The sequence below is a fragment of the Nicotiana tabacum genome, chromosome 24 (genome assembly GCF_000715075.1).
Source record: "Nicotiana tabacum cultivar K326 chromosome 24, ASM71507v2, whole genome shotgun sequence".
In the NCBI taxonomy this organism is placed as follows: Eukaryota; Viridiplantae; Streptophyta; class Magnoliopsida; order Solanales; family Solanaceae; genus Nicotiana; species Nicotiana tabacum.
Window position 1 is genome coordinate 75633914 of NC_134103.1, and position 144179 is coordinate 75778092.

The following is a 144179-nucleotide window of genomic DNA, read 5'->3' on the forward strand; positions in this document are numbered from 1 at the left end:
CACATCAACAACAGAGATCCGTAGTTTCCTGGGTTTGGCGGGCTAATACCGTCGATTTGTGGAGGAGTTTTCATCCATAGCAGCCCCGTTGACCAGATTGACCTAGAAGGGTGCCCCGTTCAGGTGGTCAGATGAGTGTGAAGCGAGCTTTCAGAAGCTCAAGACTGCTTTGACTACGACACCGGTATTGATGTTACCCACATGTTCAGGATCTTATACAGTATATTGTAACGCATCTCGTATTGGTCTGGGTGAGGTATTGATACAGGGTGGCAAGGTTATTACATATGCTTCACGGCAGCTGAAGGTTCACGAGAAGAATTAACCTGTTCATGATCTAGATCTGGCAGCCATTGTTCACGCGCTGAAGATTTAGAGGCACTATCTTTATGGCGTTCCATGTGAGGTATTCGTTGATCATCGAAGCTTGCAGTATTTTTTCAAGCACAAGGAACTCAATTTTAGGCAGAGGAGGTGGCTGGAGCTATTGAAAGACTATGATATCACTATATTGTATCATCCCGGGAAGGCAAATGTGGTGGACAAAGCTTTGAGTAGAAAGCCAGTCAGTATGGGTAGCCATGCATATATTCCAGTTGGTGAGAGACGGCTTGCATTGGATGTCCAGGCCTTGGCCAACCAGTTTGTGAGGTTAGATGTTTCTGAACCCAGCCGTATTCTAGCTTGTACAGTTGCTCGGTCTTCTTTGTTTAAGCGCATCAGAGATCGGCAGGATGACGATCCTCATTTACTTGTACTTAGAGACACAGTGCGATATGGGGGTGCCAATCAGGTTACTGTTGGCAGATGATGGAGTTTTGAGTATGCAGGGTCGTATTTGTGTGCCTAATGTGGATGGACTTCGTGAGTTGATCCTTGAGGAGTTCCACAGTTCCCGGTATTCTATTCATCCTAGCGCCGCCAAGATATATCAAGACTTGAGGCAGCATTATTGGTGGAGGCGAATGAAGAAGGACATAGTTGCCTATGTAGCTCGGTGCCTAAATTGCCAGCAAGTAAAGTGTGAGCATCAGAGACCCGGTGGGTTACTTCAGAGGTTAGATATTCCTGAGTGGAAGTGGGAGCGTATCACTATGGATTTTGTTGTTGGACTCCCACGGACTTAGAGGAAGTTCGATGCAGTTTGGGTTATTATGAACAGGCTGACTAAGTCAGCGCATTTCATTCCTGTGGCAGTTACCTATTCCTCGGAGCGGTTGACGGAGATTTATATTCGGGAGATCGTCCGTCTTCACGGTGTGCCCGTGTCTATCATTTTTGATCGAGGTACACAGTTTACCTCGCACTTTTAGAGGGCAGTTCAGCGTGAGTTGGGTATGCGGGTTGAGTTGAGCACAATATTTCATCCTCAGACGGACGGACAGTCCGAGCGTACTATTCAGATCTTGGAGGATATGCCTCGCGCTTGTGTTATAGACTTCGGAGGATCGTGAGATCAGTTCTTGCCCCTTACAGAGTTTGCCTACAACAACAGCTACCATTTAGTTGAGGTCAAAGAGTTACCCTTCAGTTCAAGTGCAGTGGAGAGGTCAGCCTATTGAGGCAGCTACTTGGGAGTCCGAGTCAGATATGCGGAGTAGATACCCCCACTTTTTCACCAGCCCACGTACTTTTCTATGTCCGTTCGAGGACGAACGGTTGTTTTAGAGGTGGAGATTGTGATGACCCAAAAGGTCATATTATGTTTTAGAACTCGAATCTGCGCTCTTAAGTCTTAAAATCTCATTTTTACCCTCCTCGATTTGCATGTGCAGTCCGGGCAGGTTTCCAGAAAGCTTTTATGTTGAAAACTAATGAAAATAAGAATTTTTGCCTTAAAAGTTGATTTTAGTTGACTTCGGCCAATATATTTAGTAAACGGGACCGTATCCATGTTTTGACGGTTCCGGTAGGTCCGTATCGAATTATGGGACTTGGGCGTATGCCCGGAATCGAATTTGGAGGTCCCTAGCTCAAATTATGAATTTTTGATGAAAATTAAAAGTCTAAAAATTAATTATTTTTAAGAATTGATCGATGTTTGGCATTGTTAGTATCGGGTCCGTATTTTGGTTTCGGAGCCCAGTACAGTTTTATTATAATATTAAGACTTGTCTGTGAAATTTGGTGAGAAACGGAGTCGATTTGACGTGATTCAGACGTCCAGTTGAGAGGATATGGATTTTAAAGTGTTCTTGAGAATTTCATTTGATTTGGTGCTAAATTCGTAGTTCTAGGTGTTATTTTGGCGATTTGATCGCGCGAGCAAGTTCGTATGATGGTTTTAGACTGGTGTGCATGTTTTGTTTGGAGCCCCGAGGGCTCGGGTGAGTTTCGGATAGGCCACGGGATGTTTTGGACTTGGGAAAAATCTGGTTTTCTGCAGATTCTGATGTCTGGCATATCCTTCTTCGCATTCGCGAAGGTCCTCTCGCGAACGCGAAGAGTAAACTGGTGAGGCTGAGACTTCTTCTTCACGAACGCGAAGGCTTGGTCGTGAACGCGAAGAGATGGGGGATTTACACTTCGCGAACGTGACCTGATCATTGCGAACGCGAAGCACTTGGGGACCTGGGGGAGGGTTGGTCATGTTCTTCTAGGCTAACGCGTCCACTGGGTCGCGAACGCGAAGGCTAGAGGGAGTTGCCTTACGCGAACACGTAGGAAGACTCGCGAACGCGAAGGCCTTAGGCCACTGTGCATCGTGATCGCGATAGGCCTCTCTCGAACGCGATGAAGGCCTGTCCAGTGGCTTAAAACAGCCTCCAAACACGGGTTTGAGCCATTTCTTCAACATTTTCAAGAACCAAACGGGTAGAGGCGATTTCCAAGAGTCAGTTTCTTCCCCAAAGTGTTGGTAAGTGATTCTAAACCATTTTCTTTCAATTACCCATTATATTTCTTGAATCTTTAACCAAAAATCTAGAGTTTTCATTGTAGAATTAGAGATTAGGGTAGGAACTAGGAATTTCGAGAATTTGGGAATTTAGACCTCGATTTGAGGTCGGATTCCAAAACTAATTACATATTTGGGTTCGGGGGTGAATGGGTAAAAGGATTTTGGTCCGAACCTCGGGTTTTGACCAAGCGGGTCCGGGGTCAACTTTTCGACTTTTTGGAGGAAAAAAATTTGAAAAATTTAATTTATGAGATATAATTGATTCCTTTAGCAATATTTGATATTATTGAGTCATTTTTGAATAGATACGAAAGACTTGGAGGTGAATTCCAAAGAAAAAGCTGTTATTGAGAATTAAGTGGCCTTCGGAGCGAGTTAAGTGTTGTGCCTAACTTTGGCTTGAGGGAATAGGTATTGTGTGAGTATTTGCTACGTGTTTTGTTGTTGAATACGTCGTCTAGTTAAGGTGACGAGCATCTATACGTTGTGGTCGAGTCATAGTACGCGAGTGAAATTCCATTATTGTAAATTTGTAGTCTTAAATCTTGTTATCTATTCTTATTGTTGTTTTTGAAATGTTGGAAAACTTGTATCCGGTTCCACCAAGGTCGATAAAATTATGAATATTGATTCGAGGTTGAGATGTTAAATTGTCAAGGTAATCATTTATGAAATATTAATTTTCTTGTGAAACTCCTCTCTATCCGTTGTTATTATTTAATTATATTGTGAGGAAGAGTGTAAAGCACGAAGGGTGATGTCGTGCATAATTTAATTATATTGTCAGGAAGAGTGTAAAGCACGAAGGGTGATGCCGTGCATAATTTAATTATATTGTGAGGAAGAGTGTAAAGCACGAAGGGTGATGTCGTGCATAATCTATTTATATTGTGAGGAAGAGAGTAAAAGCACAAAGGGTGATGCCGTGCAGTCTTATTTGTTATTTGGTGAGGTTGAGAGTAAAGCACGAAGGGTGATGCCGTGCAGTTTTCCTTGGTGACTTAATTGCTCAATTCGTTTAAGGATTTCCGGTTTAATTATGTTTTTTCATTATTCTCACTCCTTATATTGTATTTCCCCACTGTATGTTCCCTTCCCATTATTTTTGAGTTATTTTTTATTTACTGTTGTTGCCACTAGCATGATTATACTGTTCAGGTTATATGTGGGTGTTTTGTCCTAGCCTCGTCACTACTTCGCTGAGGTTAGGCTCGATACTTACCAGTACATGGAGTCGGTTGTACTGATGCTGCACTCTGCACTTTCTATGCAGATTTTGATACCGGCTCAGGTTGATCGAGATTTGCTGCTGGTTCGCTGTTCGGAGACTCAAGGTAGATCTGTCAGCGTTCACAGACCTTGAAATCCCCGTCTATCCTTTATGTCTTACTGTTTTCTTTCATTCAGACAGTTGTATTTCTTTCAGACCATTACTTGTTGTAAATTCTAGAATGTTCGTGAATTGCGACTCCAGATCCGGGTTGTAGTAGTTAATACAGATTTATGATATTCCACACTTGTTATATTTCATTGTAGTTAATTAATATTAATTACTGAATGGAAATAAGAAATTGGTAAATGATTCTCTAACGTTGGCTTGCCTAGCAAGTGAAATGCTAGGTGCCATCACGGTCCCGTCGGTGGAAAATTTCGAGTCGTGACAAAAAATCACCTCCCAAATCATTAATTTTTCACCAAACGTTTTATTAATATCCAATATATCTCTAGAACTCCGGGCAATTATTTAGATCGAATGGTTCATTAATAAGAACTCCGGACAATTATTTCGATCGTTTGACACTTTGCCATAAGTGCTTCATCCCATATTATCAATTTTGCTTTCCTTATAAATTTAGCACTATTGCTCTGCTTTGATATATTTGTGATAGTTATTTAAGTTGTTTGAAGAGGTATATCAAATCTAAAGTGGGTGGCCTCACAATAAAATCGTTGTTGGTACACCACTTGCTATTATTGCTAACAGTATCATGCCTCTTGATATGATATTTGCAAGTAATGACATGAAAATATTATTTTGATTCCGCCGGAGGCATCTACAAAGAATAATTCCGCTATACCAGAGTCTACTCTTTATAATATAGTCTCAAAAGACTGTTCTTACTTAGGATTTAGCTTTGATTGTGCTTCCTCAGACACTTGTATATCATTTTGATTCTTAATAATATACTAACCTTTTTACTATGTGTTCTAATTTTTTAAATCTCTAACGCTCTTTTTATGAAATAAATTTGTGTATCCTAACATTATTTTTTGACTTGAATAAGAATTTTACTCATATGATAAATTTAAAAATAATTGAATTAGATTCTCTTGCTATATAATTAATTAAAAGATTTAATTATTGATTTTAACATAAAAAATAATTTATTCTATGTTGATTCAGATCTTAATATTAGTTCATCTCTTATTTTGAATATTTAATCTTAATTATAATTTTATCCACCATAAATTTTATTTTCAAAGAGTAAAAGATTGATATGACATTTCACTTTTAGATCATTATGTTTGTAGAATCATTAGTAGTATTGACTCTTACCAACCATTTTTTTCTCTTTCTCACACATTTATATTCTTAAATATTTTCTTAGTTGTTGTTTAATAATTGGATATTTAGTATTACACGAAAAATTGATTAAAAAATATTATTTGAGTAGAAAAATAATTTAAATATAATATAAAAATATATTATCGTGGGGATATTTTTTCTTCTCTATTTTAACTCTTTATGCAGTCAATTTAATATTTTTTTTTTGTATTGGACATTATGGAGTGGTAATGTATTGCCAATATGAAGGATTATTATGAAATTGATTTTATTAAACCTTCCTACATATTTTTAATAAATGTTAATAGACAAAATTTTATTAACTTTAAAATTTTAAATATTAAAATTTAGCATAGAAAGTATTATAGTCCAAAAAATAGGTTATTGTAGTTATGTCCTTTCCCTATGAGTTCTTCCATTTAATATTTTAGAGTTATTTTGATCTATTAATATTGTATTTGTACTTTTATAATAATATAGGCTCTCCTTTTTCTAAATCGATTTGGACAATATAATACACTCACAAATTAGTCCAAAAAATAGGTTATTGCAGTTATATCCTTTCCCTATGAGGTCTTCCATTTAATATTTTAAGGTTGCTTTGGTATATTAATATTATATTTGTACTTTTATAATAATATAAGCTCTCCTTTTTCTAAATCGATTTGGACAATATAATATATTCTCAAATTAAATTAGTAATAGGAATTTTTAAGAAGTATATCCTAAAAGTAATATGATTACATGACTAAAAATATGTTTCTACCACTAAAGTAATTATATTAAAAGAAAACATAACGTGTTCCTAAAGGTATTAGGTATATATGCTAACATGTAGTATTATATGTCTATGCCCAAAAGTAATTATATTAATAGGATTCCTAAAGGTAATCATGTGAGATTCCTAACATGTAGGATTATGTCCTAAAACTAATAGGATTATATGGCTAATATCTAAAATTTCGATTATATTCTTTTATTATGAGTTATTATGCTTAATATTATAAGATTATTTTTATAAACCGATATTGTATTCATACTTTTATAATAATATAGATAGATAGATATAACTTAGGGACTAAAAATGCGTCTTATTATATTGTCTCTTTTCTTTAACGGACTTGTTGAATATGTATATTTGCACCACGTGGCCTCGTGGGTAGCTACTTCTACTTGACCTTTGACTTCATAAGTTCCGCGCACACAGGAGCACCTGTACATTGTAAACTTTTGTGTGTCGTTTGGCACAAATAATAATTTCGGGATAAAATTTGAAATTAATTTTATTCTATATTTAGTTTGAGGTATTAACTAATTCGGGGATAACTTTTATACTAAAACGGTTGAATTAGTTATTCCATATAGAATGTGAGATAGATATCCCATTGTTGTGCCAAACAACCCCTTAATTGTTTCTAGAACTCATTGACTGATTCTCACCAAGGATTTGTTTATATTTTCAAATTTGCATATATTAAGCAGTATAAAGAAAAGTATGAGGGATTAGTTGCTGCTATAGTTTCTTTATTAAAATAATTAAGGTTTTATTTCATCGATATTCAGTGGACATCTTTATTGTAATGAATAAACAAAGAAACTATAGAAGTGTTGAATATAATGAAAGAGGAAATTACAAATGAAAATCAAAATTGACGAAGCATCAAATGATGCTGGACTATAACATTATACTCAACAATAGCATCCCCACTGGTTGTATTAATCCAATAGGTTTTAGCAGTAGCAATTCCCTGAGCTAAGTTAAGGGTCATAAGTAGACCAATCTCATTTTGATGAGCTGCACCATATATTCCTTGGGCTCTGGCCCAAGTGTTAGTGGGTCGTCTATCATTGCAAGAAACCCAAAAACAAAGGGAACTTTACATAACTGTCACAATTTAAAAGAAATATAACAAATTCGTAGCATGAAATCCAATATTACAGTTATGGCAGAAAAATATTTATATTTGTAGCACACAGTTCCATTAAAATAGGAATATTAATTATTAATCTCTAAACATAAGCAATTTGAATGGAAAGTCAATAATTCTTTGTACAAAAATCATACCTTTTTTTTCTCTTTATCTATTAGCTTTTCTTCTTTTTCTTCATCTTCTTAATTTTATTTTATGTAGAAGCCAATATATTTTCTAAATTTGTTTCATTCATTTTCTTTTTAATTATCTTTCTTAAATTTTTCTCTTCCTTCTTTCTTCCTTTCTAAACATAAAGATCTTACTTCGATAATAATATACGTTAATATATGCAAAGTGTATATAAAAAAATATATATATTGAATTAACACATATAAAATATACAAAAAAAATATACATAAAAAATACATCTTCAATTAAGATGACACTTAGACATGTGAAGTATACATAAAAAAATATATCTTAAATTTAATTAAGATGGCATATAAATATACAAAAACATATATATAAAAAATACATTCTGAATTAAAATGGCACTTGACATATACAATATATTTGAAATATATATTAAAAATACATCTTAAAATAAGATGGCACTTCACAAATAAATATACAAAAATTATATACATAAAAATACATTTTGAATTAAAGTGATACTTGATATACAAAGTATAAAAGACGTATAGAAGTTGTTTGTTAATTGACTTTTAAATTTCTATCTTAATGCAGAAAATCATTTCAAATCGGAAAAATGAAATTAAAGAAAAGAAAAGAAGATGCCCTTTGCATTTTAAAAGTATAGTCTGAGATTTTCAATCGGAAACAGTCTCTCTATCTTGCCAGGGTAGAGGTAAGGCTGCGTACATCCTACCCTCCCCATACCCACTTGTGCGATTATACTGGGTTGATGTTGTTGTCGTATGAGATTTGTACCCCTTGGATGACCCTGCATGAACGGGGATATTTTGCACAGCGGACTCCCATTTTTAGTCCGAAAGTTGTACCGAGAAATATAAGATTTAGAGAACCTTAGTTTTGGAGTATCTTTAACTGCTTTATAATTAAAAGACTAATTATTTACGAAATAAGCCCAATAGAGCAGAATAGATGATTCATATTACCTCCTATACTATAAATAGAGGTCAAAAAAGCATTCAGCCTTCTTAAACAATTTCTCCATCACAATCATTTTCTAAGTTAAAAACGAATTGAGAAGTGATTTAAATATATCAAATAAGAAGATTAAGTCGTAGGAATCACATTAGATGTATCATTATTGATGATCCATGATCATACGTATTGTTTAAATTAAAATAAGTGTTATTTATTTGATGAATAGACAAGTAGATTGAAAAAATCATGTTCATGCTTAACAGAAAGCCCACACACGTTTGTATAAGCTCAACAATATACAATCCCTCTATATCTTATTTAGCGCACATCTTATTTTTCAAACTTCCTGTCATGAACTTCACATAATTGTCAAGTGATGTCATCTGACGGTTTTGAAGTCCACCAATCTATTATTAAGATACACCCTTTGAGGTTGAGAAGAGCTTTTTTCAAAGCGACAACTTAATCACTTTATACAAATAAGTGCGACCAAAACTGATAAGCAACAATCATAAAAATTAAAGAGCAGTTGAAATCAGAAAGCACACAATGAGGAGATTAGTGTTGGTCGCCATTATTGACTTAGAGAAGCAAAACTTGATCGTAAAGAGTGATTGGTAAAACCTGGAAAGAGGAAATCAATGTGAACATTTGACGGTAAGAAATTTGATTAAACAAATGAATTAGAAATAGTTTTAGTGGTTGCAATGGGGCTTAATGTTACGATCAAACATAAGATTAAATATGTTTATAAACCAGGGAAATTAATCCAGTCATCCGAGTCAAATTTTGAAGGTAATGCACGTAATAATTGTAATAGTTAAAGACAAATCACAAAACTAAAATTCTCTATAATTGTAGGGAAAACATATCTTAACATAATTCCTAACACATTTATTTTGATTCTCATCAAAGAAGTAAGGAACCAAATTTGCATTTCAGGATAGATATTTACTATAATTTATTTGAGAACTTAGATAGTACAATTTACTTTTTACATCTACAAAATGGAGGTAATAATGTGGAAACAAAAATATACTGAGAATTGAGGAAAACAAAAACTGATCCAAAGAGAAATTCAACCTTGACGAAGTTGCTCATCTCTTGTGATGACCCAAAAGGTCATCTTATGTTTTAGAACTCGAATCTGCGCTCTTAAGCTTTAAAAATCTCATTTTTACCCTCCTCGATTTGCGTGTGCAGTCCGGGCAGGTTTTCAGAAAGCTTTTATATTGAAAACTAATGAAAATATGAATTTTTGCCTTAAAAGTTGATTTAGTTGACTTCGGTCAATATTTTTGGTAAACGGGCCCGGATCCGTGCTTTGACGGTCCCGGTAGGTCCGTATCGAATTATGGGACCTGGGCGTATGCCCGGAATCATATTCGGAGGTCCCTAACTTGAGTTATGAATTTTTTATGAAAATTAAAAGTCTGGAAATTATTTGTTTTTAAGAATTGATTGATATTTGGCATTGTTAGTATCGGGTCCGTATTTTGGTTACGGATCCCGGTACAGGTTCATTATGATATTTAAGACCTGTCTGTGAAATTTGGTGAGAAACGGAGTGGATTTGACGTGATTCGAACGTCCAGCTAAGAAAATAAAAATTTTAAAGTGTTCTTGAGAATTTTATTTGATTCGGTGCTAAATTCGTAGTTCTAGGTGTTATTTTGGCGATTTGATCGCACGAGCAAGTTCGTATGATATTTTTAGACTTGTGTGCATGTTTGGTTTGGAGCCCCGAGGGCTCGGGTGAGTTTCGGATAGGCCACGGGATGTTTTGGACTTTGAAAATCTGGTATTTTGCTGCAGCAGGTGTTCTGGCATGTCCTTCTTCGCGTTCGCAAAGGTACTCTCGCGAACGCGAAGAGTAAACTGGGCAGTTGAAGTTTTCTTCTTCGCGAACGCGAAGCGATAAGGGTGTTACCCTTCGCGAACGCGACTAGCTCCTCGCGAACGCGTAGTGTTAGGCACACCTGGGGGAGGGTTGGTCGTTCCTTCATCGCGAACGCGAGCAATGCCTCGCGAACGTGAAGACCATGGAGAGTAACCATCGCGAACGCGAGCAGGATCTCGTGAACGCGAAGGGTTGGCAGCTAGTACCCTTCGCGAATGCGACAGTGGCCTCGCGAACGCGATGCACACTGTCGCCCAATGCATAAAACAGAATCAAACACGGGTTTAAGCCATTTCTTCAACATTTTTCAAGAACTAAACGGGCAGAGGCGATTTTCAAGAGTCATTTTCTTCCCCAAAGTGTTGGTAAGTGATTCTAAACCATTTTCTTTCAATTACCCATTACATTTCTTGAATTATCAACCTAAAATCTAGAGTTTTCATGGTAGAATTAGGGGTTAGGGTAGAAACTAGGAATTTCGGAAATTTGGGGGGTTTAGACCTCAATTTGAGGTCGGATTCCAAAACCAATTATATATTCGGGCTCGGGGATAAATGTGTAAATGAATTTTGGTCCGAACATTGGGTTTTGACCAAGCGGGCCCGGGGTCGATTTTTTGACTTTTTAGAGAAAAATTTGGGAAATTTAATTTATGCAATATAATTGATTCCTTTAGCAGTATTTGATATTATTGAGTCATTTTTGAATAGATACGAGTGGTTTGGAGATAAATCTCAAAGGAAAAGTTGTGATTGAGAATTAAGTGGCATTTGGAGCGAGGTAAGTATTGTGTCTAACCCTGACTTGAGGGAATTAGGAGCCTTAGATTACTTGCTAAGTGAAATCCATGTGAGCGGCGTATATGTGAGGTGACGAGTACTTATGCGCCGCCAATTTACCTGTTTTCAATGTTTCTCTGTTTTTCTTATATTGTCTCTTTCCTATGCCAAATTGCTACGTGTTATACTAGTGTTGTTCAATTTATCGTTCTTATCATGTTTACGGATTTTTTGGTGATAATTGAGTTTTTATTTCAAAGTTGAGATTGATATTATGGAACCAAATGTTGAAATAAGGTTTGTACTTGTTATTCTATCTCCCTGTTGTTATTTATGCATTGCATTATGGCAAGGGAGAGTGTTAATGCACGAAGGGTGATGACGTGCCATATTGTGAGTGTTAATGCACGAAGGGTGATGTCGTGCCATATTGTGAGTGTTAATGCACGAAGGGTGATACTGTGCCATGATATGAGAGTTAATGCACGAAGGGTGATGTCGTGTCGTTTCTATTAATTTTATGGTGAGATTGAGAGTAAAAGCACGAAGGGTGATGCCGTGCATTTTTCCTTAATATATTCATTATTCCTATTGATTCATGGTATATTGACTGCTCAGGTGATCATTCTGTTGTAGTTCTTTATCTTGTATTCCCCTCAGTATGTTCCCCTTCCGACAATTCCTGTTTAGTTCTTCATTTCTGTTATTTGTATATACATTGTTAAATTGTACAGGTTGATTTGTAGGTGCCTTGCCTTAGCCTCGTCACTACTTCGTCGAGGTTAGGCTCGACACTTACCAGTACATGTGGTCGGTTGTACTGATGCTGCACTCTGCACTTTCTGTGTAGATTTTGATACCGGCTCAGGTTGATCGAGATTTTGTTATTGGTCCACTGTCCGGAGACTCAAGGTTGATCTATCGGTGTTCACAGACCTTGAAGTCCCCGTCTATCTTTTATGCCCTACTGTTTTCTTTCATTCAGACAGTTGTATTTCTTTCAGACTATTACTTGCAGCAAATTCTAGAATGCTTGTGAATTGTGACTCCAGATTCGGGTGACAGTAATTAATACAGTTTTATAATATTCCACACTTATTATATTTCATCTTAGTTAATTATTGTTAATTACTGAATGTGAATAAGGAATTGGTTTAATGATTCTCTAATGTTGGATTGCCTAGCAAGTGAAATATTAGGCGCCATCACGGTCCCGTCGGTGGAAAATTTCGGGTCATGACATCTCTGCGCTACTGCATAAACTGCAAGGCAAGTAAACTGTGTATAAATCACCAGATCGAATAAACATAAAAAAGAAAAAAAAATTATACAGTAATTCAAAAGTGATGTGTTTATTCTTGTGGATTTATTTAACAATCATGTAGACAGGAAAATTTCCAAAAAAAGAAGAAAAGAGATAAATCGTACATCCCTGAGCATGGGAGGTTCCACATCAGATTTTATTTTTTTAGCTTTATATTTGTATATAAATTATTGACAAATTTTAATCAAATTCAACATGCAAAGATAATGTAAACATTACTGACTTCCTTTATGTACAAAAATTTCATAGTCAACAACTAAAACTTAAGGGAGGAAGATCCTACATTTCCCGTAAGCATCCATGATAATTTTGTGATAGCTCTACTTGTGTCGTCTCAAATGAGCGCAATCGTCTTTAGGGAGTAAAATGCTAGAACTGAAGGATAACTCGAGAAGATGAATACACTAACCTCTTGGCAATTAAACAATCTGTTTCGTGTTAAATCGGAGGTACTCAATTATAAGGGAGAACCATACAACTAAGCACATTACCGGCCTCATTCTCCAATAGAATGATGTAAATGTCCAGTGTCTTTATGGTTTAAAATTATACACAATACACAACGCAAGTAGAGTTTCATTTTTCAATTAGAAAGAGTGTAGTAAATTTTAATATAGAACCGCTATATAAGACCCAAGAAAAAATACACGATTCAACGTCTTTTTCGTATCTTTATCGGGGCGTAATTTATGCCAGACAACCTTTGCAAGTTTTCTTTGAAATAATGGACACAATCTGGAAATTGAAGGTTACCTAAATAAGCTTCCTACATGTCAAAAATAGAGTGAAAGGAAACTCAACAAGGGAAAAGGAAGAACTAATATTTGCTAAATCACCTAACAAAATATTAAACACATTTGTGACTGAAAATAAAATTTTAAGCCAAAGAAATGACTACCTGAATGGCAACATCTTAAAGAGCTGCAACGTCACGTCCCAGATACCTAGTCGGGCGAGAGGATAATCTAACCTGTCAACAAAATGACAGATTGAACAAAACACATTCAGACTTTAAGAAGAAGAATGGATGAGCGGAAGATCCATTTAAACATCACCAAGAAACAGTCAGAGTTAATGAGGCTTTTGGGTTTTACAACAGAGGATAACGGTATAATAATACTACTATAGCAAGAATTCTATATAATAAAACGAAAATAATACGTACCAGGATCTATCCGGTACTAATATCTGAGGTTACAATGAAAATCTAATATAGTTTAAACTCCATATCAGTAAACTATAATCAACATTTATAGACATAAAAATAAGTTCAATGGTCATCAGTCATCACTATTAAATAAAATAAAAAAATATTCCCTAACCGTTAATAATGAGTGATTGCACTTAACTCTCCCTATCGCCTCATATGTGCATTTTTGTGAGCATCTTCTTCTCTGGCTTTTGTGCTTTTTTTTTCCTCTCTTATTTCTAGCACTATTTCTTTGATGTCGATTTAGTATTTTAACTACCTTCGCTCATCCCTTCATCGCTGCTACAACCGTTGGTGAGTCTTAATCTTCATTGGTTTTTCCTTCAGTTGTTTTCCAATTTGCTATTTATATGGATATTCATTGCAGGGTAGTTAGTTTTCTTCCTCCTTAATTTTCTTCACCCATAAATATATTATATACACATATATGATAAATCTTTATCAAGTTGAGTTAAGAAGGTAAAAAAATTGCTACTGATTAGGGATAAATAACAATCAATTTACAGTAGACCAATTAAGCAATCAATTATGCCGCATAAAATTATGTCATGATTATCTGTATTACTTCATATCCGATATTCTAGCCTTAATACTCATTTGGAAATGTTATTGGTTCTCTGCAAAGTAAAAAGGTTCTCTTAGATACAAAATATTTCCCATGCATTTAGGTTTAAATTTCTTATAAAAGTTTTAGAAGTTTTTTATTGCATTTTTTCTTACAGATTTCAAGTTAGTTCAAATGCGTGTTCTTGACAGGAAAATAAATTGTTGTAATCAAAATAAGGAAAGAACCTTGGTAGAGCAGAGTAGATTTTATAGGAAAAATGTTGATTTTGTTTGGTTCTTGATTATTTTGGAGTATTATTGATTTTATAACCTCCACCAATGCTCTCTGACTTTGAATTTTTTTTCCTTTAACCTTTTAAGTTACGTGTCTCAGTGTCTACATCAAGAAGATCTTATTTTAAAAATTAATTCGCAATGCTTTGAGTTTGAATACCAATATATGAGGCTACAATGAAAATTTAATATAGTCTAAACTCCATATCAGTAGACTATAATCAACATCGTTGACGAACTCTTTAACCATTAAAGTATCAGTAAAGTAAAATTCGGGTACTCCATATCAGGCACACCGTTAGTTATCAATTTTGAAAAAGTAATGTATATTAGAATCTTCATACTTTTGGTTATCAATTGTGCAAAAAGCATAATAATAGTTAAGAATCTTCGGAACGTACCTCAAATACGAATGGAGAAGGCCAAACTGAATCTTTTCACGGCCTTTTGTTCGTTTGCACTACCATCTATCAACGTAAAAAGAAAAATAAATCATGTGCTCAACTGAATTGTTAAACTTCAAGGGTCTAACATTTAAAATGCTGAAAAGATATGCAAAGAAGGCGCAGTTGGTAAAGGTTAACTTTGAAAGGATTACAGACCGGCAAGTGTTGATTAAATTTGCAGCATTTTCTGAATCTGTGGGTAAGATCAAGTATGGGGCATATTTACGAACGCTTCATGGGCGTCAAAATAAGCAGTCGTTATCCAATTCTTCTGCGCTGGCGAAGGAGTAAGTCAAAGACAGAGCATAATCAAAAATCAAAGTGCAAGTAAGTGAAAAACACAAATGGAAACGGCGGTGAGGAAATAATTTAGAAATTAGCTAAGGAATTAAAGTAAATCAACAAAGGTGTAGCAAAAGCAGTGTAGAAGAGAAAAGAGGGAGGAGTATAGGGAATTTCAGCAAAGGCAAACAAAAAGGACAATAGGAAAATAGAAAGACAAAGGACGATGAATACATAGATAGAGGGAAGAAGAGAAACAGAGAGAGTAAAGAATCTGTTATAAAAAAAACGATTGTTTTTGAAGCGTTGTGTGTTTTTCTTGTACGGTGAATTTTGGTTTTTGACGGTGAAAAATCAAAGAAACCCGTAGAAAATCATAGAGAAAGAAAAATTGGTGTTATGTCTGTCTATCATGAAAATGGTGTAGTAGTTTACATGATAATAATAGATTGGGTGAAAAAAATTCTAAAATAATCCAAAAAAATAATAATTATATATGATAAAACGATGGAAAAAATATGAAGGGACAAAGGAAATGTATAAAGTCAATCTATTATAAGATAATATGTGTTCTCAGCTCGTACCAAAATAAATGTAGGATTACTTCAAGCATTTCTTTTATGAAATTGCTTATTGATCTAAAACCTTTTCGAAACACACAAAATACAATATGCAAAAGTATATGAAGAAAAATTAAAATGTACAAGGAAAATATTACAAAGAAAATAATAAAAAAAGGAATTATTAGTAAAAAAAGTACAAAAGGGATAATGATATTACCAATTGAATAATGATATTATTCATCCCCTAAATTAATAAGGTACTCATCCGAGCAAAAATGATACTATCTCTTGTATCGTCTATCATTTTTTATTCTTTTTCTTTCTTTTCCTATAGCTACTTCCTTTTTCTTTCCTCTTTTCTACGTTACTGAAAAAGATAGAAGCTTTGGCCCATCCCTTCACCCTCTTCATGTCTATGAAAGTTTTATTTTCTCCTATTTCTCCGAGAAAACATTCAAAATTGCTTCTTTTGTTTCAAGATAAATTTTTTTGTTTCACATATAAGCATGGAGGAAAAAGTGTCTATTCGAATTCTTTTAGAGTTCTTGTTTCTTTCTGTTCCACTAACACTTCAAAATTATTTATCCTTTCACATAATTAATACAGACTTTAAAAAATATGTAACAAAACAGTTCAAACTTATGATGTTACCATGTAAATAGTAAATCATGACAACTTCATATAATCACATTACTATTGCTCAGTTGTAGTAATCTAAATAGAATAAAAGAAAATATTTGAGGGATAATATAATAATTAGAAAATGTGAGAATACTTATAAAAGAGTTTACTTTAATTCTTTTACGTTAATTATGGTATCACGAAATTTATCGCGGAGCCACTTGCACCCAAGGGATGTCAACCGATACCCCTTCGTCGGAAAATTATATTGTTTAGCTCGGTAATATTTTTAAAAATATGTATATATACTATATAATGACACCCCTTGACTTCTTGGTGAGTTTGTTTCTTTATATTTTGACTCCCCTTAATGAAAATCCTGGCTCCGTCACTGCATGAAATTTATCTATACGCAATGAAATCTGATCTTTAACATGAAGAAAATAAAAAAGGTTACTTGTAATACTATTTACCAAAAATCTTGTTCTTGCCGGTCTTCCCATGTGCATCATCATGCCTCGAAGCTCCAATTTCTCATTTTTCCCCCCCTACAAATCCTCTCCTGAATTGTATCATTAAAAAAAGGGCTCCATTATAATTAATTCATCAAACAACCTTTACTAACTCTTCTTGTGCTCTGTTTCTTCGATCCTTCTTCCACTGATGCTATGTAATGCATCTGTATTTTCTAATATACAAATGTAAATGTATGTGAAATTGTGTGTGAGAAAGAAGAAAATAAAAGAAGCGTAATTAAGTAGATTAATGGGAAGAAAAGGAAATCTAGTTTTTTTGGCTTTCTTAGGGAAAGCAAACGTATAATTGAAAAGGTAGAGGGAAGATTTGAAACGGTGCTTTAATTGTGACTCAATAAGTGAGTGACGTTTCAATGAAACGTTTGGCTAAATGGTTAACTAATGAGGTAAATGGCTAAAATAAGAGAATAATCCAAAACAATGTGGGAAAAGATAAATAGAATTTCTAGCTTTTGAGAAGTGCCACGTCATCACTCTTTTCCCCTCAATTATATATATATATATATAAAAATATTTTTCAAACTATTTTGTGCCACCAAACAAAAATGAGAAAATTGTACCAAACACACCCTGAATTGCTTCAACACATCGTTAACATCCTTAGAAACATGTTGCTTAATTAAGCAAAAGGGGAACTTTTGCTCCGGACAATGCTATTGTATTGTTTCTAATTGGGTCGTTTCACGTACTGTATTATTATATTGTTAAGAGGAGCATCTTATTGCGGTGACAAGCTAACTATTGATGTATGAAAGATTAGATTGATGTGCAAAATATCTTTTTTGGTATTTTTAGCTCTTTAATGGGTCGTTTGGTACGGTTGTTAAGTAAAAATAATTATGGGATAAAACTTTTACTATCGCCTAATCTTTTGTTTGGTTATTAAGCCTGAGATTAGTTATTTCAGAATTAAAAATAGTATCGGGATAACTTATACCTACCATATGGTGGAATAGTAATCGCAAGATAAATTATCCCATGATAAAGAAGGAAAATTGACAATCCCAGAATTAATACAACATATCAAACAGTTAATAAAAAATAATACCAGGATAACTAATCGCAGCATAACTAATCTCAGTATAACTAATCTCAGCATAACTTGTCTTCAACCCAAACAACCCTAAGTCTTCTAACTCTAAGCGGAGGCGGATCCAAGATTTAAATTCTATAGGTTCAACCTCTAAGGTTTTTAGCATTAAATTTATTACTTTATTTTTAATATTGTGAGTTTATATCTACTATCTATTGCAATTTTAATAAAGTTTACACATAAATTTATGCTCTACTTCAAAAGTTATAGATAAATTGAACCTGTAACTATAGTAGTACATCCCAGTGGCGAAGCCACCTTACAAGAAGGAATGTCAAATACCACCCCTTCGTGGGAAAAATACACTGTGTAGCTAGCTAAAAAGAATATATATATATATATATATATATATTATGTATTGACTCCCTTAATTTTCTGATATGCTTACTTTTATATATTTTAACAGCCCTAACGAAAATTCTGACTCTTGCCCCGATAGATCCGCCGTGCGTCCAAGCAGGGTATAGTTTCATATCATCAGCCATATCATCAGCAGTTTACAAATCTTGTTGATTTGGCACTTCTCCACAAATATGATTAGTACACCTTGGATCAATATTGAATAATCAACCTTGCCACTTTAGATGAATAATTAGTCTTGCTCCTTTGGACTATTTTGTATTTCATTTTGTACCAACTACACCATCGTATTGATCTTGACGTTGATATGATAGATGTTACCAACAAATTAAATTAAATTCAAACCAACAAATTAAATAAGGATTATGATAGCCACATGATAGATAAAATAGCAATTATCACTCTTTACCAAAAACCAATAATTCAAGCAAAGGCGGACCCCCATTATCACCAAAACTGCTTTCTAATACCGCAAGTCTATTTCCATCCCTACAAGGCTACCTACCCCAAGAAACCATGTCCAGATAGTATGTTGAAACGAATAAAATATCTAAAAGGAAGTTTGTCCCTCTTTGTCATAATTAATTAAAAAAGAGTTCGGTGCACAAAGTATCTCGCGTTCACGCAAGGTCCGGAAAAGGGCCGCACTTTAAGGAATATGATGTGGGCAGCCTGTCCTGATGCAAGCATCAATGACTGATTTTACAGCTCAAACCCGTAACCTATAGGTCACACGAAGACAATTTGACCGTTGCTCCAAGATTCACTTTCTTTGTCATAATTAATTGAAGAAAGTATTTACAGCAGAGTGAAAACAAGAAAAGCATTAAAAATGCATATATCAACAGATCTTTTTGATGTGCTAAGAAAGAGAAGAAGGAAAGCAAAACAAAAAGAAGAGGGAGTGCTTAATTGTTTCTTCTTCTTCTTGGTTTATTCTGAAAATGGGTGCTGAGGTGAGTAAACAGGTGGAAAGACGAAAATCTATTCATACTCAGAAGAAAATCTTGTATGATCTCAAGGAGAAAAATGGATGCAACTTTCCTGGTTGTGATTATCATGTACAAGACAGAAAAAATTGGATGTCAGCACTTATCCCTGAGAAACTCCATGTCAACAAGATTGTTTGGCCAGGTACCTAACGGCGGATTCAGAATTTAAATTTAATTAGTTTTAACCTTGAGGTTCTTAGTATGAATTCGTTGCACTTTTGAAAATATTTATTAAAATTTTGATGATTTTCTATGCATATGTCTCCGTGTGACTTATAGGTCATGGGTTCGAGCCATAGAATCAGCTACTGATGCATGCATCAGGGTAGACTACCTACATTATCCCTTGGGTGCGGCCCTTCTCCGATCCTACGTGAATTGGGATGCTTCGTGCATGGGCTGCCTCTTCTACATATATATGTCTGCTATGTATCGAAAATACTGAATTCAATTAAACCAATTAATTAAGTATTCCATCCGCCTCTGCAGGTACACATGATTCAGCAACTAACAATATAGGCATCCCATTCATATCTCGCCCTTTTGCTCAATGTCAATCTCTGTCCATTTATGAACAACTAGTAATTGGCGCTCGCGTCCTTGATATCCGTGTTCAAGAAGATCGTCGTATATGCCATGGCATCCTTCTTTCCTACAATGTTGACGTCGTTATCAACGACGTCAAAAAATTTCTGTCTGAAACACATTCAGAGATAATAATCCTAGAAATTCGTACTGAATTCGGCCATGATGATCCCCCGGATTTCGACAAGTACCTAGAGGATCAGCTAGGAGAATTTCTCATCCACCAAGATGACAATATGTTCAACAAGACTATTGCAGAGTTATTGCCAAAGAGGATAATGTGTGTTTGGAAACCAAGAAAATCACCTCAGCCAAAACATGGAAGTCCGTTATGGAGTTCATGTTACCTAAAAGATAACTGGATAGATACTGACTTACCTGAAACGAAGTTCGAGAGTAACATGAAGCATTTGAGTGAGCAGCCACCTGTAACATCCCGGAAATTCTTTTACAGAGTGGAGAATACGGTCACACCACAGGCTGATAATCCAGTCCTGTGTGTGAAACCTGTGACAGATCGGATTCATCCGTATGCGAGGCTGTTTGTTATGGAATGTATTGCTCGAGGTTATGGTGATCGGTTGCAGATATTTTCATCAGACTTTATAGATGAAGATTTTGTGGATGCATGCATTGGTCTTACAAATGCAAGGATTGAAGGGAAGTTCTGAATCTGAACGAATGTTTATAGGTCTAAATAGTATATATGTATGTGTTTCAGAAATTTTATTTTTATGTATATAGTTTGAGTAGCAAGTAGGAGTGCACCCCTACTTGCCGAAGATGGATTATTTTCTAGTCTGTATATAGGTCTTGTGTGGTCCAACTTGTTTGAAATCGAGACTCAATTGTTATTGTAATTCGTTTTCTGTTGTAAGATTGTTTTGAGGAATTGAGTATATGCGAGAACATGATATATGAGAAGAAATACACTCTTAGCTGTCATTCCCAATATAGAAATTTACGATGTTCTTTTGTCCCTCTGGTTAAAACAGTTCAGTTTCTCAAAAAAGTAGTCTCTTTTTTATAATACATCCTCCATTTTTTTTCATCAAACAGAAACTTGTTTTGTGCAACAAATATTAAGAAACTATAAGGTAAAAAGGGTCAGCCCAATGCACGAAAAATCTCGCATTCACGTAGGGTCCGGAGAACAACCTCACCCTAAGCGGTATGAGGTAGACAACTTACCCTAATGCAATGATTGAATATTTGACACGTTGGAAGTGAATGACTTTGTTGAACAACCAACCAAAAGCTTCCATTATGAATCCAGGAAAAAAAGAAAAAGGAACATTGAATATTAGTAGGAGATTTTACCCAATGGTTTACATTGAATACAAGCACAGCCTGATGAATATCTTAGGATTCCTCCTATAGCCTCAAACGAGCCATTTTTGTGTCTTATATGGAAACAGATTAGTATGTTGTGCTCAGGGTCTTTAAAGGAACGTTCGGGTACAGCTGCTTTATCTCTTGTATCGTTGGCTCGGGACAATGAACGATATGGGAAGTTGATCATAGAGGAAAGTGGCCGGGGTTGGACCATTATTGAAGTTGGTAAAGAAGGAACAATGGAGGGTCAAGAAAATGCCTCAAGGGCAATTGGCCTTCTTTTAACGTGATCCAGAAAGCGCCGAACACATCGTAAAAGCTGGTGTTTTGTTCAGTGTTTGAGAAAATCCTCAAAGAAGGGAGCATGAAGGTTCAAATTATGGTGGCTTGGGCTATATCAGAACTGGCTTCACATCATCCTAAATGTCAAGATCAATTTGCTCAAACTAATACTATCAGGTTATTAGTTAGTCATCTTGCCTTGCGAAACCATCCAAGAACATAGTGAGTATGCTAATGCTAGCAAACAGAAAATCTCAGTCACTCGGCTGGGAAGGCCACATCCAGCTCTAACACTGCTAGTGAAAACAGTGACGCAGAACTTAGGTGGTGAGTTTGAAGATGATGAGAAAAGAATACAGTGTAAAGTGGAGTGTGTATAAGATTAGCCTTGCTGTATAGGCAAAACACTAACCTTGTCTAATCGACAGAACATATCGTTCATTGTTGTAGTTGTGCTTTTACAGTTTACTCTCTGATTAGCATAGATTCAGAGATAACATTTCATCTGTGCAAGACTTGTAGTACTTTATCTTTCCCTTCATGTTAGTAGGGGAAGAGAGCTGTTAGAAGCTTCTTTTTTCAAGTTCCATGGTTCTTATTTGTCAGCCATAAGGATTATAAATGATTTGATTTGTCGAATGTTATTATCATATTATGCATTATGAAACAAAAATGCATATACTTTTCCTGGTTTAGGTGGGGCTCTATGAAGCCAATGTAACTGGTTTTTTCTTTTTCTTTTTTTCTTCTAAGTTGATACAGATGATTGATGAAGACAAAAGATACATACCTTATAGAACTTGACAAAAGATCCAGATGAAAAAGCAAGCTGACAGGAATAGAAAGAGTAGAATCAAGAAGAAATAACCGACTAATGGAAAGAAATTCTCCTCTTTAACTTGCTCTACGTGAAAGCAAACATTGAGGAATGTTGATTCTCTCAGACAAGTGAAATGTTACTTGTTTTATTGCATTATTATTGCAATATCACTGGAGATCTTTAATTATCAAATTCGCTTGTCAAAGTCCATTCCATACTAAAACAAAATAATTTGCCAGTCTAGCATACAAATCTTCAAAGCAACGGGGTGTTCGCAAATCACAACCACCATTCCACATTACACTTAATTAGACGCCCACATACATGGTCTTACGACTTTGCAAAGACCTGTCTTTAAGGTAAACAGTTGCCCGGGCCTGGTCACCGCAACCCCGGGGTGAAGAGGCACCCCTTCTCCCAAAGTTACAGGGCTATTTTGTTGAGTTCTTTAGAGAGTTGTCTCGCACCCCTAGATACTCTCTACCTAAACCAAACTAAACCATCTAGAGAGTTGTCTTGCACCCCTAGATACTCTCTACCTAAACCAAACTAAACCAATCATATCAACTGTTGATGTAGTCAAATTTAGACTCATTCACAGAACCGGTCAATTACCAGCAGTTTCTCATAAATTTACAAAGAACCAAGGTCCCAAAGAACACTGTCCAAAGAACCAATCTCAAAATACATGCTGCCTGATGAAAAGAAACAATCACAAGCAATAAATAAAAGCTCATTTCCATCCATAACCATATATTATGAACAAAAACATAAAAGCAGCATATGTAAAATGTAAATGGAAGGGCAATAAAAGCTACAACAATAACAACCCACTGGAATCCCACTAGTGGAGTCGATTCCACTAGCGGAGTCGATTCCATTAGTGGAGTCTTGGAAGGCAGTGTGTAGAACTTATGATAGAGAGGCTGTTTCCAATGGAAACTCGGCTCAAGAAAGATGAAAAAACAATAGAAACAAGCAATATCAACAAAGAGGGCCAGAAAGATAGTAACAATTATTACTGAGCCAGAAAATAGATGGAAGGAAACAGAGGCAAAAACAGAAACAACAGCAAAATACTACAAAACCGTAAAGCTAGCAGCTGATAATTGATCAATCTTCCAAACATGTATGTATATACATGTACAGAAAATGCACATTTCCAAAAGCTTCAAGCTGAAACACTAGTCCATAACCAATACTACACTAATCCTAATAGGCAATAATCAAGCAGAGGGAACCATAACCATATCCTAATAATAGTTCAAGAAACTAAAAGGTGACCATATGCAATACGATCATTCAAAAAAACATTAAATGGTTCATCCCTTTTAACACTTCAAAATGACATTAACAAAAAAAAAGTACTAGAAAGCATAGGAAAAAGGAGTGCAAAATGTGAATATACACATTTACCCTCTCAGTTCTACAGAGCTTCAACGACCACTGCTGTTAGGGCATTCACGTGCAAAATGCCCTTCTTCCCCGCACTTGAAACAGCCACCACCACCTCCTCCGCCACTACCACCATATCTCCCACCTCCACCACCATATCCACCGCCGCCGCTGCCATATCCGCCGCCTCCACTATCATAACCGCCGCCGCCGCCGCCCTGAGTACATTCCCTCGCAAAATTCCCTTCTTCTCCACACTTATAACACCCGCTTCCACCACCGCCGCCGCTGCCATATCCGCCGCCTCCACTATCATAACCGCCGCCGCCGCCGCCCTGAGTACATTCCCTCGCAAAATTCCCTTCTTCTCCACACTTATAACACCCGCTTCCACCACCGCCGCCGCTGCCATATCCGCCGCCTCCACCATACCTACTACCACCACCGCCGCCGTATCCACCGTCACCTCCATACCGACCACCTCCGTAACCAGCATCACCTCCACCATATCTACCACCTCCACCGCTGCCATATCCACCTCCACCACCATATCGACCCCCGCTGCCGCCTCCACCGCTTCCGCCACGGCCACCACCTTGAACAGGCGCACCATCCGGTCCAGTAACATTAACAGCCTTAGTACGGCCATCATCACCAGACTCAACTTCAAACTCAACAACTTCACCTTCAGCTAAGCTACGAAAGCCTTCAGATCTGATACGAGATTGATGAACAAACAGATCTTCACCGCCGTCATCAGGAGTAATGAAACCGAAACCCTTTTGATCATTGAACCATGATGTTTGGCATATTTCGATATGTGTTGATGTTACTTTACCCATGTCTTAACCGCTTCTTGATGTTATTTGATTTTTAAAATGTCCAACATGATTTAATTATTGGTTTTATGACTAATTGAGTTGTGTGTGGTGAATTAGGGTATTTGGAGTGCAAAAATATGAAGAAAAGGTGCTCTAGGTAGAGGAAGAGAGATTGGATGCGTCGCATCCAATCTAGAAAAAGATCAGTTCGCGCACCCTTAGCAGTGAAGTCAGCCCATAGCATCCGCCATAGCATCCGCACCTGGGCAAAGCTGAGATGGAGGAACTAGGGGTGGATGCGTCGCATCCACCCTCGCATGCAAAGCTGAGAAATAGAGGACAAGGTGGATGCGTCGCATCCACCTTCCCAGGCAAAATTGAAATGGAGGACGAGGTGGATGCGTCGCATCCACCTTAGCATCAACCCCTGAAGCCGATTTGGACTAGGGTTAGGAGAACTCTAGCCCACGACTTTTGTACGCAATATATAAGCCAAAAACGCCTCTTTTAGGTCATCTAACATATTTGGAAGGGGAAAAAAAGCCACGACAAAGCTGTGGAGGCCGGAATTCATCAAGTTCCATCTTTCTCCCACCAAACTTAGTAATCTTTATGTTTCTTTGTATGATTTGTTGTTTGGCTACCATGTCTATATGGAGCTAAACTTCACGTTCTAGGGTTGTGGTTCTTTCATGACTATTGTTATTCGGATATTGATTTTGATTTCTTAAATTATCATATTAGTTTATTTATTCAATCTTGCGCTTATTTATTTGATTGCTTGATCACCAATTGAATATTATCTACGAATCTAGAATTGAACTCGAAAGTGGGAATTCTATATTGCATATAGGATTGAGAAGGGCAAGTTCTTGAACTCGGGCATCGGGGAACGGATTCGTAGTTAGGATAGACATATACCTAATTGCCTTGCTTGGTTGATTTACAGGAATTATAAATGCGTTCTTGTTGATTCTAACTCCATAGACATATAGGCGTTAGGTTAGCTTGAATAGGCGAGTAAGAACTCGACAGATTCTTATGAGCATTAACCCTGTCAACCAATAAGCTAGATAAATTAGTCGGTCAATTCAATTGAAGAATACAATAGGATTGTTAGATAGCCCATAACCCTAGATCGTTTTCATTACATTGATATCATTAAAATCTGCTCTTTCTCTGTTCAAAGTTCATTATTTATATTTTTCTTATTTAATTAGTTTAGAATAAAATATTTTTAGATTTAATTCTTGTTTAGATAATTGGGATAGTCTAATTTAGTTAATAGTTAATCATAAGTCCTCGTGGGTTCGACATCCGACTTTTAGTCACTTTATTACTTTACGACCGCGTATACTTGCGTGAGTGTGTTTGGTCGCAACAAACCATTTCACGGATCCCTTGATCCTACGTCCCTGATCACTCTCCGACGCCATAGTAGCACAGAAACAAACCCTAGCGAAACCCTAGAGACTTTTTTTGAGAGCTTGATCTCTTGGTATTTTCACCAGTACTGTGGGCTTTTTTATGTTGCGGTGGCTGAGTTATATTCTGATTGAGAGTGCCACGTTTTTGGGGAGAGAGAGGTGGTGGGCCCATTGGACCGGATCTTTTTATCCGAATCCATTTTGTGCATTAAATTAATGTGTTTTTCATTAAATAAATAATATTCCTTTCATTTCTTTACTATTTTATACGGTAGAGTTTGTGTTTGACCTGTTAAGGCCACAGTACCAAAACTATTAGCGATGGGCGTTTGGATATTTTGAATTTTTTATTTTGAGACTATAGGTTGAGCTTTTTGTTCTTCTTATAAAAATAAATATTCAAATGAAATATTCATGTTAAATTGCCTAAAAAAAAATTCAATCTCACATTCGGAACATCCAAATGAAGTTGTATACGGTCAGAATCGGGTTTGCCTGATTTTGTATGGTTAATCGAGACCGGGATGGCAGACCGAGGTTCAATCCCAAGTTATATTGGATCGTTACATGAATAAATATTGCCTAGCTCGTGATTCAGGGATAGATCGAGATCGAGATCAGCTAAGGTCGAGACCGAGAAGGATAGAGATCTAGCGAGATCGAAGGAAGCCTATTAAGTCGAATAACAGAAAGCCGAGGAATCCGTGACCGGGCGAAGATTGTGGCAGAGATCTCGGCATGTATCAAGTCAAGATCGGTTGATTAGCCAATCAGATGATTTCATTTTGTATTTAGAATTGTACCATATGTAGAACTCATCTACTATATAAAGAGGGTTCCAATCATTTTGTAAGGAGACATTCACGGATAACAAAGTAATATATTACGTTTCCTCTCTTAAGCTCTCTTATTCAGTTGTTCAGTTCTTACTTTTCAATAATATACTCAGTTGGTTCGAGGACGACCTAGCTCGAGGGTCAAATTTGCGCGTTACATTGGTTTGCTTCATTTTACAGTTAATTTCTAACTTCAATTCCCATATTTCTCTGTTTGTGCCAAGTGAAATCACATATCCTTAAAATCACTTACAAATTTAATTGTTATCCAATTTTAAGGGTAAACAGTTTGGCGCCCACCATGGGGCTAAGAATAATAGTGATTACCTGGTGCTAATTTTCATAACACATACTGTTTTACACTTGTTCTTGTAAGCGTTTTTTATTCCAGGATCAACATGTCAAACTCTCGAGCAGCACCCACATAAATCGATAATGGCCTTGGTTTTCATGGCGAAAACAATAATGTAGCCGCCCCAGGAAACGAAGTGCCTCCAGCTGATCTCGAGGGAGTACCAGTTGCAGGCCCCATCGACGTCAGTTCCCATGTTGCCCTGAATGCAAATCTGGGCGTCGACCCCGAAAATAGCATCCGTAAAGACGTTCGATCAGCCTGTCATAATGCACAGGTCAGCGAAGAAGGCGAAATCAGCCTTCAAATAATATTCGAAATGATGCAGGCTCAACAAGTTGCAATAGCAAAACTTCAAAATCAGAACCACGCACCGAGTAGGGTTGAACCCGAGCTATCACAGGAAGTTATTCACAGGGTCGAACCAGTGTCGGGGAGGTCAAATGCGAATGAGTCAGGGATCGACCCCGCTATCTTGAAAATGTTCGAGGAGCTAACAAAGCAAATTGAATCGGGGGAGAAGAAAATTAAAGCGAATGACAAAAAAGTAGAAACATAGAACTCCCGAGTTGATCAAATTCTGGGGGCACCACCGATTTTGAAGGGTTTGGATTCAAAGAAGTTTGTACAAAAGCCCTTCCCCCCGAGCGCGACTCCTAAGCCTATTCCGAAGAAATTTCGCATGCTAGAAATTCCTAAGTATAATGGAACTACCGACCCCAACGAACGTGTCACTTCTTACACATGCCCAATAAAGTGGAACGAAATAGAGGACGATGAGATTGAGTCTGTACTGATGAAGAAATTCGGAGAAACGTTATCAAAGGGGGCGATGATATGGTACCATAATTTGCCACCTAACTCCATTGATTCTTTTGCCATGCTCGCAGATTCCTTCGTCAAAGCACATGCCGGAGTGATAAAGGTCGAGACTAGAAAGTCGGACCTCTTCAAAGTAAAACAGAGAGACAACGAGATGCTCAGAGAGTTCGTATCTCGGTTACAAATGGAGCGTATGTATCTTCCCCCGGTCGCCGACGATTGGGTCGTTCAGTCTTTCACTCAAGGCTTAGACATACGAAGTTCGGTAGCCTCACAACAGTTAAAGCAGAACTTGATCGAAAATCTAGCTGTAACTTAGGCCGATGTGCATAATCGGTACCAATCAAAGATTAGGGTCGAGGATGACCAGTTGGGGGATCCTTCCGGATCCATTTATCCAAACAGGACCATCGACAGAGTTAAAAGGGATATTAACCGGGAACCACGATCTAACAGAGATCGATATCAGCCATACGGTGGAGATCGGAGAAATAATGGGCATGGACGCAACCTCGTTCGAATTGATAGAAGAAATGATCGAGGACAGACCTCTCGAGGGCCCATGAGTAAGAGCAGTTTCTATAGAAATGTCGAACCCAAAGAAGCACCACGACTATCGGAATACAACTTCAACATTGATGCATCAGCTATTGTATCGGCCATTGGGCGCATCAAAGACATTAGGTGGTCCCGACCTCTGCAGACTGATCCGGCCGAGAGAAATCCTAATCAAATGTGCAAATATCATGGCACCCATGGTCATAGAATAGAAGATTGCAGACAGCTGAGGGAGGAGGTAGCCCGTTTGTTCAACGAAGGGCATCTTCGAGAATTCTTAAGCGATCAGGCTAAAAACCACTTCAAGAACAAAGATTCAAACAGACAGAATGAGCAAGAAGAGCCGCAGCACGTGATCCACATGATTGTTGGAGGGGTTGATATTCCTTAGGGGCCCGTATTCAAAGGCACCAAGGTGTCGATCACGAGGGAAAAACGGACTCGAGACTGCATACCGGAAGGGACCTTGTCTTTCAATGACAAGGATGCAGAGGGGATCTTACAACCCCACAATGACGCACTGGTAATATATGTCCTTATTAATAAAATTCAAGTTAAACGTGTTTTGATTGATCCAGGTAGCTCGGCCAACATTATTCGATCGAGGGTCATAGAACAACTCGGCCTACAAGATCAAATTATGCCTGCAGCCCGAGTACTTAACGGCTTCAACATGGCAAGCGAACCCACCAAAGGTGAAATTACTTTGCTAGTGAACGTGGCCGGGACCATCCAAGAAATAAAGTTCCATATAATCGAGGGTGACATGAGGTACAACGCCCTGCTCGGAAGGACGTGGATCCATAACATGAGGTCAGTACCCTCGACCCTTCACCAAGTTCTGAAGTTCCCGACATCGTAGGGAGTCAAAACAGTGTACGGGGAGCAACTCGCCGCCAAGGAGATATTTGTAGTCGATGAAGTGATACCGGTATTGGCACTCTCATCAACGAAGAGATCGGATTCGAAGGGAAAGAAGAAGGCCAAATAACAACCACAGACACCGGCCTCGACCCAATTGCAGGAGCAAGGGATCGACGGGGATGACGACTACTGGATCCCTTGATCCTTCATAATTCCTGATGACTCCGACGCCACCAAGTCAATGGTCGAAGAGCTGGAACAAGTCTCACTGTCCAAGCATCATCCCGAACGAAAGGTTTACCTGGGCACGGGGCTAACCCCCGAGCTCAGGAAAAAACTTATTCATTTCCTTAAAGATAACACGGATTGCTTTGCTTGGTCCCACTTTGATATAACAGGGATCCCACCAGAAATTACCACTCACAAACTGAGCCTGAACCCTAAATTCCGCCCGGTGAAGCAAAAAAGAAGCCCCCAGTCCGAGGTCAAATATGCCTTCATCAAGAACGAGGTAACCAAACTTCTCAAAATAGGATCCATTCGAGAAGTAAAGTACCCCGAATGGTTAGCAAACGTAGTGGTAGTCCCTAAGAAGGGAAACAAACTTAGAATGTGTGTAGATTATAAAGACCTGAATAAAGCATGTCCCAAGGATTCTTTTCCTTTGCCTAATATCGATCGTATAATCGATGCCACGACCGACCATGAGACTCTCAGTTTTCTCGATGCCTACTCCGGGTACAACCAGATACAGATGAACCCGGAGGATCAGGAAAAGACCTCGTTTATCACTAAGTACGGTACCTATTGTTATAATGTAATGCCATTCGGTCTAAAAAATATTGGTGCAACTTATCAACGCCTAGTAAACCGAATGTTCGAAGAACAAATAGGAAAATCAATGGAAGTTTATATTGATGACATGTTAGTTAAGTCCCTGTGAGCACAGGACCATCTAAAGCATTTGCATGAGACTTTAGATATACTGAGGAAGTACAATATGAAGCTCAACCCCGAAAAGTGTGCATTCGGGGTTGGCTCGGGCAAGTTTCTTGGTTTCATGGTGTCCAATCGGGGAATCGATATCAACCCCGATAAAATTAAAGTTATCGAGGATATCACGGTAGTGGATAATGTAAAAGTCATGCAGAGGCTGATAGGACGGATAGCCGCCCTAGGATGATTCATTTTGAGATCCTCAGATAGGAGCTACCGATTCTTCTCGCTGCTTAAGAAGAAGAGCAATTTTGCATGGACTCCGGAATGCCAGCAGGCCTTGGAGGAACTAAAGCGGTATTTATCGAGCCCGCCGCTGCTTCACACCCCGAAGTGGACGAATAGCTTTACCTGTACTTAGCAATCTCGGAGATAGGTGTAAGTGGAGTCCTGGTCCGAGAAGAACAAGGTATGCAATTCCCTGTCTATTATGTTAGTCGGACCTTAGGTGAGGCCAAAACTAGATATCCACACTTAGAAAAATTAGCGCTTGCTTTAATAAGCGCCTCTAGGAAACTAAAACCATATTTCCAATATCATCTAATATGTGTTGTAACGACTTATCCTCTTCGAAATGTTTTGCACAAACCCGAGCTTTCGGGTCGATTAGCCAAATGGGCCGTAGAAATCAGTGGGTACGATATTGAGTATCGACTCCGAACTGCCATTAAGTCTCAAATCTTGGCGGACTTCATGGATGACTTTACGCTAGCCCTCGTGCCCGAGGTTGAAAAAGAACTACTGATAAAATCGGGTACATCTTCGGGAGTCTAGACCTTCTTTACGAACGGTGCTTCAAATGCAAAGGGGTCCGGATTAGGCATCGTACTAAAATCACCCACATGTAATGTAGTTAGACAGTCTATCAGAACTACAAAATTGACTAACAATGAGGCTGAGTATGATGCCATGATTGCAGGTCTCGAACTAGCTAAAAGCTTGGGAGCAGAGGTCATAGAGGCTAAGTGTGATTCCCTCTTCGTGATAAACCAAATAAACGGGACTTTTGAAGTCCAAGAAGACCGAATGTAGAGGTACTTAGATAAACTACAGGTAAATCTACATCGATTTAAGGAATGGACCTTGCAACATGTACTACGAGAACAGAACAGCGAGGCCGACTCTCTTGCAAACTTAAGTATGTCGGTCGAGGACAACGAACTCAACTTGGGGATTATCGTATAACTCATGAGATCGGTAATCAAAGAAGGTCACACCGAGATAAACTCTACAAGTTTAACCTAAGATTGGAGAAATAAGTACATAGAGTACTTAAAGAATGGGAAGCTTCCATCAGATCCAAATGAGTCGAGAGCTCTGCGCACAAAGGCAGCACGGTTCACTTTGTCCGAAGATGGAACGTTGTTTAGAAGGACGTTCGATGGACCGTTGGCAATATGTTTGGGACCGAGAGATATCGACTACATCTTACGGGAAGTTCACGAGGGCACTTGTGGAAATCATTCTGGTGCCGAATCACTGGTCCACAAAGTAATCAGAGCAAGGTACTATTGGACCGATATTGTCACACCCCAAATTCGGAAAGCGCGACCGGTGCTCAACCGAGTGAACCCGGTCGAGCAAGCCTGTTGAATACTTTCTACCCAACTCACCCATGATCAAGAAAAGACATGATTACCTTAGTTAGACAATAGGAAGTTCATTCGTACAATATTAAATTATTTCATTAGTTACTCCACTATCAAGTCCCAAAATACATATATTTTTATAGTTTGAGTGGAATAAGTGATCAAAACATAAAATAACTTGTTTAGCATTCCCAACACCCATATACAACCCACATAGTGTCTACGGAGCCTCTAAAAATACAAAAGAGAGTAAAGATGGTGCCGGCAACAAGGCCCCGGCTATACCTCCAAAAGTGCCCACAATATAAACATAAGGTACAATACATGACCCCGGAATGAAATGGGGCTCATCGAGTCCTCTAAGAAGAGGATGCAATACTATCTGTAATAAACATTGTCTCCTATGGAACCACCTGCATCCATTTAAAAATGCAGCACCCCCGGTAAAAGGGACGTTAGTACTGTCGAATAGTACTAGTATGTAAAATTAAACACCATCTCAATAGAATGAATAATAATACAAGGGGAAAACATTCATGAGTTCAATAAGGGCTTCAAACAATACTAAAACATCAAATAAGGATCGCATAAGTTTTCGAGTCAATTTTTATGTTATTAGGTTGGGTGATCTTTAGTGCCGGTATTCCAGAAATCACAATACCTGTGTATTCTTATACGGAGTCCGATCTCGACCCGATCGGCTAGGTCATCCCATTTGAGACATCAACCATAAACCACAATTTCAATTATTATTTTCAATACAGTCACCACCATATATGCGGCATGGCGTCCGATCACGGCCCGATCGGCTAGGCCGTCTCACCCAAGACATTATCCTTTTCAGTCAATCATCTCACATCATACTTCGTTCATATTCTTTCGATTCATTGGCACTAGTGATCACGATTACAAAGTCATTCTTGGTACTTGGCCGTATTTCATAGTTCTAGTTCCTTTTTCCATATTCAAATATCATTATCATTGTCAAAAATAATAGGGCTTCCTATTCAAGTAATTAAATTCACATATCAGCAATCTGAGAAATTTTAGGCACATAGAGGCTTTTCATATAATTTGGCATAACAATCTTTATTTCGATATTGACATAAAATCTTAACATCTCTAACACATATTCCACATTTTGAATACATCTTCAAACGAAAAGATGACATGTTGGAGCATTTAGAATAAGTATTGAACATATATCCTTCAACACAACCATATTAGGAATATCCAATTCAATAATGATCAAGGACTTACTCCAATTACATGAACACTGTAGGATTCGATTCTAAGAAGAAGGGGGTTTAGCCAATATACCTCAATTAAGCTTCCTTAAACTTTACAACGTTCTGGAATTCTTAGCAACTTCGATCTATTTTAGAAATATAACAAGTTTGACTAAAATTAGGAAGATTATCATGATTCTAGCTCATTTGAGCACATTATTAAACACTAGGTGGCATTAATGTTTTAAGGCCCTTTTTGTGGATGATTCCACAATTTCCCAACCCATTCTCTATCATTTTTAGCTCACAACCTTCCCACATACTTCAAGGATACATGCATGCAAGACAACAACCCTCACACCCAAGAATTTTCTTTCTATTTATCCCTCTTTTTAGAAGATTTTCGAAATTAAGAGCTAGGGCATAGATTCTTACCTTTAGGATGAAGACCTAGGGTGTTTCTCTTGATAATCTTCAAAAGTTTATGCAGGAATTGAAGAGTAACTTGATGAACATCACTTTCTCCCTCAAGGACTCTCTCTCTTACTCTAAAGTATGAGGTTTTGCTCAAAAATAACTCCTTACATCTATTTTAACGAAGTAGGGTCGGGTTTTAAAAACTAAAAAAATGAAGCTAAGGAACAGGTTTTGTGGCGCTATATGGGACCTCATAATGGTTATGCGGTCCGCGAAATGACCGCGAAATTGTGGTGCCAAAACTGGAAAGGAACTGAGTAGGTATGCGGTCACTATGCGGCCCGCAGACCTGTTCTGCGGTCGCATAATGTACCGCAGAACGGTTCTGCGGTCGCATAGTGTACCGCAAAACCTCCCTCCGAAAAATCCCAAAGTAGGATACGCGGCAAGAGTGCGGCCCGTGAAATGGTTATGCCGTCGTATAATGGACCGCAAAAATGACATTAAAAATGGCCCAAAAGACTGCTCCACTCTGCGGCCATTCTGCGGTCGCATAATGGACCGCAGAAATGCCTACTTCTGCCCAACATTTTCCTTCAACTCCCCAGCGCACTTTCAATCCAAAAAGTCCGAACCGCGGCGAGCTTTTGTTAAACTCTACGCCTACTTCAGCATCACGAAACCCTATTTTTTAGGAAAAGTTTTACGGGGCCTTACATCCTCCCCCAATTAAGATCATTCGTCCTCGAATGAGGGTCAAGGTTCACTATTTGCATCTTATGCAATTCAGTTTTTATACCACACACCGGCAACCCCAAATTTAACTAACTCCCCAAATTTCCAAAAATATCGCCAGAGTTTCCTTTGTAAATAGGCCTATCCACCTGTCAGATAGCCCGAGAATCACATCCTAAAAACATGTACATAAACCAACGATGTAACATAACTCATAACAATACCAACCGTGGCCTCATGTAAATAACATATAATCAAAAGGAATACCTTTACATTAACTAAACAAGTGATACAAAATTCATAGGTGACAAATTCATAAAAAGGATTACATAGCTATTCAAACAAGTAAGGATACTTCTTCTTCATCTCTTCCTCGGCCTCCCAAGTGACCTCTTCAACCTGCTGGTTTCGCTATAACACTTTCACGGAGGCAATTTCTTTATTTCTCAACTTTCGGACTTGTCTTTCAAGAATGGCAACTGGAATTTCTTCATATGACAATTCTTCATTAACCTCAATGGTCTCAACCGGCACAATAGTTGACGGATCTCCAACTACCTTCTTTAACATAGACACATGGAATACCGGGTGCACTAATGACATCTCGGGTGGTAGCTCAAGCTTGTACGCCACCTGACCAATCCTATGAATGATTTTGTACCGTCCGACATACCTCGGACTCAATTTCCCTTTCCTTCCGAACCGCATTATACCCTTCATGGGGGAAACCTTCAAGAATACCCAATCATCTTTTTCGAACTCTAAGTCTCTGCGACGAACATCCGAATAGGATTTTTAATGACTCTGAGCAGTGTTCAACCGCTCCTTAATGATTTTAACCTTTTCCATAGCTTGATGCACGAGGTCTGGTCATATCAAATCAGCTTCCCCAATATCGAACCACCCAATGGGGAATACATCTCCTACCATATAATGCCTCAAATGGTGCCATCTGAATACTAGCATAGAATTTGTTGTTGTAAGAAAATTCTATGAGTAGAAAATGATCATCCCAGCTACCCTTGAAGTCAAGAACACACGCACACAACATGTCCTCAAGTGTCTGAATAATCCGCTCTGCTTGCCCATTAGTTTGTGTATGAAATGTTGTACTAAGATTCACATGAGTACCCAAACCTTACTGAAATTTCTTCCAAAAATTTGTCGTGAACTGAGCCCCTCGATCGGAGATGATAGAAACAGGAGTGCCATGCAGCCTAACTATTTCCTTGATATACAACTGAGCATATTGTTTCGATGTGTCGGTAGATTTAACTGGCAAGAAATGAGCTGATTTCGTGAGCCGATCCACAATCACCCAAATTGAATCAAACTTGCGTGGAGTGCGTGGTAATCCTACCACAAAATCCATATTAATCATTTCCCACTTCCACATTGGGATTTCTATGTTCTGTGCCAACCCACCAGGCCGTTGGTGTTCGGCCTTTACTTGCTGACAATTCGGACACCTTGCTACAAAGTCTGCCACATTCCTTTTTATGTCATTCCACCAATAGACTTTCTTGAGATCATGATACATCTTCGTGGAACCTGGGTGTACGGAATACCTAGAAGTGTGAGCCTCGGTCATGATTCTTTCCCGAAGACCATCTACATTTGGAACACATAGCCTCCCTTGGTACCTTAATGTACCATCATCCGTGCCAAGAGTAAAAGCCATAGTTTTATGTTTGTGAATCCCCTCCTTCAACTGTACCAACAATGGATCGTCGTATTTCTTTTCTTTGACTTTCACAACAAGCAATGATTCAGCCCTATTTTGCATAATTACCCCTCCTTCACTAGAGTCCGCAAGACGAACTCCCAAACTAGTTAACTGGTGAACCTCCCTGGCCAACAGCCTCTGACATGCCTCCAAGTGAGCCAAACTACCCATAGATTTCCGGCTAAGAGCATCCGCCACTACATTGGCTTTCCCCGGGTGATATAGGATATCGATGTCATAGTCCTTGAGTAACTCAAGCCATCTTCTCTGCCTCAGATTTAGCTCCTTCTGTTTGAAAATATATTGAAGGCTCTTGTGGTTCGTGAATACATCCACATTGACCCCATACAAATAGTGACGCCAAATCTTCAATGCAAAAACCACTGCCGCAAGTTCTAAGTCATGTGTTGGATAATTCTTTTCATGATTCTTGAGTTGCCTAGAAGCATAAACTATCACCTTGCCTTGTTGCATTAATACACACACAAGCCCAATCTTTGAAGCATCGCAATATACCATAAACCCTTCTGTACCCTCTAGCAGGGTCTACACCGGCGCCGTAGTCAATCTCGATTTTTACTCTTGGAAGCTCCTTTCACAAGCATCGGACCATTGGAACTTAACCGCTTTCTGAGTCAATTTAGTCAACGGAGAGGCAAGAGTAGAGAACCCCTCCACAAACTTCCTATAATACCCTGCTAAGCCCAAGAAGCTGCGAATCTCGGTTGGCATTATAGGTCTAGGTCAATTCTTTACTACTGAAATCTTTTGAGGATCAATCTTAATTCCTTCTCTGTAGATAGCATGACCCAAGAATGTGACAGATTCGAGCCAAAATTCACAGTTTGAAAATTTCGCGTACAATTGGTGCTGATGAAGAGTTTGTAACACTGTCCTGAGATGATCAGCATGGTCCTCTCGACCTCGTGAATACACAAGAATATCGTCAATGAACACTATCACAAAGGAATCAAGAAAAGGCTTAAAAATCCGATTCATAACATCCATGAAAGTCGCTAGGGCATTTGTTAGCCCAAAAGACATTCCCAGAAATTCGAAGTGCCCATACTGGGTCCTGAAAGTTGTTTTCGAAATATCCTGCTCCCTGATCTTCAATTAGTGGTACCCGGATCGTAAATCAATTTTGGAGAAGTACCTAGAGCCCTGTAACTGATCAAATAAATCATCTATTCTTGGTAATGGTTATTTGTTTTTTATTGTGACTTTGTTGAGTTGCCGGTAGTCAATGTACATCCTCAGTGATCTATCTTTCTTCCTCACAAAGAGAACCGATGCGCCCCATGGTGACACACTCGGTCGGATGAAATCCTTCTCTAACAAATCCTTCAATTGTTCCTTTAGCTCCTTCAATTCTGCTGGTGCCATCTTGTAGGGAGAAATAAATATAGGTTGCATGCCTGGCATCACATCAATCTTAAGATCAATCTCCTTGTCTGGCGAAATCCCAGGGAGCTCATCGGGAAAGACCTCCAGAAATTCATTCACCACTGGCACAGACTTGAGTGTAGGTGCCTCAACATCGGTGTTCGTAACCCGGACCAAGTGATAGATATACCCCTTATTAATCATCTTCATGGACTCAAGGTAAGAAATAAACCTACCTTTTGGCATTACATTATCCCCCTTCCACTTAACAACTGGCTCATTTGGAAATTCAAACCACACAGTTGTAGTTCGGCAATCGGGCTTGGCAAAACATGAATAAAGCCAATCCATTCCCATAATTACATCAAAATCGACCATCCCCAATTCAATGAGATCGGCCACGGTGTCCCGACCACGTACCGTGACAACATAATCCCTATAAACCCGTACGGCCACAATAGACTCACCAACCAGAGTAGATACAGAGAACGGCTCATGAAGGTATTCTGGTTCTATCCCAAATTTCATAGCAACATAAGGGGTAAAATAGGACAAGGTGGAGTCGGGATCAATAAGAGCATATACATCATGTGATTGGACAGTCAATATACCTGTGACAACAACTAGAGAAGCCTCTGCACTCTATCGACCACTTATAGCATAAACAGTTGGGTTTTCCTGAACTCTGTGCGTCACCCCTAGCTGCACCACGCCCTGCTGGTGCTGGAGTGCCTCGAGCTGGAAGGGGTGCTAAAGATATAGCAGCTGCAGAACTGGATGGCTGTATTGTGACCCTGCCCGTACCCTGGCAGGATAATCGACACTCCATCTGAATATGACCCCTCATTCCGCACCCGTAACATATAGGTAGGTCCATGTAGCAGATTCCCAAGTGCATCTTCCCACACCTGGGGCATGGGGGCTTCCGCTACTGCTAGAATCTCCCTCCTGATCGGCCCTGCTGGTGGGGTCCCCTACTACCCTGATTGGGCCTGAAATGACTCCCCTGCTGCTGACTGGGCCCTGCTAGCGGTGCACTGGCTGAAGACTGAGAAAAAGACTGGGATGGCCTTGATGACCCTCCCCTGAAAGCTAATCTTCCCCCACCAAATGACTCCCCAAAGTTGCCCGTGGACCGGGCCTTGCTGGTAGCCTCTCGCTCCATTCTGTTCTTCAACTTACGGTTCTCTGTAGCTTGAGCAAATGATACCATCTTCCCATAGTTCATATCTAAATTCAAAGTAGCTGTAGCAGCCTCGTTGATAACCAAGGGGCTAAGTCCATACACAAATCGGCACACTTTAGCCTTCATACTGGGCAACATGAGAATGGCATAATTAGACAGGCGCGCGAACTCCATGTGATACTCCCACACACTCTTACTACCTTGTTTAAGGTTCTCAAACTCTGCAGCACGAGATGACCTAGTCTCGGCCGGCAAGAAATGGTCCATGAAAGCATCAGCAAACTCACTCCACCTCGCTGGAGGAATTCCCTCCTCCCGAGAGTCCTCCCACATCTCAAACCAAGAATAGGCCACCCCTTTCAGGCGATAGGAGGACAACTCCACTCCCTCCGTCTCAGTAGCGCACATAACCCGAAAAGTCTTATGTATCTCATCAATGAAGTCCCATGGGTCCTCCTCGGGATTAGCAACCGTGAACACCGGAGGATCCAACTGAAGAAACCTGTTCACCCTGGAACCACTAGAATCCCCCTTGTTGGCTAGAAGAAGTGGGTGCAACATTTGATCTCTAGGCTTGAGAAGACACTATCTGTGTCAGCATCTGGATAACTCCCCTAAGATCAACATCAGAAATACCAAAATCGGAAGCTGGGGCTGGTGGTGGAACTGGAATATCAGTTGAAGGAATATCTGCACCCACAGTAGGTGCAGGAACTGGTGTGGCCTGGTCAAGTGTAGTGGAATCAGACAGTGTAGGAGTCGGGGGATTATACTCACCCATCGGGTGTTCACCCGCATCATTAAATAAAGGGTCAACTACCACTCCTAAGGCGGCGTTGGCTCCTTGGCCAGTTCTTGCTCTCTTTTTAGGTGCCATGTACTGAAAGTTAAAGGAATGCATGGGTTGAATAGTTTCACAATCCGTTTTATCGCACGATCTAAAATATCAAAGAAGGGTATTATTCCTAAATGTCCAAGTAGCCTCCAACTTATAGATGTGGTCACCTACACACCGATAAGAAAGACTCTACTAGACACGGCTCCGAGACATCCTAGGACACTTTAGAATCTTAGGCTCTGATATCAAGTTTGTCCTCAAACTCGGGGAGCGCGACCGGCGCTCAACCGAGTGAACCCTATCGAGCAAGCCTGTTGAATACTTTCTACCCAACTCACCCATGATCAATAAAAGACATGATTACCTTAACTAGATAGTAGGAAGTTCATTCATACAATACTAAATCGTTTCATTAGTTACTCCACTATCAAGTCCCAAAATACACATATTCTCATAGTTTGAGTGGAACAAGTGATCAAAATATAACATAACTTATTTAGCATTCCCAACACCCATATACAATCCACATAGTGTCTACGGAGCCTCTAAAGATACAAAAGAGAGTAAAGATGGTGCTTAATATTTTCCTTCAACTCCCCAGTACACTGTTCAATCCAAAAAGTCCGAACCGCAGCGAGCTTTATTAACCTCTACGCCTACCTCGGCATCACGGAACCCTGATTTTTATTAAAAGGTTTACGAGGCCTTACAGATATGGGGAAGGATGCAAGGGAGTTCGTTCAAAAATGCGACAAATGCCAAAGGCATGCGCCCATGATTCATCAACTCGGGTAACTACTCTACTCGGTCCTGTCCCCGTGGCCCTTCATGAAATGGGGAATGGACATCATTGGCCCTCTCCCGTCGGCCCTAGGTAAAGTTCAGTTTATTTTGTTTATGACTGATTATTTATCTAAATGGGTTGAAGCACAGGCTTTCGAGAAAGTCAGAGAAAAGGAAGTCATAGACTTCATTTGGGACCACATCATATTAGGAGTGGGCATCGGTCGGTTCGGTTCGGTTTTGTAGAATTTCGGTTCGGTTTTCAGTTTATGATTTAATAACCAAAATCGAACCATAATAACTTCGGTTCAGTTTATTTATGTTCATTTCGGTTTAATCGGTTCGATTTTCGATTCAAATTCATATAATTCCCTTTATGATAATCCTTGACTGAGCTAAGACAAAACAGAAGCAGCAGTAGTGGCAGTGGCAGCACTATAGGAGAAGCATTAGGTGTTCATTTACTCCAGAACCAACTCATTATCGCTTAATCTTTCATTAATAGAACCATTCCAATAAGCTCTCGCGGTCTTCAATTGTGTTGGAACACATAGCAAATATGTTTTTGCTTTGGTACATCCTGAATGATGAAATTCGAACGTTCAGCAATGCAGATGAAAAACTGTTTGATTTTGTCAATTTTCTATACACGGTACACATATTGCTATAAAGAATATCCAACATGTACTATTAGCTAATAAAATATATTAGTGATGGTGGAAATAACAATCTTATAATGTGATTTTTTTCCAAGGCTAATGTACAAATACATTAACTATTTTTCTTTATCGTTTTCTCTGTATTCTGCTTGCACATTGTTTCGTCTCAAAATTCTATCAAACACCAAATGATATTTTTACAAGATGTTCGAATAGTTTAGTATGGTTGACCAACAAGGTAGCGTAACTCCTTTTCCATAAGCATTACTTTCCCTCGTATCTGGTGCGATTAACGCCCCACTGAACTAGCTAGATGACTTTGCAAGTAATTTGATAAGACGTCAGACATCGACTATATTTCATCGGTTCTTCAGTTTTTCGGTTAAACCGAAAATCGAACCATTAAAACCGACCGCCGACCCGAACACCAAAATTTTTAAAAGAATAAACCGCAAACTGACCGAATAAACCGAAAAACCAAAACCGAATAAACCAAAATTTTTGGTTCGGACGATTTTTTCGGTTCGGTCGGTATTATGCCCACCCCTACATCATATGTCGATTCAGGATGCCCTCCGAGATTGTATGTGATAATGAAAAATAATTCATCGGCAGCAAAGTAAGTAAATTTCTCGAGGATCACAAGATCAAAAGGATCCTATCAACACCTTATCCTCCCAGCGGGAACGGACAAGCCGAATCGATCAACAAAACCATCATCCAAAATCTTAAGAAAATATTGACCGACGCCAAAGGAAAATGGAGAGAAATACTACCCGAGGTTCTATGGGCATACCGCACAACATCGAAATCCAGCACCGGAGCAACACCATTCTCGTTAGTTTATGGCGCCGAAGCTCTGATCCCGGTCGAGTTCGGAGAACCTAGCATCAGGTTTTGATATGCAACAGAGGAGTCGAATAACAAGACCATGAATATGAGCCTAGAATTATTGGACGAAAGACGCGAAGCCGCTCTCGTCCGATTGGCCGCCCAAAAATAACGGATCAAAAGGTACTACAATCGAAGAGCCAATCTTCGATATTTTAACATTGGGGACTTGGTGGTTAGAAAGTCATCCTCAACACCTGATATCCAAATGAAGGGAAATTGGGTTCGAATTAGGAAGGACCGTACCAGGTTCTCGAAATCATCGGAAAAGGATCCTACAAGCTCGACACGATGAATGGCGAACAACTGCCGAGCAATTGGAATGTATCGTACCTAAAATGATACTACTGCTAAGGTACGGCCCCTTACATTTTCATTTATATTTTAAACTAACCCTTGTAGGTATTCGACCAGAAATAATGATGGATTCTTCGACACGAAGCCTTTAGGTCTGAAAGCACGCGTTGCACTCTTTTTTCCTTAGACCGGTTTTGTCCCAAATGGGTTTTCTGGCGAGGTTTTTAATGAGTCAACCATTGATCGTGCTAACTTAGAATAATTCGACAGTATCCGAGGTTTCTTTACAATCAACCTCGAATACTAGGGGGCATTACCGTCGAATGTCAACTTTGATGCGAAGAAAGTACTTCATGGCAGCAAGGTCTCGATAGGAAAAATTTGTAGGGGCCAAACGGTCAAAAAAACCATGCCCGCATAGTTTGCTCGAGCCCTGGCCTAGAACATGTACGCATGTATAATCATTTATAAAGAGAAGTATTTTTCTTTACCGATATCTCATGCCTTAGAAAATTTTTTCTACTTTACAATTTCATACTCTCGATCTATTATGTAGACAGGCTTAAGGGCCGACCATAACTAGAGTTTGGATAATTACCCCCACGCTCGGGGACTACCGTCCGAAAAATAAACGAGATCGAATTATTAAAACTCCGAGATCATAAGACCTTTTAGGCAACCCTCGATTTTTATAGGCCACAGCCACCCCACTCGGGGACTGACACTTCAGGAAAGCTCGAAGTAAAATGGGAAAATAAGCCTAAGGGGCAAATCCCGAACTAAAAAGGCTACGGCCGAATTAACAAGGTTCAGAGACGTACGAATTCCGTAACAGGCCTTTGAATTCCCTCATAAACCGGTTAAAAGGGCTACCCCAGGCAAAATCATAAAAGGTTTCGATAACATCAAGCCTCAAAAACTCTAATGAGTACAAAATTATTTGAACTCTCGAACAGTTCCTTATTGCATGCTAAGGTATTACAAGTTTTGCAAATAAATGATAAAAAACTTTTTCAAGCCGAAAAGGGGAGAAAGCCATAAACAATTTTTTTACAAAGACTATATCGGCCTAATACAAAAGCCTAAGGGCTGTTTTTGCTTTGAGTTCGAGAGACCATCCTCGCTCAAATTAAAAACCTAAGGGTTACCTTACTTCGAGTTCGAGCAAGAACTCACTCGATCGGAAAGCCTAAGGGCTATACTAGTTCGGTTTTAATCAAATTGTCTAAACCTCAGACCTTAGAATACAACTTCATAATTTTATAAGGCAGAAAGGAAGAAAGTTTTTATATATATACACGTCAAAAATCATTTACAAAGGCAACATAGACTGATCAAATTTCTCTACAAAAGACCGAAACGGTCTTAAAAGAAACACAAAAAATACTAATCCTAAAGGACTTAGTCTTCTCCGGGAGCAGCATCTTCGCTCTCGAGGCCTTCTCCGATTTTTAGATCCGCTCATACTCCCAGAATCATCATCATCAGGAAAGGCCAACACTCTGGCTTCAGCTTCGAGCTCCTTAGCATTCTCGATCTCGGCTGTAAGATCGAAGCCACGAGCATGAATCTCCTTGAGAGTCTCCCTTCGAGACTGGCATTTAGCATGCTCAGCAACCCATTTTTCTCGAGCGTAAGCAGCTTCGGCAACCTCCTTTGCTCGGACCTGAGCAGCTTCAGCGTCGGACCGGTAGATGGCCACCATTGCATCAACATTAGCCTTGGCCGTTTCGACCTCCGATTTGGCTGCTGCAAGTTCTGTGGCCAGCCTCTCTCGATTGGAAGTTGCTGAACCCAACCGAGACTGGAATTCCTCAATTTTCTTGGCTTGCACCAAAGCCTTCTCTTTCAAGCTACGGAGTTGGGTCTCAGCCGAGGCTAGTTGAGCTCGGGCAGCTTCCTTTTCTGAGGCAAGGCAGTCCATGTTCTTCTTCCATGCCTCGGCCTCCCCTTTCACTGCGTCCACTTCCTCATGAAGCTGCCCGATCACATCGAGCTTTCGCTGGACCTGTGGGACCGAACTGTTAGCCATCACGCCTGAGTCAGCGTCATTAACTTCAAAGATTCTTTTTACCTGCTCAGGCAGATCAGCTTGTTCTTTCTGAGATAATTCGAGCTCAGCTCGAAGTCCTTTTGCTTCCCCTTCTCTCTGCTCACTGAGAAGCTTGAAGGCATCTCTCTCCTCAGTAAGCCCTCGGTTTTCGGCTTCATACAGGTTTAGATCCCCTCGGGATAGGAAGAAAGCCTCGTGATGAAGCATAGAAGCCTACAAAAATAGAAAGAAGGAATTATACAAGGGGAGAAAAGTACAAGTATAAAAATTGACAAAGAAATTATGAACTTACCCGGTTCAGGGCATGTTGGGCTTCGTTAAAAAGACAAGGCGCTCCCACCTCGTCCATCTAGGTTTGGTATTCTTTCGTGACCAAACATCGGAGGTAGCTAGCCACCCTTACAGGGGCAGCAAGAACCCGGGCATCCTCCGGGGTCGTAATAACGATTGTTCGCTTACGCCCGAGATCAACACTAGGGGCCGAAAACTGATTGGTCAGTTTAAAACTCGAGGAAGCCTCGCCCGAGCTCTTCTTCGGAGCCTACAAGTTACTCAGTCCTGTGACATCTTCTACACCAACAAAATAACCATGGAAAGGATCTTTCTCTCTGTGGGCTCCCTCCCCGTGATAAGTCTCCACGGCCTGAGCGTCGCGTATCATCGACTCAGAAAATGAAGGAAACGAGGGGGAATCCCCGATCTCTATTGCCCCAATTAGGTCTTTTAGGGCGGCGCCTACGTCTTGGGGAGCCTCAAGCTCGGTTTCTGCACCGGCATCCATCGCCTCTTCAACGATCTTTTCACCCAGAGATAAATCATCTTCGGTTCCTCTCAATTCGGGAACTTGGGCCGAAGTCTCCTCCTCGACCTCATCAAGCCTAGATGGAGCAATATCAACTCCCACTGGTTTTAAAGTTCTCCGAATCTCGGTGCTAGCTCGCGCACGGGCCACCAGCCCGGAATCATCTTCTTTCTCTTCTTCTCCTTCATTATCTTCTTCTTCTTCCCTTAATCTTTGGACTTACTCCATAGTCAGCAGGATTGTGTTCCCTTTGGGTTAACGGGCTATTCTCTTCTTGGGTTTGACCCTCGGAGTTCGAGGCCCTTTTCCTCTTATTCTCCTGCGCCGGTTTCGAGATGGGTGGTGAAACTTCTTCATCACCGGACGGGGGTCTCATAGTCGCATCCTTTCCGAGACCTACAAAAGAAGAAAGTAAGTAAACTCATGTTTGAAAAGATGCTTGAACGATAGTCAAATCGATAAGTCAGTAAGAAAGCTTACCATTAGTACGAGCCTCCCACCGGCCCTTTGACAAATTGCGCCATGCGCGCTCGGCATATGTTAACATCGAAACCAGGCTCCTAACCCAGTTCTCGAGGTAGGAAACCACATCCGACATCCAAGCAATGGCTGCATCGAGAAAAACACTAATAAGAAAGGATAAAGAAGTAAAAACAACGAACATAAATTAAAGACGGAATCATACTTATGTTTCATATTCCATTTCTCAGGAAATGACATTCTCTCAGCCGAGATTAGGTCCGTGGTCTTCACCCGAACGAACCGGCCCATCCAGCTCCGATCCTTATCTTCATCTATACTCGAGGCGAGTGCATTGGTGGCCCAGCGTTGAAGCTTTATCAGCCCACCTCGATAGAGTCGAGGGCTATATAATCTTATGAGGTGGTCAAAGGTGAAGGGAAGTCCGTCGATTTTGCTCACGAAGAAACGGAGCAGTATCACGATCCTTGAGAAAGAGGGGTGCATTTGGCTGAGGGTCACCTGGTATTTTTTGCAGAAGTCTACGATGATCGGATCAAGGGGACCCAGCGTGAAAGGATAAGTGTAAACACTCAGGAACCCTTCTACGTGGGTGGTGATCGCTTACTCTATTGCCAATATCACAACCACTTTGTTTCACGAGTTGCAATCTTTCTTCACCTGGTCGAGAAGGCTTTTGGGTATCGAGCATGTATATCTTGATATCAGCCCACATCGACCAAGAACCGATGAGGTTTTTTCGACCTTAAAGTCGGAATCTATGACACACACCCCAGGGATAAGTTTTCAGGGCGTGGCTCCATCACTGGTTTCTCACCGGCCGGCCGAGATGAGGAAGCAACCTCTTTCTGCAGAACAATTTTAGATGTTTTGGCCATTTAGTTTTTGTGGGCAAAGAAGAATGGAGACTGGAGTATTTGGTATTTTAGGAAGAACAAGCAAAGAATCTCAAAGATCTGAAGATAGAAAGCTTTGAAGAAGGCAAAGAACTATGAAGATTGGAATGAAAAAGATTTGAAAGTAAATTTTGAAATAATGAAGAAGGGGCTATTTATCGGTTTCACAACGACGATTCAAAACTGGTAGTGGTCGACCGTCGACTGACGCGCATTAAATACCTGGGAAACTGTACCGACGAGACGTTTTGGTCACTTCTGCTGCTTATGTCATGACGATTACGTCATTGATCGAAGGCTCAAATTGTTTCTTGTCATTACTCTCCAAAAAACGATGGGACTATCTGTATACAGTCGGAATCAGGCTTGCCTGATTTTGTATGGTTAATCGAGACCGGGATGACAGACCGAGGTTCAATCCCAAGTTATATTGGATCGTTACATGAATAAATATTGCCTAGCTCGTAATTCAGGGATCGATCGAGATTGAGACCAGCTAAGGTCGAGACCGAGAAGGATAAATATCTAGCGGGATCAAAGGAAGCCTGCTAAGTCGAATAACAGAAAGCCGAGGAATTCGTGACCGGGCGAAGATTGTGGCGAAGATCTCGGCATGTATCAAGTCAAGACCGGTTGATTAGCCAATCAGAAGATTTCCTTATGTATTTAGAACTGTACCATGTGTAGAACTCCTCTACTATATAAAGGTTCCAATCATTTTGTAAGGGGACATTCATGGATAACAAAGCAATATATTACGTTTCCTCTCTTAAGCTCTCTTATTCAGTTGTTCAGTTCTTATTTTTTAATAATATACTCAGTTGGTTCGAGGGCGACCTAGCTCGAGGGTCAAAGTTGCGTGTTACATTGGTTTGCTTCATTTTACAGTTAATTTCTAACTTCAATTCTCATATTTCTCAGTTTGTGCCAAGTGAAATCACATATCCTTAAAATCACTTACAAATTTAATTGTTAACCGATTTTAAGGGTAAACAGAAGTATTCATCCAAAAAAATTTAAAATTTAATCCGTAATACGAAAATTCAAATCAAAGTCCAAAAATTAGAGTATGAATTGTTTGTGCGATAAATCATACGTGAAATTCTTTATGCATATATTGATCGACAGTGAATACAATACAAATACTTACTTGCACCGATATTTACTTTGAATCAAATATTTTAATAAAATCAGAATACAAATCAGTTAACTATGATTAAGTAATAAATTTGTGGTTTAAAGACATATGCACTGTACTCATTATTTTGATGTAAACATTGAGTGCGAGTAAATTATTACCGCACTACTGTTTAAGTGAATACAAAGGGTAGGAATCCTATACATTTTGGTTGTAATTGTTAGATAATTTTATCCATTTTGTAATATAAGCAGCATATTCTATCTTGTAGCATAAAATAATGCATATATCCATATATAAGTTATTATAAGGGTAATACAAATGTTTGGGTTTTCATATTAAACGACAAATAACTAATGCAGAAGTAGTATAAAACAGATTCCTCGAACGAAGTAACACTACTAGTGTTTCTTTTTATGTTTTGAATTTTTGTTTTTCAAAATTCTTTTTCTTTTTAATAGTGATACATTTACTTTGGGAAATTGAAGCGACGGCTGTTTTTCTCGAGGGAATCCAGTTATTTGTTGATCTTTTACCAAAAGGGCCAAATATGCCTTTTATATTATTGATTCTTTGTTATACTATCAGTCCAAATAAACCCCTAACATCATACTATAAGTCTAAATATATCTCTTACATTATAAAATGATACAAACCTACTCTTCCTCCATTAGGTGTCTTCCTATGACCACATTTCATTGCCACCTCATCAATCCACTCCCATTTTCATCCCTTCCCCACAACTTTACTTTCCCTTTCATTTGAAGAAAAATCACATTTCATAGATATACAAATAAATTATACCAAAAGAAATGCTTACAACTAAAGATAATACAAAACAATGTGAACAGAGAAAATTTTGATTTTTCTATTCACAATTCATGCTTATACGAACGAAAATACATTTTTTTTTATATAAAAAAACTAAGCAAAGGTACAGACAAACTAGTTTAAAGTTTCAAAATTGATCATGGTGAGAAAGAAAAATAACCCGAGAGTTAATTTTTTTTTTTTGTTTCTTTCTCTTCGACCACATTTCTAGAAGGCTAACATTTTTTCTCTCTTTACGTTTTACGTTAATATAAAAATGCTACTAAATTTTTCCTAAATAGGTCTTACACAAATTTAGCGGCAACACAACGAAATAAAAAATAAAACACAAATTTGTAAGGTCAAGTGAAAGGTACATATAATTCCAGGGTCGGCCTGAGAAGCAATAGGTATTTTGAAAAGCAAGAGGAAATTGAGGTAGTGAAGTCATCAAAATAATGATAGAACTTCAAAGCCATTGAACTTGGTAGCTGCAAACGGGGTGAAATGGTGAGGTAGCAATAAAATATGTTCGTAGGGAGGCAATTAACGGAGGAAGGGTAGGTTTGTACCACTTTTAACTCAAATAGCCGCTTGTCCAACCAGTTAAACTAAAAATAGTTTGTAGAGGTATAATATAGGTATAATTTATTAATCGTGTATAATCAATGTATTATTTACGTACATGGCTAAAAAGTACATGTAAGGCCCTGTAAATTTTTTTCTAAATACCGGGGTTTGGTGATATCGGGGCAGGCATAGAGGTTCAGACTTTTTGGATTGAACAGTGCGTTGGGGAATTGAAGAAAAATATTTGGCAGAAATAGGCGTTTCTACGGCCGCATAATCACTCTGCGGACGGCATAATGGTTGCAAAGTGAGACAGTTTTCTAGGTCATTTTGATGTCATTTTTGCGGCCCATTATGCGACCGCATAATCATTTCGTGGGCCGCACTCTTGTCGCACAATCAGTTTTGGAGTTTTGTGGAAGGAGGTTCTGCGGCGCATTATGTGACCGCAGAACAGGTCTGCGGGCCGTATAGTGACCGCAGACCCAATCAGTTTCTTTCTGGCTTTGGCACCCAATTTGTGCGGCCGATATGTGGACCGCATATCCATTCTGCAGTCGCATATGAGACCACAGGTCCTGTGTCGGGGCTTCATTTTGGATTTTTATAACCCGACCCTACTTCGATATATCTACGCAAAGGACCATATTTTGAGCAAAATCTGATATTTTTAGAGTGAGAAAGAGTGCTTACTGTGGGAGAGTAATCTTCAACCTATTATCCATCAATTCTTACTCAATCATTGAGGATTAACAAAGATAGTCTTCATCCTAAAGGTAAGAATCTATGCCCTAACTCTTAATTTTAAAAATTTACAAAAATGGGGTAATTAGGGAGACAATTATTGGATGTGGGAATTGTTGTCTTGTATGCATATATTCTTGAAGCATATGGGAAGGTTGTGAGCTAAATATGGTAGAGAATGGGTTGGAGAATGATGGAATCTTCCACAAAAGGCCTTAAAGCATTGATGCTCACCTAGTGTTTGATAATATGCTCAAATGAGCTAGAATCATGACGATCTTCCTAATTTTGGTTCAACTTGTTATATTTCTAAAATAGATTGAAGTTGCTAAGAATTTCGGAACGTTTTAAAAGTTTAAGGAAGCACAATTGAGGTATGTTGGCTAAACCCCCTTCTTCTTAGAATCGAATCCCACGGTGTTCATGTAATTGGTATAAGTCCTTGACCATTATCGAATTGGCTATTCCTAATGTATTTGTGTTGAAGAATGTATGTTCAATATTTACTTTAAATGCTTCATCATGTCATCTTGCCATTTGAGGATGTGTTAAAAAATGTGGAATATGTGTTAGGAATATTAAGACTTCAAGTCAAGATCGAAATAAAGGTTGTTATGCCAAATTGTATGAAAAGCCTCTATGTGCCTAAGACTCCCAAATTGCTTTATATGAATTTAATGTCTTGAATGGAAAGCTTTCTTGTTGTTGATAATGATAATGATGTTTGAATATGGAAAATGGAACTGGAATTATAAAATACGGCCAAGTGCCAAGAATGACTTTATAATTGTGGTCATTGGTGCCAATGAATCGAAAGGATATGAAAGAAGTGAGATGTGAGATGATTGACTAAAAAAGGTAATGACTTGGGTCAGACACCATGCCGCACACATAGTGGTGACTGTGCTGAAAATGATAATTAAAATTGTGGTTATGGTTGATGTCTCAAATGAGACGACCTAACTGATCGGGTCATGATCGGACTCCGTATAAGAATATAGTGGTATTGTGAATTATGGTATATCGGCACTAAAGATCACCCAACCTAATAACATGAAAATTTACTTGAAAACTTATGTGATCCTTAACTTGATGTTTTAGTATTATTTGAAACTCTTATTGAATTCTTGATTGTTTCCCCCTTGTATTATTATTCATTCTATTGAGATGGTATTTAGTTTTACATACTAGTACTATTCGACAGTACTAATGTCCCTTTTGCCGGGGGCGCTGCATCTTTAATGGATGTTGGTGATTTCACAACAGATGACATTGACCAGCGTTAGCAGTACACCTCTTTCCTAGCAGACTTGGTGAGCCCCACCTCATTCCGAGGTCATGTATCTTTTGTACATTTTGTTATCATATTTGGAGGTATAGTCGGAGCCTTGTTGCCGGCACTATCATTGTACTCCTTTGTATCGTTTAGAGCCTCCGTAGACATTGTGTGGGTTGTATGTCGGTGTTGGGGGAAGTCAAACAATTCATGTTTATGTTTGAATGAATCACTTGATCCACTTTAGCCTATAAAAAAGGGTGTATTTTGAGATATTAAAGTGAAGTAACTAATGAAACGATTTAGTATTGTATGTATAAACTCTATACTATCTAATTAATGGAATCATGTCTTTTTTCTTGATCATGGGTGAGTTGGGTAGAAAGTATCTAACAGGCTTGCTCGACCGGGTTCACTCGGTTGAGCGCCGATTGCGCTTCCCAAGGTTGGGGCGTGACAGTACATAGTAAATATGATCGGCTATTTATGTAAAGATACCGCCAATGGAAATTGAACCAGCAACCTTATAAAGATTTTAAACCCCTTTGACCATTAAGCTATGCTTTTGGGATGCGTCAAATGGATTTAAAATATAAAATATAAAGGTACAAACTGGATTTTTTTTATATGTATAGTGCAATTTTTCTGACAAAGGGGGTTCGCCCTTCCGCTCCCTAAATCCGCCAATGGTCTTCAAGACAAGGAGGTGACGATCAACTTTCAACATTTGAGGTTCATATTATTCAAATCTTAAGAATCTCATCTTTAAACACTTAAATTTTAAGATGCAGATGATTTACAAAATTTAATATAATGCAAGCATTAGTAATAAAAAATAAGAGAACGAAATTACATTTTTTGTTGCATAGTCCATTTCAACTTTCCATCCATTATTCAAATCTAGCTAAAATAAAATTTTGCAGGTAATATAGGCAGATTGCTGATAAGTAAAAGAAAACCAAAATTTCTTCTTGGTGTTTTTATATCAAATTCAAAAGTTCAGAGCAAAGAAATACTGTTGTCACATTTCAACCGTTCAAAGTTTTCCTAATAATTGAGACGGAAAAAAGAGCCAATTAGCCTTCTTTGGTAACACCTTTAAACTCCGGCAGCTCATGGGTGGTGGGGGTGAGTGAAGTTGGCCGGAGTAGGCTGTGGAGCGGCGGCGTAGGGCGGTGGTGGGGTGGGGAATTGTTTAGGAATTGGGCATTGGTAACACTTGGTGAAAAGGCCAAATGTATCAATTTGATGAATGAAATTGAGCATACTAGCCCAACCACCAAATCCAAAACCAATAATGAATACCCAAACAACTACAAATATGTTAATTGTAAATGTGCCAGCCCATCTTCCTACAAATCTTGGTGGTTGCTCTACTGCATTCTGCATCACAAAAGAAATGTAATTTAGCATTTGATTCCTCATACTATGGGATTATTTGAAAGATAACTATAGGTAATGGCTACAATAAACGTGATGTAGAAACTTGAAAAAAAGATAAAAGCAACCAATTATAACCAGTAAACTAACTACACTTGTTACCTTTCTCTACCTACATGGAGGGGCAGATCTATTTTTGTAAGAGACAGGAATTTATTTTTGTAAAATTCACTAAAATTATTGAAAATAATAACTATGAACTTATAACTCAAATAAGATAATAGGTTCAACAGTTAAAACATGAGTCCTGAATCCATACAATTAAAATCCAGGATCTCCTCTACTTACATGCCTCTGAAATCAAATTTATTTTTTAGCATTGAACACATTATATTTTTAAGTTATGAGTTCATATCTATTATTTATAACAATTTTAATGGATTTTTACATACAAATTTATATAACGCCCCGAAAGTACTGGGTTCAGATAACCCGATACTAGTTAGCTGCATCTGTGGACGGTCTAAACCTAATGCAAAAACAGCAAAATCAATGATGGTAGATATATACCTCTCGAGCAGCAGCAGATTTGAAGGTAAACATGTGAGCAAGAGCAGGGATAATGTAGACAGTGAAGCTAACTAGAAGTGATCCAACAGTTGAATTGATAGGACCAAAGAAAGGGAAAACAATGGCCAGAAACCAAATAGGAATCACCACCGGCAACCTCGCCGCTGCCCTTTTGCACAGGCTCTTGCACTCGTGCATGCCTATGGCCTTCTCCCATACGAAATACAATGGAGTGCAAGCAAATCCAAATGTTATAAACTGCATTCAAACAATAAAAAGAGAACTCCCAATGTTATAATTTGATCAATAAATTAAAGCAGCTAGTATTTATAAATAATTACTTTATGTTTTGAGTGATCTCGTCATATAAAAATTCTTTTCTAACCTGATGAATGAGCATAAGAATGACAGCCATGTCTCTAAAGGGTGTTCTTGGAAGGAGAGAGAAGGCATTGGAGTGATCAAGTAGAAAATCACCAAATGCCCAATATACTGCTGCTGCTGATGGAAGTGTGAGTGTCATTACATAGAGTGTTGCCCATAAGTAAATTGCCTTGAACTTTTGTGGTTTCCACATTGCATGCATTACCTCCCTGCAAAATTAATTCACAAATTAATCATTAAGTTACGCGTGCTCATACAATTTAAGCATGTAATTAAATTATAGTATATGATTTTTAATAGCAATAGTCCTATTTCTTTAAACTGGGGTAGCATTTCTAGCATAAGTACTTACAAGCTAGTGAGTTAGTATAATACATCACATCATCATCTTATAACAATGTGTTTAATTTCTAGGTACCGACCGCACGTGTAAAAGAATATTTAGGTTACTCACCTAACTTCTCATAAAAAGTTTGAGAAACAGCTATCACCTCCGGCCTACAACGTCAATTAATGGATTTACAATCAGGGACGAAGCTAGCATGTCGATTACAGGTTCGGTCGAACACAATAATTTTGGTCCAAATACTGTACTTATCTAAAAATTTTATTAAAGTGTACAAATCATTAATTAAAAAGTAAAAATCCCGAACTCATTAACTTCAAATTCTAGTTCCAACTCGGTTTACCGTTGAGAGTAGCCAAATATCGACTTTAGTAAATATCTCATTAATATCTGAGTCATTTTCAGTTTCTATCTTGCTTTTCCTTTCTAAACACAGAAAGAATCTAACAGTTGTGACAAAAGAGAAAAGGAGGAAGAGGTGCCCACTGGCTAAAACACCAAAGCCTCTTCCATTCCCATTAAAGTTTTTTCTTTTTCCATTCTGATTGATTGATTCAGTAGGAAAAGCAAAAGTGATTGGAAAAAGAGTCGTAGCTTTCCAACTTGAAAAGGGTAAAAAGTGCAACTTTTTTTTGCTTCTCACGCCTGAGAAAGGCACTCTACTCTATTCTTTAAAATCAGATGCTGAAAAGTGAAACCACTATACAGTTTACATAAACACATGCAAATGTTACAGTGAATATGAATACACAACTATGGCAAATAATAGCGTTTTGACAAAGATTGGACATGGTGTTGTAAATGCTAAGATATTAACCTTTTTGACAAAAAGGATAGTTCACTATACATTACATGCTCAGAATATTGTCAAAACAAGTTAAGGTCAAGTCATTTTCGGAACAAATCACGTTAACAACAACAAACTCAGTATAATCTTACAAGTGGGGTTTGGAGAGGATAATGTGTAGGCAGACCTTAATTACCCCTACCTTGTGAAGGTAGAGAGATTGTTTTCGATAGACACTCGACTCAAGAAATAGTGAAAAGGAAGCAACAAACAATAACAACAACAAGGTATAATAAAATAACAGAAGTGAATGACACAGCAAATAGAACTAAAGATCTAAGAAAAATACTACTAATACTACTGGTACAACTAGGAGAAACTCTTGGTGGAATAAACACTACGTTAAAGAAATGTATATTTTTCCCTACATTTTTCAGTTTATGGATTTACGGTAGTGGGATAAACGTGAAAAATATGTTATAAAATTAAATAATGTATGCTAATTTGTCTTACACAGTAACAGCATGTCCCCCAAATGTGTAGAGAATGTTTGTGGCTCCTGTGAAATATAGCACCAACTTGGTTGGTCCAGAGTGCGTAACTCCCTCCACCTGTAATTTCAGTAAGAAAATTGAATAAATCTCTTAACTAAGACATCATTAAAACAAAATAGTTATTAAATATATATTCAACCCCCACATATCGTTATGATTAAAGGTTTACTTGACATTTCATCTAATAATGTGGTAGACTCAGATTTTCAAACTTTTGATTCACATTTCACAAGTAACAAATTCAAAACTATAAAGTAGCATTATCTCCTCTTTCTCTATCTGCCTTTCAATAATTTGTAATATATGCTAAATTTTTCGACAATGCATGTGAGATGTTGGAACTAGAGGCTAACTCAGGATTTGGAGTGGTTTCAAAATGAGTTAAATTTTGTTATAGGTAAAAAAAAAATAAAAGGCAGCCCGGTGCACAAAGCATCACGCATTCATTGTAGGGTCCGAAGTGAGGCTACATCCCAAGAGATGTAATGTAGACAACCAACCCTAAGGAATTCATTAATGGCGGCTTCCACGGCTCGAACCTGTGACCTATAAGTCACAGGCACTGAGACAATTTTACCATTACTCTAAGGCTCTCGTTCGATTTTATTGCAAATCGATATACATTTAATTTTCTTGTACGTACATTTATGTACTTAATTCAGTTTACTTCATAAAAAAAACATTTGTATACTTAGTTCGAACCAAAAACATTTAGTTCAAATTGAACCCGCTCTAAATTCGCCTATAATTGGGAACACTAAAGGTGGATTCATGAACAATGAGAAGGTACCTGGCCATGGAGTAGTGATGCAACAGTAAGATACCAAGCAGTGAAAGTGGTCATCAACAATCCAAGGAAAGACCATATTCTATAATTGTGGAAAGAAGGAATGAAGACTGTGGTGGCACAACAAGCACCAAATATATAAGTCCATGTTCTCTTGTCCAGATTATCGTTTATGTAATATATATTGCTGCAAGTCAATAAAAATAATACAAAGACATTAATTTTTGTATATATTGGATAATATGGATCCAAGAAAAAAACCAGAGTACATAGCAAATGAAATTATGAACCTTGCACAAGCAATGAGTTGAATCACGGATCCAAACAGAAGAAAAGTGCAATTAAATGCCAAACCCACGTTCCTCCAATGTTTTCCAAGTAGCCCATCAAGAACTTCGAACCACTGTACACCCAAATTTCAGTAAATATTTTATTATAAAGTCGAAGATTTGTTTTTGAGTATTTTATTTAAATGGCAGGGCAGTACGGTGCACATCCTGTATTCAGGGAGATATAGGCAAGCGTTCGTGGGTGAAGTACATTATTAATAAATATAAGGTGAAGGATTATATTGTTGAAACCTGAATGACATGATTGCGGAAATCGACTTTTTCTCTTTCTTTTCTGGTTCTGTACTCAGTATAGAGGATACTAATAAGATAAGCTGTCCAACTACCCATTAAACCATAGAAGAGCTGAAATGAAATCCCAGAAATCATTCCTAGTTGAGAAAATGAGTAGGGCAGCGTCAATAACACTTGAGCTACCTGAAAAAATACACCAAATTAAGGAGTGAACCAGTGGCGGAGCTAGAAGCCCAAAGACAGTTCAAACCGAACCTAGTTTTGCTCAAATATTGTATTTATTTTAAAAAATTTATTAATATTTAATTTAGAACTCAGTTAATTATTAGCACTTTAAGTCAAACAATAACAAATCTACTCGAGTCCCACTAATGGGGTTTTGGAGGGTAGTGTGTATGCAAACCTTACTCTTATTACATTGTGAGGTAGGTAGGGATATTGTTATTTATCATATTAAGAACCCATAAAGTTAAAATTCTGGCTTTGCCTCTAATAAGGACCATATATAAGGCAGGAAATTGATCTTCACTTGTTTAAGAAGTTAATTAGAAATGCAGTCATTGAAAGAAATTACATAATTGATTACCTGATTAGAGGCACAACTAAACCAAGCATCATAAGCAGAACCACCATGCCAGAAAAACTTAGAGATTTTTGACTTAACATCTTTAGATTTCCCTTCAGTTTCCATCTCTACATAATTTCCAACTATTACCGTCTCTACTACTTTGTCTGAAGATTCCATCTTCTACTTCTTCCTTTCCCTTTTTCAGCTAGATAGCAAGCAAACGATCACTCAGCAATGAACACTAATTTAAAGCTCGCGGTTGGGAATTAATGAGTATCTCACTCAGAATATCAGTGGTAGTATTTTGCTGTGTGGTTTAATACTGAAACATCAACAAGACATTAGACACCTTAATTAGTGAATTTAATTAGGGAAGCCTAACGAGTAATGGCAATGTATGTTTACCCCTTCTATGCCCTATTTATATTTTGAGACAAGTGAATAATATACTAGCAAAAGTTTCTTCTTTTTTCTTTTGGGCGGGGTGGTGGGTCCCTTTGCCAATTTTCATTTTCCTCTTTGTTCTTTAAATTTTAATTTTCAATATCTTTTTATTTTGTTTCATTTTTTGGGTTAGCCGGAGGTTTGGAGTCTGGCCAACAAAGCAAGACGAATTTAAGATTTAAAGTGTATGAGCCCCTACTGTAATTTTAAATTAATATGTAATAATAATTGGATTTAAAATTATTTATTTGTAAATATTTATTGAATTTCTTAATATAAATATAGGGTTTATACAAAAGTTATTGAGTAATGTGATTTGGTGTTAAGGTTGGAATGCGTTTATCTTAATTCTTAATTACTCATGCAACCTTTTTATATTTTCAAAATGATAGTAATAAATTAAAGTTAAACAGACAATTAATTAACAGTAGTTAAATAATAAAAGTATATATATATATTATGTATTTATTATTTTAATGACGAGGTTAGGCATACCTAGTATGGGTGATATTTTATTTTTGGAGACAAAAGTTAGAATAGTAAGTACTGAGTAAGGTGATTTGGTGTTAAGTTTGGGAAAGACTGGTTGAAACTTGAAAGACCATATAGCAGGTGTGGAGGCATACATAAGCTCTAACCGTTTACGTAAATTTAATAATTTTTATTTATATCATAAATTTATATTAAAAAATGTATCAAAATTATAATTTTTTTACTTGTAAATTTAGTTATTATTATATATTAATCATAAAATTATTATATATAAAATTCATAAGAGGGGGTGGTGTGAGTATAGGGAAGTATATAAAACAAGTTTTATAGCTTTCAAATGGTAAAGAGGGGGTGGTTTTCGAGCACAAAGCAATTGTTCTTGGATTAAACATGAGGATTATTGTCTTGTAGTACAAAACCTAATTTAATTATGGGAGCGTGAATGGCTTGTCCGCACGAGCGGGTTTCTCTTCTTCCCATAATTATATACTACGATATAAATTTATATTTTTATAATTTGGCCTAAACTAATTGTATAGTACTATATGGTGAAATCTGAATACTTAACTGATTAATCTTTAGGATCAACAAATTAAAGTAAAAATATATATTATTTAATCATGATTAAGTCTCAGAAAAATGTATATGCAAAATATGTCTTGCGGTCATTGTCTTGGTTTAAACATTCTTGCGAGTAAACTTTAATCGGAAGAAAAAATTATTCGTATCGAATATTTATATCAAATCATACTGCTTTACACGTGATAATTAAGGTGAAAATATGTATTAATCAACTATAATTTAAATGCGGATCATATATTTATTAGTTTAATGTAAAATTATATGCGAATAAATTTTTATCGAATGTTAGGGTTTGAGGAGAATTGTACGAAAATAGACCAAATGATTGCAGGCAAAGGGGCGTGGTCGCTTTATAAATACCAAGAAGATGAGAAGAGCAAAGAGTAAAAGCTGCCTTTTCACATGGCTTTGGGAGAAGCCATTTGACAACTCGAGAATTCATTCTTCCAATTAGTCTAATTTACAGTCCAAAATTTGGACTGTAAATTAATCTGTATTATTCTTGTAACACCCCAATTACCCAAAACAATCTACGAAACTTGTATACACTCTTATTCTTACACATTTTGTAGTATGGACAAAATCTCTTTGAGAATTGATAGATCATGTGCCCTGGGACTGCATTTTCTCTTGTTCTTTTCTTCTTCTCTTTCAAGCCTAACAAATTTTAGGAAAATGTCTCCAAATTTCAACCATATTATTATTACTATCTAGTCCTACAATTTTTTTAAGTGTTACCGTCAAACCTTTTTATATCAGCCTTGTTTGTTTCAAATTTTTTTTGACTATTATAGAGAAGTGTTGTTATAGAGAACATATATTATAACGTAACATGAAAAATTAATCCAAAAAAAATTTAACCATTATAGCGAAGTATTATTATAGAGACTGAAATTTTACCATTGTATTACATCTATTGTATGACTGTACTAAACAAGGTGCAAGCTGCATACAACTAAGGAGATTATCTTGGCAAGAACTATGGTAATTTGGAGGGTTATACTCTAATTATCAAGTCAATAAACTAAATATCAGAAATTGACACTTGAAAAAAATCCAAAAAAGTTATTGAGGTGAACTATTCTCCCTAAAGACCACAACTCAACTTGACATACGAGATGTCGGATAAATGATATGAAAAGTTAAAGGAACGACAATACAAAAAGAAAATTCACTACAACAAAAAAGAAAATAAAAAGAAAGAGCAGGGTTAAGACAAAACAGTTAAATGTACTGCGTACACTTTTAAAATGTTTTATCTGTATTTTTTTGGTTTGAAGTGCAATGCTGTATAACTTTTAGTGCAAAGGGTTAAATTATACCACTCTACTTTCGAAACTGGTGTAAGAATACTTCTCATTATACTATTGGGTTATCTATACCCCTTCAGTCATACTTTGAGTTCAAATATACCCCTCATTTAAACGGAGGGACGCGTGTCATCGTCCTGTTGGTCAATTCTAAATATCTCATATTTAATTAAAAAGACTCATTACCCATGCCCGAAAAATAATTATTTTTTTTTTGTAAAAACTGGAAAAAACTAAAAAAAAATTTACAAAAAACTGAAAAAAACGAAAATATTTTTTTTTTCTAGTTTTTACAAAAAAACTGCTTTTAAAAGACTGAAAAATATTTTCTAAAACATTATTTTTATAAAAACTGAAAAAAAAAACTGAAAAGCAAATTTCCTAATGCAATTAAAAACTGAAAAAAACTGAAATATTTTTAACTAAAAACTGAAAAAAAAGAAAATATTTGTTTTTTCAGTTTTTACAAAAATATTACTTTAGAAAATTACTTTTTAGTTTTTATTTTCAGTTTTTACAAAAATATTGTTTTAGAAAATATTTTTCAGCTTTTTTTAAAGCAGTTTTTTTGTCAAAACAGGAATTTTTTTTCCAGTTTTTAGTAAAAATAAATTCAGTTTTTTTCAGTTTTTACAAAAAAAATTACTTTAGAAAATTGATTTTAAGCTTTTCTTTTTCAGTTTTTACAAAAACATTGTTTTAGAAAATATTTTTCAGTTTTTTCTAAAGCAGTTTTTTTGTAAAAACTGAAAAAAAAAATATTTTCGTTTTTTTCAGTTTTTAGTAAAAATAATTTCAGTTTTTTCAGTTTTTACAAAAAAAATTCCTTTAAAAAATTATTTTTTGGGTATGGGTAATAAGTCTTTTTAATTAATTAGAAGATATTTAGAATTGACCAACAGGACGATGACATGTGTTCCTCCGTTTAAATGAGGTATATTTGAACCCAAAGTATAACTGTAGGGGTATAAATAACCTAATAATATAACGAGATATATTTTTAGATCATTTTTGAAAGTAAAGAAGTATATTTGGCCATTTGCCGTACCTTTTATTACTATATTCTCTGTCGTCTGCTAGTAACAGAGATCTTTTGAATTTAAATGTGTGACCATAGAGTAATCATTGATTATCCTTCATGTTATGATAGTGAAACATGATGAGATAGGATTTCTTTAAAATAAATTAAAGTAGAGGATAATTAATGAAACAAATTTATGGTAATTGTTGATCGTAATTAGATAAAAGCCAGGAATAGAACAACAACAACAACAAAATAATAAGATATGAATAGGATAGTGAATACATAACCTTTATCTCTATCTTGTACATGTATAAATTATTTCCAATTAAATCATCGGCAAAGCTATCGAAATATTAGAAAAAAGAATAACATCCCAATGTGGAGCGGACCCATTAAAGAGAAGTGCAACATATTCATGGTATGTTGGAGAGCCCTCCATTCAGATATTCCAATCCTTATGTTATGTCACGCTTTGCAGACAGACATGTTATTTTCATGGGACCAGAAACATTCCCTGATGCATTTGTCCCCTTTGACTACTTCACTCTCTTCCAGTCTTTTCGTTTTCTTTTATAGCAGTAGTGTTGGAGTTATAGTCGGAGTCCGGCCAGTATTTAAAGTTTGAGAGTTTTAAATTTGTTACGAAACTTAGCTCGTTTTAATTACCGGATTTGCTATTAAATATTTATATATATTTAGTAAATTTTTTAATAAAAATATAATGTTTAAGCAAAAGTGATTGGGTTCGGGCGAGCTCACATCTAATAGGCTAGCTCCGTCTTTGGTTGGAGACAACGTGTGCACATCTCGACTGCCTGATAATTAACAGGTAATTCTGTCGGCTAAGGCTTAGTGAAAAGATATTATCTTTTTTTTTGTCTCTGCTAGAATTTAAAACCTTGATTTTCCATGAATTTCACCAAATTCATTCACGTTAGGCCACATCCTTGAATTCAGCCTCTTCGGTCTTTACAACAAACATTTTTCAGATACTAATTTAAATGCTCACATGTTTTGATTACATTCAGAAATATGAACAGTCAATTACTTAATTTCTATTGCTTGTGCTAGTTATGTTATATGTGTATGTGTGAATTTGACTTTATATTCTTTTTTTCCTGACTCTTAACTGGTGGATGAAGTTATCTAGTCACTGGCTATGATTGGCTGAACGTCATATAGTTTCTTTTTGTAATACTGAAGAACCCAATATTTCCAAATATAATAATACTTAACCCTGTCAAGCTTGGACAAGTTGTGAAGAAATATAGCGAACTTTAATTAGTTGAATTTGAACGTGTCGATTAACTTATTTGCCAGATTAGAAGTTGAGTTAGAGGAATGATGACCCTGTATAGACAGACAAATTAGTTGTCAAGGATCTTTTAGTTTGAGAGTTTAGACCATATTTAGGCTTTAAGCTAAGGAGGGTGATTAGTCTTCAGGAAAAGGTGGATTAGCATCTACGCGATTAGCTTGATGATTAACAACTCAATTAGTTTTAACAAGAACCGGACATTTTAAAACCAGGCGTGAGTATATAGTATTAATGCAAACCAGAGCCTACATAATAATGATTCACAATTTGCATAATGATGCTGAATATATATATACACTCCTTATAAAAATGGAATGAATATGTTAGTTACCACTTAGGACTGTTCAATTGGATTAATATCCACTTCCAATGATAAGAAAAATCTTCCAAAAAGCCACCTATTTGATGTTCATATTTTCATAGGATACTACTATTTTCTGGACTTAGATTTGGAACAAACTGCATGAAAATTTGGTTGTCGTTTGGAAATGATTAAAGCTTATAATGGGTGTCAATCTTTGTCCATTTTCTTTCATTATAACCATTATTCTTAATCACCAAATACTCAAAATAAGAAATGAAATAAAGAACATGCTTTGACTTAGAATTAGCCTGCAAAGAACAAGAGGTAGGGCCTTCCACTTTTACAAGACAGTAAAATCTACTAAATGATGCTTTTATTTTACCAAACAATATCAATTGATTAACGTGCTTTTATTTTACAATACAATAATCCTAGTATTGCACTCGGTGCACTAAACTCCCGTTGTTGACGGGGTTTGTGAAAGGGCCGGATCACAAAGTTCTATTGTACGTAACCTTACACTATATTTCTGCAAGAGGTTGTTCCCACGGCTCGAACCTGTGACCTCTTGGTCACATGGCAACAACTTTACTAATTACACGCCAAGACTCCCCTTCCATTAGTAGTATTGTACAAGAGAGTTAAATAAATGTCAGTTATTAGAATTAACTATGTGGAGTAACCATGTCTTGCTTTGGCAAAAAGGCCTAAAGAGGACATTTGTCACGGGGCCGATTTTTCAAAGGCAGCGTGGGACAACCCTAAGAGCAAAATCGCTCCCTAAGGCTTCAGTCCTAAAAACAATTAACAATACAACCGTGCTGAAGTGATGGCAAATACACGAAACATGCAAGAAAGCACTGAAAGAAAGAGACCAAAATGTGGGAGGCAAGTGCCCTTTTCTGTTGTATTTGTCAATTATGAGTTCCTTACAAAGAATGAGCCTAATGACTATTTATAGAAATCAAAAGGACTGTACAAGGGGAGTGGTTAGCAAGGCTGGCAAACAGCCTGGTATATTCCAGCCTGGCAAAGCTGGCAAGCTGCCTGGTGCATTCCAGCCTGGCAAAGCTAGAAAGGCAGCCTAGAGGGATCCTGCTGTCAACCATGGCCCAGAATGTCAAAGATGCTCTTTCACTTTTGGTTGCTTGTCCCTTGGTCTGCTGACTTTCTGTCAAAGGTGCCTTTTGATGGCATCTCATGATTTTCGTGAGACCCCAAGTGTTTTCCCACTGATGGTTGTTCAAGATTTGTGCTCGGGTAAGCCTCGCCGTCGCTGGAATTGCAAAAAATTAATAGGTGTGACGGCGGGGCGGTGCACTCTCCCCCACTTGAAATGGCGACGACCCCAGCGCTGCAGAACTGAAGATAATTGTGGACTTGTTCTCTGAACTGCCACAAATCTTCATATTTCTCCCATGATGCCTCCTATGGCGAAGTTCATTTCCAGTGAACAAGGAACCGTGCGCTTGAATTTCCCCAACCTTTGCCACAAATCAGTTGATGGTCTATGATGGCATCTACTTGTTTGTCCGATGCCGGTGGAGTAGTAAATATTTGACTGCGGCTGGTCTGCCTCCGATCCTTGTCTTCCACGTCTTCAAAATATGGTTTCTGTTGGCTAGCGTGAAAGACGGGATAGATTTTTAGATGGCGCGGGATGTCAAGTCGATAAGAGATTATTCCCCACCTTGGCAATAATCTCGAATGTGCCCTCATATTGGCGAATTAGGGTTTGATGGACGCCTCGCAGTGATTTGAACTGCCGTGGATTCAACTTTACCATGACCTTGTCTCCAATACTATAGTTGACTGGACTACATTTTCGATCCGTAAATTTCTTTATTTTGCGGACCGCTTTGTTAAGATACGACCTTGCTAGGTCGGCTTGTTCCTCACAAGTTTTGGCCATGTGATAAGCACCTAAATTTTTCAATCCGATGTTGACGGGCAAAGATTGTGGGGTGTTGGGCTGTTGCCTAGTTGCGAGCTCAAAGGGACTCCTTCCCGTTGCTTCGCTCCGTTGTAGATTATAAGAGAATTGGGCTATATCAAGTAGTTTAGCCCAATCTCTTTGGTTGGCGCTGGCATAATGCTGCAGATAGTATTCGAGGAGGACATTAATCCTCTCCGTGTGTCCATCAGTTTGAGGATGGAAACTTGTTGAGAAGTGCAGTTTATATCCCAGCAAGCCGAATAGTTCCTTCCAGAATGTGCCAGTAAATTGAGGGTCTCGATCGCTAATGATGTGCTTCGGCACACCCCAATGTTTTACGACATCCCTCAAAAATATACGTGCTGCCTCTTTAGCCTTGCAACTAGTTGTGGTGGCTGAAAAGGTTGCATACTTGGAGAATCTGTTGACAACCACCGTGATGGTGCCAAACCCTTCTGAATTTGGCAGACATGTAATAAAGTCCATGGTGATGCTATCCCATGGCTTCTTCGCAACAGGCAGCGACTCAAGTAAACCCCTAGGGAGTTTAGATTCCACCTTGTCTTGTTGACAAACTAGACATGTGAGCACGTATACCTCGATGTCGTCCCGCATCCGAGGCCAGTAGTAAGACGACTCAATCAGGGCCAATGTGTGTTTTTGCCCTGGATGACCTGCCCAGGCAGTTTTATGACCATCTTTCAGCAGCGTACGCCTGAGATTTGGCCACTTGGGCACGTATACTCTTTTGCTAGTGGTGTATAAGAGACCGTATTCTTCCCAAAATCTTTGAGTCTTGCCTTGACTGGCCAAAGCAAGAAGTTGCTTTATTACGGGGCCATGTTGCATGCCCTCTTTGATGGTCTCGATAATGCCACTGCTCGCTGAACTAACAATGGTTACCAATACTATTTTGCGACTTAAAGCGTCGGCTACCACGTTAGCTTTCCATGGTTTGTATTCCAGGGTGTAGTCAAACTCGGCCAGGAAATCTTGCCAACGAGCCTGCTTGGCGGATAGCTTCTTCTGGGTCTGGAAATAGCTAGTTGCGACGTTGTCGGTCTTGACAACAAAATGAGCCCCCAACAAGTAGTGACGCCATGTCCTTAGGAAGTGGACTACGGTCGTCATCTCTTTCTCCTGGACAGTGTAACGCCTCTCAGCGTCGTTCAACTTTCGACTCTCGAATGCTATAGGATGGCCCTCTTGCATCAGTATGCCTCCTAGCATATGTCACTCATTTTTCTGAACTTCAAAAACTTTAGAGAAATTAGGCAGGGCCAATACGGGTTCATTGGTGATTGCTGCCTTAAGTTTCTCAAATGCCTCCTTGCATATATCGCTCTATTTTCACTCCCTCTCCTTCTGCAGCAAGTCGGTGAGTGGGGATGCAATAGCCGAATAACCGAAGATGAATCTCCGATAATAGTTGGCTAAGCTTAGGAAGGACCAAAGTTCTAGTACCTTCGTTGGAGCTTCCCAGTTCTGGATAGCTTCCACCTTGTCGCTATCCATCCGGATTTCCCCATGGTTGATGGTATGCCCGAGGAACTGTACTATGGGCTGTGCGAAGCTACACTTTTCATGCTTCACGCACATGTCGTTCTCCCTTAGTACCTTGAAGACCTTGCATAGGTGTTCCGCATGGTCATCCATGTTGTTGCTGTAAACCATAATGTCATCTAAATAGATGATAACAAACTGATCCAAAAAGGGATGGAACAATTTGTTCATCAACGTGCAGAACGTTGCAGGAGCGTTGGTCAACCCAAATGGCATTACCAACTATTCAAAATCCCCGTAGCATCTAACGCAGGTTGTTTTGGGCTCATCTCCGTCGGCGATCTACACTTGATAGTAGCCCTTCCTCAGGTCCATCTTAGTGAATACCTTGGCCTTCCCCAAACGGTCAAATAAATCAGCAATCAGAGGGATGGGGTACTTGTTCTTCACTGTGACCTTATTAAGGGCCCGATAATCAATACACAAGCGCATGGTACCCTCCTTCTTCTTTTGAAATAAGACAGGAGCTTCGTAAGGTGCCTTGGATGGACGGATGTGGCCAGCCTTTAGCAACTCCTTGAGTTTCTTCCTCAATTCCTCTAATTCCGGGGGCGTCATGCGATAAGGCGACATGGCAAGTGTCTTTGCCCCTGGAACAAGTTTGATCTGATGATCAACTTCCCTTCGTGGTGGCAGTTGTTTGGGAAGTTCTTTCGACATCATGTCCTTATTATCTTTAAGGATTTGTTCAATGCAGGGAGGCAGTGCTACTGCCTCAAGGGAGTTCTCGATGATTCCCGTCAAGGTTGCAAGAAAGGTTGGTTCCCCATTTTTGAAACCTTTCACAAGCTGCATCGCGGACAGATGCATTCCATTTTGTGGCACCCGAACAAAGGGCACAACGCACGATCCTCCGGGATCACTTATATGAAGCTAGTTGAGACGCGATGAGATAAGCGCATTGATTTCGTATGAGAAATCCAATCCCAATATGATATCAAAGACGTCCATGGGGGAAATGGTGAAGTCCGTCAATCCCAGCCAGCCTCCTAAGCAATGTGCACGTTAGGAGCAAAGCTATGAATGGTAGTGGGGAGGGCATTGACAGTCTTCAACAACGTGTCACTGGATACATAGATAAGTCCAAGATCCCTAGCTCGTTCCTCTATCACAAAATTATGTGTCGTACTTGTGTCCACCATGATGCGCGCGTCTTTGCCGTTCAACTTGGCATCGATAAATAATAATTCATGCGGCCTCACATGAGTCGGTTGGGTAGCAATAGCGACAAGGGTCATGTGGTTGAATAAGGCCATATGTTTGAACAAGCCCACAATTTTGTTCTTCCCTTATCCCGCACCATCAGCTGGTGCTCCACGCTCCTCGGGTTGCTTGCCAGTTGGCACAGCTATTTGTCCTTGCTGCTGGTGGGATGCAACTATTTCCACTAGTTTGCTCAGGGTAGGGCAAAATCGAGCAGCATGAGAAGAGTCTCCGCAAAGGTAGCAAACATCCCATTGAGCACCTCCTTTCTTCTTCTCCTCATAATTCTTGCTGAAGTGGGAAGAGTGGTTGCGGTTGCCTCTGTTCTCGTTGTTTCAGTTGGGAACATATTTGGTTTTACCTCGGTGGGTGTCCGTCTTCGGAGCAGTAACAACTTGGCTCCGGTTATTATTTCCTTTAGATACTCTGGTCTGGACATCTGACAATGATTCGGCTATTACGATAGCCTCATCGATGGTGTCGATCTGTCGCCTTTACAACTCTTGTTTGGCCCAATTCTACAGGCCATCCAAGAAACTGAACAATAGATCCTCACTGGTCAAGTTGGGGATCTGAAGGGTGAGTTTGGTGAACTCCTTCACATACTCACGGATGAAGGATGTTTGCCTGAGCTCCCTTAGCTGCCGGCGAGCCTCGTTTACTACATTTTGAGGGTAAAACTGTCATTTTAGCTCCTCTTTGAACTTCTTCCATGTGTCAATAACGCATGTTACTTTCTCCATATCTGCCTTCTTCCTCCGCCACCACATCATGGCGGTGTCAGCCAGGTACATGGCTGCCGTTCGGATCTTGCCACAACATCGTTGGGTAATGCTTACATGTTCGAAATAAGCATCCAGCTGCCACAAGAAGTTTTCCACGTCTTGAGCGATTCTTTCACCCCCGAAATTCTTTGGGTTTAGGAGCCTCAATACGAGTTTCTCAGACAGTAACGGGACCACACCCGCTGGCTCCTGCAGTCTCCTCTAGACGCAGTTTTAAAGTCTCAACTTCTGCCTGCATAGCAGACAAAGCCTCAGTGAGCTTGAGTTCAAGGTTGGTCAGCCCTTCGTCTTGCTCCTGAATGTTTCCTTTAACTTCGCCAAGTCCATCAAGAGAAACTGACTCTTGGGAATAGAAATTGTTTTCGGCGACAACAATACGACGATGTAAGGCCGTCAGACCAGTTTCTACCATAACCACCTTCTCATCGAGAGTTCTGGTTTCGAAAGTTTCGGGTTCCACGTAGGGTAGCATCTCACTATTAGGGGGTGGCGATACGTCTCTGGCCCTACTTTTGTCGCGCTTCCTGCCCATGCCTCTCTGTACTTCTGGATTTTCTTCAACGTTGGTTTCTTCTACATTGCGATGTGAGTTCTTAGCCATGCAAGAACCTAGGCTCTGATACTAATTATCACGAGGCCAATTTTTCAAAGGCAGAGTGGGAATACCCTATGGGCAAAATTGCTCCCTAAGACTTCAGTCCTAAAAACATTGAACAAAATAACCGTGATGAAGCAATGGCAAACACACGAAACAAGCAAGAAAGCATTGAAAGAAAGAGACCAAGATGTGGGAGGTAAGTGCCATTTTCTGTTGTATTTGTCAATTATGAGTTGCTTACAAAGAATGAGCCTAATGACTATTTATAGAAATCAAAAGGACTGTGCAAGAGGAGTGTTTGGCAGGGCTGGTAAGCAGCCTGGTGCATTCTAACCTGGCAAAGCTGGCAAGCTGCCTAGTGCATTCCAGCCTGGCAAAGCTGGAAAGGCAGCCTAGACTCCTAAAGGGATCCTGCTGTCAACTATGGCCCATAATGTCAAAGATGCTCTGCCACTTTCGGTTGCTTGTCCCTTGGTCTGCTGACTTTCTGCCAAAGGTGCCTTTTGATGGTATCTCATAATTTTCGTGAGACCCCAAGTGTTTTTCCACTGATGGTTGTTCAAGATTTGAGCTCGGGTAAGCCTCGCCATCGCTGAAATTGCAAAAAATTAATAGGTGTGACGGCGGGGCGGTGCACATTGCCTCATTAACTTTGTAGTTGAATTTCAAAAAAAGTGAAGTAAAAACATTTCAAAACATGACCTGTCAAATGAGCATGACATATTGATGTTTAAACTTCAATACTACACAAGAGGGGGTGATTTATGTGGTGTCCAATTTTTCGCGTGCACAGATTATAGAAGGACCTAGTTCTTCTATGTGTTTCAACTACTACTGTTGCGGAATAATAAGTACAGAAAATAAAGAACACAGAGATTTTTACGTGGAAAACACCTGGCTCAAAAGGTGAAAAAATCACGACCTACTTCCTAGTAGGATTTTCCCAAACTCTCCACTAAATCACTGAGCCAAAAACTGCATTTACAAAATACTTTTGTAAACCTAGGATTAACTCTAATCCCGTTGTGGCACACATCCTCTAACTGTTGCGACAACTTCAAGTTAACTCTAACTTGAATACTTTGAGTACCTATTACAATTGCCTCTAGATAAAGCTGAAATGTATAATATGAAAACACCTACTACAATTGAACTAGAATAAAAGACAGACACTTGGAATTGGTTCTTCTATCTGGTTCATGTAGTTTCAGGTTCGCAAACTTAAATCACACACGAACTGCTTGCAAAATACCTTGCTATTTTGTTCTCAATTCACGTTTAACTTCTGCTTTTGTGCGTCGCCTGTCGAATGAGAACTTCCTGCGATTTATAGAATTAGTAGAGTAGAAAGCAACTAAAGTTCTAATGCTACTCTTCCTTGGTGGAAGAGTTCTAGTTGATCTCAACCTCTAACTCCTCCCTTATCTTGGATAGTGTTCTCTTTAATTAATAAGTTCTTCTCCTTATCAATTATACAATCTTTTCGATCAGGATATTCATTATTATGCCAGATTTCGTTTATCTCCTGCATGTGCATCTCACGTGCTTTGAATCTGCCCGTGTCTACGCCTACCTGTGATGGACCTGAGGGATGGACCTGGTTCATGCCTGAGCTTCCTTTGTCAATCTTCAAAACTAACCTTCACTTAGGCCAACAAATTTCCCCTTTTTGATGATGACAAACATAGGGTAAAATTCAAAATCTTGACATTACTAGGAATCAAATTTCTTTTTAAGAATACAAATTTACATGAAAAATGAACTAACTCTTGTTCAGTTTATTAAAAGTTACATTATATGTTGAGTAGTTTTTGGCTAAATTTGAAGTGTAATGTGCTTAGTCTCGACACCACGGCCAAGTGAGAAATAAGAATTGATAACTTTGTGATTGTAAACAACAGAAACATTGTATTCACCTAAGAAACCTCTGAAACTATAGGAACCAAACTCATCTGTTTTGCCATGTTTCTTCTTAGTTTGCCATTCTTTCAATAGCAGCTTGTCAACAACATCACCTGTTGGAAGGTTTTGGAATTTTTCATCGGTAAGGCACGTTTGGTAACATCCTCCTACGCTACGTGATGTCCAAAGCATGATCCCGTTCACACTTGGATGTGAGAATCCCTCTCTTAAAATTTGTTCCAAGTACATTGCTTGTTCTTCGAGTCCATACATTTTGCTAACATCCACTTCAGTTAGCCAAATAGGAAGCTTTAGCGTCGCCAATTTATCAAGAACAGCTCTCATAAAAGGAGGATTAGGTATAGCAAAATGACTCTCTAAACCAATTCCAGCTACAGTCACCCCGCCGTTCTTTAGTTCCTTAAACTTTTCAATGTACCTGTCTACACTAGCTTTCGAGTCACAACGTTCAACAACGTTGTACTCGTTGAGAAACAAGGTCGCCAGTGGATCTTCACGGTGCACTTTCTTGAACATATCTAAGGTAGCATTAGGTCCAAGCTTTCCCTCATAAAAATTGAAATGCAGAAGTTCATTGTTTACATCCCAATGTACAAACTCATTCCTGTATTTACTTATCACACTTTTGATCCTGGATTTCATCGCTTGTTTCAGCTGAGGAGCGGTCATGTTTTCAAGCCAATCTTGTATATAGACAGGGTCATCCCAGAACATGTTGTGTCCTCTGGCTATAAGTTTGTTTTTACGAACGAATTCCATCATTTGATCTACTAAGGTATAGTTGAATTGACCAAGTTGTGGCTCTGTCTTATACCACTTGAGCTCATTTTCAAAAACTGTTGCTTTGAATCGCTTAGCGAACCATTCCTGCATTCACATTATTTACCTTAATGTAATGAAAATTAATTTTGACACCATAATTGCAACTACTGTACTCTTAGTAGCCCGATGCACTAAGCTCCCGCTATACGCGGGAACCAGGGAAAGGCCTGACCACAAGGCCGCTATACGCGGGAACCAGGGAAAGGCCTGACCACAAGGGTCTATTGTACGCAGCCTTACCCTGCATTTCTGCAAGAGGCTGTTTCCACGGCTCGAACCCGTGATCTCCTGGTCACATGGCAACAACTTTACCGATCACGCCAAGGCTCGCCAACAACTACTGTACTCTTAGCAAATGAAGAAAAAAAGTAGACCTGATAAGGCAGATTTCCAAGAATTGTTTTTGATACTGCACATCCAAATGGAAAATCTGTTGAAATTTGTTTTACTTTTACTGCTGCACCTGGCAACCTAAATCCATTTTCATCTACAACATGGACAGTAACGGCACGCTTCCTTTCCTGAAATGCTATGTTATGAATATATGTAACATAATTGAAGGGTTAGTTTCGCCGAAAGCATCAACTTATCATTTATTTCACAAAAGTCACTTATCTATTTTTCATCACTTAAAAGTCACTCAACTTTACCTTTTTAACTTAAAAGTCATTGTAGTTCAAAACCTATAAAATATTCAATAAAAAATATAACATGGCATTACATTTAATTAAAAAAATCTAACAATAATGCCCACATAAGCTTAAATAGACTATATCTAAGTTATACCCATTTCTTTCTCAGCTCGATTTCAGTCGATTTTTTGAATATTAGTTTTAATTTATTTTATATGAAAAACCGACTGATTTCGGCCGGTTTCTTAAAAAATAAGTTTCGCGGTATTCTAGAATAGTTTTTCGCTTTTTTGCGCAAAAAAAATTAAAAAATTAAAAAATAAAATATTTTGGAAAACCGACCAACTTCAATCTCACATAACATATAAATGTACCACTGACAGACAAGAACAACAAGCTAATAAGAACCTATTTTCACAAGCTAATAAGAACATATAAATGTAAAAATAGGTTCTTATTAGCTTGTTGTTCTTGTCTGTCAGTAGTACATTTATATGTTAGGTGGGATTGAAGTCGGTCGGTTTTTCATATAAAATAAATTAAAACTAATATTCAAAAAATCGACTGAAATCGGGCTGAGGAAAAAATGGGTCTAACTTAGATATGGTCTGTTTAAGCTTATGTGGCATTATTGTTAGATTTTTTGATTAAATGTAATTTCATGTCATATTTGTTATTAGATTTTTTATAGTTTTTGAACTAGAATGACTTTTAAGTTACAAAGGTAAAGTTGAGTGACTTTTAAGTGATGAAAAATAAATAAGTGACTTTTGCGAAAAAAATGATAAGTTTGATGAGCATGGGTGAAATTAACCCCATAATTGAATGTATTTCGCAGAAATAGTAGTTAAATAAAAACATTCAATCATATATTGAGTCAAATAATTAAGTCATAAATGGTGTTTAGTTCTTGCCGTGTTTATCCCTTCAAATTGAGTTTTTCTCCATTGCTTCTCTTTGAATGGCTGTAATGAATAGCTAATAAGCTCTATCTCCACATTCTTTCTTGTCCGATCCGAATTCTGCAAATGATAAAAAAAGATAGATGTTAAAAAAAAAAAAAAAAAAGACATGTAAGACCGAAGGAAATATATATACTTTTTTTGTAGTTTAACCGTTTGGTATTCGGAACCTACTGACCGACTAATTCACAATTACACTATATAGGCCCAACTAAGGGGGTAACACAATTTCTAGCTATCAAGAAGTCTCGAACCTAACAGCTTGTTTGGATGATTGTTAGTCACTGTATCGTATTGTATTGTTATTCTATAACAATGTTTGTTTTGATTATTTTATTAAAATTAGTTGTATTGTACTGTTAAATTTATTGTTCCGGAACAATAAAAAGTCTCATTTTTTGAAACAACCGATTTGATGTGCTGGAATTGTTTCCTATTTTTCTTTCCAATTATGCCCTAACTTATTACTCCATAATTCTATTTTTCTCTTTACCTTTTTTTTTTATTTTAACTCCAAATTTTCAACCTATAACCTACTTTGTCATCGTCCCTTTGTTTTCTAGAACTTCTGCTGCTTCCAACTATAACGACAAGGGTGTTTTTCCTTCTTTTATTTTCTCCTAATTTGATTTTATCTCCAATTCTAATTTATCTTTGTTCTAGCAGTTCTCGTTCCTTTCTTTATCGTAGTTCTTTAACATTTTATTTATTATTTATTATTATTATTATTATCTAGTTAGGAATGGAGTGTACTTATTATTGTTTTTAATATTATTAACTTGTTCCACTAGTTTTGTTAGAATTTGCATGAATTTAATTGCTTAATCTATTTATAAGACATATTTGGTGATAAATTAGTAGAAAGAGATTTTCTTAAATTATTTTTATGCGTAATTCTTGATAAATTTAATATTTAAATAATTGAGGGTATTTTAGTAAACTTATCGGTTACAGTACAGTACGATACAGTCAAACTAAACAACAAAATGTTATTTAACAATAGCAAACAATATAATCTATCCAAACGTTGTACTCATAAAACGATACAATACAATATAGTATAATACATTACAAAACAATAGGTAACAATGATCCAAACAGAGTGTAAAATATATTTTTATTCACAGGCTTGAAAAAAAAACATAACAAGTATAAAGAAAATGCACCTGAAAATCCATCTGAGAAGAGGTGGAAGGTGAATCCCAACGGAAACCACCTTTGAGAAAAGACCAACATCCTTTCTTGGCTATAACACTTCCTATACATTTTGCAAATGTGTTCTCTACCTTGATTGTAGCTGATATTAGAGCAGAATCTGCATTTTTCACTCTCACCCAACCTGTGAAAAATAAAATTTGTTACCCCACATAATACCTATGCTTTAAAAACTAGTCCTACTTTTAGATTTAAACTGAGTTCAGAGTAATATGATGAGCAATTAAAGTATAATAAGACGACGACGACAACAACAATAATAACAGTACAAGAAATTAAGAGGAACTTAACTGGAGAAGGAATAAAACGAGCCCGGAGATAGATTTTGCAAGGTAAAAGTAGGTGAATTAACCATATCTCCATTGATATCTTTGACCGGTTTATATTCAGGCAATTTATTCACTAGAATTCCTCCATTGTAAAGTGGCGCCTCTGGATCCGCTTGACACTGTCAACAAACCAAGAAATGATATACCGTCAAACCTCTATATAACATCATCTTTATATAACAATCAAGCTAAATTTTCTCAGAATCGATTTTTTATGTTATGTTATAATATATGTCCTCTATAACAGTACTTCACTATAACATTTAAAAAATATCGAAACAAACACGCCTTGTTATAAAGAGGTTTGACGGTACATCACATTATTTAATGTTATTAGTTCATTAGTTTTGGTAGTATGACTTCTTAAAAATGCTTTATTACCTCTGTCCAAGCCGAAGAATCATAAACAGGCCCATCTGAAATACAAAGAATATGAAATGAGAATAGAAGAATCAGATGCAAATCCACGATTTAAATGAGAATACAAAGTATTATTGCACCAATTCTTATATAAGTATTTCAAGCATATAAAAGTACGATTAAAAGAAAGAGAAGAAAGTAAAAGAACCATCATGTTTAGCTTGGGAAGAGGTAGCAAAGAAAATAAAAGGAAAGAGGGTCCAAAGTAATGGACTTATCCCCCACTTCAACATCAACATGTTGTTTCTCTGTTTGGTAACAACTCTCAACACTTTCTACAAAATTTGTTATAAATACGTTTTTGTTTTCCTGTTAAATTTGCAACGTAAATGAAGTCTCATAAATGCATTAATTGAACTAAGATGGCTTCCCTTTTCCTGTTTCGATACAGACTTCCTAAATTAGCATCATTATTTTGGAGAATAGAGAAATAATACTTCATCTGTTCACTTTTATTTGACATCTATACTAAAAATAGATTTTCATTTTTACTTGTCACTTTACTCATATCAGGAGAAGACAATTTTTTTTTCCTGTTATACCCACAATATTTATTACTCATTTCAAATCATTTTCTCAAATCCAATAAAGCATGCATAAATTAATATGGGTATCATGGTAAATTATGCACATAATTTATTATTTCTTAAGGGGCGTAAAAAGTCAAAATGTGCCAAATAAAAATGAACGGAGAGAGTAGTTTTTTCTCCTCATTTATATTCATGCTTCCATTAATTACTTGCTAGTTATTAATTACTTGTGTCCTTCATATATTGGATACGAAATCTAAGATATAAATTTGAATTCCGGATTATATTATTGATAAAAGATTTCAAGAAAATTAGCTTGATAAAAAAGACAATAATACATTGGCGTTTAAAAAATAAATAAAATGAGGGTGGATATTTGAAAAAGTTGTATAAGCTATGCTTATAATATAATGTTGAACAATAAGACATATTTCAAAATAGAATAAGTGTCATACAATTGAGGGCAAATAAAGTATTTTTGTAGGCTTAATAAAATTTAGGAGTTACCTTTTCCTAATATTACATTGGTTTACAAAATGAAAAAACTTAGCAATAAGGATAAAGATAGTTCCACAACACACACAACTACTATTATTTATCTTTTGTATGGACTTCTAACGCCCTTTGTTTGATTTCTTGCCTTCTCCTCGCTCTCCCCCATCAATGAACTTTGTTAACTAGAAGTGGCAAAATTAACCCGTTTGTTTTTAATCCGTCCAATTTTAAACAGGTTAGATCATGACCTATTTATTGATACAATAGCCTTTTTATTGACAGGATGAGCCAACGAGTTGAACTTGAAATGGTCCTTCGAAAGATCGGGTCAAAATGGGTCAAGACAATGTAGTGATGGCTCAAAGTCCAACCCAAACCAAAGTATTGAAAATTATATCAATTTGGAAAAAACTTGAGAATTATATCAATTTGGAGATAACTAACTTGTGTTTCCTTGCCGAACTTATCATTGATATCCAATCCCGTGAGCCAAGTGAGGGGCCCCACTATAGCTAACATATCAAGAGTGGCTCATCGTCGACGAATTGTTTTTACTAGAGCTTCAAAAAGAGTGAATTAAGTAGGCGTTTGGACATAAGAATTGTAAAATTTCGGGAAAAAAATAAAAATATTTTTCAAGTAAAAATGATATTTGAAAATTAGAGTTGTGTTTGGACATGAATGTAATTTTGAGTTGTTTTTAAAATTTTGTGAGTGATCTGAGTAAAAATTTTAAAAACTTTTATTTTTTTTTTGAAAAGGAGTAACCGGGCTTCTTTGAAGTAATAAGACTATTCAAATTCCAATATTCATGGAGAAAAAATCATAATAAATGTAAAGAAGAGGCATCTTTTACCCAATAGCAAAGAGTTTGAATCAAGATTTCCAGATGAACGGGGTAGGGTATTAGTAAATCTAATAGATAATTTAGATGTGAAAAATTATCCTCTAAAAAAGAAAATGTTGAATGAATTGATCGTAAATTATGAGATTTAAAAATCTTTTTTCCTTCGAAAGAAGATAACTTTTTTTGGAGTTTTTCAAATTTTTGAAAAATTCCAAAATCCATTGTCAAGTAAAAATTTAAAAATATATGATCAAATACTTATTTCAAAAAAAAGTAAAATTTTTCTAATGTCCAAACGGACTCTAAATTTGCACGAATTTCTATGTTGAGCCGGGTACGCTAGGCTGCACTCGCTTGACATCCACCCTCTTTGACTTTCCTAATCTTTAAAATGTATACTGTATACTTACATAGACCATTTACCATAAAAAGAAGTCCCGTGTCCACTACTCAACCCCTACTTAGGTGTACCGTCTAAAAGAATCCCAATGTGGCATTTAGTAACCTAGTGCAATTTGAGTCCAAACTTATTTGATCCGATCATTTGTTGAACTCATCTCATTTTGACCAAATTTATTTCAGCATATTTAAAGTTGGACTGATTTTAGCCTAAAGTCCAAATTAATCCATGAATAATTTTGTTAAAATATTTTTAAAATAATATTTTTTATTAGATACGTTATATATGACCATAACAAATAAAAAAAGAGAAATTTTTAGAAACAACTATTGTTTAGTGGCTATTAACTTCCTATAACTACCATATACATAATTACTTCCTATAGCTACTATTCAGTTGTTACAGTAGTGTATTCGTTGTATTCGCACTGCTGTATTCAAAAAGCGTCTAAAATCAGGGCAGTCCAATTGTACGCGCATGTATTCGCATATATTCGCGCCATATATCCATGCATACAGTAATGACAATCACCTTAAAAATAGATATGTCCAACTGTCTAATAACAGAAATAATATCAATTAGCGTGATACACTCCTAATATAACTCAACAAAATCAATTCTAACATGCCTCATTATCAACCCAATTAATTAGAATGATTTTTCAGTTGTATATAATTGTTGTACTTTACTTTTGTATTTAGTGTGTTTCAATTTTTTTTTACTGTTGCATTCATTAGATTCAATATTTGTATTTACTGTATTCACTATTTTATATTCAGTATATTCAAATGTATTTATATTAACATTATTTTGTTGGGATTTTGAGAGAGAATCGCGTGTTAACTGAAAGAAAGAGGAAAGACATGAATAGCGTATTTCACGCTTTAATGGTAATATATACCATAAATACTTATTTTGCTATACAATATAAAAAGTAGCTATAGAAAATAATATTTTAAAATAATTTTAGTTTATAATAATTATGGTGTATACCTTTGCTATAGGAGGTAAAATAGTCTTACCTGATAATTAAGCAGTATATAAGAAAATAATACACATTAATTAAAGCTTGATAAGAGTGTGGGGCTAAGCTTTGACCCAGATTTTAGCCCAACTTGACCCAGCTCATCTCAACCCAAGCTACTTTTGGACGGATCAATTGACTTACCTATTTATTGAATTAATCTGTTTTGACCTATCCAAAATCAGCCCAACCCGCCCATGTGACACCGTAGTCAACCCTTCACTCATTGAAGTCAAATCGAAGCAATAGTGCTTAGTACAGTTCTACAGCTCTACAATCACTCGTGTAAATAGCAAATTCATATAAGCATCCAAGATGATACCAGTAAGTGCCTTCCATTTAATTGTGGCGAAAAAATATTGCTTAATACAGTTTTACAGCTCCAAATCAGACAACAATTGAGATTTACTCGGCCAGATAAACAAATTCATGCTAATCAAACAAGGTCGAGACAGCAAGGGGTTCTCGGACCCTGCAGGGATGGAGCGACAAATTATTTTTTTTATGAATTTAAGAGAAGGTCATGGAGACTTGGATCAATGATAAAATAGAATTCTGGGTCGCGAACAGTGATTCGATTGAGGATGAAGAAAGAGAACTCTTGCTTTCCAAATTGCATAAGCGAAAGGACATCATGTTAGCAGGAAACATTTCCTATCAATCCTCACACTTGACCTCATACCCGAAACTGTACGAAAAACTTATCAATTACGATAAAACATCAGTCTTCTTTGATCTCCTGCTTGCATATATCTTTGAATATAAGCTCCTTGTTGTGATCGATAACAAGACATGTAATCCAAATCCAACGATACATGCTATAGCCATAACTATGAACACAAACCTGTAACAATGAGCACCTATATATACATGTGTTACCACCACCGACTGTCTTTGTTGCCTGAGCATCATAGAATAAACCAGCAAGCAAGCCAGAGAAGAGAAACGAGCTGAGAGGTTGGTTGAGGATAAGGATATTATAGATTAGACCATAGTACTTAGTTCAGAGGCAGTTGGAACAGTTACAGCAAGACGAACTCCATAGCAAATTCCTACGATGATAGAGCCAATGTATACTGATCCTGGCATAGCCATGGCCATAAGGATGTATCTAACTACCATTAGAATTTGGGAAGCAGCATTCCATATAGGCCTTGGTGTTGCAGCTTTCCTTCAATCACAGAAACGAAGATCAGCAAAGGAATATCATAGAGATGATTAAGAGGCAAAAAACAACAACAACAACCGTCAATAGTGGGGTCTAGGGTAAAAAAATATATTACTCAAATCGTCAATAATATGTTCCTAGAAGAAGAGGTGAATGTTGGATCTAGAGTTTGTCGATTCAAAATGATTGTAATCTTAGTATAGGTAATTTTTATTTTTGTTTACATATCTAATATAAATTTGAGTTGAAAATAATGAGTTCAGTTGAATCCACCCCAACTTCTCTGTTTTCTCCGCCACTACATTTCTTCGGGATTTGGCTCAACTCCTGTACAGTATCTCTCCATTTCCATCGGTGCATGTCTAATTTAATGACATCTGTCATCTTTCAGATCCAAGGGCCAAAATTTATTTAGACTAAATTATGATTAAACTACATTCTCTTGTTGGGTTAGTATCAAAATTGGAAAGAGAAATCAACTATCCGAAAATCTTGCTGGGAATTTTGTTAGTTTCCTGTATTCGAATAATACATTCAAAAAATAAAAAACTAGAAATGTAGAAGAGCAGAATTATTCCGAGCCTACTGAATTCACAATGTTATTTTCTTAAGGAACTTAATCTCCTCCTAGTACCCGAGGTTTAGGATTATTTTCTCCCAGGATAGAACAGATTACCCTCACTGGTGTAGCCGTACTTCAAACCCCAGTGACAACGAACGCAAAGAACAATAGTAAATCACACTTACTGCTTTCTTTTTCTGTTAAAACAATGTAGAAAGAAGAAGGATAAATCAGAATTTTCGTAAGGAAAATCTGAGGCAGAGTTCATATATTTATAGCCAAAAAACGTTGGGTTATACTGAAGAGTTACAACTCTTCATGTAAGGTTGCAACTCAAAATGGCTGTTTCATAAAACGATCATTTATGCAAACCGCCAAATTCAAATTATAACGGGAAAATTAAAACGGAGGAAAATTGAATTACCGTTACTATTACCGAAATCGAGCGAGCGACGACGACGACGGCGCAAGGATTGCCTTCTTCTTAACTCTTTAAGAGCTAGAAGAAGAGCAATTGTATATATACCCATCAAAAGTCTTTTCCTCCTCCAATATGAGACAACGTCCCTTTGTCAAGTAGGGAAAATTAACATTTTATTTTCCCTCCAATTTCTCATTTACCCTCTTTTAAGCTCTAAGAAGCTTAAACCCAACAAATTTCATTTTGATTGGAAAAATATTTTCTTATCAATAGAAACGATTCTTTGGCGCGAGAATAAAGAAAAACAAAATATTAAACCATTTATTTCTTCTTCACATTAACTTCAACCCCAAAAAATTATCAATGCAACCAATTGCCTACTACAAAAAAAAATATTTATTTCGCTTCCAAGAAACAAAAAAGGTGGAAGAACAAAACTGAAAACGTCCTTGTGAAAATAAAAAAGTTATGATGCCTATGAAAATATATCTCATTTGAAGGAATTTGAAATTTGGGGAGAAAAAGATTTAAGAATTTGGAGATTTGATTCATGAAAAATAATAAAAATAAAAAATTCATGAAAGGATTTAATTTGATTTTGCTGGTACCCTATCCCAATATCCAAGTAAAGGATTCTACATTTAAGGAAAGACTAAAATATAGGTACATTTAGTTTTAACCATAGTTTAGGCCTTTAGGAATTGATTTAATCTTGGCCTTTGGATTTGAAAAATGACATATGCCATTAAATTAGACTTGCACAAGTGAAATTGGAGAGATTCTATACAAGAGGGGAGCCGGATCCATTTCTTCGTTAGACTTAACTCTACCTTAACAATTACTGATATAGCAATCCTAACTAAAAGCTAATATCCCTTTCAATAGCTCAACATTGGAAAGGCAAAATCACGGTTTGAATGCAACTCAATATAACGGTTTGAATCCACTAGCTACTTATGCTAAGGCGTTACAACATGGAAACACCATTTGATATAAGCTTTTATCTAAAAATAGTCAAAAATGTCTACCATTCGTCACAAATTCTAGGGGAAGAAGGAAAAAGGAACTTAGTCCGTACCCTCAGAAAGATTCCATGAATTTAGCATCTGAAGATTAGCACTAGTAATTAATTAACGATATCATCAAGATATGTCCAATTAGGTATGATCATCGGACCACTCTCCAAGCACGTAATTTTTGACCTGCGCAACTTTTAAAAGTAGTATTTTAAAAATATTTACTTATTTTCATTTTTATAGGATTTCAGTCAACTTTTAATTTTAATTTTAAAACATAAGTTTAAAAACACAAAAATAGTTTTATAGTATTTCTTCTCTTATTATATATCTTTTTTTTTAAATTTATTTAAGCTTATTAGTATTTTATAATGATAATATTTTAATTTTTATCATTACTTTAACATAATTTTTTCTATCTTTTTATAACATTTAAAAAATACCAAAAATATTTTTATTTTAATATATAGTTCACTTTAATAGTTTATTCTTATTAACTAAGATTAATTTGTATATTTTGGTAGTATTTTTTTTTAATTATTTTTGTTCAATGAGAAAGAATTGAATTTGGGCCAATTGGGAGCTCATTTTCGGATTTTAGTGGCCCAGCAAGACAAATGCTCATTCTCCCCAACCCATTAGCCCACTCTCCACTTAAATTCAAGATTTAATCTTAGCCATCTATTCCCCTCTAATCTAATGACCTATGTCAATTCTTACCCCATATAAAATCAAATTAAACACTAATCTCTAAGGACCCAAGAAGATATAAAAGGGCAGACCCTGATTTTGCAAAAACAGAGGATGGGCGATCTCCCTCACCCTAAGTGCGCCTCCCCCTTCAGACATACGGTTACTGAAAATCACCAAACAAAAAGTTGTTTTCTTCTTCATTCATCCAGTTAACCCACCCTCTCGAAGAACCCCCTCTGTCATTCTCACCCGAATAAACCCATCTCCCTTACTTAGGAACCAGCAGCGGCACCCAATTCCAAAGTTCGTAGGTCGCTAGCTCTGTTCGTTGGTCATTAGTTCCGTTTGAGTTGTCGGCGAGGTTCCAGCGCCGCTGCGTTTTCTATTCGGATTCAGGCGGGTTTTAACTGTTGGGGTTCATTTGGCATCGATTCAACTATTGTAATTCCACCGGAGTTGCTTGTTAATAGAAGCTTGAAAGAACAACTTTTCACTATAGGAGAATCTGATACTTGAATTACAATGTTAGCCAAAAACTTGCCTTTACAGAAATGATAACCATGCCCTTTATGGTAGAGGGATCTTACTTTAAATATAATTAGATATACTCAGTGGAAGACCCATGATAAACTAGCTTTTCCACAATTCCTGCCAAGATTCTCTCCTCTAGTGAGATTGTAATAGTTTTTGTCTGTGAGCTCGATCTTGACTCGAGCTCTCGATCTTGGCTTGAGCTCGATTCTGACTCGAGCTCTCGATCTTGGCTTGAGCTCGATTCTGACTCGAGCTCTCGAATTGATTCAGGGTCAATGTTGGTTGGTCTCTGGATCATAAGTTTGATAGTTTTACTTTGCATCATCGTTCGATTTGGATCCGAGCTTGATAATGATATCAAACTCGACATTGATCGGCCCCTCGGGTTCGAAGCTTGTTTGTATCGTCTTCGGAACCCATCTCGAGGTTTTACTTTGATCGATTATCTTTTGAAATCGATCAGACATACGAAGGTTGAAATCTATTTCGACTGTATACAGATAGTCCCCTCGTTTCTCAGGAAGAATGTGGTGAGAAACGATATGATATTTCAACGGCTCGATCGGATTATAAGCTGACATTTTTATCGGGCTCGATCATGATGCACGTGATAGCTGTCCCGTTAATTTAGTCTTTCAAGACATTTAATGCATGTCAAACGGTGGTCGGCTACTGCTGATACTGAACCGCCATTGCTTAAACCTATAAATAACCATTCCTTTTATCATTTACCACTTTTACATATTCAATCTTCCAAATTTCTCAAGTCCCTTTTCGTATTCTCTGGCTTACCCACAAATCTGTGATTTCTCTTTGCCAAAAATCCCCTCTTCAATTTTACCAAATCTTTGTCACTTTCTTCTATTCCTCACCTTTGAATTCAAAAATGGCGAAAACATCACAAACCATTCCTCAGAAAGAGAAGGCTTCATCTTCACAGTGTACCGCCGATGACACACCGGCAGAACCACGGCCTGAGGAGTGCGTTCCCGGGGCGTGTGTTCTCATTTTTGATTTTAAGGTCGATAAAGGCTCATCGGTCCCTGGCCGATATGAGCCAGTATCGAGGTACATGTGTTCGATAACTGAGAAGTACCTCAAACAGCTAAAGAAAGATTGAAATTGGGATAAAAAAAGAAGTAATAATTCCTACTTCTAACGAAGATATCACCACTTATGTGAAATAGTTTTTGAATGTGTATACTTACCCTTTCACGTTAGGTCCTCTCGATTCCGTTATTATTGATTTCTGTCATCAATACCAAATAACTGTAGGCCAGGTCCATCCTTCTTTTTGGCGGATCGTTATCTTGATCTGATACTTTTTGAAAAAAATCGAGGGGATGCCGTTCACCCTCGACCATCTTATTTGATTGTACCGTCCTCGACTTTTTCGAGGAAGTTTAATAAAACTTCAGCGTCGGGCTACTAAAGCTCTGTTCTCGAGCATTGACGAGGATAGGGATCGGGGATGGATGGGCAGGTTCGTTCGAGTGAGGACTTCGAACCTGATTCCGACCGAAAAGATTCCCTTTCCCGGGGAGTGGAATATGAAACGTAAGTGTGATCCTGCTGTTATTTCCTTCTATTTTGTTATTTTATTTCTTTTCTCATCAATACTCTTCTTTTTATGATGCAGCAGTTCCCTGGATGCTTAGAGAAATTCCCGATCTCAAGAACTGGGTACGAGCTCTTGTTTCGACCTCCACATACGCCGAGCGCTCATGGCATGATTTGTCAAAGGGTCGGTGGGAGTCCAAAAATCATGGTAAGCCCCTTTCTCGTACTCTTTGATAATTCGAACGAGATACCTTCCAAATATTAATAAAATTTTCCATATGCAGGTTTAGGCAAAGATGCGGTTTTGAGGCCCTTGTCCATCGAGGAAGAAACTTTGGCCTCTGTCCCGAAGCCAGTGAAGGAAAATAAAAGGAAAAGAGCCTCTGTTCCCGAAGATCCAAAACCGATGAAGAGGGCGGCTCGTAAGCTGAACAAGAATACCATTCCTTTGACCGTAGAATCAGTTATGCGTCTGAGGGATGAAGAGGAGGAAGAAGAAGAGAACGATAGGTCTGCTTTGGCGGCCCGAACAAAGAAGACCATCGACGCTCCACAGGCAGCTGGATCGATGGAGGTTCATAAGGCTCCGCCTCAAACTGAGGATATATCGGAGAGAGATTCAGGTAGAGTCCCCGAGTTGCTGGAGATCGAAGATGTTTCCCATCGAAGCCGACAGATGGGGGATATGTCTGAAGGGGCTCTTCCCGAATCTTTTCGAACCAAAGAGAATGCCCCAGATAACTCATTTGGGGCAGTAACAATCGAAGGCTCGCCCACCTTCCCTGCCTTTTCCGCAGGGGCGATTTGGGAAGTCCAAGCTTTGTGGTCTCTCAAATTAGATAAGCCTTATGATGGAGAGGATCCTTTTCGTGACATGTTTGTTGGCGTCGAAGACACTGCCGGTTCAAGTGACGCATCAGATCTTTTTCACAGAGTGCAGCAGGCTTTGAATCAGGTAGGCCTTAAATCATATGGCATTACCTTTAAGTTTGCTTTTCTTTTTTGACTTCATTTCTTCTTTCTTTGCATGTCCTGGCAGTTCATCGAGAATCATGTTCTCAGTCCCGAACCGAGCTGCATCGATACGAGGCCGAGCTTTAACGGGTTACGGAGGAGAGGAACTCCTTAAAGCTCCCTTTGGGCCAAAGGGGAGAGGAAATAAAAGACCTCCAAGCTGAGTGGGCCAGGGCTCACCAAGATCAGATCGATCTATTCGAGCAGGTAATAATACTTTTAAAAGCCTATGGGCTTGATATCGGAACGATGGCTAATCTTTCGGTCTCACAGCTGCAACAGAAAATCGAGATGATCGGAAAATTCCGTGAAGAAGTTGATGTGATAAGAGCGGAGTCTTTGAAGTGGAAAGAAGGAATGGACCGCTTTGCTATAGAGAAAAAAACTGCTCGAGCTCAATTGTCATCGGCCGAAAACCAACTTCAAAAAATGAAGGAGAAAAGCTCGGTCCAAGCAAGAGGAATAGAGGAGCTCGAGGCTCGGTTGACCTCTGTACTTGCCAAGGCCGAATCTGACGCCGAAAAGGCAAAGGCCGATGCAGATGCACTCATGGCCATCTATCAGGCCTATGCTGAAGCTGCCCAGGTCCAAGCAAGAGAGGCAACCGAGACCGCCGATAGTCGAGCACATTGGGTCACTGAACTTGCTAAGTGCCGATCTCGAAGGGAGACCCTCGAGGAGATCCATGCTCGAGGTTTCGACCTCGCTAAAGAGATAAAAAGGGCCAAAGAACTTGAAGCCGATGCTGAAGCCTTGGTTTTCGATGACGATGATGATGACAATGATGACGACGATAGGAGTAAGAGCGGATCCGAGAACGGGGGGGAACCCGATAGAGAAGAGACCGCTCCTGTGGATAACCAGGAAGCTTAGTCCTTAGTTTTTACATTGTAATCAATCATGTAAAAAATTTTGTATATAAAAACATCCCTTTTTTTTGCCGACTTGCTTCTGTTTTGTTTCCTGTCTTGTGAAGACTTTATTCACGCCTTAATCAAATTTGGACTTCGTAGCCTCCATAACCAAGCGAGCGCTTACTCAAACTTGAAGCAATGTAGGCCTCATGCTTATTAGTTGAGTCAGTGATTCGAGCTCGAAGAAATAAAGCCCGTAAGCGTAATGGTCGAGTGAGTGCTTGCTAGAACTCAAAATAAAAATAACCCGTAGGTTTAATAGTCGAGTGAATGATTCGAACTCGAAATAATGTAGCCCGTAGGCGTAATGGTCGAGTGAGTGCTTGCTCGAACTTGAAATAAAAGTAGCCCGTAAGCTTAATGGTCGAGTGAGTGCTTGCTCGAACTCGAATTAAAAGTAGCCCGCAGGCTTAGTAGTTGAGTGAATAATTCGAACTCAAAATAAAAGTATCCCGTAGGCCTAGTTTTCGAGTGAATGATTCGAACTCGAAATAATGTAGCCCGTAGGCGTAATGGTCGAGTGAGTGCTTGCTCGAACTTGAAATAAAAGTAGCCTGTAGGCCTAGTAGTCGAGTAAATGATTCGAACTTGAAATAATGTAACCCGTAGGCGTAATGGTCGAGTGAGTGCTTGCTCGAACTCGAAATAAAAGTAGCCCGTAGGCTTAGTAGTCGAGTGAATGATTCGAACTCGAAATAATGTAGCCCTTAGGCATAATGGTCGAGTGAGTGCTTGCTCGAACTCGAAATAAAAGTAGCCCGTAGGCTTAGTAGTCAAGTGAATGATTCGAACTCGAAGTAATGTAGCCCGTAGGCATAATGGTCGAGTGAGTGCTTGCTCGAACTCAAAATAAAATAGCCCGTAGGCTTAGTAGTTGAGTGAATGATTCAAACTCGAAGTAATGTAGCCTGTAGGCATAATGGTCGAGTGAGTGCTTGCTCAAACTCGAAATAAAAGTAGCTCGTAGGCTTAGTAGTCGAGTGAATGATTCGAACTCGAAGTAATATAGCCCGTAGGCGTAATGGTCGAGTGAGTGGTTGCTCGAACTTGAAATAAAAGTAGCCCGTAGGCTTAGTAGTCGAGTGAATGATTCGAACTCGAAGTAATGTGGCCTGTGGGCGTAATGGTCGAGTGAGTGCTTGCTCGAACTCGAAATAAAAGTAGCCCGTAGGCTTAGTAGTCGAGTGAATGATTCGAACTCGAAGTAAAAGTAGCTCGCATGCTTAGTAGTCGAGTGAATGATTCAAACTCAAAATTAATGTAGCTCGTAGGCATAATGGTCGAGTGAGTACTTGCTCGAACTCGATCCTCTTTGCATAGTAAATTTTGGATATAAGATATCGGTAAAGAAGAGAGCTTTCTTTGCAAGTCATTATACATGTGTTCATGTTTTGCGTCAGGGCTCGGTCCAATTATATGAGCATGGTTCGTTTTGACCATTTAGCTCTTACAATGTTTCCTATCGAGACACTGTTTGTCATGAAATAACAAAGTAACTTCCTTTGCATCGTACTTGATAATTGTCGTTGATATGTTTGATGACGATGGTATGCCCCCCAGTATTCGAGGTTGATTGTAAAGAGGCCTCGAATACTGTTGAATTATTCCGAGTTAGCACGATCAATGGTTGCCTTATTAAAAAACCTTGCCGAAAAACCCATTTGGGACAAAACCGGTCTAAGAAAAAAAAGAGTGCAACACGTGCTTTCAGACCTAAGGCTTCGTGTTGAATAATCCATCTTTGTTCCTGATCGAGTTCATTAATCCTCGTCTTTGGTCGAACACCTACATTGGTTAGTTTTGAAATATAATTGAATCGGGGGGGGGGGGGTCGTACCTTAGCAATAGTATTATTTTAGCCGTTTATCACACCGAGCTTGTAGGATTTCCATTATAAGGCCGGTATCGATTTTTGATCGATCTCTGTTCTCGGTTGGCAACCCTTTTAATAACGGACCCAGAACCCAACTGATTGTCTTCGATTCTTATTTTGGATTGATACCGATTATGCGTATCGGCCCAAGTAATAGCTGGGTACTCGATCAGGTTATGCTTCAGCCGTCGTGAAGCCATCGAGCTTCGTTCGTTTAGTCCTTGAGTGAAATCTTGAACAACCCAATCATCTGTGAATGGAGGTAGATCCATTCATTCCATTTGGAAACGAGATACGAATTCTCTTAGCGTTTCGTTATCCTTTTGTCTTACCTTGAATAGGTTCGATTTCCTGGTTTCGACCTTTATGGCCCCAGCATGTGCTTTTACGAAAGAATCTGCAAGCAAAGCAAAAGAATCGATAGAGTTAGACGGTAAATTATGATACCATATCATTGCTCCCTTTGTCAGGGTTTCACCAATTTTTTTCAATAATACAAATTCGATTTCATCGTTCTCTAGATCGTTCCCTTTGATGGCATATGTGTAAGAGGTGACATGTTCGTTGGGATCGGTCGTTCCATTATATTTAGGAATATCGGGCATGCAAAACTTCTTTGGAATCAGTTTAGGAGCCGCGCTTGGGGGGGGGAAAGACTTTTGCACAAATTGTTTTGAATCCAAACCTTTATCATTGGTGGAGCTCCCGGGATCTGATCGACCCTGGAGTTATATGTTTCTACTTTTTTATCGTTGGCTTCGACTCACTTTGTGAGTTCCTCGAGCAATTTAGCAATTTCGGGAGCAGTCCCCGATTCTTGTTCATTTAACTTCACTATGGCTGGCTCCGTTTTGTGGGTGATTTCTCAAGATGGATTGGGCTCCGACCTGCTTTGTAGCTGGATTTGGCTCTGCAACTGAGCTATTGCTGCCTGTTGAGCTTGCAACATTTCGAAAATTATACGCAAGCTGATGCCGTTTTCCTCGACATTATGGGTATCTCGAGCTGCAGATCGAGTGCCTCCATGAATGCTATTTTCGGGTTCAGAATGTAGGTTTGCCTCAATGGCCACATGCGAATTGATATCTATCGGTGCTCTGATTCGAAATCCAACGGCATTGACAAGTGATCTTTCGGTGCTGGGTGTCAAGTTATTGTTCTCATCTTGAAGACTGGCTTCGTTGTCGATCGGCGTGGCCATTTGACTGGTAGTTAGTCGTTGCTAATTCGAAATCCAAGATATTTTCGGAAACAAGCGCAAAACACAACGGTGTATTTTTGCAGATTCGTATCAAATAATCACTGTTATCCTTAGCCCCACGGTGGGCACCAAAATGTTTACCCGAAAAACGAATAGAGTTGAATTTGTACGTAGTTCTAAGAATATGTGGTGTAGCTTAATACAAATCGTAAGGATAAATAAAAATATCAAGTAAAGATTGCAAAGAATGCAAAATATACAAGGTTGTAAAGAAAATGAAATTTTGGATTAAACAAGTGGAATCAGATTAAGAAGCTTGAAAGAACAACTCTTCACTATAGGAGAATGTGATGCTTGAATTACAATATTAGCCAAAAACTTGCCTTTACAGAAATGATAACCATGTCCTTTATAGTAGAGGGATCTTGCTTTAAATATAATTAAAAATACTTAGTGGGAGACCCATGATAAACCATCTTTTTCACAATTCTTGCCAAGATTGTCTCCTCTAGTGGGATTGCAACGGCTTTTGTCTGTGAGCTCGATCTTGACTCGAGCTCTCGATCTTGGCTTGAGCTCGACTCTGACTCGAGCTCTCGATCTTGGCTTGAGCTCGATTCTGACTCGAGCTCTCGAATTGATTCGGGGTCAATGTTGGTCGGTCTCTGGATCATAAGCCTGATAGCTTTACTTTGCGTCATCATTCGATTGGGATCCAAGCTTGATAATGATATCGAACTCGACATTGAACGGCCCCTCGGGTTCGAAACTTGTTTGTACCATCTTCGGAACCCATCTCGAGGTTTTACTTCGATCGATTATCTTTCGAACTCGATCAGACGTACGAAAGCCGAGATCTATTTCGACTGTATACGTTAGCTTCTCAATGTTATATTGTATTAATTGTTGATGCCCTCTTATGTCAACCGAAGTTTTGCTTTCCTGCAAAATATTCTGTTCTTGATCCATGAAACTTTTCAATTCATTTATGTTATCATCTTTATTGGCAAAATTATGTACTAATTTTTGGTTTCTTTACAACTGAAATGCTTAGTTTATTTATTGTACTTTTTGTTCGTTTTAGATTTCAATCATATATAGGTACGTAGTTGATGTTCATCCATGTTGGAAAGTTAGATGGTATAATGCTAAAGAAATTCATCTTCGATCATTTTGAAAAAAACGTATATACTTTGGACTACAAAATGTGCATGGATTAGCTAGAGCATCTTTTTTTAAGAACTTTAACACTTTTACTAAGGTATGAACACTTCCAATAATTTATATATATCATTGATAAATTCTATAAATTCTTGGTCTTACAATAATCTCAAATTAGCTTTAGAAAAATAATTCATGAACAATGGTAGCTTTCTTTAGGCGCGATTAATAATAAATCATCGTGACTATGGGTACGGTTCCCGTGGCATAGACATGATACATAATTCCCGTTTTGGGTATGCATTTCATGCGACTCGACCATAACTTCAAATAATAATAAAAATTAACATGTTGTAAATCGCGGGTGCGTTTCAAGTAACGCGATTTGTACAAAAACAAACGAGTGCGCGACATCGTGACTTGTTCAAACAAATTCCATAAATAATTAAAAGCGATTAAAAAGTTAAAAATGCACAATAGGTTCTAAATATATAATTAATCAGATAATTAGGCCAATTATTAATAGTTAAGCGACCGTGCTAAAACCACGGTATTCGGGAGTGTCTCACACCTTCTTCTGGGTTAACAGAATTCCTTACCCGGTCTTCTGTGTTCGCGGACCATAAATGGAGTCAATATTTCTCGATTAAGGATTTAAAATAAACCGGTGACTTGGGACACCATAATAATTATTCCAAGTGACGACTTTGATTAGATAAATAATCTCATTTCGATTATCTCACTTTAATTAGAAAAACTCTCTATTCCCCTATTCTCTCGGAAAAAAAGGAGATGTGACACACTCTATTTCTTTAACCCTTTTTCTAATCTTTGTTATTTCTTGTTGACGATAAACTATATTATATATAAATATTGCACTCCAAGAAATCTATTAAACAGAGATCTTCATAGAACTGACTCCTCGTCACCTATATTGTTTCTTATCAGCACTAACTTTTAACAGAGAGAGCATATGATAATCTCAACTTATATAAAGTATATAAAAGAATCAGCCAAACTATATGTCCTACCTTTAAAATGCCATTTATCTACCACAAATAAAACATTAGCTAATCTATGTCCCACCTAATTTAAATGTAACTATTTACCTACCACAAAGAGAAGTCCATATATCCAAAAGAGTTTTAAACTACTCAAAAAGAAAGATTAAAAAAAAAAAAAAGGGAGTGTGGGTAATGGAAAAACGTTGGGGGTGTTTACCGACAAAATCAAGATTAAAGGTAGAGATATTACTTGGAAAAACAGCAGGGTATATTTTTAAAAAAAGGGTACTTCTCTATATTTGAAATCTCTTCTAAACTTTCACTTTTACAACTAATATCATGCTCTTTCAATCACAAAAATGTTACTGACATGTTTACACTACCATAAATGATAAGAGTACTGTCAAATGTATTAATTATTAAACTAGTCAAATACTGGCACATTAATCAAATAAATAAAACTGGAGGAGTACTAGTGTAATTAGTAAGTTGTACGAGTAGTTTTACTTACGTATTCAGATACAGATCCAGAAAGAATTAATGCGCCCGAAAAATCCCCAAATACTGGTAAGCGACACGAAAATTGAAACATCCACATAACCCAAAGCTAACCCCATTTGTCCCAAATTATTCATCACTGCCAAACCAGTCCCAACTCCGCAAAGGAACGACACAAACAATTTATATATATATATCTATCTATAAGTAAAAAACACTTAATTAAAAAATTAAATTACTAAATTACCCTTATTAAAACCTAATTACCCTATTTATAAAAACAGACGCCTGCAAATAATACAAACTCTTCGTACCCTTTCGTAACAGTCATAACCGTTCAATTCACAAACTTACACGGTTTACAATCAATTTTTACAATGGTCAGAAATTCTTTTAGACCACTTGCTCCACCATAAGAATTTTCAGCACATCACTCTATGAAAAAAATGGTCTGAGATTAACAGTAAACTACCGAATAAGATTTTGTCCATCTTTTTACTGTTTTGATGCCTCAAGAAAAGAGAGGGTAAGCAAGGAGGCAGTTTCTCAAAAGTTTTTGGTGCATATGTTACAAAGCCGAAGTTGTGCAATTTTAATAACAAAATACGTCTGTAGCGATCCAACCGGTCGTTTTGAATGTTAGCCCCGATCCTCTATTTACTGCTTTCTCCATATTTGTTTCTGCTTATGTGACTTGTCGGGAGGTCTTATTTTTGATTTCGGAGTGTTTTGGGACACTTAGTCCCTAAAACGGAAGCTTAAGTCTTAGAATTTTGACCGTAGTCTAAATTTTATGAAGACGACTCCGGAATGGAGTTCCGTCAATTCTGTTAGCTCCGTTGGGTGATTTTGGACTTAGGAGCGCGTCCGGAATGTGATTTGAAGGTCCGTAGTAGAATTAGGCTTAAAATGGCGAAAGTTGAATTTTTGGAGATTTTGACTGGAAGTGGACTTTTTGATATCGGGGTCGGATTCCGATTCCGGAAGTTGGAGTAGGTCCGTAATGTTGAATATGACTTGTGTGCAAAATTTGAGGTCAATCGGACGTGGTTTGATAGGTTTCGACATCGGTTGTAGAAATTTGAAGTTTCAAGTTCATTAAATTTGGATTGGAGAGTGATTCGTATTTTTGTTGTTGTTTGATGTGATTTGAAGGCTCGACTAAGTTCGTATGGTATTTTAGGACTTGAAGGTATGTTTGGTTGAGATCCTGGGGGCCTCGGGTTGATTTCGGGTGCTTAGCGGATGAAATATTGGACTTAAGCAATTGCTAAAGCTTTGCTGGTTTATGGTGTTTCGCACCTGCGGTGGGAAAACCGCATGTGCGGGATCGCACATGCGATGTGAAGGGCGCAAGTGTGCTCTTGGTCAAGAAGATTTGCGAGCGCAGGTGCGAGAAGGGAGCCGCAGCTGCGCATCGGCAGATGTGGAGTGATGGTCGCAAGAGCGGTATAGGCGGCCTGGACATGGGTCGCATATGTGGAAGTCAAACCGCAGGAGCGGGCTCACAGGTGCGGCCCAATGCTCGCAGATGTAGTCCCAGCCATTTAAGTCATTTTCGCACCTGCGATTGATTTTCCGAAGGTACGGTACCGCATGTGCGGTTGAAGGCTCGCAAAAGCGAGTTTACTGGGCAGAAAAATGAGATTTCGAGGGTTGATTTCCCATTTCGATTTTTGGGAGTTGGAGAACTCGGTGTGAGGCAATTTTTCGAGATTTCTTCAAGGAGATTGTTGGGGTAAGTGGTTCTAACTCGGATTGGACTATATTTCATGAATCTTATTGCTATTTTCATCTTCTAATTAGGGATTTGAGTTGGAAAATTGGGGAAAAATGGTAGAAACTTCATAGGCTATATTTTCGAGTTTTGGAAGGTGATTTGAGGTCGGATGCGAGTAATTCTTGTACGGTTAGACTCGTGAGTGAATGAGTGTCCGTATTTTATAACTTTTGTCGGAATTCGAGACGTTGGCCCGGGGGCCGGGTTGAGCCTATTTCGGATTTTGGCTTACAATTTTTATATTTTTCTTGTGAAATTGATTCTTTTAGCCTATATTAATTATATCGTACTACTTGTGGCTAGATTCGGGGCGTGTGGAGATTGATTCGAGGGGCAAAGGCATTTCGGAGTAGGAGTTTGCGCGCTTTGAGGTAAGTAACCGTTTTAAATCTGGTCCTGAGGGTATGAAACCCCAGATTATTGGATTATGTGAGTATTTTGGAGGTGACGCACATGCTAGGTGATGGGCGTGTGGGCGTTCACCGTAGGAATTGGGACTTGGTCCATTCCGTGAAGCTGTAAAGTTGAATAACTTGTTGCTAGCTATATGCTCTCCGTGTGTTATAGAAATTTGACTGCAAATCATGTTATAAATCATGCTTAGGCTATGTGATGGTACTGTTGGGACCCGCAGATGTCGCTTACTTGTTGAATTACTTGCTAATTATTTTCTTGTACTCAGTCATGGTTTTACTTGCGTATCATATCTCAACCTCTTCTTGATTCTTGTTGATACACTATGTTATCTTTGTTTGGGCAGATCTTTGTAATTTCTGAGAGCCCGAGAGACTAGAGAGGTTGATGACTAAGTGAGGCCGAGGGCCTATCTGTGAGGTATTGATACTATGGCACGTGAGTTGTCCGTACGGTTCCACATATAGATACTATAGCACGTGAGTTGTCCGTGCAACATATGAGTTGTCCGTGTGGATATAGCGCTTGGGGTGAAAGAAGCCCCTCCGGAGTCTACACACCCCCAGTGAGCGCATGTACCTATTGAGTGTGAGTATTGAGGGCCAAGAGCCGAGTTATTTGAGCTGTTGTGACGAGTTGAGTGATTGTTGCCCTGAGAGGCTGTACTTACTTTTTCATTTGTTGATGCACTTAGTTGCTATTTTTCATTGTTGTGAAATTCCTGAAAGATCCTATATCTGGATTACCTGAACTTTAACTGTATAAAATTGATTGGACTTAAACTGCCGAATGTGAAAGCATGTCTATTCTTTGCTGGAATTATTGAAAATAAACTGTAATTGTATAGCTCGTCACTACTTCTCAGTTCCTTATTTATTTTTGTTACTTGCTGAGTTGGTTGTACTCATGCTACACCCTGCACTTTATGTGCAGATCCAGGTGTGTTTGATCACGGAGGTCGTTAGGCTCGTGCGCGTTCGAGTACCGGAGACTACGAGGTAGCTTCTGGCGTCCGCGGACCTTGTCTCTCCTTCTATGTTTTCTTTCTTTCCTGTATTGATACTTAGACACTGTTTTTATTAGTCTGGATATCTAGATGCTCATGACTTGGTGACACCCCGATGTTTGGGGCTATCTTTCCGCATTTTATTTTGAATTCAACTCCAGTTTTATAAACATTTCTGGTATGAAAAGCTTTGAATTATCCTTTTTATGAAATATTGAAGTATTTTGAATGGTCGGCTTGCCTAGTATCATCGATATGCGCCATCACGACAAGTTAGAGTTTTGAGTCATGACAAGTTGGTATCAGAGCCTAGGTTACATAGGTCTCACGAGTCATGAGCAGGTTTAGTAGAGTCTTGCGGATCAGTACATAGACGTCTGTACTTATCTTTGAGAGGCTGCCGAACTCTTTGGAAAATTCACATTCTTGAATTTTGTCGTGCGAATCTTTTGATTCTGGTAACTAAATTTCTGTTGTTCTAATTCTCTCATATATGGTGAGGATGCGTACTACGGGGCAGGATGGACAACCACCAGTACCACCAGTCAGGGCCACGAGAGGCCGAGATCGCGGTAGAGGCCGCGATAGGGGCAGAGGTGCAACTCGCACCGCAGCTAGGGCAGCACCTGTAGATCCATCAGTTGTCCCAGTTCAGGAGCAGGCTCCAGTTGTGGACGAGCCTGTGGGGCCAGCTCAGGCACCACCTCTGCCTATTGTGATTCTAGGCCTTCAGGAGGCCTTAGCTCAGATCCTGACCGCGTGTACCAGTCTTGCTTAGGCGGTCTCTATTCCGGCCGTAGCAGCCAATTTTCAGGCTGGGGGAGGTGCTCAGACTCCTGCCGCCCGCACACCAGAGCAGGTGGTACAGGGATTCTAGATACCGGGGACACCACCAGCCCAGCCGGTTGCAGCTGCTCAGGACTATGTGGTTCCTGTCATGCTTGATGATGAGCAGCATCGATTGGAGAGGTTTGGAAGACTCCAGCCTCCATCTTTCAGTGGTGCCGAGGGAGAGGATGCACGAGGCTTCTTGGATAGGTGCTAGAGGATACTCCATACCGTAGGTATTTTAGAGGCCAGTGGGGTCTCGTTCACTACTTTTCAGTTCTGTGGGGCTGCGTTCAGTTGGTGGGAGGCTTACGAGAGGCGTAGGTTGGTTGGCGCAGCACCCTTACCTGGCAGCATTTCTCCGGTCTATTCCTGGAGAAGTTCGTGCCTCAGTCCCGCAAAGAGGAGCTGCGCAGGCAGTTCATGCCTCAGTCCCGCAGAGCGGAGCTGCGCAGGCAGTTCGAGTAGCTTCGTCAGGGTGATATGTCCGTGACGCAGTACGAGATGAAATTTTCAGAGTTGGCCCGTCATGCTATCTGGTTGGTCCCCACAGACAGGGAGAGGATCAGGAGGTTCATATATGGCCTCACTTTTCAGCTGCGATTGCTTATGACTAGAAAGAGAGTGTCTAGTGCTACTTTAGATGAGGTTGTCAACATTGCTCGTCAGATTGAGATGGTTCACAGCCAGGAGCGAGTTGAGAGGCAGGCCAAGACGCCTCGTGGCCAGGGTGGATTTGGCGGTGTTCCTTCTGGGGGTCAGTTCCAGCACGGTAGGGGTCGTCCATTCCGACATGCTCAGACGGCTCACCCAGTCCACCGTGGTGTATCATCTGGCCACGGGTCACAGATTCATCAGTAGGGCCAGTCGTCATTCAGTGCACTACCGGCGCAGAGTTCTCACCATGCCTCGTTAGCTCAGGTTTCCACGGGTAGTTCCTCTGGGCATCAGGAGTAGCAGTTCCGTCAGAGGAGGGGTTGTTTCGAGTGCGGAGATTTTGGTCACATTAAGAGAGATTTCCCTAGGTTGTTGAGTGGGGCTCCACAACAGAGTACTCGGCCGATGGCACCAGCACCAGCAACTCCACCACCCGTCCAGCCAGTTCGAGATGGGGCTCAGTCAGCTAGGGGTTGCCCGAGAAGGGGAGGCCGATCAGGGGGTGGCCAGGCCTGTTTCTATGCTCTCCCTGTCAGACCAGATGCCATTGCTTCTGATGTTATGATTACAGGTATTGTCTCAGTTTGCCACAGAGATCCCTCTGCATTATTTGACCCTGGTTCCACTTGTTCATATGTGTCTTTGTATTTCGCTCATTTTCGGGATATGCCCCGTGAGTCACTAGTTTTATTTGTTCATGTATCTACTCCGGTGGGTGATACTATTATTGTGGACCGTGTATATCGGTCATGTGTGGTGACTATTGGGGGTCTGAGGACCAGAGTAGATCTATTGTTGTTTGGTATAGTCGATTTTGATGTGATTTTGGGTATGTATTGGATGTCTCCATGTCATGCTGTTCTAGATTGTCATGCTAAGACCGTGACGTTGGCGATGCCAGGGTTGCCGAGGGTTGAGTGGAGCGGCTCTATAGACTATGTTCCCAGTAGAGTGATTTCATACTTGAAGGCCCAGTGGATTGTTGAGAAGGGTTGTCTATTTTATCTGGCCTTTGTGAGGGATGTTAGTGCAGCAACCCCTGCTATTAAATCTATAGATTTTTTGGATGTGTTTCCTGCAGACCTTTCGGGCATGCCACCCGACATGGATATTGATTAGGTGCCGGGCACTCAGCCCATTTCTATTCCACCGTATCGTATGGCACCGACAGAGTTGAAGGAATTGAAGGAGCAGCTTCAGGAACTCCTTGATAAGGGGTTTATTCGGCCTAGCGTGTCACCTTGGGGTGCACCAGTTCTATTTGTAAAGAAGAAGGATGGTACTATGAGAATGTGTATTGATTACAGGCAGTTGAACAAGGTCACAATCAAGAACAAGTATCCATTGCCACGTATTGATGATTTGTTTGACCAGTTTCAGGGAGCGAGGGTATTCTCCAAGATTGATTTGAGGTCAGGGTATCACCAGCTGAAGATTCGGGACTCGGATATACATAAGACAGGTTTCAGGACCCGATATGGCCATTATGAGTTCTTTGTGATGTCTTTTGGGCTGACCAACGCCCCAGCAGCGTTCATGCATTTGATGAACAGTGTGTTTCAGCCTTATCTTGACTCATTCGCTATTGTATTCATTGATGACATCCTGGTGTACTCTCGTAGCCAGGAAGAGCATGCTCAACATCTGAGGATTGTGTTACAGCGATTGAGGGAGGAGAAGCTTTATGCAAAGTTCTCCAAGTATGAGTTTTGGCTCAGTTCAGTGGCGTTCTTAGGGCACGTGGTGTCCAGCGAAGGTATTCAGGTGGATCCGTAGAAGATAAAAGCAGTGTAGAGTTGGCCCAGACCGTCCTCAGCCGCGGAGATTCGGAGCTTTCTTGGGTTGGCGGGCTATTACTGTCATTTTATGGAGGGTTTCTCATCTATTACATCGCCCTTGACCAAATTGACCCAAAAGGGTGCTCCATTCAGGTGGTCGGATGACTGCGAGGAGAGCTTTCAGAAGCTCAAGACTGCTTTGACCACGACTCCAGTTCTAGTTCTGCCATCAGCTTCTGGTTCTTACACTGTGTATTGTGATGCCTCACGGATCGGTATTGGGTGTGTTATGATGCAGGAGGGTAGAGTGATTTCTTATGCTTCGTGCTAGTGGAAGATCCATGAGAAGAACTATCCTGTCTATGACCTTGAGTTAGCAGCTATTATTCACGCCTTGAAGATTTGGCGGCACTATTTGTACGGGGTCCATTGTGAGATTTACACTGATCATCGGAGTTTGCAACATCTATTCAAACAGAAGAATCTTAATTTGCATCAGCGGAGGTGGTTAGAGCTTCTTAAGGACTATGATATTACCATTTTGTACCATCTTGGGAAGGCCAATATGGTGGCCGATGCCTTGAGTCGCCAGGCGGAGAGTTTGGGGAGCTTAGCATATCTTCCAGCAGTAGAGAGGCCGTTGGCATTAGATGTTCAGGACTTAGCTAGCCAGTTTGTTAGATTGGATGTTTCTGAGCCGAGTCGAGTATTGGCTTGTGTGGATCTCTCGGTCTTCTCTTTATGATCGTATCAGGGAGCGTCAGTATGATGACCCCCATCTGCTTGTTCTTAAGGACACGGTCCAGCACGGTGATGCTAAGGAGGTCACTATTGGGGTTGATGGTGCATTGAGGATGGAGGGCAGGCTATGTGTGACCAATGTAGATGGTTTACGAGAGTTGATTCTCCAGGAGGCTCATAGCTCGTGGTATTTTATTCACCAGGGTGCCGCGAAGATGTATCAGGACTTGAGACAGCATTACTGGTGGAGGAGAATAAAGAAGGACATAGTGGAGTATGTAGCTCGGTGCCTAAATTGCCAGCAGGTGAAGTATGAGCATCAACGACCAGGTGGGTTGCTTCATAAGTTAGAGATTCTGGAGTGGAAATGGGAGCTGATCACTATGGATTTCGTTGTTAGGCTTCCACGGACTCAGCAGAAGTTTGATGCAGTTTGGGTGATTGTGGATAGGCTGATCAAGTCAGCTCATTTCATTCCTGTGATGACTACCTATTCTTTCGAGCAGTTTGCTCGAGTGTATATCAGCAAGATCATCAGGTTTCATGGCATACCGGTATCTATCATCTCTGATAGGGGTACGCAGTTTACATCACGGTTCTAGAGGGCCGTACATCATGAGTTGGATACTCGAATGGAGTTGAGCACAACATTTCACCCTCATACGGACGGACAGTCCGAGCGCACTATTCAGATATTAGAGGATATGCTCCGTGCGGGCGTGATGGAGTTTGGGGGTTCGTGGGATCAGTTCTTACCACTAGTGGAGTTTACCTACAACAACAGTTATCAGTCGAGCTTCCAGATGGCACCGTATGAGGCTCTGTATGGTAGGAGGTGTAGGTCTCTAGTGGGTTGGTTTGAGCCGGGCGAGGCTAGATTATTGGGTACAAACTTGGTTCAGGATGCTCTAGAGAAGGTTAAGGTGATTCAGGATAGACTACGCACAGCCCAGTCCAGACAAAAGAGTTTTGCAGATTGGAAGGTTTACGATGTTGGGTTCATGGTTGGAGAGCGGGTCTTACTTTGGGTGTCACCCATGAAGGGTGTTATGAGGTTCGGAAAGAAGGGCAAGCTGAGCACGAGGTTTTGTCGGCCCATTTGAGGTATTGCGACATGTTAGGAAGGTTGCTTATGAGCTTGCCTTGCCTCCCAGTCTAGCAGGAGGTCACCTAGTATTCCATGTTTCTATTCTTCGAAAGTATCACAGCGATCCGTCTCATGTGTTGGATTTCAGCTCAGTCCATTGGACAAGGATTTATCTTATGTTGAGGAATCGATGGCGATCTTGGATAGGCAGGTCCGAAAGCTGAGGTCAAAGAATATTGCTTCTGTGAAGGTTCAGTGGAGGGTCCAGCCGGTCGAGGAGGCGACTTGGGAGACCGAGCATGATATGCACAGTCGTTATCCTTATTTTTTCACCACTTCAGGTATGTCTTTATGCTCATTCGAGGACGAACTATTATTTTAAGAGGGGGATGATGTAACGACCCAGTCGGTCATTTTGAGTGTATTATCCTCGATCCCCTATTTACTACTTTTTCTGTATCTGTTTTTGCTTATATGACTTGCTGGGAGGTCTTGTTTTTGGTTTTAGAGTGTTTTGGAATACTTAGTCCCTAAAACAAAAGCTTAAGTCTTAGGACTTTGACTATAGTCAGAATTTTGTGAAGTCATCTCCGGAATGGAGTTTCGTCGGTTCCGTTAGCTCTGTTGGGTGATTTTGGACTTAGGAGCACGTCCGGAATGTGATTTGGAGGTCCGTAGTAGAATTAGGCTTGAAATGGCGAAAATCAAATTTTTGGAGATTTTGACCGGAAGTGGACTTTTTGATATCGGGGTCGGATTTCGATTCCGGAAGTTGGAGTAGGTCCTTAATGTTGAATATGACTTGTGTGCAAAATTTGAGGTCAATCGAACGTGGTTTGATAGGTTTCGACATCGGTTGTAGAGATTTGAAGTTTCAAGTTCATTAAGTTTGGATTGGAGGGTGATCTTGTTTTTGTTTCATTTGATGTGATTTGAAGGCTAAACTAAGTTCGTATAGTGTTTTAGGACTTGTAGGTATGTTTCGTTGAGGTCCCGGAGGCTTCGGGTTGATTTCGAGTGCTTAGCGGATGAAATATTGGACTTATGAAATTGCTGAAGCTTTGCTAGTTTCTGGTGTTTCGCACCTGCGGTGGGGAAACCGCATGTGCGGGATCGCATCTGCGATATGAAGGGCGCAAAGGGGCTTTTGGTCAAGAAGGTCTGTGAGCGCAGGTGCGAGAAGGGAGCCGCAGCTGCGCATCCGCAGATGCGGAGTGATGGTCGCAGGTGCGGTATGGGTGGTTTGGACAAGGGTCGCAAATGCGAAAGTCGAACCGCAGGAGCGGGCTCGCAGGTGCGGCCCAATGCTCGCTGATGCGGTCCCAGCCATTTAAGTCATTTTCGCACATACGTTTGATTTTCTGCAGGTGCGGTACCACAGGTGCGGTTGAACGCTCGCAGAAGCGAGTTTATTGGGCAGAAAAATGAGATTTCAAGGGTTGATTTCCCATTTTGATTTTTGGGAGCTGGAGAACTCGTTGTGAGGCGATTCTTCGAGATTTCTTCAAGGAGATTGTTGGGGTAAGTGGTTCTAACTCGGATTGGACTTTATTTCATGAATCTATTGCTATTTTCATCTTCTAATTAGGGATTTGAGTTAGAAAATTGGGATAAAATGGTAGAAACTTCATAGACTATAATTTCGAGTTTTGGAAGGTGATTTGAGGTCGGATTCGAGTAATTCTTGTACGAGTAGACTCGTGAGTGAATGAGTGTTCGTATTTTGTGACTTTTGTCGAAATTCGGGGCATGTGGAGATTAATTCGAGGGGCAAAGGTATTGCGGAGTAGGAGTTTGCGCGGTTTGAGGTAAGTAACAATTTTAAATCTGGTCATGAGGGTATGAAATCCCGGATTATTGGATTATGTAAGTATTTTGGAGGTGACGCACATGCTAGGTGACGGGCGTGTGGGCGTGCACCGTAGGAATTGGGACTTGGTCCATTCCGTGAAACTGTAAAGTTGAATAACTTGTTGCTAGCTATATGCTCAATTTGACTGCAAATCACGTTAGAAATCACGCTTAGGCTATGTGATGGTACTATTGGGACCCGCAGAGGTCGCATACTTGTTGAATTGCTTGCTAATTGTTGTCTTGTACTCAGTCATGGATTTACTTGCGTATCATATCTCAGCCTCTTCTTGATTCTTGTTGATACACTATGTTATCTTTATTTGGGCTTATCTTTTTGATTTTCGAGAGCCCGAGAGACTAGAGAGGTTGATGACTGAGTGAGGCCGAGGGCCTGTCTATGAGGTATTGATACTATGGCACGTGAGTTATCCGTACGGTTCTACATATTGATACTATAGCACGTGACTTATCCGTGCGGATATAGCGCTTGGGCTGAAAGGAGCCCCTCCGGAGTCTGCACACCCCCAGTGAGTGCAGGTACCTATTGAGTGTGAGTACTGAGGGCTGAGAGCCGAGTGATTTAAGTTGTTGTGACGAGTTGAGTGACTGTTGCCCTGAGAGGCTGTACTTGCTTTTTCATTTGTTGATGCACTTAGTTGCTATTTGTCATTGTTGTGAAATTCCTGAAAGATCCTATATCTGGATTACCTGAACTTTAACTGTATAAAACTCATTCGACTTAAACTGCCGGATGTGAAAGCATGTCTATTCTTTGCTGGAATTATTAAAAATGAACTGTAATTGTATAGCTCGTTACTGCTTCTCAGTTCCTTATTTATTTCTGTTACTTGCTGAGTGGTTGTACTCATGCTATACCCTGCACTTCATGTGTAGATCCAGGTGTATTTTATCACGGAGGTCGTTGGGCTCGTGCGCGATCGAGTACCGGAGACTACGAGGTAGCTGCTGACGTCCACAGACCTTGTCTCTCCTTCTATGTTTTCTTTCTTTCCTGTATTGATAATTAGAAACTATTTTTATTAGTCTGGATATCTAGATACTCATGACTTGGTGACACCCCGATGTTTGGGGCTATCTTTCTACATTTTATTTTGAATTCAACTCCGGTTTTTGTAAAAATTTCTGGTATGAAAAAGCTTTGAATTATCCATTTTATGAAATATTGAAGTATTTTGAAAGGTCGGCTTGCCTAGTACCATCGATAGGCGCCATCACGACAGGTTAGAGTTTTGGGTCGTGACAACGTCCCTCTCATGATTCACGATTCATGTTGGTAAAAGGTTTTCAAGTTAGGCATCATGCCAAAGGCAAACACAACTCTTTATGAGGTGACACAACCTAAAATAAATTCAAAAATTAAAAGCTTGTTCCATCTGATTTTCATTTTGTGATGATCTACGACATAATTTCAAATCAGTAAATTGAGAAGAAAGAGATAAAATAACAAGTTCTACTTTCTTAATTCTACTTCTATTTATTTATGAATTTCTACTCTTTGTAAATTTTGTAAAAATATTTATCAAAAATATTGGAATAGATGCCACAACTGTTATGATATTAAAATGCATATTAAATTTAAAAGCAACCTCTTTGATATATATGCTCATAGTAATTACTTATTCCGTACCAAATAAAATAAGTTTTAAATTAACAAATAACTACGTTACGTAAGGATTGACATTCAAGTTATGAGATAATATGAAATACTTTGTCTGCAAGGAAGATATCTAAACATTAAAACTGTTGTGCCATTATTAAATCATAAAAAATGATATTTATAATTAAAGAGTAAAGACATTATATGAAAGCATTGTCTTTTTAGAAGAAACGTGTAATATCGCAATGTCTTTAACTTGACGATGAAATGTAGTGAGCAAAGTTTGATACATAAATTTTATGAAAATGCAACTTAGAACAATCAAAATTTTAGGATGTTTGATTTATAATTAAAAGTTAATACTAGACTTATAGCCTGTTTGGCCAAGCTAGAAAAATCTACCTATTTTTGAGAAGTACTTTTTTCAAAGGCGCATTTAAAAAAAATAGTTTTGGTGAGAAACAGTTGTGTTTGGCTAATCAATTTAAAAAGTGCTTTTCAAAAAGTGTTTTTGGGGAGACGCTACGTTTTTCTGCTTCTCAAAAAATGATTCTGCTTCAACTCAAAAATATTTTTTTTCCTTCAAAAAGCTTAGCCAAACTCCTTAACTTTGAAGAAAAAAATATTTTTTACAAAAAAAATACACTTTTGGCCAAGAAAAAAACTTGATCAAACAGGCTATTAGTATGTAATATAATTAGAAGTACTTGAAATACAAAATATTTATTTAAATTTTGTATCTCAACTCTCGCAAAATTCTTGGTGGATATATGATCGTTTTGTATTATTTTTGATTTGTTGATTTAAGCAATGATATGAATGACAAGATAGAAACGATAGTTTTGTATCTTCCACATATTAAAGAAAGGATCTTGGAAAAGTGATACCTTATTAGATATCAAGATTAAAAGAAATAATGAGGTTATATATATTGAGTCAATATCTCATTCTTCGAGAAAGTGCTAAGTAAATTTAGTCACTTAAATATAAAAGAGGTCAGTATTTCATTTGATCCAAGTATCGATTTAATTAAGAATGATGGAAAGAGTTGTGGCTTAATTAGATTGTGTATGTAAGCGCTTTCGAAAAATATTGATCGAGTTCTTTGTTTTACTAATAAAAGTTTTGAGTTCAATACAAAAGTTTTCACATACACACGCGAGAGACTAGTATCCAAAAATCCATAGTCCTCATTGCCTCAAATATTGTATGGTCTTCTCCTGTCACAGGCACTCTCTTCTCCCCCTATTTTCATTTATCAATTCCTCCTTTTTCTCCACAATTTTGTGGTATCAGTTGCAACATTGTTGTTTTCAAAATCCAAATTCTCCGAATTTGAACGGATAAAATGCTTGACCATTATATACAAAGGAATGAACATAAGCAATGCTAATTGGATTAGAAGTATAACAACAAATATTTGCGAAATAATAATACCATGAGGCCCTGAAATGTCAAAAGCTAACAAATAATAAACCGCTATAAAAACAGCAACAACATTAATAACACCAAAATATTTCACTTCCTCTTTCTCTTCAGCTATTGTGGACGAAGGTGCAATTTCACGTAAAAACACAACTGCCGTAAGACAAACAACAAAAGGGACTATAGAAAGCAAGAGTAAAAATGTTGAAGGATCACTTGCGAAAAGAGCACAAATATAAGTAAATATACCCAAACCCACATACCCTTTTAAAATCCCGAAAACTGGACCTCTGTTTTTTCGAAAATTACGAATACAGGTAACTAAAATGGTTGTGTTCATCCACGTTGTACTGTTCCCACTTCCCACCCATGCATAAGAAAATACACATAACCCAATAAGGAAGTGGTTGAATTCGACCACTAACGACAAGCCACTGAACATCGTAGCCTATGAATCCTTCTACTGAGCCAATGGGGAGAATTAGGGGAGTCGGTAATCGGTTGGAAGCTAAGCCGGCGAAGATTCTGAAGGATTTTCCGACGCCTTTAGCGACGAAGAGGTTGCTGAGTTGGAGTTGTGTTAAGGACATAAGGGATTTAAGGGCGTCGGAGTAGTTCGAGAAAGTGTAATTGTTGCCGAAAATGGATTGGACCCAAACGGCGGCGACGAAACCCAGCCATTTTCTGGCCGGAGATGGAGATTGGAGAAAAGATTTGTTGAAAGCCCATTGCGATGTTAAAGAGTGAAGTTTGTACTTTGGGGAGTCGGGGAATTGTTGAGATTTTATAATGTGAAAAAGTGAAATAAAAGGGCAAATAAAGTTTAAAATATCTTAAAAAATTAATGCAGTCAACTACGTTGGTGACTGAAAGTTTTATAGAGACACGTACTGATTGTACTTGTTGACAGTGCATCGACGCCGGCTCAGACACACAGTACTTCACCAAGTATATTGTAGGAATAAGTCATGAACAATATTCTCAACTTATGGATATTCTACATCAAGTCAAAATTGGTCAACATGCTGCTTCAAGTTCTGAGGTTAATGCTACTGCTAAGTGTGCTGGTATTGCCCCTATTCTACCCTCTTTACTTCCTGATAACTCCTTCATACACTCATGGATTCTTGACTCAGATGCTTCTGAGCACATGACCTTTGATAAATCTATCTTGTTTGACATCATAGTCCTAACTCAACCTTTAACTGTTAATCTACCAAATTCTTACAAAATCAGAGTCACTCATGCAGGAAAAGTATCCTTGTTCCCAGATATGATTTTAGACAGAGTCCTATATGTTCCTTCTTTTAAATTCAACTTGTTATCTGTTCACAAGTTTTGCTACCAATTTGGCTGTGATTTAATCTTTAGTGCTTTTCTCTGCTCACTGCAGGGTCTTTCCTTAGAGAGGCCTTTGGATCTTGGTAGACTCAGTAATGGCCTATATCTTCTACGATCAAAACATTATCCCTCTGGACAATTAGTTGGTGGAGAAACTTTCTTCATCTCATCTACTGAATGTACCAGCAATAGTTCTCCTATTCAATCTATGTCTACTACTATTTATCCTTGTCAAAATGTATGGCACATTAGATTGGGACATATGCCACTTTCCAACATGAAAAATATTGCTGCTTTACCACAGTTTGCTCTTAATAAAGCTGGAGTTCCTTGTACAATTTTCCCCTGAGCTAGACAGCACAAGTTACCTTTTCCCAATAGTTGTATTTCTTCTACCAAGATATTTGATCTCATTCAAATTGATTCATGGGACCTTATAAAACAGCCACCCATGATAGTTTCAAATATTTTCTTACCATTGTAAATGATTTTAGTAGTGGCACTTGGACCTACCTTTTAAGCACCAAAGGAAATGCCTTTACCATACTTAAATCTTTCATTTCTATGGAGGAAAGGCAGTTTAACACCAAAGTAAAAAAGGCCAAATCTGATAATGCATTGGAGCTTGATTCTAGCATTAGTGCAACTACCTACTTTCTTTCTAAATGAATTATTCATCAAACTAGTTGTGTGGCTACACCTCAACAAAATGGTGTGGTAGAGCGCAACCATAGAAATTTGTTAGAAGTATGTAGAGCCCTTCTATTTTAGTCCCACCTACTGATCGGGTCCAAGCCTACACTACTATTGAGTAGCGAGGGTGATCGATGCAGTTTTAACCTAACTAGGTCGGGATCGAATCCACAGGTAGTTAATGTTTGGAATTAGGTTTATATATAAGCTAGATGCGGGTTTTGAATCTAATTATGCTTTCATAAGTTTGGGTTTGATTTTTACTTCTAACTTTACTCTAAAAATTGCAATAATTGAAACTAAGGACAATATTTTTGTTGTTGTTTTTCAAATGTTTAAAGAGACTAGGGTAGTGACTTCTACCTAGGTGGATATCTAACGGGTAGCAAAATCTAGGGCAAGCTTGATTAGTTGGAATTGTAATATAGCTATCACACCCGGGTAATCACTCTATACCTCTCGGTAGTTTGAGTGATTTTGTCCAATTTGGCTTTCTCAAGTCCAAATGGGTATTTATGCAAATCAAGTGATATTAGCTCAAGTTGGGTATTACTATCTCTAGGTTTAACCCTTTAATTGGGGCTATCAATTTCTTGAGTTCACCCAAATTCCTTGTTCGCCTAGTTTTTCTAGACTTAGTCCCTCTTTCTCAAGTAGAGACTAAGTCATAAAGGCACGAATCAACGTTTGCAACCATTAATTCTTGAGTTCTGGCAAGAACTAGGCTAAATATCACTAACCCATTCACATTCAAGCCCTAAAATTAAATACCCATTAAATACCCATACTAGGGTTGGGTCACAACCCTAGTTATGGGCTTAGCTGCTCATCGAAATAATAAAATTAAAGATGAAATTAAGATAAAATCCATAATATTAATTTATGGAATGAAAATCTAATGTTAAAAAGTGAATCTAGTACAAAATTTATGAAAACAGAAAAGTCAACCGTCTCAGGTGCTCATACAAAACATAACATAACCTAAAAATGATAAAAAGTTCTATTTATACTAAGTTGAAAATATCTGACAAAAATACCCCTGCGGAGATTGTGCGGCTGCGTAATTCTGAGTATGGCCGCACTCTTGCTTTCCCGGACCGCAAAATTCTAAGTACGGCCGCGCTCCAAATTATGCGGCCGCATAAAAATGATGCGGTCCGCACTTGCTTGAGTTTGGCTTGAAATCAACTCTCTGATTCTTCATCTTGCGGACCGCATAATTTCGATCACTGTCGCACAAGGGACTTCTGCGGCCGCACAGTTCTGGTGCGGTCCGCACTTTTCTCTTTTGCTCAAGTTATCAGCCTTCTGAATCTCAGTCATCGCGGTCCATGTAATTTCAATTGCGGCTGCACAGGGACTTTTGCGGCTGCACATTTCTGGTGCGGTCCGCGCTCATCATTTAGCCCAAAATCACACTCTCTGAATCTCCCTCTTGTGGACTGCATAATTATGATCGCGGCCGCATCATGGCTTTCGCGGCCGCACAATATTGGTGCGGTCCGCACTTCAGACCTCTTTACCCAGCCTTGATTTTTGTTCAACTTTTGACTCCTTTGTAATTAGATTTTGATTCCTTTGGCTCATTTTGAACAATTTCTGCAAGCATGCATATTTTATTAGTTTTCGGGAATACCTTCAAGCATTTTTGGCCTAAAACACAAGTAAAAGAGAGCAAATAATAGGTTAAAATCCCTACTTATCAACTTTTCCAAACTTAAGCTTTTACTTGTCCTCAAGCAAATAAGGTAATTCCCAGCTCCACTAGAAAAAAAGGATATTTCAGATAGCCTAAGGTGAATCAATCATGCATCAATTGGGACTAACAATTACCCTCAACACAAATAAATTATCAACAACTCCATGTTTTGACCTTTTGAGCACCATAGTTCTAATGTTATACTAGAGCATCAAGAGTTGACTTAATTCACCAAGGAAGCTCGCTCTATCACATAGGTCATTGTGGAACCCAAACTCCTCCTCCTCTACTCTCCTTGAGCAAATCTCACTTTAGAATGTAACACTCAAAACAAGGATTGTGAAGAAGTGCGCCCATCTCTCTCAAAAGAATGTCACAAGTCCGGCTCTAAGTACCATAAACTTGCCCCTTATGTAAATCACCACTAATGTACACTCACTCAACTTGAAATCATATAGGGCTTTTGCGGGAATGTAATGAAGGCTTTTGGAACAAGGTAGGACTTATCGGCATATGATGATTTTATCTTTCCTTAAGCACTCCATTTCCTCTTTTGGGCTCATACTTTCTTGACTCTTTGAGTCATCTTCTTCTTCCTTAGGGGAACTAGAGAGACGTAATGTCACTCTTTCTTGCTCATGATAATTATTTTTCTCCTTTTCTAATCACTCCATGCCTTTCATCATCGCTTTCTTTGAATCCCTTCAACTTTTTACTTTATTCACTTTCTTTTTGACATATTTCTTTTTGGCCTTTCTTACTTTTTCTTTGCATTCCCTTTTCTTCATTTTTTTTGTTCTTTGTACCTTTTATCACTTTCACATTCCTCGTCTCTCCCCCAAACTTATGCTTTTGCCAATTGTATCAAGAACGCTAAGGAAAGATCGGGTGCCAAGAGAGGGTCATTATAAAACGGATAAAGGCTTGTAACATGGCTATTGAATGAAAAAGGGCTTCAGCTCAAAGGGGTTGACTAGGGATATCACATTGGTTGGCTACAGAAACTTTCAAGTTTCAATTTGGATCAAGGAGAGCCTACAATCATTTTTCAAGTCGAGCTACACTTAGAATTTTGCCTAGACAAACATTCAGGGCAAGTTCTAGACTTATTGGCACGAAACTTGGACTTGCAATTCAATACCTCACCTCTCAAGCTGCTGGATTGTTAAAGAGAATAGAGTCGAGGGCCCACAACAACCCTAGCTAAGATTGAAAATCACAAATGGCTCAAAGAAACCACTCGATGATTGTTTTAGTCAACACAAGAGTCTAAAGGTCACAACTAGAGCTATTCTTTACCAATCAACTTGTTTCTAACCATAAGGTCGAAGGTAAATATGTTAGTACCAAGTGAAGCCTGCTTGAGACACTTTTATTCATTACTATTATATATACAAAAACATAAAGAAAATGGACTCAATCCCTTAAGAAGGTTGTCACGCCATCCATCGTTGGGAAGAGCCACCCCATTCACACAACATTCACCGTTGGAAAGAACTGTGGCATTAAGAAAACCAAAAGGCTTATTGTTCACATAAAACGTAAAAAGAAGCTAACAACTTAAAAAGAAGCTAGTAAAGTAAATAAGAAGCTATGCTACTAAGGAAAAACAATGAAATAAGTTATGAAGTAAACTACGAAAAGTAGACTGAATATGTACAAAATGAAAATGAAGTAAAGCGAATATATACATAATGGAAATGAATATATACATCGAATGGTAAGAATATATACATACCAAAAGTGAAAATAAATGTAAATAAAGATAAAGAAAAATAGTATAATAGTTATTACATACGAAATGTCATCAATCAAAATGGAACACCCCCCAAATGAAAAATAGCATTGTCCTCAATGCTCATAACAAATAAGAATAGGGAAAAGGGGTAGAGAGTATAGAAAACTCCCTATGTGGTCTCTGTCTGTATCGGTTCCTAAACATGGACGGAGTCCTCAGCATGCATGGGCTCATCAGCACCCTCCGTATCCTCTAACTGGATCTCCACATCCTTTGACTGGGGGACTACGGAGTTGCTGAGCATGTGAATTAGTAACTCAGCAGTGTGTGAAGTGGCAGCCGACTCCTCAAACTGGCCGGCTGCTGCCTCTAATGCCTTGGGCACTGCTGCATGTGCTGCTGGGACTGTCTCCTCCATGAGCAGGTCCAGTGGAATATCACCAGCAGAAGCAATCTTCTCAACCTCTTTTCTCAACTTCTCTACCGACTTCTTAGATGCCTGAGTCTTCCGCATCTTCTTCACCTGCTTCCCCAAATCCTTGATAATCCTCCCATGTGTATCAAGAGTCTCTCGGATCTTCTTCTGGTCATCCAAATTCATCTTTGGTTGTGCAGAATCTTCTTCAAAGAGTCCTCCACTGATAGAGGTACCTGAAGCTCTGATGGGGCTGAAGACTGTGTTGCCGCTGCACTAGATATGGCAGTCAGCTTTGTGGTAGCTGCCTGCATCCAGTTGTTGAGAATGGATAGTGTTTATGAAACTCGCAGTGCAGTCTGAGGGCAGGTAGAAGATGTGGGCAATGACAGTGGCACTGAGAGGGATGGTCCGGAGGAAGGAGGAGGCATGGCAGCTGCTCCGACAGAAGTACCGACTGTTGTGGAGAGCTTGGCAACTGACCCAGTGGCCACTACCCCTGGCTCTTTAGACTGGCCAGTAGAGGTAGTGGCTTTACCCTTGAATTTAGGGTTGTCCGCTCCCTAGATGTCTCGGCTCCACATCAAAATGTCTCGGCTCTAGCCCTTGGTCTTGGAAATACTCTGTGAGGAAGTTGGGGTAGGGATACAATCTTTCTTCTTTCTGGACTGCATTTGAGATGTTGTAGGATATCAAGTTTCCTACATTTATAGGATAGCCTCCCATGATGGAAGTTACTAATACTTCCCGGGGGAGTGGAAGGACATTCTCATGCTGGCACGGGTCAAGACGGCTACACACGAATGTTTGCCACCCTTTTGCTTCAAAGTTAAGGGTGGCTCTAACAATTTGAACTCCTATTGTGAGCCATGCAGGTGTTGTCCCCGAAATAGCTAGTATCTCAGCTAGCCATGGGTGAATTGCATCACCCAATGCTAGTTTCTCCAGGTATTGCACTGCCTCGACCTCCTCAAACCCTACATATCTGTTCAGTGCGTGGCCATCAAACCAGATTTTCAAGTTTCGGACCTTCGTCACCTTTGTACCCTTTTTGATGTGGGCAACACTGGCATAGAATTCCTTGACAAGGTATTCATTGGCTTCTTGCAACCGGCCGGTGAACTATTTCCATCCTTTTCTCTCCATAAATTTCTTTAGGACATTCGGATTGTGCTGGCTTAGGTCTTTGGTTATGAATTGTCGCTCAAGAGTGAGCGACCTTTGGGTCCACCATTCCCAAAATTTTGCATACGCCTTCTCACTTACGAATCTATCAGCCCACATCTCTGGCTTCCTTGATCTAGCCAGACCTCCCACAATTGTGTCACCCCCTCTCCCGTCATACGGGACCTCATCATCATCATCTAAATTAATTTGGGTAGCTGTTGTGGCAGGTGTTGTAGCAGGTGGGGAAGATGGTTCAGATGGCTGACTACCTCCCTCTGAGCCATCAGAAGAACTAGAGGAGGAGGTAGGTTCATTGAATAAATGGATTCTATCGGGGAATTATTGTGATATTGCCCCCGGTTGTGGTTGTACAGAATCCCCCTCAAAAGTTTCCCGGGATGAGAGGTATTCACTAGTGTCTGAGGAGTCCGGAGGTGGTCAACTAAGAGTAGTCTTTTTGCCCATGACTTTTTGGACTGATAGTGGCATGTTAGGTTTTTCTCTACCCCAACCTCGAGAGGATTCTGCCCTCCATTTGGAAGTATCACCTCGACCACGAGAACGCACCATTGTCTGCAACACACAAGTAGTGAAAGTCAGTTAGAATTGGGGTTCAATATGTGTTATTGAATTACAGTTGAAAAGAAAGACACTGCTTCTCAGAACAGGACAGCGCGGACCACACAAAAGTGAGTACGGCCGCGGGCTGCCCATCCAGGACCACACAAAAATGACTGTGTCCACATAATACCCATCGCGGACCACACAAAATTAAGTGTGGTCGCGGAGATCCCAGGTTCATACTACTGGTTCTCTGAAGTTACCTCAGCACGGACCGCATACGTTTGAGTGCAGCCGCAAAAACCCATTGCGGACCGCACAAAATTGAGTGCGGCCGCATAATCGATTTGTTGGATCTCTAAAGTTTAATTGTGCGGACCGCACAAAATTGAGTGCGGCTGCAAAAACCAACCGCAGACCACACAAAATTGAGTGCGGCCGCACAAACTTAGCAATGACAAGTGCCTTCATCCTAGGGTATCGCGGACCGCACAATTTTGTATGCGGCCGCATACCCTAGCGCGAACCGCACAAAAATGTGTGTGGCTGCGAAATTCAAATCAGAGCGGCACTGAAGTATGATTAATACTAGGGTTTTCACTAATTAGGCATGATTTGTGGCAATTAAATAATAAAATCTACTAACCCCAACCCCCATTATGCATTTAAACACTACCCATATGCTTCTAAGCAAGAATTAAGCATCAATTTGATATTTTTGGCATGAATCTAACCCTAGATAAAAAGAAAACTAAATCAAAGAGAAAAGAAAAGAAAAAAGATGAAATTAATTCATTGAAATTAACATACCAGTAATGAAATGTAGTAGGAAATCAACACTTGATGAATATGGGATGAGATTGAAAACAAGAAAGAGTGTATTGTGCTTTAGTCTAGCTTGAGAGGTTAGTGTGTGCAAAGTGTGAATAGTCGTCCTATTTATACTCTGACCATGTTGGGCCACCGAGTTACCTGAGTACAGCCGCACAATTTTGGTGCGGTCCGCACTCTTTACCTTATCTAACTCAGCAGCTGATTCAGTGACGCGGTCCGCATAAAAATGGCTGCGGCCGCACAAACTGTGCGGTCCGCAAAATTTTGATCGCGGCCGCGAATCCTTAAGGGATTTTGTCTGGCCAAACTTCAGAAAGTTGGCATTTTCCATCTTTCAGCTATGAGACCACACACAAAATTGTCCGGCCGCGAAGGGCCTGTGCTGTCAGCATAATTCTGGCGTGGTTCGCATAATTTCACCAATTGGCCAATTTTTGTCTTGTCAATTTTCTGCACTGCACACCTGATTCCTGCATACACTTCACAACCAATTAGTCCAAAACAATGTCTAATCTAACAAGAAAATCAAAAGAAAGAAAAACACATGGGTTGCCTCCCAAGAAGCGCCTGATTTAATGTTGCGGCACGAAGCATGTTACCATCATTCATTTGAAATGGAGCAATGCCACAACGTGGCCATCATCAACCTTACCAAGGTAGTGCTTCATTCGGTGCGCATTGACTCTAAAGATATCACCATTCTTATTTTTCAAATCAAGATCACCAAAAGGAGTCACATGTACCACTTCAAAAGGACCACTCAACTTTGATTTAAGCTTTCCCAGAAACATCCGTAATCGAGAGTTGAATAAATGAACAAGGCACATTCTTTGAATTCTTTGTTCCGGATATACTTATCGTGTAGGTACATCATCTTTTCCTTATACAAGGACGAACTAGAGTAAGCATGGAACCGGAAATCATCAAGTTCATTCAGTTGCTCCACCCGAAGATTGGAAGCCACATCCTACTCAAGGTTTAATTTCTTCAACGCCCACATGGCCTTATGCTCTAATTCCACCGGAAGGTGACATGCTTTCCCAAACACCAACCGATACAGAGACATACCAATTGGAGTCTTGTTAGCTGTTCTATACGCCCAAAGAGCATCGTCAAGTTTCCTTGACCAATTAGTCCGATTTGCATTGACAGTCTTGGATAGAATACTCTTGATCTCCCTGTTGGAGACTTCAACCTGTCCGCTTGCCTGGGGGTGATAGGGGGTTGACACCTTGTGAGTGACACCATACTTGGAGAGTAAAATGTCAAAGGCTTTGTTGCAAAAATGTGAACCCCCATCACTAATGATGGCCCTTGGGGTGCCGAACCTTGTGAATATGTTTTTCTTCAAGAAAGCCACCACACTCCGTGCTTCATTGTTGGGCAAAGCCACAACTTCAACCCATTTGAAAACGCAATCCACAGCAACAAGAATATATGTGTTCCCACACGAGCTCACAAATGGACCCATAAAGTCGATGCCCCACACATCGAAAATATCAATCTCGAGGATGGTGGTGAGAGACATCTCATTTTTCTTATAGATCCCACCGGCCCTTTGGCAATCATCACAACGGTTAACGAGCTCACTAGCATCTTTGTACAAGGTAGGCTAATAGAATCCACAGCTTAGGACCTTTGTAGCAGTTCTCGCCCCACCATGGTGACCACCATAGGGCGAAGAATGGCAAGCTTCAAGAATACCCAATTGCTCGAACCACATCTCTAGATAACACCATCAGTGCAGATTTTGAGGAGATATGGCGCATCCCAATAGTAGTCCAGGAAGTCCCGTTTGAGCTTCTTCCTTTGGTTTGAGGAGAACTCATTAGGAACAATGCCACTCACCAGATAGTTGGCCACATCGGCAAACCATAGCATCTCAGTCATAGAAATGGAAAGGAGTTGTTCGTCCGGAAATGAATCATTGATCTCAAGGCCATCATATGGCCTCCCCTCCTTCTCCAATCAGGACAAGTGGTCCTCTACTTGATTCTCACTACACTTTCGGTCTTGAATCTCTAGATCAAACTCTTTCAATAGAAGCACCCACCGTATCAACCTTTCCTTAGAGTCTTTGTTTCTCATCAAATAATGAAGTGCCGCATGGTCGGTGTGAACAATCAGCTTTGTACCCATTAGGTAGGGGCGGGACTTCTCCATAGCAAAGACAATGGCTAGGAGTTCTTTCTCGGTCACCGTATAATTGACTTAGGCCTCGTTCATAGTCTTGATAGCATAGTAGACCGGATGAAAGATCTTATTAATTCGTTTCCCCAATACCGCACCAATCGCCATATCGCTTGCATCATACATGAGCTCAAATGGTAAGCTAAAATTTGGCGCGGTGATAATAGGAGTGGTAGTCAACTTATACTTGAGTAGTTCAAATGCCTTAATACAATATTCATTGAAAAGGAACTTGGCATCTTTCTCCAAGAGTTTGCACAAGGGGTTTACCACCTTAGAAAAGTCCTTGATGAATCGGCGGTAAAACCCCGCATGACCTAGAAAGCTTCTCACTCCCTTTACGGAAGTAGGGGGAGGGAGTTTGGATATCACTTCAATTTTTGCTTTATGAACCTCAATACCATTCTTGGAAATTATGTGACCGAGGACAATGCCCTCCTTGACCATAAAGTGACACTTCTCCCAATTTAGCACCAAGTTAGTTTCTTCACAACGTGCCAATACCTTATCCAAGTTATCCAAGCACTTTTCAAAAGAATCCCCCACGACAGAGAAATTATCCATGAAAACCTCGAGAAAGTCCTCCACCATATCGGTGAAGATAAACATCATACACCACTGAAACGTTGCCGGTGCATTGCATAACCCGAATGGCATCCGCGAGAATGCGAAAGTGCCATATGGACAAGTGAAAGTGGTTTTCTCTTGGTCTTCAGGTGCAATAAGAATCTGGTTATATCCGGAATATCCATCCAAGAAGCAATAATAAGCACGTCCGGCTAACCTATCCAATATTTGATGAAGAAATGGAAGCAAAAAATGGTCTTTCCGCGTAACTTTGTTGAGCTTTATATAATCCATACACACTCTCCACCCGGTGACAATTCTTATGGGGATCAATTCATTTTTGTCATTTGTTATCACAGTCATGCCCCCTTTCTTTGGGACACATTGCACCGGCGAGGTCCACGAACTATCGAAAATGGGGTAAACCACCCCGGCATCCAACCCCTTGATGATCTCTTTCTTTACTACCTCTTGCATGGACTCATTCAATCGTCTTTGGTGTTCCATAGAGGGTTTGTAATCCTCTTCTAAAATGATTTTGTGCATGTAAAAGGCGGGGATTATACCCCGAATATCCGCCAATGTCCATCCTATTGCTTTCTTCCTCCTTTGAAGCACCGCAAGGGTGGCATCTACCTGCACGTTAGTTAAGCACGAGGAAAGAATAACAGGTAAAATGGAACAAGGGCCTAGAAACTCATACCTGAGGTGTGGAGGCAAAGGCTTTAACTCCAAAGTAGGAGGCTCCTCGATTGAGGGCTTTGTTGGTGGAGTCTTCCGGTTTTCGAGATCCAAGGAATGGTTTCAGGGCTTATAAGTATATGATCCCATTCCTTGCAAAGCGTTGACACATTCTAGAAAGCCTTCCTTCTCATCCTCATCATGATTCAACAATACAATGTCCAAAGTATCTTCTATATTTATCACAGCACTTGTGTCATCAACAATTACTATGGTCACAAGATCCACGAACGAACACATTTCGTTGCTATTTGGATGCCTCATTGATTTACAAATATGGAACACCAGTTTTTCATCGCCCACCCGGAAGGTGAGCTCTCCAGATTCCGCATCAACTAAAGCCTTCCCTGTAGCAAGGAAAGGTCTCCCCATAATGATTGGCACCTCGTAGTCAACCTCACAGTCTAGTATCATAAAATCTGCGGGAAGGATGAACTTGTTGACCCTAACTAACACATCATCAATTATCCCCAATGGCCTTTTCATTGTCCGATCCGCCATTTGCAACCTCATGGATGTGGGTCTTGGTTGCCCAATCCCCAACGTTTTGAACACAAAATAGGGCATCAAGTTAATACTTGCCCCCAAATCACATAAAGCTTTAGCGAAATCGACACTCCCAATAGTGCACGGGATTGTGAAAGAACCGGGGTCTTCCAACTTTGGAGCCATAGAGTGCACCATAGCACTCACTTGATGTGTGATTTTGATCGTTTCATAATTCATTAATCTCTTCTTTGTTACCAAGTCCTTCACGAACTTGGCATATCCTGGCATTTGTTCTAAGGCTTCAACCAACGACACATTTATGGACAAATTTTTCATCATATCAATGAATTTCTTAAATTGATTCTCATTGTTTTGCTTTGCAAGTCTTTGAGGGTATGGATGAGGAGGCCTTGGCATTGGTACCTTAGCCTTTGGCACTACCGGTTCCGGCATGTCAGTCACGTGCTCCCTAGACGAGTTCACTTCTTCTTGCGTCTCCTCCACATTTTCATCAATATCAATCCTCGCTTCTTTATTAGCTTGAACATCATTGCTTGGAAAACCATCATCTTGCATTAACACATCATCACCCACATGGCTTCTTTGGTTTAAGGTACAAGCAACTCCACCTCTCCCACTTCTTGTTGTCACGGCCATTGCATGCCCTGTATTCCCACCTTTCGGGTTCACCACCATATCACTAGGTAGTGCCCCATTTGGGCGAGTATTTAAAGCTTGAGAAATTTGGCCAAGTTGAACCTCCAAGTTGCGGATATAAGTGTTGTGGGAGGCTAATTGGGCATCGAAGTCGGCATTTTTCTCCATCATTTACTTAAACATGTTTTCAATCCGTCCCATTTCACTATTGGAAGAACTAGGACATTGCGACGGATATGGAGGCGGGTTGTTTGGTTGTTGATACATCGGGGGCCTCTGAAATCCCGACCCCTGATTTCCTTGATTGCTATTGTTCCAACCACCTTGATTAATGTTGTTTTCCCAAATGCTTTGATTGTTTCCACCCTAATTACCTTGATTATTTCCTCCCCAATTGCCTTGATTAACTTGATTACCCTAATTGCTTAAATTATTGTTGTTGCCACCACTCCAATTTCCTTGGTGGCCTTGGTTGTTCCAGTTTCCTTGGTTTCCTTGTGATCTCCATTGTTGTTAATTTGGAGCATTGCTTTTTTGACCTTGATAATTGTTGAAATATTGAACCTCTTCATCTTGCTCATCATATGAATCATCTTGATTGTACCCACTATTACTTTGTTCAAATTGTTCCGGATGGTTTTGTACTTGTTGACCTCATTGTCGTCTCTTGTTTACCATCATGTTCACCCCTTCCATAGAATTCACCTGTTTCGACCCTTGAACCCGAGCCTTGGCCAATTGGTTCATGGTGGTTGTCAAATCCGCAATAGCTTGCCCATGATCATGTAGCTCCTTGTGTAGGTTAATATAATTTGGGTCACCCTGAAGAAAATTAGCTCTACTTTTCCACGCCGAAGAGGTGTCCTCCATCTCATCCAAGATTTCACAAGCTTCAGAATAAGGCGTGTTCATGAAGTTACCCCCATCGAGTTGATTTACCACACACTGATTTGTTGTGTTGATCCCTCTGTAGAAGGTCTGTTGGATTATGACCTCGGTCATATCATTGTTCGGGCATTCTTTGACCATGGTGCAATATCTTTCCCAAATCTCGTGCAATGGCTCATTGGGCTCTTGTTTGAAAGCTAAAATTTCATCCCTTAGTGTAGCCATGTTCCCCGAAGAGAAGAATTTGGCAATGAACTTCTCGGCCAACTCATCCCAAGTGTGGATGGAATGATTGGGCAATCTATCTAACCAGTCCAAAGCCTTTCCCCGTAGAGAAAAGGGAAACAACCTTAACCGCAGTGCATCCTCGATGACATTTGTTTGCTTGCTCCCCAAACAAGTATCGACAAAACCCTTGAGATGCTTGTAGGAATTTTGGTGTGGAGCTCCGGTGAAGAAACCCCGCTGCTCAAGCAGTGTAAGCATCACGTTGGTTATTTAGAAGTTGCCCGCCCTAATCCGGGGCGGGACTATTGCACTTGCATAGCCCTCGTTCGGCAACACCCGGTGTGCTGTTCTTGGTGGAGGTGGGGGAGGGTTTGGGACATTATCCTGAGGCGGTCGGCCTCGCCTGTTTACTTGAGGCTCGGGATGAACCTTATTCATTTGATCATCATCTACCTCCTCTTCCAATGGTAAATTTATGAGGGGCTCGTTGTTAAGGACCATTTTGTACCTAAACGCAATTCACAAATAAAATTAGTGACTCAGAAGGAAAGAAAGTCAAAACACACAAATATCTAGATATATAGATAAATCCGTTTAATTCCCCGCCAACGACGCCAAAATTTGATCGGGTCCAAGCCTACACTACTATTGAGTAGTGAGGGTGGTCGATGCAGTTTTAACCCAACTAGGTCAGGATCGAATCCACAGAGAGTTAATGTTTGGAATTAAGTTTATATCTAAGCTAGATGCGGGTTTTGAATCTAATTACACTCCCACAAGTTTGTGTTTGATTTCTACTTCTAACTTTACTCTAAAGATTGCAATAATTGAAACTAAGGACAATATTTTTGTTGTTGTTTTTCAAATATTTAAAGAGACTAGGGTAGTGACTTCTACCTAGGTGGATATCTAACGGGTAGCAAAATCTAGGGCAAGCTTGATTAGTTCGGATTGTAATATAGCTATCACACCCGGGTACTCACTCTATACCTCTCGGTTGTTTGAGTGATTTTTCCCAATTTGGCTTTCTCAAGTCCAAATGGGTATTCATGCAAATCAAGTGATATTAGCTCAAGTTGGGTATTACTCTCTAGGTTTAACCCTTTAATTGGGTCTATCAATTTCTTGAGTTCACCCCAATTTCTTGTTAGCCTAGTTTTCCTAGACTTAGTCCCTCTTTCTCAAGCAGAGACTAAGTCATAAAGGCATGAATCAATATTTGCAACCATTAATTCTTGAGAACTAGGCTAAATATCACTAACCCATTCATATTCAAGCCCTAAAATGAAATACCCATTAAATACCCATACTAGGGTTGGGTCACAACCCTACTTATGGGTTTAGCTACTCATGGAAATAAAAGAAATTAAAGATGAAATGAAGATAAAATTCAAAATATTAATTTATGGAATGAAAATCTAATGTTAAGAAGTGAATCTAGTACAAAATTTCAGAAAACAGAAAAGTCAGCCGTCTTAGGTGCTCATACAAAACATAACATAACCTAAAACTGACAAAAAATTCTATTTATACTAAGCTGAAAATATCTGACAAAAATACCCCTAAGGAGGTTGTGCGGCCGCATAATTCTGAGTACGGCCGCACTCTTACTTTCGCGGCCGCATAATTCTGATGCGGTCCACGTTCTTCTCTTTTGCATCTGGGTTGAGCTGAACTTTACGAACCGCATAATTCTAAGTGCGGCCGTGCTGCAGATTATGCGGCCGCATAAAAGTGATGAGGTCCACACTTGCTTGAATTTGGCTTGAAATCAACTCTCTGATTCTTCATCTTGCGGACCGCATAATTTCGATCGCGGCTGCACAAGGGACTTCCGCGGCTGCAAAATTCTGGTGCGGTCCGCACTTCTCTCTTTTGCTCAAGTTGTCAGCTCTCTGAATCTCAGTCATCGCGGTCCACGTAATGTCAATTGATGCCGCAAAGGGACTTTTGTTGCTGCATATTTCTGGTGCGGTCCGCGCTCATCAGTTATCCCAAAATCACACTCTCCGAATCTCCCTCTTGCGGACCGCATAATTATGATAGTGGCCGCATCATGGCTTTCGCGGCCGCACAATATTTGTGCGGTCCGCACTTCAGACCTCTTTGCCCAGTCTTGATTTTTGTTCAACTTTTGACTCCTTTGTGAGTAGATTTTGATTCCTTTGGCTCATTTTGAACAATTCCTGCAAGCATTCATATTTCATTAGTTTCCGGTAATACCTTCAAGCATATTTGGCCTAAAACACAAGGAAAAGAGAGCAAATAATAGGTTAAAATCCCTACTCTCAACTCCCCCAAACTTAAGCTTTTGCTTGTTCTCAAGCAAATAAGGTAATTTCCACCTCCACTAGAAAAAAGAATATTTCAGATGGCCTAAGGTGAATCAATCATGCATCAATTGGGACAAACAATTACCTCAACACAAATGAATTATCAACAACACCATGTTTTGACCTTTTGAGTACCATATTTCTAATATGACACTAGAGCATCAAGAGTTGACTTAATTCACCAACGAAGTTTGCTATATCACATAGGTCCTTGTGGAATCCAAACTCCTCCTGCTCTACTCTCCATGAGAAAATCTCACTTTAGAATGTAACACTCAAAACAAGGATTGTAAAGAAGTGCGCCCATCTCTCTCAAAAGAATGTCACAAGTCCGGCTCTAAGTACCATAAGCTTGCCCCTTATGTAAATCACCACTAATGTACGCTCACTCAACTTGAAATCATATAGGGCTTTTTCGGGAATGTAATGAAGGCTTTTGGAACAAGGTAGGACTTATCGGCATATGATGATTTCATCTTTCCTTAAGCACTCCATTTCCTCTTTTGGGCTCATACTTTCTTGACTCTTTGAGTCATCTTCTTCTTCCTTAGGGGAACTAGAGAGACGTAATGTCATTCTTTCTTGCTCATGATAATCATTTTTCTCCTTTTCTAATCACTCCATGCCTTTCATCATTACTTTCTTTGAATCCCTTCAACTTTTTACTTTATTCACTTTCTTTTTGACATATTTCTTTTTGGCCTTTCTTCCTTTTTCTTTGCATTCCCTTTTCTTCATTTCTTTTTTTTTTGTTCTTTGTACCTTTTATCATTTTCACATTCCTCATCTCTCCCCCAAACTTATGCTTTTGCCAATTGTATCAAGAATGCTAAGGAAAGATCGGGTGCCAAAAGAGGGCCATTATAAAATGGATAAAGGCTTGTAACATGGCTATTGAATGGAAAAGGACTTCAGATCAAATGGGTTGACTAGGGATATAACATTGGTAGGCTACAGAAGCTTTCAAGTTTCAAATTCGATCAAGGATAGCCTACAATCATTTCTCAAGTCGAGCTACACTTAGAATTTTGCCTAGACAAACATTCAGGGCAAGTTCTAGACTTATTGGCACGAAACTTGGACTTGTAATTCAATACCTCACCTCTCAAGCTGCTGGATTGTTAAAGAGAATAGAGTTGAGGGCCCACAACAACCCTAGCTAAGATTGAAAATCACAAATGGCTCAAAGAAACCACTCAATGATTGTTTTAGTCAACACAAGAGTCTAAAGGTCACAACTAGAGCTATTCTTTGCCAATCAACTTGTTTCTAACCATAAGGTCGAAGGTAAATGTGTCAGTACCAAGTGAAGCCTTCTTGAGATACTTTTATTCATTACTACAATATATACAAAAACATAAAAAAAAAAAATAGACTCAATCCCTTAAGAAGGTTGTCACGCCATCCATCATTGGGAAGAGCCACCCGGTTCACACAACATCCACCTTTGAAAAGAACCGTGGCATTAAGAAAACCAAAAGGCTTATTGTTTACACAAAATGTAAAAAGAAGCTAAAAACTTAAAAAGAAGCTACTAAAGTAAATAAGATGCTATGTTACTAATGAAAAACAACGAAAGAAGTTACGAAGTAAACTACGGAAAGTAGACTGAATATGTACAAAATGAAAATGAAGAAAAGCGAATATATACATAATGGAAATGAATATATACATCGAATGATAAGAATATATGTATACAAAAAGTGAAAATAAATATAAATAAAGATAAAGAAAAATAGTATAATGGTTATTACATACCAAATGTCATGAAATCAAAATGGACCATCCGCAAATGAAAAATAGCATTGTCCTCAATGCTCATAACAAATAAGAACAGGGAAAAGGGGTAGAGAGTATAGAAAACTCCCTATGTGGTCTCTGTCTGCATCGGGTCCTCAACATGGACGGGGTACTCATCATGCATGGGCTCATCAACACCCTCCGTATCCTCTAACTGGATCTCCACATCCTCTGACTGGGGGACTACGGGGTTGCTGAGCATCTGAATCAGCACCTCACCAGTGTGTGAAGTGGCAGCCGACTTCTCAGACTGGCCGATTGCTGCCTTTGATGCCTCGGGCACTGCTGGGACTGTCTCCTCCATGAGCAGGTCCAGAGGAATATCACCAACAGAAGCAATCTTCTCAACCTCTTTGCTTAACTTCTCCACCGACTACTTAGATGCCTGAGTCTTCCGCATCTTCTTCACCTGCTTCTCCAAATTCTTGATAATCCTCACATGTGTATCAAGAGTCTCTCGGATCTTCTTTTGGTCGTCCAGAATCTTTTTTGGTTGTCCAGAATCTTCTTCAAAGAGTCCTCCACTGATGGAGGTACCTGAAGCTCTGATGGGGCTGAAGTCTGTGCTGCCACTGCACTGGATATGACAGTCAGCTTTGTGGTAGCTACATGCATCCAGTAGTTGAGAATGGATAGTGTCTGTGAAACTTGCAGTGCAGTCTGAGGGTAGGTAGAAGATGTGGGCACTGACAGTGACACTAAGAGGGATGGTCCGGAGGAAAGAGGAGGCATGGCAGCTGCTCCGACAGAAGTACTGGCTGCTGTGGAGGGCTCGACAACTGACCCGATGGCCACTACCCCTGGCTCTTCAGACTGGCCAGTGGAGGTAGTGGCTTTACCCTTAAGTTTAGGGTTGTCCGCTCCCTGGAGGTGGTACCATGAGAAAGGCTTTTTAGACTTCACCTCCACATCAAAATGTCTCGACTCTATCCCTTGGTCTTGGAAATACTCTGTGAGGAAGTTGGGGTAGGGATACAATTTTTCTTCTTTCTAGACTGCATTTGAGATGTTGTAGGATATCAAGTTTCCTACATTAATAGGATAGCCTGCCATGATGGAAGCTACCAATACTGCCCGGGGGAGTGGAAGGACATTCTCATGCTGGCACGGGTCAAGACGGCTGCACGCGAATGTTTGCCACCCTTTTGCTTCAAAGTTAAGGGTGGCTCTGACATTTTGAACTCCTACTGTGAGCCATGCAAGTGTTGTCCCCAGAATAGCAAGTATCTCAGCTAGCCATGGGCGAACTGTATCACCCAAGGCTAGCTTCTCCAGGTATTGCACGGCCTCGACCTCCTCAAACACTACATATCTGTTCAGTGCGTGGCCATCAAACCGGATTTTCAAATTCCGTACCTTCATCACCTTTGTACCCTTTTTGATGTGGGCAACATTGGCATAAAATTCCTTGACGAGGTATTCATTGCATCTTGCAATATGCCGGTGAACCTTTTCCATCCTTTTCTCTCCGTAAATTGCTTTAGGACATTCGATTTGTGCTGGCTTAGGTCTTTGGTTATGAATTATCGCTCAAGAGTGAGCGACCTTTGGGCCCACCATTCCCAAAATTTTGCATACGCCTTCTCACTTACAAATCTATCAGCCCATACCTCCGGCTTCCTTGATCTAGCCAGGCCTCCCACAATTGTGTCACCCCTTCTCCCATCATCTGGGACCTCATCATCATCATCTAAATTGATTGGGGTAGCTGTTGTGGCAGGTGTTGTATTAGGTGGGGAGGATGGTTCATATGCCTGACTACCTCCCTCTGAGCCATCAGAAGAACTAGAGGAGGAGGTAGGTTCATTCACTAAATGGAGTCTATCGGGGAATTGTTGTGATATTACCCCCGGTTGTGGTTGTACAGAATTCCCTCAGAAGTTTCCCGGGATGGGAGGTATTTACTGGTGTCTGAGGAGTCTGGAGGTGGTCTACTGAGAGTAGTCTTTTTTCCCACGACTTTCTGGACTGATAGTGGCATGTTAGGTTTTCCTCTATCCCGGCCTCAGGAGGATTCTGCCCTCCCTTTGGAAGTATCACCTCGACAGAATGCACCATTGTCTGCAACACACAAGTAGTGAAAGTCAGTTAGAATTGGGGTTCAACATGTGTTATTGAATTACAGTTGAAAAGAAAGACACTGCTTCTCAGAACAGGGCAGCGCAAACCGCACCAAAGTGAGTGCGGTCGTGGACTGCCCATCGCAGACCGCACAAAAATGAGTGTGTCCACATAATACCCATCGCGAACCGCATAAAATTAAGTGCGGTCATGGAGATCCCAGGTTTAGACTACTGGTTCTCTGAAGTTACCTCAGCGCGGACCGCATACTTTTGAGTGCGGCTGCGAAAACCCACTGCGGACCGCACAAAATTAAGTGCGGCCGCATAATCAATTTGTTGGGTCTCTGAAGTTTAATTGTGCAGACCGCAAAAAATTGAGTGCGGCCACAAAACCCAACCGCGGACCGCACAAAATTGAGTGCGGCCACACAAACTTAGCAATGACAAGTGCCTTCAACCTAGGGTATCGCAGACCGCACAATTTTGTATGCGGTCGCATACCCTAGCGCAGACCGCACAAAAATGTATGCGGCCGCTAAATTTAATTCTGAGCAGTACTAAAGTACAATTAATACTATGGTTTTCACTAATTAGGCATGATTTGTGACAATTAAACAATAAAAGCTACTAACCCCAGCCCCTTTTATGCATTCAAACACTACCCACATGCTTCTAAGCAAGAAGCATCAATTTGACATTTTTGGCATGAATCTAACCCTAGATAAAAAGAAAACTAAATCAAAGTGAAAAGAAAAGAAAAAGGATGAAATTAATTAATTGAAATCAACATACCAGTAATGAAATATAGTAGGAAATCAACATTTGATGAATATGGGATGAGATTGAAAATAAGAGAGAGTGCATTGTGCTTTAGTCTAGCTTGAGAGGTCAGTGTGTGTAAAGTGTGAATAGTCTCAAAAAGTCCTATCTATACTCTGACCATGTTGGCCCACCAACTTACCTGAGTGCATCCGCACAATTTTGGTGAGGTCCACACTCTTTACCTTTTCTAACTCAGCAACTCATTCAGTGACGCGGTCCGCATAAAATGGATGTGGCCGCACAAACTGTGCGGTCCGCAAAATTTTGATCGGGGCCGCGAATCCTTAAGGGATTTTGTCAGTCCAAACTTCAGAGAGTTGGCATTTTCCATCTTTCAGCTATGAGACCGCACACAGAATTGTGCGGCCACGAAGGGCTTGTGCTGTCTGCATAATTCTGGTGTGGTCCGCACAATTTCACCACTTGGCCAATTTTTGTCTTGTCAATTTTCTGCACTGCACACCTGATTCCTGTATACACTTCACAACCAGTTAGTCCAAAACAATGTCTAATCTAGCAAGAAAATCAAAATAAAGAAAAACATATGGGTTGCCTCCCAAGAAGCGCCTGATTTAACGTCGCGGCATGACGCATGTTACCATGATTCATTTGAAATGGATCAATGCCACAACGTGTCCATCATCAACCTTACCAAGGTAGTGCTTCACCCGGTGCCCATTGACTCTAAAGATATCACCATTCTTATTTTTCCAATCAAGAGCACCAAAAGGAGTCACATGTACCACTCAACTTTGAATTAAGCTTTCCCGAGAAACATCTGTAACCGAGAGTTGAATAAAAGAACAAGGTCACCTTCTTGGAATTATTCGTTCAGGATATACGTATCGTGTAGGTACTTCATCTTGTCCTTATACAAGGACGAACTTGAGTAAGCATGGAACCAGAACTTATCAAGTTCATTCAATTGCTCCACCCGAAGATTTGCAGCTATATCCCACTCAAGGTTCACTTTCTTCAATGCCCACATGGCCTTATGCTCTAATTCCACCTGAAGGTGATATGCTTTCCCAAACACCAACCGATACATAGACATAACAATTGAAGTCTTGTAAGCTGTTCTATAGGCCTAAAGAGCATCGTCATGTTTCGTTGACCAATCAGTCCGATTTGCATTGACAGTCTTGGATAGAATACTCTTCATCTCCCTATTGGAGACATCAACCTGTCCACTTGCACGGGGGTGATAGGGGGTTGACACCTTGTGAGTGACACTATACTTGGAGAGTAAAATGTCAAAGGCTTTGTTGCAAAAATGTGAACCCCCATCACTAATGATGGCCCTTGGGGTGCCAAACCTTGTGAATATGTTTTTCTTCAAGAAAGCCACCACACTCCGTGCTTTATTGTTGGGCAAAGCCACAGCTTCAACCCATTTGGAAACGTAATCCACAGCAACAAGAATATAGGTGCTCCCACACGAGCTCACAAATGGACCCATAAAGTCGATGCCCCACATATCGAAAATATCAATCTTGAGGATGGTGGTGAGAGGCTTCTCACTTTTCTTGGAGATCCCACCGGCCCTTTGGAAATCATCACAACGCTTAACGAGCTCGCTAGCGTCTTTGTACAAGGTAGGCCAAAAGAATCCATAGCTTAAGACCTTTGTAGCAGTTCTCGCCCCATCATGGTGACCACCATAGGGCGAAGAATGGCAAGCTTCAAGAATACCTAATTGCTCTTCTTCTGGAACACATCTTTAGATAACACCATCAGTGCAAATTTTGAAGAGATATGGCTCATCCCAATAGTATTCCAGGCAGTCCTGTTTGAGCTTCTTCCTTTGGTTTGAGGAGAACTCATTCGGAACAATGCCACTCACCAGATAGTTAGCCATATCGGAAAACCATGGCATCCGAGTTATAGAAATGGAAAGGAGTTGTTCGTCAGGAAATGAATCATTGATCTCAAGGCCATCATATGGCCTCCTCTCCTACTCCAATCAGGACAAGTGGTCCGCCACTTGATTCTCACTATCCTTTCGGTCTTGAATCTCTAGATCAAACTCTTGCAATAGAAGCACCCACCGCATCAACCTTGCCTTAGAGTCTTTCTTGCTCATCAAATAACGAAGTGCCGCATGGTCGGTGTGAACAATCAGCTTTGTACCCATTAGGTACGAGCGGAACTTCTCCATAGCAAAGATAATGGCTAGGAGTTCTTTCTCGTCACCGTATAGTTGACTTAGGCCTCGTTTATGGTCTTGCTAGCATAGTAGACCGGATGAAAAATCTTATTAATTCATTGCCCCAATACCGCACCAACCGCCACATCGCTTGCATCACACATGAGTTCAAATGGTAAGCTCCAATTTGGCGCGGTGATAATAGGAGTGGTAGTCAACTTATGCTTGAGTAGTTCAAATGTCTTCGTACAATCTTCATTGAAAAGGAACTTGGCATCTTTCTCCAAGAGTTTGCATAGGTTTTTTACCAACTTAGAAAAGTCCTTGATGAATCGGCGGTAAAACCCCGTATGACCTAGAAAGCTTCTCACTCCCTTTATGGAACTAGGGGAGGGAGTTTGGATATCACTTCAATTTTTGCTTTATCAACCTCAATACCATTCTTGGAAATGATGTAACCGAGGACAATGTCCTCCATGACCATAAAGTGACACTTCTCCCAATTCAGCACCAAGTTAGTTTCTTCACAATATGCCAATACCTTATCCAAGTTATCCAAGCACTCTTCAAAAAAATCCCCCATGACAGAGAAATCATCCATGAAAACCTCGAGAAGGTCCTCCACCATATCGGTGAAGATGGACATCATACACCGCTGAAAAGTTGCCGGTGCATTGCATAACCCGAATGACATCCGCGAGAATGCAAAAATGCCATATGGACAAGTGAAGGTGGTCTTCTCTTGGTCTTCAGGTGCAATAAGAATCTGGTTATATCCGGAATATCCATCCAAGAAGCAATAATAAGCACGTTCGGCTATCCTATCCAACATTTGGTCAAGAAATGGAAGCGGAAAATGATCTTTCTGAGTGAACTTTATTGATCTTTCTATAATCCATGAACACTCTCCACCCGGTGACAATTCTTGTGGGGATCAATTCATTTTTGTCATTTGTTATCACAGTTATGCCCCCTTTCTTTGGGACACATTGCACCGACGCGGTCAGAGAACTATCGGAAATGGGGTAAACCACCCCGGCATCCAACCACTTAATGATCTCTTTCTTTACTACCTCTTGCATGGCCTCATTCAATCGTATTTGATGTTCCATGGAGGGTTTGGCATCCTCCTCCAAAATGATTTTGTGCATGCAAAAGGTGGGGCTTATATGCCGAATATCCGCCAATGTCCAACCTATTGCTTTCTTCCTCCTTTGTAGCACCGCAAGGGTGGCATCTACCTGCACGTTAGTTAAGCACGGAGAAAGAATAACAGGTAAAGTGGAACAAGGGCCTAGAAACTCATACCTGAGGTATGAAGGCAAAGGCTTTAACTTCAAGGTGGGAGGCTCCTCGATTGAGGGCTTTGTTGGTGGAGTCTTCCGATTTTCGAAATCCAAGGAAAGTTTTCGGGGCTTATAAATATATGATCCCATTCCTTGCAAAGCGTTGACACATTCTACAAAGCCTTCCTTCTCATCCTCATCATGATTCAACAACACAATGTCCAAGGTATCTTCCACATTTATCACATCACTTGTGTCATAAACAATTACTTCGGTCACAAGATCCACGAACGAACACACTTCGTTGCTATTTGGCTGCCTCATTGATTTACAAACATGGAACACCACTTTTTCATCACCCACCCGGAAGGTGAGCTCTCCATCTTCCATATCAACTAAAGCATTCCCTGTAGCAAGGAAAGGTCTCCCCATAATGATTGGCACCTGGTAGTCAACCTCACAGTCAAGTATCACAAAATCTGCAGGAAGGATGAACTTGTCCACCCTAACTAACACATCATCAATTATCCCTAATGGCCTTTTCATTGTCCGATCCGCTATTTGCAACCTCATGGATGTGGCTCTTGGTTTCCCAATCCCCAATGTTTTGAACACAGAATAGGGCATCAAGATAATACTTTCCCCCAAATCACATAAAGCTTTGGCAAAATCGACACTCCCAATAGTGTACGGGATTGTGAAAGCACCGGGGCCTTCCAACTTTGGAGCCATAGAGTGCACCATAGCACTCACTTGATGTGTCATTTTGATTGTTTCACAATTCATTGATCTCTTCTTTGATACCAAATCCTTCATGAACTTGGCATATCCCGGCATTTGTTCTAAGGCTTCAACCAACGACACATTTATGGACACATTTTTTATCATATCAATGAATTTCTTGAATTGATTCTCATTGTTTTTCTTTGCAAGTCTTTGAGGGTATGGAGGAGGAGGCCTTGGCATTGGTACCTTAGCCTTTGGCACTACCGATTCCGTCATTTCAGTCACGTGCTCCCTAGACGAGTTCACTTCTTCTTGCGTCTCCTCCACATTTTCATGAATATCAATCCCCTCTTCTTCATTAGCTTGAAAATCATTGCTTGGCTCATCATCATCTTGCACCAACACATTATCACCCACATGTCTTCTTTGGTTTGAGGTACAAGCAACTCCACCTCTCCCACTCCTTGTTGTCACAGCCATTGCATGCCCCGTATTCCCACCTTTCGGGTTCACCACCGTATCACTAGGTAGTGCCCCCTTTGGGTGAGTATTTAAAGCTTGAGAAATTTGACCAAGTTGAACCTCCAAGTTGCGGATAGAAGTGTTGTGGGAGGCTAATTGGGAATCGGAGTCGGCTTTTTTCTCCATCATTTGCTTAAACATGTTTTTAATCCGTCCCATTTCACCATTAGAAGAACTAGGACCTTGCGACGGATATGGAGGTGGGTTGTTTGGTTGTTGATACATCGAGGGCCTCTGAAAGCTCGACCCCCGATTTCCTTGATTGCTATTGTTCCAACCCCCTTGATTATTGTTGTTCCCCCAATTGCTTTGGTTGTTTCCACCCCAATTACCTTCGTTATTTCCTCCCCAATTGCCTTGATTAACTTGATTACCCCAATTACCATCATGTTCACCCTTCCATAACATTCACCTGTTTCAACCCTTGAACCTGAGCCTTGGCCAATTGGTTCATGGTGGTTGTCAACTCCGCAATAGCTTGACCATGATCATGTAGCTCCTTGTGTAGGTGAATAACATTTGGGTCACCCTGAGGACCATTAGCTCTACTTTGCCACGTCGAAGAGATGTCCGCCATCTCATCTAAGATTTCACAAGCTTCAGAATAAGGAGTGTTCATGAAGTTACTTCCAGCGAGTTGATTTACCACACACTGATTTGTTATGTTGATCCCCCTGTAGAAGGTCTGTTGGCTCATGGCCTCGGTCATATCATTGTTCGGGCATTCTTTGACCATAGTGCGATATCTTTCCCAAATCTCGTGCAATGGTTTATTGGGCTCTTGTTTGAAAGCTAAAATTTCACCCCTTAGTGTATCCATGTGCCCCGAAGTGAAGAATTTGGCAATGAACTTCTCGGCCAACTCATCCCAAGTATGGATGGAATGATTGAGCAATCTCTCTAACCAGTCCAAAGCCTTTCCCTGTAGAGAAAAGGGAAACAACCTTAACCACAGTGCATCCTCTGTGACATTTGTTTGCTTGCTCCCCCAACAAGTATCGACGACACCCTTGAGATGCTTGTAGGAATTTTGGTGTGGAGCTCCGGTGAAGAAACCCCGCTGCTCAAGCAGTGTAAGCATCACGTTGGTTATTTGGAAGTTGCCCGCCCTAATCCGGGGCGGGACTATTGCACTTGCATAGCCCTCCTTCGGCAACACCTGGTGCGTTGTTCTTGGTAGAGATGGGGGAGGGTGTGGGACATTATCCTGAGGCGGTCGGCCTTGCCTGTTTACTTAAGGCTCGGGATGAACCTCATCCACTTGATCATCATCTACCTCCTTCCCCAAAGGTAAATTTCTGAGGGGCTCGTTGTTAAGGACCATTTTGTACCTAAAAGCAATTCACAAACAAAATTAGTGACTCCCAAGGAAAGAAATTCAAAACACACACATACCTAGATATATAGATAGGTTCGTTTAATTCCCTGACAACAGTGCCAAAAATTGATCAGGTCCAAGCTTACACTACTATTGAGTAGTGAGGGTGGTCGATGCAGTTTTAACCCAACTAGGTCGGGATCGAATCCACAGGTAGTTAATATTTGGAATTAGGTTTATATGTAAGCTATATGCGGGTTTTGAATCTAGTTACACTTCCACAAGTTTGGGTTTGATTTCTACTTCTAACTTTACTCTAAATATTACAATAATTGAAATTAAGGACAATATTTTTGTTGTTGTTTTTCAAATGTTTAAAGAGACTAGGGTAGTGAATTCTACCTAGTGGATATCTAACGGGTAGAAAAATCTAGGGCAAGCTTGATTAGTTGGGATTGTAATATAGCTATCACACCCGGGTACTCACTCAATACCTTTCGGTAGTTTGAGTAATTTTTTCCAATTTGGCTTTCTCAAGTCCAAATGGGTATTCATGCAAATCAAGTGATATTAGCTCAAGTTGGGTATTACTATCTCTAGGTTTAACCCTTTAATTGGGGCTATCAAAATCTTGAGTTCACCCTAATTCTTTGTTAGCCTAGTTTTCCTAGACTTAGTCCCTCTTTCTCAAGCAGAGACTAAGTCATAAAGGCATGAATCAATGTTTGCAACCATTAATTCTTGAGTTCTAACAAGAACTAGGCTAAATATCACTAACCCATTCACATTCAAGCCCTAAAATCAAATACCCATTAAATACCGACACTAGGGTTGGGTCACAACCCTAGTTATGGGTTTAGCTACTCATGGAAATAACAAAAATTAAAGATGAAAAGAAGATAAAATTCATAATATTAATTTATTTAATGAAAATCTAATGTTAAGAAGTGAATCTAGTACAAAAATTCCGAAAATAGAAAAGTCAGCCGTCTTAGGTGCTCGTACAAAACATAACATAATCTAAAAATGAGAAAAAGTTCTATTTATACTAAGCTGAAAGTATCTGATAAAAATGCCCTTGCAGAGGTTGTGCGGCCGCGTAATTCTGAGTACGACCACACTTTTGCTTTCGCGGCCGCGTAATTCTGATGCGGTCCGCGTTCTTCTCTTTTGGATCTGGGTTGAGTTGAACTTTCGCGGACCGCATAATTCTAAGTGCGGCCGTGCTCTAGATTTTATGGCCGCATAAAAGTGATGTGGTCCGTACTTTCTTGAGTTTGGCTTGAAATCAACTCTCTGATTCTTCATCTTGCGGACCGCATAATTTCGATCGCGGCCGCACAAGGGACTTCCGCGGCGGCACAATTCTGGTGCGGTTCGTACTTCTCTCTTTTGCTCAAGTTGTTAGCTCTCTGAATCTCCCTCTTGCGTACCACATAATTATAATCGCGGCCGCGTCATGACTTTTACGGTCGCACAATATTTGTGCGGTTCGCACCTCATACCTCTTTGCCCAGCCTTAGTTTTTGTTCACCTTTTGACTCCTTTGTGAGTAGATTTTGATTTCTTTGGATCATTTTGAACAATTCCTGCAAGCAAGCATATTTCATTAGTTTTCGGGAATACCTTCAAGTATTTTTGGCCTAAAACACAAGTAAAAGAGAGCAAATAATATGTTAAAATCCCTACTTATCACCTACCTATAGTTTATTGGGGAGAATGTCTACTTACAGTTACATTTCTACTCAATAGATACCCTTCAAAACTACTGCACTATAAAACTCCCTTTGAAATTATCTTCCATAAACCACCTGATTACTCTTTTCTCAAATGTTTTGGGTGCCTTTGTTTTGCTTCTACTTTTTCACATCAAAGGGGTAAATTGGATCCAAGGGATGTAGCTTGTGTGTTTCTTGGATATCCCTTTGGTAAAAAGGGCTACAAACTATTGAACTTGACAACTAAACATATTTTCATTTCTAGGGATGTCATCTTTCATGAATCTATCTACCCTTTTGCACTTATATCTGATTCTGCCTCTCCTTTGTTTCCTGTCACTCAGTTACCTAATTTCTCTCGTGATACCTCTCTTATTATCATTCTTGCATCTTCTCCTAATTATCCTATCCCTGATTCTCCTCTTCTTGATGTTCCTTCCATACAGGCTCCTTCTCCTGATATCATTCCTACATTCTCACCTACTTCTGTTTCTACTTCTGAACCTAGTGCACCACCTCCTCCTTTGTTAATGGAAATTGCTCTCCGCAGATCCCTTAGGGAACACAAAACACCTTTCTACCTTTTTGTTTTCTCACTCTTGTTTCCCCTATTCAATTTTCTTTTATAGCCTTGTCAGCTTCTAATCAACTTCTCCTTATAGCTATTTCTCATATTCAAGAGCCTACCTCTTTCTCCCAGGCGGCCATGCACCCTGGTTGGTAGGAAGCAATGGCCAAAGAAATTGATGCCTTATTGGCAAATGAGACTTGGGATGTTGTACCTCTTCCTTGTAAGTGGGTTTATAAAGTGAAGCTCAAGTCTGATGGTTCTGTGGAAAGACTAAAGGCTCGCCTGGTTATTCGTGGTGATACACATAGGGAAGGAATAGATTTCACTGAAACATTTTCCCCCGTGGTCAAGATGACCACTATTAGATGTATTCTGGCCATTGCAGTTAAAAAAGGCTGGGGGTTGTATCAGTTAGATGTCAACTACACTTTCCTACATGGGGATCTTTTTGAAGAGGTCTATATGAAATTTTGTCTTCTTCCCCCCCTCCTAATATGGTTTGTCTTCTTAAAACGTCACTCTATGGGCTGCGTCAAGCGTCTAGGCAGTGATATACCGGCTTAACTATTGCTTTGAATTTTAAGAGATTCTCTCACTCGCTCAATGACTACTCCCTCTTTTATAAGAAGGTTGGGGATTCAGTTTCTTTAGTCGCTATTTATGTGGACGATATTCTACTCACTAGGAATAATCTACAGGAGTTGCAGGACCTCAAGCATTTCTTAGACACTGAATTCAAAAATAAAGATATGGGAAACTTATCTTTAATCTTGGGGATGGAGGTCTTGCGTGAGCCACAAGGACTAATTTTGAGTCAGCGCAAATTTGCTCTTGAGCTTCTGACTGAATTTGGTTGTCATGACCTTACCCCTATTAGTTCTCCTCTGGACCCTTCTTGCAAATTATCCTCTGGTGTTAGGGAGCCTTTGCCTCATCCAAATCATTATCGTCGTTTGTTGGGCAAGTTCAATTTTTTAACCCACACTTGCCCTGACCTCTCTTTCGTTGTCCAACATCTTAGCCAATATATGCAGGACCCTCGTCTTCCTCATTTTTTGCTGCCAAACATTGTCTTCGCTACCTTCTTAGTGATCCTGGTTTGGGTATCTTTCTGAATGCTTCTCCCTCTCTTAACATACTCTCCTTTTGTGACTCTGATTGGGGCACTTGCCCTGAATCTCGGTGCTCTATTAGTGGTTTTTACATAAGTCTGGGTGGTAGTCCTGTATCTTGGAAATCCAAAAGGCAGCTATCCGTCTCTCTTTCTTCTGCCGAGGCCGAATACCGTTCTATGCGCCGTGTAGTTGCTGAGCTTACTTGGCTTATTCGTCTCTTGGCTGACCTTTCTGTTTCCCTTTCTTTGCATGTTCCTCTTCTTTCTGACAGCCAAACAGTGATACACATCGCCAAGAACCCAATTTTCCATGAACGGACCAAACACGTCGAGCTTGATTGCCATTTTATCCGGCAACAATTTAATGCTGGCCTCATCTCTTTATCCTTTCTTCCCACTCACTCTCAACTCGCCGATATCTTCACTAAATCCCTCTCCGGTCCTCACCATCGAGATCTTCTAGGAAAGTTGGGGGTGTTGTCCTCCCCCTCCAACTTGAGGGTGGATGTTGACAGTGCATCGATGCCAGCTCAGACACACAGCTCGTCCAAGGGTTCTATAATTGAAAGGGCGGCGATACACTCACATAAGATTGCCACTGAGATAACCTAGCTGCTCTTATGTTTTGTTACATACCCTGCTTGCCATGTGGAGACATCACATGCTTTCATACAACTTAGTTGTTCAATATGTAGCGTTGGATTATAGTCTAAGTCTAGAAGGTTCCAAGTTTAATTATGTATTTCAAAAATTATGAACAAATACTGTTGACAGTGCATCGACGACTGCTCAGACATACAGCTCGTCCAAGAGTTCTATAATGGAAAGGGCGGTGATACACTCACATAAGATTGCCACTGATATAACCTAGATGCTCTTATGTTTTGTTACATGCCCTGCTTGCCACGTGGAGACATCGCATGCTTTCATACAACTTAGTTGTTCAATCTGTAGCATTGGATTATAGTCTAAGTCTAGAAGGTTCCAAGGTTAATTATGTAGTACGAATTACTTAGTACTCCCTCCGTTTCAATTTAGATGGGGTAGTTTGGCTCGGCACGGAGTTTAAGAAAACAAATAAGACTTTTGAAACTTGTGATTTTAAAAGCTTAAGGGGTAAAGCTTTTTGGGGGCATGGCATTTGTGTAGTTATAAAAACTTTTCATTAATGGTAAAATTGGTAAAATAAAGAGTTTAAAGTTGAATTATTTTTAAAATTAGAAATGTGTCATTTATGGAATAGACTAAAAAGGAAAGTACCTCATCTAATTTGAAACAGAGGGAGTATATATTTAGGCCCTCATATTTATTTCATACAAATCATTATTTTTCAGATCTTTTAATTTTGTTGTCCAAACCCAAAATTTATTTTGTGCCTCGTTAACTTAGGAAATTGGGGTATCATGTCCATAAAAAAAAAAAAAATTATTTGTAAAAAAAAAAGATTTATAAAACTAAAAATAAGTTTGTAAAAACTCACAAAATCATTTGATCGATATAACTAACACTTTTATTTTTTCATAAATTAGTGAATCCAAATTTTATGAATTAAAAAGTTTAAAATTTTGGTCCACTATTTTGTGAAATAAAAAAAGCTTTACATGCAAAATAAAGTTTTTTGTACCTATACATAATAGTAGATAGGGGTAAGGTCTGCGTACACACTATCCTTCTCAGAACTTACTTGTAGAAATATACTGGGTTTGTTGTTGTTGTACATAATAATAAAGTAAAAAGACTATTTTGTGTTAATGTTAAAGTAACTAAATTTTACCTATTATGTAGTAGTAATACTTAGTAAAGTGACTAAACTTTACCCTTTATAATGACAAAACATACATATCAAGCTCACTTTACTATTATAGGAGATAAAATTTTATGACTTTTGTTTGACCAAAATGTATAACTTCGGGTTAAACTATTAAATTTATGTAACAAGGGGTTAAATCTAGTTAAGGATAATAACTCTAGGCACTAATCTTGAAAACGAACAGTAGATAGGACAGATCTCGTAAATGATTGATGACAATAAGTGAAAAATATTCTTAAAGCCTGAGCATTAATGAAGATATAACTAACAATAAATGGCAATAAATGACATTTAAGTAAATAAGGAGAAAGATTAACCTAATAATGAGTGGGTTGAACGAATATTTCTCCTGACAATGATGAATGACAGATAGGTCCAAGATTCGTATGGACAATCCTCGGATCTGGTGGAATGGTTGGAATAATATGAACAAGAATCTTTATCAAAAGGAAGTCTTTGTATTTTTGCAAGAGAGAAAGTCTTTTTCTCAAACGTGTTCTTATCAAAATCAATATTACCTCCCTTATCATTGTCTCTTCCTTCTATATAGATGGGGCCTTTTTCCTAGGAAACCCTAATAGTATAAATGCAGGGAATATCCGCTAGAATATTTCTTTTTAGTATCTTATCCTGGCAAATTAGCCGTTACAAGTCTTATCATCAATAATCAATCTCGACTTCGACCTTTGTTGACATCTCGACTGCGATCCATGTCAACATCTCGATTACGAATCATGTCGGCACCTCGGCCAATGACTTCGCTGCCATATTACGAATCATTTCGGCTCGACTGACTCTTTCATTAATGCCATATTACGCTAAATATCCTAAGGACGGATTTTGGCCTATATAGTTAGTCCCTCCACTTATTAAGTCCTAGACCGGACGGCCTTGATGAGTGGACTCTGTTTATCATAGTTGACAAAATTGGGCGAGCAAGTCGGATAGTGGCGCTTTAGACGAGGTGGCGACATGACTTTTCGTGAGCTGCAACCTTTGGGGATGCATTGTCTTAGAATGACGTCATGACATCATGCGTCATTATGAAGCATTTTCACCATGCTTTGCGTCGTTTCTCGCACCTCTGCCGTTTTGAAACATGCGCTAGGTAATTATGGCCTGAACTTTCGATTTTGGTGCTTGAACTCTTATAAATAGAGATATGAGGTCTTTTGTGTTTGTTTTGAACACTCCCAATACCGAATCCCATGTGTTTCCTTCTTTATTCTCCATATTGAACCCTAGTCTTTGAACACTAGTCTCTTTTTTACTTCGTCATTGTGTATCCACTCCCCTGATTCCACCGATTCCAGTTGCTTCCAACCCATCTATGCTTAAAACATACTCTTTCGAGAATATGGTTAATGCACCCTCTGGTTCCGTCATGGAGGCTAACCCCACCCCCTTGGCGGTGCATATGCCTCTTTACGGCGATGGTGTTTCTGTTTCCCTTGAGGATGATAGATTTCCTACGGTGGAGGAAATAATTCCTCGTAGTGAAAGGACTAGATCTGGCTTTTTGAAGTTGCCTGAAGATGATCCCGAGGCCTCGGAGTCTACGATGACCGAGGTCGACCTCGCTTAGTTTAGGAAAAAGTTCAAAATTTCGGCTCATATCGATCTGATTCTGGAGGAGCGCGATGTGGTACAGGTACACCTCCCAGGATATTGCTCATTCTATGTGTATCCATTATATGTGGGCTATTCCTTTCCTATTCTTCCATTGGCGGAGGAATTTTGCCGCTACTATAGCTTTTGCCCGGCCCAACTCTCCCCTTACATCTACAAGCTTATCCGTATGTTGACGAAATATGCGGAGTTGGATAGCCGTGGGGTCTCACTTCGCCATCTGATGCACCTCTTCGCTATTGAGGAAGTAAAAGTGTAGTAGTGAAGATGGACGATAAGGCAAATCATCAGTTCTGGATCAACTACTTATTCGTCAAGACCGAGGACGTGATGGTCAACGCGAGCGGATTCCCTAAGTCTTGGAATTTTGCCCGTAAGTATCTTTTTGCCAAGCGTTTGTTTTGCCTGTTTTAGTCGCAGTCTAACATTCCGTCCCTTCTTCGCGCAGCCGAGACTTTGCCCACTCCTTTGGTCGGGGACATCCATGACTTGGTTATCCAGGTCTTATCAAGGAATTCGGACCCGCGCCTTCAATGACCGGTGAGTCCGTCTATATGTAATTATCTATACATTTATTACCTTTTATCCATACCGTTTTGACCTCATGGTCTCCTGCTCGTCACGGTTTTGTACAGGAAGTGATAGTCTTCTAATTTTTCTTTTTCAGCCCGAGGATCTTCGAGAAGGCTGAGGGCCCCTGCTCTATCATTCCGCAAAAGGAAAGCAGCTTATGTTCCTTCTGCCGTGGTAAGGTCTGCTCAGTCGTCGACTATGCCTGCAACAGGACTCTCGACGTCTCCTCTGCACCATCTAATAGATGATGATGATGAGGAGGAATCATTGTCGAATGGTGATAACTTGCTTCCCCGTAAGAGGCGATCTGTAGATGTCGACGAAAGAGTTGTCCGTGTAGGGAGTTCGGTGATGGAGGATTTTGTCTTCCGAGAAACAGCGACCATAGAACTTGGAGATGACGTCGAGTTACCACCCACGATTCTGCCGTCGTCGGGGGCCAGGAGGGTATGTCTCTCCTTGAGGCCATGATGGATTTTGAAGGGTCGTCGGCGAGAGTCCCCGACATCTTACGACAGGATGAGCCATCAGCCTTGCTACCAACCGGGGATCCTTCTTCCCGGGTTGACACAAAAGGAAAAAGTGTAGCCGAAGAAGGTTACGAGACGGGCTTCGATATGAATGCTGAGGAAGTGAGAATGATGGGGGAAGGACTTACTTGACTTGAGGTGAGATAGGAGGGGACCACGCGGACTATTTCGATCCCCTTGGACCGGGATTTGCTGGTTGATACAGATGACGTGGTCCATTCTCTTGGTCCCCTCTGTTCCGATGTGGAAGGTAAAACCCTTTAGAAGCTAAAGTATGCCACTTTGTTGAGGAGTATAGCCGGCCTCTTTCTTAGGGTAAGCCTACTGATCTTTCTCCGTTTTTTATGTTGAGCTCAAAGTTTCGTTCTTACTCCTCGTTTTCTGTCTTTCTTTCAGACCGTGAGTTTAGAGATCGAGAGCGCCCGACGAGAGGAAAGGCGTAAGGCCATTTTCCAAAAGATGGAGCAGAAATATCGTGAATACCGTGATAAGCACCGCGAGATCTGCAGGAAGTTCGGTGGGAGAAGCACTTTCCAGGCTCTTTGAGGTGAACTGAAGGAGAAGGATGATGAATTAATGAGAGTCATTAGAAAATACAGTGTTCTCGAGGGTGGCATTGAGGGACAGAGAAGAGGAGCTCGAGGTAAGCAGGGGGGTCAATGCCCAATGTGCCGACCTTCAAGCCCAAGTGGTCTCATTATGCGCCGATCTCAAGGAGTGTCAGCTCAAAGTGGTCGCTCTGAGTGACGAGGTCGCTGAGAAGGTAGAAGGTTTAGAGAAGGCGGAGTTAGCCTAACTATTGGCTACGAGGAGAACAAAGGCTTTAGAGATCGTGATCCACGTTCTCCGTTCTTAACGGGAGGGTGCTTTGGAGATGGCCAGGCTCAGAGAAGAGCGGCTTGATGAGCAGATAGGGGAGTTGGAAAAAGAGCCTTTGCGCCTTAGTGATCGAGTTTCTGTTCTCAAGGCCGAGAAGGTGCAGTTATTGGCTCAGCCGTCCTCCTCCCGCGCTTCTACTTTTCCTGATGTTCCGTGGAATTTGTACGAGGAATGGATGCGTACCGAGGCTCAACAGGATATATTCAGGGACCTGATGGGGGCGGGGGCTATTTCATAAGCCGACTTCGAAGTTGCTCGTGCCAAGGCACGTAAAGCTGGATTTGCTTGTGTCTATGACCCCGCTACACCGGAAGCCGGTGTTGACGAGGGAGTGGGCGTGGATCGAATTAAAAAAGGATACCCGGTACGAGGATAAGTATCCTGCTGGCGATGTCGATGGCGAAGAGGTAGGTGGAGATGGCCTAGGTGATCAAGCCGGTGGTGCTTCTGGGCCGGGCGGTGTTTAGTTGTGTTTCCTTCTTTTTTGTTTAGCCGCAGGCTTGTGTGTATTTTTTGTAGGCGTGTATTCGAGCCTTTGTAAAATTATATTTTAAGTATGAAATGTTAGTTTTGTTATTCGTACCTCGTTATTTTTCTTTGTTCGGGCTTGTATGCTTTTTTTTATTTTGTTACTTGGTTTTTCGTCGTAATAGATTTGTTAGAGTAGGTCGAACAAGGTTGAAACGAAGTCTAGGTTTGATTATGGCCGAGGGCTAGTAGTTGGTTCGAATAAGGCCAAACACGTCGTATGTCTAATTCGAACGAGGTCGAATATAACCTTTATTTAGTTCAGGCCGTAGGCCAAGTAGGCGTTAATTCAAACGAGGTCGAATGTAACATTTAATTAGTTAAGGCAGTGGGAGGAGTAGGTATTAATTCGAACGAGGTCGAATGTAACCTTTAATTAGTTAAGGCTGTGGGCCGAGTAGGTGTTAATTCGAATGAGGTCTAATGTAACCTTTAATTAGTTGAGGTCGTGGGCCGAGTAGGTTTTAATTCGAAAGAGGTTGAATGTAACCTTTATTTGGGGAAATGAGAAATAAAATTCATGTACTTGTGCTTTGTTCATATTCCTGGAGAGATTTACATATTTTTTGGGCACTGGCTAGTAGTTCGGCCCTAATCCCGGTCTATATAGTCATTTTATTGGTCGAGCTGGAAAAAGAGTGAGAGATCGAGCAATGAACTAGTCGTCTAGCATCTTCGTCTGTGCGCACTTCAATCCTGAAGTATCCCCGTCATCGCCTCGTTAAAAACCTCCTTGAGAAAACCCAATTGGGACAAAACTCGAGTGAGGGAGTGCGACTTTTGGGGACCTCGTCCTTTAAATGTTGAAGTACTTGAGGTGTGTAATATTCCAGTTGTTTGGTAGTCGCTTTCCTTCCATTGTTTCTAGTGTGAATGACCCTTTGCTTGCTGCTGCCATGATTTTGTAGGGGCCATCCCAGTTTGTTCCTAGTTTGCCTTCCTGAGGGTCTTTGCTTTTGTGTTTTAGTTTTAAGCACGTAGTCCCCGACTTTAAGTGGCCTGATCTTTGCTCGTTTGTTATAGTAGCGTTCTGCTTGTTGCTTTTGGGTGACCATTCTCACGTAGGCCATATCTCTTCGTTCACCAACTTCGTCGAGTTCCTGCCTTCTATTGTCATCGTTCTGGGGTCCACTTTCACAGAAGTATCTTATGCTGGGCTCCCCGACCTCGACTGGTATTACTGCATTAGTCCCATAGACTGATGAGTATGGCGTTTCCCCTGTGCTTGTTTCTGACATAGTTCGGTAGGCCCAAAGTACTTCTGGTAATATTTCCAGCCACTGTCCCTTGGCGTCTTCGAGTTTCTTCTTCATGATGTTCAATATTGACTTGTTGGAGGACTCCGCTTGCCCGTTGTCCGCGGGGTGGTAAGGCATTGAGAGTATTCTTTTGAATATCAGTAGTCTATCAACCAGGTAAGTACTGCAATACCAATGAACATCCCTAAGTCAAAACACAATGCACCTTTTGAAATGCGCACCCTTCTTAGGGATTACCGAGCAGTTATAACATTAATCTAATTATCTGAAATTGACCATTCTGTCCAAAATTTGTGATCTTCCTTTCAATAATGAACTGCCACCTTGTACATGTAAATCTTAATCCCGCGCCATACACCACATCTATCATGTCATCATGTGACAAGCACGAGAATCTTATTATCAACTTTGGGTAACCAGCAATTACATACCCGGTCATTTAATAACCTTTATCTTGCTTCCTTCGAGGAGGAATTCATAATACACAACATGTTCCCTACACCGGTAGAATATATTCGGTTCAACCCATGGTAGAAATCATTAAGAACACTTTGAAATCCATTTGCACATAACCAAGCTATCAGAACTAAATCCCTATAACTCCACCAAGCCACATAAGTTGCCAAATCCGAGAGTATTGCCACAAAACACCCGTAAAGCCTCACCTCATCATAAGAACTAAAAGAACCAAGCATACCATTATCATATTGATCCAGTATGTTACCCATTTGTCCTATTTTCTCCGAGTTTCTTCTGGATTATCCTCAAGTTGCCATTTCTCCTTGTCAGAACACCACTACTTTACCCAAAGCTCACTACAAGACATCCTAACATAAAACTACACTGCCCTAAGGCCCATAAGCCATTGTATTCTTCTTAAGCACCTCCATAAATACCACAACTGTAACACTCACTCTGAAAATACCTTATGCGAATTTAAAATTATTCCTCTTTCCTTTCTTATACTGAAATGTAGAATCCCTAGTCAAACAAAATTACTGCACGTCCTGATACCATCCAATGTAAGTAACCGATTCTAGTGATATACAAATTCAAAAAATTTTCAATTTCAACATATACATTTTGAATCCATTAGAGCCCTCTCGAGAGTCATCCACTCTGCACAAATCTAATTTACTCCGCCCCAAACAGGCCGAAAGATATGTTCTCCTTTAGCACGCTCAACACTCAAAGAAGTAACCCTGCCTTAACACGGCCAATCGAACTCATACTTCGTGCGCACTACATCCTTCAAATTAACAACGTAATCATTCTGTAATTTTTAGATTTTCATAAAGTTCAATGTAACCCGTATCCAGGAATTTACTTACCCGAGTCATCCTCGATCTCCACCTCTGTAAGTCAT

At 39.5% G+C, this 144179-nt stretch overlaps 4 protein-coding genes, 1 long non-coding RNA gene and 1 pseudogene across 6 annotated transcripts; 1 reads left to right on the top strand and 5 right to left on the bottom strand.

Annotated features, from left to right (window-relative positions):
• Positions 1-12200: 12200 nt before the first annotated feature.
• LOC107816565 (uncharacterized) lies at positions 12201-17347 on the bottom strand. Of its 2 annotated transcripts, XR_012706627.1 has the most exons (5): positions 16948-17347; positions 15165-15284; positions 14964-15029; positions 13411-13482; positions 12201-12450 (listed from the first exon to the last, which is right to left on the bottom strand). It is a non-coding gene; the product is annotated as an uncharacterized LOC107816565 (long non-coding RNA). The 2 variants fall into 2 exon arrangements; XR_001654991.2 differs by lacking the exon at positions 16948-17347 and having other exon boundaries at positions 15165-15915.
• Positions 17348-19288: 1941 nt separating this feature from the next.
• On the top strand, positions 19289-20968 carry LOC107816564 (uncharacterized). Its single transcript, XM_016642290.2, has 2 exons — positions 19289-19597; positions 19945-20968. Exons 1-2 carry the CDS (start codon positions 19408-19410, stop codon positions 20709-20711), a joined length of 957 nt encoding a protein of 318 aa, XP_016497776.2. The 5' UTR covers positions 19289-19407; the 3' UTR covers positions 20712-20968.
• Positions 20969-23554: 2586 nt separating this feature from the next.
• On the bottom strand, positions 23555-24796 carry LOC142178549 (cold shock domain-containing protein 4-like). Its single transcript, XM_075248320.1, has one exon. The coding sequence runs from the start codon at positions 24712-24714 to the stop codon at positions 23914-23916; it is 801 nt and encodes a 266-aa protein (XP_075104421.1). The 5' UTR covers positions 24715-24796; the 3' UTR covers positions 23555-23913.
• A 27130-nt stretch (positions 24797-51926) lies between these two features.
• Positions 51927-57408, bottom strand: LOC107810165 (auxin transporter-like protein 2). Its single transcript, XM_016634903.2, has 8 exons — positions 57032-57408; positions 56443-56628; positions 56152-56264; positions 55865-56048; positions 55034-55131; positions 53389-53596; positions 53004-53261; positions 51927-52436 (listed from the first exon to the last, which is right to left on the bottom strand). The coding sequence occupies exons 1-8, from the start codon at positions 57188-57190 to the stop codon at positions 52167-52169; spliced, it is 1476 nt and encodes a 491-aa protein (XP_016490389.1). The 5' UTR covers positions 57191-57408; the 3' UTR covers positions 51927-52166.
• Positions 57409-70289: 12881 nt separating this feature from the next.
• Positions 70290-75170, bottom strand: LOC107810168 (endo-1,4-beta-xylanase 5-like). Its single transcript, XM_016634905.2, has 7 exons — positions 75024-75170; positions 74837-74871; positions 74418-74574; positions 74078-74250; positions 72864-72971; positions 71692-71838; positions 70290-71362 (listed from the first exon to the last, which is right to left on the bottom strand). The coding sequence occupies exons 1-7, from the start codon at positions 75112-75114 to the stop codon at positions 70388-70390; spliced, it is 1686 nt and encodes a 561-aa protein (XP_016490391.2). The 5' UTR covers positions 75115-75170; the 3' UTR covers positions 70290-70387.
• Positions 75171-78879: 3709 nt separating this feature from the next.
• Positions 78880-105948, bottom strand: LOC107810167 (protein NUCLEAR FUSION DEFECTIVE 4-like; annotated as a pseudogene).
• Between the last annotated feature and the right edge of the window lie 38231 nt (positions 105949-144179).

Coding starts and splice junctions, on each gene's coding strand:
- LOC107816564 (XM_016642290.2), top strand. CDS start 19,408: ATGGGTGCTGAGGTGAGTAAACAGGTGGAAAGACGAAAATCTATTCAT. Junction 19,598..19,944: donor CAACAAGATTGTTTGGCCAG/GTACCTAACGGC, acceptor CCGCCTCTGCAG/GTACACATGATTCAGCAACT.
- LOC142178549 (XM_075248320.1), bottom strand. CDS start 24,714: ATGGGTAAAGTAACATCAACACATATCGAAATATGCCAAACATCATGG.
- LOC107810165 (XM_016634903.2), bottom strand. CDS start 57,190: ATGGAATCTTCAGACAAAGTAGTAGAGACGGTAATAGTTGGAAATTAT. Junction 56,049..56,151: donor CAACTCATTGCTTGTGCAAG/GTTCATAATTTC, acceptor ATTGACTTGCAG/CAATATATATTACATAAACG. Junction 55,132..55,864: donor CATCACTACTCCATGGCCAG/GTACCTTCTCAT, acceptor CTGAAATTACAG/GTGGAGGGAGTTACGCACTC.
- LOC107810168 (XM_016634905.2), bottom strand. CDS start 75,114: ATGTTGATGTTGAAGTGGGGGATAAGTCCATTACTTTGGACCCTCTTT. Junction 74,872..75,023: donor TTCCCAAGCTAAACATGATG/GTTCTTTTACTT, acceptor TTTGTATTTCAG/ATGGGCCTGTTTATGATTCT. Junction 71,839..72,863: donor AATTTGAAGGGATAAACACG/GCAAGAACTAAA, acceptor ATAGCATTTCAG/GAAAGGAAGCGTGCCGTTAC.